The sequence below is a fragment of the Megascapheus bottae genome, chromosome 12 (genome assembly GCF_031878675.1).
Source record: "Megascapheus bottae isolate mThoBot1 chromosome 12, mThoBot2.hap1, whole genome shotgun sequence".
NCBI lineage: Eukaryota > Metazoa > Chordata > Mammalia > Rodentia > Geomyidae > Megascapheus > Megascapheus bottae.
Window position 1 is genome coordinate 396,431 of NC_143520.1, and position 144,179 is coordinate 540,609.

Consider the following 144,179-nt stretch of genomic DNA (forward strand, 5'->3'; position numbering starts at 1 on the left):
TTTTTAAGTAGGCTGGGAAGTACTGAGTCCTGTGTGTTGTTAGCATTAAATAGGCTGCAACAATCTTGGTATTGATTGATGCTGTACCTTGGCTCATGGGGAAACATGAGGAGCCTTCAGTTGTAAGTTTATCAAGGGAGAGTTTATTTTATTTTGTTGTTTTGTTTTCCAGAGCTGAGGACCAAACTCAGGTTGAACTTGTCAGGAAGGGTTCTTCCACTGACTGAGCTCTGCCTCCTACTCCTCCAGTTAGATACTATAAAAGGAGGGTAGATACCATAAAATAAGAAAAAGAAAAACTTGAATGACAAGAAAATGTACTTATGCTCATGAAATTCTATTCTTTTTTCTGTCAGTCGTGAGGCTTGAACTCAGGGCTTGAGCACTGTCCTTGGGCTTTCTCAAGACTAGACTAGAGCTTTACTATTTGAATCACAGCATCATTCCCAGCTTTTTCTGTTATATGGTACCGAGGACTAGAACTCAGGTCTTCGTCCATGCTAGGCAAGCACTCTTACCACTAGGCCAAATTCCTGGTGCCTGGAATCAATCAATTTTACCTCCCCAAATTAGACAGTATTTCATAATATTTATGATATTCAAACAAGTAGCTAACATAGTCCTTCCAATTCCTATTATTTTATTAAAAAATTACAGAAATTAGAAGTCACTGAATAAAACCATCTTAATCTGTTATACCATATATATTTTTTCTGGATAAACCCAATGTGAGATAATCATATAAAAATGCTAAGTATTTAATGTCTGTAATTTCTTTGGGAAGTTAAATGTATAGCACAACTCCCCCCCCCTCTCTCTGCCATAAATATATGTCTTAAGTATGTATATACATGTATTGTGAGGATACTTGGCATTATCTCTCAATTTATCATCTCTGTATTGTCTAACATTTATCTCTCACCTTTAGGGTATTTAGGAAGCATTAGCAAGTACAAATAAGTTAGAAGAGAGATGAATAATTTAGGTAAAAGGAATGGCACTTTTATTTATACATGGAATAATAAATACCATGGGACAGCATTTCAAATAAGGAGACCATGGCCACTCATTGTTTTAAGGGAAATCTTGATGGCTTTTATTTTTCCATAGTTGACCTTGGCTGTTACTTTTCCAAATTTGAGTTTAGGAGCAAATCTCCTGTCTATAGCAGAAGTCTGCCCTCTGTGTGGATTTTGAGTTTCTGTGTATCTCCACATCAAGTTGACAGAAATTACAGGATATTCAGGGAATTTTAGATCTGAAAATGTGTAACAAAACTTCCGGTTTTGACCACATTTTTAAATCAGACAATTACACTTATACACCTAACACCACAGCAATGTGTGTGTTAATTTACATTGTGCTAGGAGGGTTTTCTACATTTTTCAGGAGGAAAACAGAACGATTGCAAATTCATAGTATATTGAATCATATTCTCTAGAAAAGAATTTTAGAATCAATTATCTTATTTACAAACCAATACAATTAAGAAAATATTTGCAGTTGAAAAGGGATAAAAATGAAAACAACTAGAAGTGTTTTTAAGTATGTAGGAAAAATCAAGGAAAATAATGATGATCTGAATTGTTAGGCTCATAATATGATCTGAAAGGACTTGGTATTGCAAAGGTACCCTTCCTTCATATGTTATTGTATAACTTTGACATTTTTCTTTTTAACACAACAATATGAATTGGTAGTTAACAGAACTAATTCTAAATATGTATTAAAATATGAATATTTTCAATAAATTTCATAAAATCCTGGAAGTATTATGAGTTGTTCTGAGTAAAAACTAATTTAAAGTTTGCTGCAATAAAAATTGATTTGATCAGTAATTTCCTGCCTAAAATTTATTATATAGATAAGTATAACATACAAAAATGTTGTTCCCGGAACTATAATGCAACTGATTCATCAAATCGTGTGTTTAATCCTAAAACCAGTGTCAACTGTAACCAACACTTATGAATGTACTATTATAAGCACTTGCTGATATTGGTTCTATAAACTATATTTATCACAACAGTATACACTATACCAAAAGTCAGAAAAAAAGTCACAAGAAGCAGTTCTCAACTGAATAAAAATGGATACAATATACAGTTATGAGAAGAATTAGGCTATATGTGTGTGTGTGTGTGTGTGTGTGTGTGTGTGTGTGTATCCTCAATGTCAAAGCAAAGGAATCTGTTTATATCACATTGTGCTACTTTATTCTTTGTTTAAAATTTTTTAATTTAAAATCATTGTAGAGTCAAAGAAAGTTGCAGAGATTTTATAGGGAAGCCCCATCTACCATAAACCCAGTTTTGCTCAAAGGGTAGTACCTATATAATAATAGAGAATTAGTATTTTAAAAATCCAGAAAGCTGATGTTGGCACAATATGTTAATTCTTATGTCAGTCTAGTCTAATCAATCACTTCAGTAGAAATACAGACCTATTCTATCACTGCCAGTATCTGCCATATTACTTTTTATACACATTGTTATCCTTGTCAGACTTAGTTGATTTCCTAAAATCATTTCCAGTTTCATGAGGTGGACATTTCAAGAATGTTCTGTGAAGAAAATGCATACTTTATGTCATACTGAGATTGGCTGCTTTGCTCTGTAGATATCTTGGAGATACATCCAACATGCTAAGTATGTGAGTTTGTTCTTTATATTGTGGAATAGTATTCCATAGAACACATATTACAAGTTAGTTGGTTAACATATTTACTCATCAAGAAACTACACTTTCTTTGTTATTAACTAAAGTGCTGTTGTAAATACCACAAGAAAGTTTTGCATAAAACATTTATTTTCATTTCCCTGGTCTAGTACAATTGTTGGTTGCACCCACAGTAAATGGATAATTGCCAAAGTAGTTTTCCGGAGGTACTCTACCATTTCACACCTGAAGGTGTAATGGAACCAGAACCTTTTTGGCATTTGGTTATCACTGTTTCTACAACTAACACTATTTGCTGCAAACTGAGCAAATGCTTTAAAATTAAATTGCCTTTTTTTTTGTCAGTTATGGGACTTGAACTCTGGGCCTGGGAGTTGTCTCTGACTCTACCCCGTAAGCAACACTGCCACTTCCTAAATCACCATTTTTATAATTTCAAAATTACACTTTTAAAATTTTAGTTGTTTTCACCCTGGTTTTTCATCTTGTTTTTGGTTTTGTTTTTGCTGTAGTTTTGATTTTCTAAGACAGTTTCGCTCTGTAGCACACGATGTCTCTAAACTCATAATCATCCTCCCTCTACTGGGATTACAAGCATGTAGCACCATTACCAGATTCATATGAATCATAATAGTAACTTCAAACATCTATTCCCTTGCATGTTCTATGAATGGAGATTAGATACTATTGGTGAATAAGCTTTTTCACTCTCTCTTTTATTGCTGATTTCCTCTCTAATTTCTGTTCATATAGCTTTTCCTGTGAAATGTTCCATTGACTGGCTCTACATATTTTGTGGTAATTTTTAAATTATATTTATAGGGTTTGTAGTTGAGTTTTAAAATTTCCTTGTATAGGGTTCTATGATTCTTTTGTCAGGTGTGTGGTTTTTTCATATACTTTTATTGTGATTAATAGAAGGTGCAGTACTTCACAAACATCGATACCCTTTCTCATGTCTTAGTCCCCATTTCCCCCTCATCCCCGCCCTTTATCTTATTTTCCCCCTTCCCTATCCGATTTAAAATAACCAAATAAGCATATATACAATATATCAGATGACAAGGTGAAATATTGTAACAATAAATAACTTATCCAAATCTGTAGCTTGGTTCTAAATGAGGTCTTTCATAGAACGGAGACTTAAATAATGATGAAGTGTAATTTTTTTCGTTGTTCAATTTATTTTGAATTGCATTTTATTATCGGGGTAACATACATAGGGATTACAGTTACAATGGTCAGGTAGTGAATACATTACTTCTTGAACAGTGATACCCCTGAATTTAGCAGTTTTTAAAGGTGTCATGCTTTGGTATTTTTTATTAAGCAATCCTTGTCAGTTTTACAAAATGATGCAGATATTATATACAGGTAACTATATGCATCTATTTGTAAGTGTACATATCTTTATACTCAAATAGTATGCAAGTGGCAAATTTTGTGTAAATTTGCATTTGTGAACTATATACACATGTATATATATTATGTACATATATAATATATATGTATATATGTGTGTATAATATATGTGTATATATGTATTATATTCACATATATATTATAAGTATGCATGCATGATTCTTTGGAAAAGTCCTTTCCTATTATTACTGCATTCCACTAAGCATCAGGAAGTCCAAAATGATTAAAAACACTGGTGTAGAGAATACCACCTTGGCTCAATTTATTTATAAAAAATAAATAGACAACATAAAGTTGCAGATGTTCTATTACATGAGCACTGCGTTACAAGGTAGAAGAAACAGAAAACTGAAAAGGGATGAGGCAACAGGAGAGTGTGACGTTATGCAGCACGACCGGGTGAGGAACAAGAAGGAGAGTCAGGACTCTGAAGTATTCGGTTTCATACATACACCTCTAGGAGACCAGCAATATTTTTTCACTTCATATTTTAATTTATTTTTGTCTGTGATCCTAAATTTTGAACATAACCTAAATTTGGGGAAAAAGAAAAATAAAATGCCTCAGTAGAATATATATATGTATTGTGTGTGTGGAATCAGTGATGTATGAACCTGTTTTTTTTTAAACTATGAAATAAAATGACAAAGAGTACTATAGGAGTCTTAGAGGAGTTGAACATTGTCTGCCTAGTAATTTTTATGTCATCATGAGTGAAAAATTTAAACAGATGATAGATTGACTTGAGCTCCAATCTAGCTTTTAGTTATAGTTATGGGCAAAATTCACTCTCAGGCAGAAAAGGAGTAGATTCAGGCCACTGAGCTGTATGATTAGATCTTGATATATAAGGTAGCAGGTTGTCTTTCTGAAGACGAGTCTACAAACATCAAATAAATGCTGCCCATGGATACTGTGTTTTCTTTGTATTTCCACAAGAGAAAAAAACCTATATATCCAGTTATTAAGAAAAAATTGTTTTAAAATGTGTATATAGATATATTTCTAAAATATCAGAATTGACATTTATTCTTTTATGAAATTTCATGTAAATATATTTGTTTATATAAACATTAGATGTATAGTTCGTAAATATACTATTTACAAAAGAAAATTATTTTCCTTTTAACATTTTTGTTTTCTTTCTTTCTGTACCCTAGGTATTTAATGTCACCTAAACTATCAGACTGTGGCTACCAAGTACAATAGGCACAAAGGATAATTTTGCAGACGTAAAGGCTTTGTGTCATGTTTGCTATAATTAAGAAGTCAGGAGGAACATTCAAGAAAATCAACCAATTTTAATTACATTTTCACAAGTTCTTTCAAAGTGTATCATTTCAGAAATATAAGTACTTTCTTTTCTCATTGTGCTCACTTTAGAAATTCCTGTAATTGCTATTCTATGTGAATAGCTCATTTTATCTGCAAATCTATATTTCATGGGTTTACCAAGGTCATTGCCTGATAGAATAATTTTATTAATTTTTATTAAATTTTATCAAAATACATTTAACTAAAGTAATTGCCACATAAATTCAGGTTTTAAGAGTTAATCTGGTAAGTTCTGATCAGTTTTTACACTCTCGAAATCAAAGTTTCCTGAGCCTTATTATTATATCTTTTATAATATTGTACAAAGGCTTATGATTGAATGTGTAAGTACAATGCATTTTAGTCAGTCAATGTCACTCTCTTTACCACTCTCTCCCAAATTTATCCATAATCTCCATTTTCCTATTTTGATTTCCTCATACATGCATGAAATATGACTGAGCAAAGTTTCTGTGTATCATATGCTTGCTTTGAACCAGGAATCTTCCTGCCTTAGCTTCCTAAGTAATGGTATCACTGGCATATACCACCTCAATATTTCAAGGTGAAGGCTAAAGAAAATAAGATTAATCATGGTAAAAAGTACTTTCACAATGATGGAAAAATTACTTAATCCTTTGTGTTCAATGCCCTGGTCATCAGAAAGTCATAGATCTGACTTTTCAGGGAGAGTTTACTTGGACAGGTCCTTATATGCATACCACTAACCTTGATCAAATTCACCCTTTTGACCTGCTTCTTCATCTCCTTCCCAAAATTTAACAAGCATTATTGTTGCATTTTTATACACAAATTATTTTTTTTTACCATATTCCTTCTCTTTAACCCTTTCCATTTATCCTCCCTCTGGACAGTCTTCCCAAAAAGAATCTGTTTTTTTTGTTGTTGTTTGTTTGTTTGTTTTTCATTGCTGAACTTCATTTTAGAGTCTGTACCTTATTCCAAGGAATTTCTCTATGGTATTTTATAAATACATCTACAATATGTCCCTCTGATCAACACCCTGCTTAGTCTTGTCTTCATGTCAGATTTTCTGGTTTTTTTTGGGTACATATTCTAAAATTGTCTTTTATTTCATCCCTTCCCTTCAAATAGTTTTGCAAATATGTTTGTATTTACACACTTCAATATACACATAACATGTGAATGTAGTATTTGTAAACATAGGTACAAATATGAATCTGCATATGTTGACAATAACATTGATCTATTTTAGTTGCAACATTCCCAGAGAACAGAAAACATGTAATCTTTCTCTTTTTGAAACTAGCCTACTTCATTTAAAACAATGATCTCCAATTCTATCCATTTCTGTGTAAAATTACCTAAATTCACTCTCCTATGTGGCTGAATAAATTCCTATATGTGCTATGAATTTTAATTATTACAGCTTAGATTTTCTTTTCTGAATTTATATATACATTTCATCATTAAACATTTTTCCATCTGGTTACTTTTCTTATACAATATTTTAGGCTTTTGAAAATATATTATACTGGTTATTTTCCCCTGTTTCATGAATCAGTAGTTTATACATTTTATAGAGTAGCCTTACAAAAATGTATCAACATTTGAATATTTATTGTCTTGTCAGTAGGCATTTGTATTGTTTCCAGTTTTAAATAATTGTGGACACAATCTCTGTTGAATGGAACCAGCAGGTGGAAAGGCATTAATAACAGAAGGTGATGGCAAACTGATACTGACATATCCCGGTACATTTTGGCAAGCATCTTGTTCCATCATTGCTCTGACGTCTGATGGGCCTCGGTGGACTGCACACTAATCAACAGCCCTCAGCAATGGCACCTTCCCAGGCACCAATAAGCACCTTCTCCAGTCCAAATTTTAGCCAGAGTTCTCATTACAAGATAGCTCCTGCTTCCTGGAAGCACACCTCCTTTCAAATCACTTTCGTTGCTCACAATAAGTTGACCACTTTCTATACCTCAACTCTTGAGAATGCCTACTCATTTCTAAGAAATCCCAATCATTATATATGATTGTTTAATATCACTAAACGCTATCTACAATATCTATAATATCTCAGTGCCTGAGACCCGTTGTTAGGGCACTTGACTCAAGAAGTGGTATCAGTGTTCAAGAAGTAACGTACCCACTAACTGATGAAAGTAAGTGTAACCCCTCTATATATTACAGTGACAATAAAATGTCTACCCTTGAATTCTTTTCTCTGGTGAGATCAAGACCCTGTCATTTGTCTCTGCTGACCTAGTGAAAATTATTTACAAGCCCTTTTTATGTACAGAAACATTCACTGCTATCATTTGAACATTTGTTCCTCTTAGAACTCATATTGAAATGTGTTTCCACTAGCATTTTTAAGAGGCAGGACTTTTAAGAAGGAAATAGTCCGTGAGGGACAACTCTTTCATGGAAGGTACATGGTTAAAAACACAAATTCAGGTGGATGTCTGTGCCCTTTGAGTCCACAGCAGTACAGCAAGGATATTCTCACCTGTTGGGGACCGACTGTGGGGTCAATGACCTTGGACCTGACCTTGGACCTACACAACTGTATACACAAGGAAGTAACTCTTATCATGATGACTTTAAGCAATGTCAATCAGTTCTTATCATGATGACTTTAAGCAATGTCAATCAGTTCTTATCATGATGACTTTAAGCAATGTTAATCCTTTCTCATTTATCCTATATGTGATTTGTTTACTATTTTGTATGAATGTAGCCTCTGGCAACTCCCTAGTTTTAAGAAGAGTATTTAAGGTCGGAACTTAAAATAAACGAGAGAGTCTCTTAGGCGGCAGTCTGGAGCTCACAGTCTTCTTGGACTGCTGACTTGGGCTGTAGTCCTCCCGAACTCCATCTGTTTGTCTCTCTTCTATTTTTTCCTAGTCCTTGCCCCTATTTCAGGAATCCCAGTCCGCGAACCCTGGTTTGCTGCCGGCTGGCCCCGGCACTCACCAAGTGTTGCTGTGAGATAAATTTCTTCTATAAGCCTTCCAGTCTCAGGTAGTTTGTTATATCACCACAAATTTAAAACAGAAATATACTTATCAGTGGTTTTTCACTTGATAGCAGCATATATATATATACACATATACATATACATGTATATATTTTTTTCACTGTGCACCCATTTGCTGAAGTTAGTTGTACTATTTCACCTTACACTGGGACAATGTCAGCATTTTCAGTACCTCCCATTGTTTTGTAGTATATCTGCACCTTTCCCTAAAAAGGGCAGTTTGAATATTATAAATCTCAGTCATTTTTGAGGAGATTCTGTGGTATCTCATTGTGGTTTTAATTTGTATTTCCTTGATGATTAAAAATTAATAATATTTATAAACTGTCACATATCTTTCAAAGAGAATATACTGAGCTGATCAGAAATAGTAGCATTAAAAAAATTCCCCAGGTCCCTCTCCATAGAAATTCTCACACCTTTCTCAAACCTAATTATCATTTCATTGGAACATAAATGCATTTTATGCCATTTAAAAAGTGGAAAATTGTAGTGCTTTTATAGCCTCATCTTTTTTTATTCCTCCAGTGGAAGTGTTTGTAAGTGTTGTGTCCATCACTCCATTTATTAACAATATGCCTGGATTTATTATGTAACTTTGCATAGCATATTCATCAGAGCACTTATGTCCCATTATAGTAGAATTTACTATGCTTTTTTTATTCTTGCTACTTTTAATGTATTTTTATTTATTCTTGCATCTAGAATTTTGCTATAATTGTTTAACATTTTTTTCTTGTCATGTTTTTACTGTTTGGTATTCTTTGTGCTTATGCAATAGGCTTTGTGCTTATACAACAGAATTGAAATGTTTTATAATTATTTAAGCAAATCATACTGTCCAACTCTCCAAGTACTGCTTACTGGTTTGCTTTCTATCTTCCCATCATCATTTCGGTTGCAATTTGTGTTGTGCTTTGCCACCATATCCTCTGTCTCTTTATTATTTCATTTTGTATTTTACATTTTTCTTTCTGTGTTTTTGTTAGTGTTTATTCATGTGCTTGTCCATTAATTCTGTCTTTCCTGATGGCTACTTTATTGGAAAATCATGGATGCTTTTTGAAATTTTAATATTTGTTTAATATTGGAATTCATCATTTTTCTGTGGCAATCCATTCTCTGGCAAACTTCTTAAGGGCAAATATGTACATCTAGATGTTTATCTCATTTTGGCATATTTTAAATGCTGATTCAGGGAAATCTTAAATTAATTTTTTAAACTTATATAAATTATTTTGTCTGAAAAACAAAATTATTTTATCTTGTAATCCAATAATATCTTTAAAAATTTTTATTATCAGGGTGATGTATAAAGGAGTTACAGTTTTACATATGTAAGAAAGCGAGTACATTTCTTCTCGAACAATCTAATATCTTCTTGATTTTTCTTGCTTTACATTCAGAATGCTTTGTTGTTTACTTAGTATTATTATTGTTGCTATTATTTATTATTTCAATGTCAGAATCCAGGCTATTATTTCAGGAAATGTTTATATAGAATAAAATTTATCTAGCAGTCCTTTCCAATTGCTTTGGAAACTCTAAGTTATTTTGGCTATCTTTTCCCTCTTTTGTTCTAGTAGTTTCTTATTAATGTCTTTGGTGATTTTTTTCACTGTTTTATTTCCATCCTTTATGTTGCCTACTTTGTCTATAGTTTTCTGTGTTCCTTAAAATTTGTCTTTAGTTCTATTTCCAAAAAGTGTATTTTTCTTTGTTTCTGAATTGACTGTTTGATAATGTTCTTTATCAGCATTTTGCATAAGGGAAAAGGGCAAATAAACTCCTTATAGAAACTTTATAACCTGCCTTTAAAGATGAAATCTTGAAGTAGCTAAGATTCTTTTTTCTTTCTGAAACCAAGTTTGTACTAGGGAACTTCCAACACCAGGTCCTTCACTGTTACCATCAACAAATTTCCCATCCCCTTCCAAACACCATGCACCCCTCTTCTGAAGATATGTCCATATTACATGGTTTGTGGTATCTGTCTCTTTCTGCCACAGGGATTTTTCTGTACTACACCTAACCTCTTCTCATGTGCTTATACAATGTGCAAATGTCCCTACTAATCAAAGAGAGCTAGTAATTCATATTTTGGATGTCTGTCATGTGATACTTCATTGTCCTCCATTTGACTCTGGTCTACCTTGATGCTTTTGAATTCATCCAAGTGCTCTGCTGTTTCTGTTAGAAATTGGTTTGAAGATTTCCCCTTAGCATATGCAAGGCTCAGGTTCTAGTGCTTTGTTGATGTTATGGTTTACTATTTTTCTGTGTATTTTCAAAAAAGGAGATTTTTAATAAGTGTGTGCTTGTGTGTTTGTACTTAACTGTTATTTTTTCTTCAATATATTTTTATTGTAATTAATAGAAGGGTTACATTATATTCGCCAGATAGAAGGTACATTGCATCACAAACATTGTTATCCCTTCTCATGTATTTGTCCCCATTTCCCTCCTCCACATCACCTCCCCTCATCTTGTTTTCCCCCTTCCCCCTATTCTATAAACATGTATACCATATATCAGATAAAAAGGTAAGATACTGTAACAATATGACATAATATTTTATGCCATAGTTGGACACATTTCATTTTTTTGAATGGCAATCATCTATACAAAACTACCACTTCACTCATGTGACTTAAAACTTTGAAAACAGTTCATTTTGTAGTTTTAGAAATTTTGAATCATTTATAGGGGCAAAGAAATAGACAGGATGGGGCAGATGATGGGAAGTGCAGTTCTGATCAAGAAGCACTCCAGTGCTTAGTTGGAACAGGTTAAATTATAATCTCAATGAGCCACCTTTTAAAGTTAAGAAAAAGAAAACTAAAAGTGATCGTGGATCACCACAAAGCTGTTTATTTTGGCATTGCAATCAGAAAGTTTTATTTAGATTGGACTGTAAGATATTTCTTTTCCAATATACTCATCCTTCCCAATGAGTACCATGTTTACATACAGCTTATGGTCTCCCTTCTATTTTATTTCATTTTGTAGTTCTTCTATTTATTTTTAATATTTTACTTGTTCTCTCTCCCTTAAATATGAAAATTACAAACAAGACAGTATGGAATCATGTGTGTAACAAAAGCTTATTTTTCTGTATTTCATAATTATGATTATGTCTCATTTTCAAGTAATTTTCTTCTCTTATTAAAATAGTTAATAAATATTTAAATAGGTGAAATATAGAAAGTCTTACTTAGCTTATTTATATGTCAACTCAATGATTTGAACATAATGAAGATTTTCAAAATGTTTAACACTGGGTATCTAATTTAAAGGGATAAAATGGTAATGTGTTTTGAAAAATTCACAATGGCAAATTAATGGAAAGAATCTAAATGTCTGTAAAAGGATGAAAAAATAACTAAGGTAGGTATACACATTGGAATATTATTTAGCCACATGAATTGAATGAAGTTCTGCCATTTGAAACTACAGGAATGGAACTGATGATCATTATCAAATAACCCATGAATAGAAGGACAAGTACTGTATGATCTCCATGCCATATACAATCTAGAAATGATCTCTTTGAAGGTGTAAATACTATGGTGATTATCAGAGGCTGGGGATAGTAGAGGTGATGAGAGAGGGCGGAAGGTTCATCAATAGAGTGCAAAGTTGTGGTTAGGTAAGGGTAAGAAATTTTCATGTGTACTTCCACAGTAGTGTGACTATATGTGATAATTATGTATTGTATGACTCAACATATTTAAAAAATAGAAAAATAATGCACAATATTTTCTCCACAAAAATGATGACAAATAAGGAGCCAATACATGTTTAATTAGATTTAAATAATATGCTATGTATATGTACTGAAATACATGATACTCCATCAATAAGTGCAAAATTTATGTTCCTACACATATTTAAATTCAAAATTCCAAACTTATTTAACTTCAGAATAAGCAAAATTTGGAATATCAAATCATTGCTTCAGTCTGGCATATATTTAAAATTTTTAAGAGCACATGTCTGATATTTGAATGATGGGGTTTATGATCACATTGAACTTGTATTTCTATTCCTAAATGTATTATTTTTTTTGTCCATATTCAGTCACAACATGTACTGTGATTGTTTGCTTTAGAAAACAGCATCTGAACCATAATTTTTGCAACCCTGGGCTAGAAATCAGAAAAATCTATGACCTAATTCTACTTCAAATATTTTCCTAGTTTAAGTAACAATGAACACATCAACTTTCTTTTCTAGGTCTTACTTGTGCCACACAGAAACTGCAAGTAATAAAAATTGTATAGATTGATTGTCTCAATAGATGCAGAAAAGGAGTTTGACAAGATCCAACACCCCTTTATGCGAAAGCTCTGGAAAAACTAGCAATTCTTGGAACATTCCTCAGTATAACAAAGACTGTGTATGATAAACTCACAGCTAGCATTCTATGTAATAGCCAAAAGCTAAAGCCATTTCATCTAAAATCAGAAATGAGACAAGGATGCCCACTCTCTCCACTCCTATTTAACAGAGTATTAGAATTCCTACTCAGAGAAATAAGGCAACAAACGAGCATAAAGGGGACCCAAATAGGGAAAAAGGAAGTGAAACTTTCCCTCTTTGCAGATGACATGATTCTGTATTTAAAGAACCCTATAGACTCCACTCCCAATTTGCTTGAGCTGATTCAAAACTTTGGAAGGGTAACAGGGTATAACATTAACTGTCAAAAATTAACTGCCTTCATATATGCCAACAATGAGAGGAATGAGGCAACAATCAGGAAAGCAACTCCTTTTGCAATAGCCTCAAAGAAAATAAAGTACCTAGGAATTAACTAAGAATGTAAAGGACCTTTTTGATGAAAATATTAAAACTCTGGAAAAGGAAATTAAAGCAGATATGAGGAAATGGAAAAACCTCCCATGCTCCTGGATTGGAAGAATTATAATCGTGAAAATGGCAATCTTGCCAAGGGCTATCTACAAATTCAGTGCAATATCCATCAATATCCCAATGTCATTCTTTAAAGAAATAGAAGAGGCAATCCAAAATTTCATATGGAATAATAAAAGACCCCGTATAGCAAAAACAATTCTTAGCAGAAAGAACAGTGCAGAAGGAATTTCAATACCAAACTTTAGACTCTATTATAGAGCAATAGTGACCAAAACAGCTTGGTACTGGCACAAGAACAGGCCTGAAGACCAATGGAATAGAACTGAGGACCCAGATATTAAACCACAGACCTATGGCCACCTAATCTTTGACAAGGGAGCCAAAAAATAGAATGGAAGAAAGACAGCCTCTTCAACAAGTGGTACTGGCAGAACTGGTTAAGCACCTGCAGAAAACTAAAGTTGGATCCTTCTTTGTCACCCTGCACTAGAATTAACTCCAAATGGATCAAAGACCTCAATGTAAAAGCCGATACATTGAAAACTTTACATGAAGGAATTGGAGATACTCTAGGTCTCCTTGGCACCGGTCGAAACTTTCTTAGCAAGGACCAAGAAACTAAACAAATCAGAGAAAGACTGGATAAGTGGGACTGCATTAAACTGCAGAGCTTCTGTATGGCAAAGGACATAGCTAGCAAATTAACTAGAAAGCCTACAGAGTGGGAGATGTTCAGTAACCATACAACAGACAAAGGCCTCATATCTAAAACATATCAACAGCTCAAAATATTGAATCAATCCAAATCTAATCTCCAAAGAAACCACCATCCCATTAAAAGATGGGTCAAAGACTTAGAATCTTCTCTGAAGAAGAAATAAGAATGCCTATAGACACAAGAAGAAATGCTCAACATCTCTGGCCATTAAAGAAATGCAAATCAAAACAACTCTAACATTCAACCTCACTCCATTTATAATGGCTATGTTCAAGAAATTTAATAACAATATAAGCTGGTGTGAATGCGGCCAGGAGAGATCATTACTACACTGTTGGTGAGAGTGCAGACTCATTCAACCACTATGGAAAGCAGTATGGCAGTTCCTCAGAAGACTAAACATAGAACACCCCTATGACCCAGCAGTTCTACTACTTGACATTTACCCAATCATCCAGATACAAAGTCATACTAAATCCACTAGCACAACAATGTTCATTGCAGCATTATTTACCATACCAAAGATATGGAACCAACCCAGATGCCCCTCAGTTGATGAGTGGATCAACAAGATGTGGTATTTATACACAATGGAATTCTATGATGCTGTCAGAAAGAACGACATCACCCCATTTGTAAGGAAATGGAAAGACTTAGAAAAAATCATATTAAGTGAGGTAAGCCAGACTCAAAGAAACATAGATTCAAAGGTTTCCCTCATTTGTCATAACCAGTAAAAACCTTGGGCTCTCCTAGCAGAGATTTACTATAGAGGAGAACCTAGATATAAGGCCATATAGTATGACACTAAATGAAAGGACCTCTAGGATATAGAAACAAATGCCATATAATGAGTGATTTTTGTCCTTAATGTACTATGTTATCTCTAATCTCTTCTGCTGTCCTTTGGTTATATCATATTGTTACAGTATTTTACCTTGTTATCTAATATATTGTATATATACTTATTTGGTTATTTGAAATTGGATAGGGAAAGGGGAAAAACAAGATGAGTGGCAGGGGTGAGGGGAGGGAAATGGGGACCAAGACATGTGAAAGAGTATCAATGTATGTGAAATAATGCACCTTCTATTTGGTGACTATAATGTAACCCTTCTAATAATTACAATTAAAAATATAAGAAAGAAAAAAGAAAAGAAAAATGTACAGATTTATAAAAAATTATTTTATGAGGCTATCCAATTTTTCAAAATTTAAGGGCATGCAATAACTGTCTTCCCAATTCTCCTTTTTTGTGCCCCTGTTAGAAATTTAGCCAGAAAAGCTCTCTCTATTCTGTATGTGTAGGGCATACACATCATGTGGATGCTGTTTTTAAGAGTATGTATCCAACTCTACCCTTTCCTGTATACTATTGGCATTTAATTATGTATTTTCAAGTATCTTACATATGATTGTAGCTATGAATGTTTAATCCTGAGCTTTAAAAGAGGGCCTGGACAGAGTTCCTGAATGGTTTTTGCTTAGAGATAGCATTCTACCTCTGCAGGGACACGTACTTCATGCTTTTTGCTAGTTACTTGGGGATGAGAGTCTTAAATACTTTCCTATTCGTCTTGCCATCCTCAGATCTCAGCTTCCTGAGTAGCTAGGATTTAGAGGCATATGTCACTTGTGGCCAGGTGCTTGTCTATTTCATTTTTAACATCCATGGACTTGATCTGTGTAGTCCACTATTACTCTACAATGATGATGCTCCAGTAGAAGGACCATGAAGGCAGAGAAAACTATTTTGATCATCATTTTTCTCAGCTCAGTTGCTAGAAGATTTAAAAAGCTTATTATTTGGGTAGCATGTGATTGAAGCATAGTTTTGTCGGTTGAAATAGAGAACATGACATTTTGAAGAACAAAACAAAACAAAACAAAAAAAAGCATTTGCTTGTCAGTATGAGAATTGAAGTTACAATCCTGGCTGGCTTTGTTTCTATCTATAAATGCCTGGGTATTTCACTTAACTTGTGGGTTTCAGCTCTTTCATCTGTAAAATAAGGCTTAACTGACAAATTCAAAAGCTGTGATTATGTAATTTTCTGCTTTACATGTTCAAATCCTTTGGTAATCTTCAGAAATGGCAGTGAAATAGTTCAGAAAAGTACCTTTTAAAATTCTGCTCTACTCCCAAACTATTTATCTGTGATAGTTTTCTATCCCCAAAACAAATAGGAGAGAATCAACATATAAAGTGACAAGATTTATTTTGGCTCACTCCTTTCAGCAGGTTCTATTTACTTTCTCGTAGCAGGCTTTACCCAATACTGCCTTTGCTACCAGTTTGTTGTTTATGTTGCATTTTCTGCTCCTTCCCCACAGCTCCCTGCCTTGTGCTGTCAGGAGATGTTTGCAGGATGCTAACTTATGCAGCCTATTTACCTGACCCCTAAGACATTCATTTATGGCCTCATAATTCTTGTGTTCTGCATTCCTTCAATACCAACATGAAGTGACAATGCCAAGATCTGCAGGTGGTGGTCCTGACGGAACCATGGTGAAAGTGTTCTCTGTGTTGCTTGCTGGGTTAGGTAGTTCTTGGACAAGCAGGGTATCTTGGAGATCTCTAAATGATCTTCCCTGGGAGGTTTTTCTAACAGATATGCCTGTCAGCATCACTGTGTCTGTGATGGCTTTATTCAGGATGATTCCTCGGATCTTTTAAGATACTCTTATTGTCATTCTACTGCACAGCATACTTGCTTTCTTTTGATTGCTAGTAATTACCACCCCATCCTAGCCATTTCTCTCTCTTTCTCTTCTTCCTTCCTTCCTTCCTTCCACCTGTCTTTCCTTCTTCCTTTCTTTCTCTTGCTCTCTATTTCTCCTTCTTTCCTTTTTTCTTTCTTCTTTTTCTCTTTTTTTTTCTGTAGTAGAGCTTGAACTCAGGGCCTGGATACTGTCCCGAGTGTTCTTGCTCTAGGCTAGTGCTCTACCACTTTGAGATCCAACAGTACTTCTGGTTTTCTGGTGATTAATTGGAGATAAAAGTCTTGGATCTTTCCTGCCTGGGCTGGCTTTGAACCAAGATCATCAGTCTCCTGAGTAACTAGGATTACAGGCATGAGTCCCCAGTGCCTGGCTTATAACCATTTCTTTACATGCATTTTCTCTGATTGAGTTCCAAATTTTTTAAATCTATTTACTCTGTTTGTATTGTTTTCTAATCTGGCTACCAAAGTTAGCAAAACCCATCTTGCAAACTGATTGATGTGCTATCTTAAAATGTCCTCCACCGAGTGTGAGGGTAGTAGCTTTTGTTGTGCCAAGATTGTCCCATGTTCTGGGAATCACCCCCTCCCCCCCTTGCTCAGGGCCCATGTACTTGAACCCCAGGTGGCAACAGCTTGATGCTCAGTGGTTAGACACCTGAGCTCTGATTAATCTTAAAGCGACCAGTGGTTTGAGTTACCAAACAGCCAATCAGGTGATTTTAACTATGGAATTCCCCTATAAAAGCAGTGTAAAATCCTTGTTCAGGGCCTCCTAGTGTTGCTGGCTACGGGTACGCGGAGGTCTGGGTCTAGACTCGTAGTAAACGACCCTTGATTTTTAGCTTTGACTGTGGCCTCTGGTGGTCTTTTCGGGGTTCTAGGAATTCGAGTACAACATTTTTAACCTTTAAGCTTAGCTTTCTATTAAATCTCAAGGGATGGCAAAAAGCAGCCACAATATAATACCAGTAGCCCCTTGTCAAATCTTGAATAGAATCTATCTGTACCTCTTCAGCTGCTTGGTCAACATTCCTATCAGCATTCTCCTTTTTTGGGGACTAAACAGACTTGCCAGTTAACTCTATGTGCTGCACTCTTGGTTTATTATAATGCCTCCAAACATTTCCAAACTCAACCAGTAAACTAATCCCAAAGGATCTTCCACATCATCAGATTAGTAATAACAACAAAACACTGGTCTTTTGGTTTTATTTTTCTGTTAGTCTCTTATTACTGCAGATAATATGGGACATAATCAAATTTACAGGAAAGGTATACTTTGGTTTGATTGTTTTACAGCTTTTAGGCTGTGACCAGTTGGCCCTATTATTTTTACTGACAAAGACAATGGCGGTGTATATCTGAAAAGTGTGAGGTGAAATAATCTTGTTATCACCTGATAACTAGGAAGCCAAGGATAGGGGAAAGGATCTAGGGTATCCCAGTCCTCTTTGAGAGCATGTCTTCAGTGAATCAACTCTTAAAGTTTCCACCACTACTAACTACTCCAACATACATTCCCATCCAAATGTATGTGTCAGAACTTTTATGTTGAATAGTTGGCATCCACACAATCTCCCCATGACCTCCATCCATTTTCCACACAAAGCAGTGTAGTCCAGATGTAGGATTTGAGACACATGTCACAAATTCATGAACAAAAAGGTTGTGTCAGCCTGCCTTTTCATTAGAATAATTCACACATCTTCTCCTAGAACGGCTAGGTTGATATTCTTAGAAGTTTATTTCCTGCCTAGTATCTTATTTTCTTTCTATGACTCAATCAAGCTGAAAATTGAATTGATGTTTCCAAACTGTCTTTGTCACTTTGACACTGTGTGACACAGTCACTATGACAAATCTTGAGAGAAACAATTGTAAAAAGGAGGAAATGCTATCTTGGCTTCAAGTTTTAGATGTGTCAGTCCTGAGTTGCCTGACTACTGTTTCTGGGCCATGGTAAGACAGAATATCATGGTGGAGTGGGTTGCTGGAGCAAAGCTACTCACCTGACAGTGGCTAGGATGCAGAGACAGAGATAGGGTGAGTAAGGTGGGATGGGGGAGGGAGGAAAGATGCTTAACTCCAGTTACCCAGTTCCTCCAGCTAAGTTCTATTTCCCAGTTTCCACTGCTTCCTAATAATTCTATTCAATCTTGATACCATCAATCAGTTTATCCATTGATGAAGTCAGAGCCTTGATGATCAATCATTTCTCCCTTTCCCTTTGAACACAGTTTATCAGGAAACCAAGGCTGCAATGCCTTGATGAGCCTTTTGAGAGGCACATCATATCCAAATCCTAACACTAACTCATTTCCTTACTTAGCTGACAACAGGTAACTATGGTAGTCACAATTGGACTTTGCTCATTGTGCCCTAAAAATAATTAAATCAGAACATGTTAGAATATAATGTAAACCATTGCTCTTTAAACCTTAAGAGAAGATAACTTTAAGGAATCATATTTAATTTTTTCCCTACATTTATGGCCTTACTTCTTCCTGTGTCACTCTGAATATAGTGGTCAATTTAAGTTTCAGCTGCTGCTCTAGTCTTTCAAATTATTTTGAATAATATGCTCATAATAATCAGTAACTAATAGTATAATTTACTAAGAATATATTTAGTGCTTATTTCCAATTTTCTACCTGATATTGAGAGACCATAAATAATTTAGGATTTATATTGCATATTTTAGCTTTATCAACAAATAGTATTTATTCAAGACACAGAGAATCTTGTTCCCATATTTTATATTATTGTTGTACTTTAATTTTATGCTTGACATTGTCATGTCACATTATGTCTTACATTTTTTTACATTTTATATATGAATTTTCTCATAATGATTACATGCATGCTTTTAATAAATTGGCTGTGACATCAGCTCTTCTTCATAAATAGGACTAATTGTCATGCATAAAATTATGCAAATAATGTAGATATTTCATCAAAAGTGCTTTTGGATTGCTTTTATCATTTTTTTATGCCACAGGGAAAATCAGTTTTGTCCGTTAAATTATTCTTCCCATGAACACGCATCAGAACATTTGCTTTTGAAGATTGTCAGTGATAAGTAAAACATAGCAACTGAAGGACTATCACAGGTACATTTGCCTCCCAGCTTCAGATGGTATTTTAAACAGATTTGAGACTATAGCAGTACACTAAGTCACAAATTTTAGAATACTAGTTAAGAAACAAATATGCTCATGAGACTATCAATTTGAAGGCAGAACCAAAACAACAGTTAATTACCTAGTAATGAATGGCATGAGGATGTCTAGTTTTTCTATTTGGATTATTGTTGCTTTTTTTATCCCCTGTGTATGGAGGTACTGGGGGTTTGAACTCAGGCCCTTGATCTTGTTCAATAGACATCTCACCACTGAGCTCTGCCTCCAGGCCTTTTCTGCACTGGTTATTTTGGGGATGGAGTCTCAGTCCCTGCCTGGCATATTCCTGGTTAACAATCTACCTAATGTTGGTTTTCCCTTTTACCTGAGATAACAGGCTTGGGCCATTGCACACACCCTCTTTCTATTAAAATGGAGTTCCAGGGATTTTCATGCTCACATTGACCGGGATTTGTGAAACTCCCAATCTCAGCTTCCCATGCATGTGATGACATGCAGCAGCCAACATGTTCAACTACTGATTGACAAGGAGTCTGGAATGTGTCTGGGATGGTCTCAAAATATGATCCTGAAATCTTAGATTTAGTATAGATGTCAGCCAGCAATGCATTACTAGTTGATGGTGGGTTTTTTTTTGTTTTTTTTTTTTTGTCAGTCGTGGGGCTTGGTCTGGGCATTGTCCCAGCTCAAGGCTACCATTTTTAAAAATTGATTTCAATGATAGAATGTCAACATAGTCTTATTTCCTCATACTTGTAGCTTTATAATTTATTTCTAAGATCAAGTAGTCAGCCTACCCTGAAATTCACTGGGTAGCCTATGCTGTGCTTATATCTTTGGTCTGCATGTTTCAGCATCCTAATTTCTGGAATTATAGGAATGGAACAGAATGCCAGACTTATAACTGTTTATCCTTGTTAGTAGGCATAATTGAAATTTTGGTTATGCTTCGAGTTTACTTTGTAGGGCTACTATACAAAGCTCTCTTGCAAAAAGTAGCCTATTAACTGGCTTATAGGGTTTAAAGCAGTGATGAACAGAATTCTGATAATTCCAAAAGTATTTGCCTAGAATCCACCAATATGTTATCTTAGCTGTCAAATGGTATCTGACCAATTTGGTTGAAATTAACTATCTTAACTCCCAGATTGCACTGGATTGTAAGTAATTAAATCTTTTTCCAATGTGAGAACCTTTTATATGTTTACTCAGAAAAATGGAAAGTTTTGAAGGATAAGAATGATGGTTGCTGATTAGAAAATGGAAGTCCTTATCCTTTAAGGTGAGATTAGTCATGTAAAAGGGAGTGACACATTTCTAAAATGGTGTTTATTTAAAAGTCTAGTTTGAAATCTTGAGTCTTGCTTTTGCTAAGTGCTCTACTAGATGAGCCCTGTTCCCAGGCCATCTTGATGTAGTTAGTACAGAATCTCACATTTCTGCCTGTGCTTGCAATCCTCCTATATAGATTGTGCCTTGTGTAGCTTGGATGATAGATATTCACCACCACTCTCAGCTTTGTTGATCGAAATGAATTGATGGAACCATTTTTCCTAGACTGGCCTTGATTCACAGTCATCTCAGTCATTAACTCCTAAATAGCTAAAGCAACTATGCTTGGCCTGAGTTATTGGTTTGAAGATGTTAGGATTCTTGAGACTCTTCAATGCCATATTAAGACCAATATCTGATATTGTCCTCACTATACTTAGCAAAGTGAGATCATTTGTATTTCTAACAAGTTCCTGAGTAATGCTGATTCTGCAAATGTAGAGCCTAACTCTGTGAATTACTGCTGCTGTAAACACCAGTACTAGAATAGAGATAGCAATATAACTGAGATTCCATTCAGATAACTTTTACAATATCCACTACAACAACACTGGCATGTACATGTATAGCAATCTTCAGCATGATCAGTGGTGATGAGCTCTAAAGGGTGAGCTGTAAAGTGTCATAACCATGTGATTTCAAAATGATGAAGGTGAATATGAACTTTTAACTTACCAAACAGAAAGTTTGTTTTTGCATAATTATTATTTGAAGATCTGTAATTTGTATTATTTTATATTTGTGTTATATCAATATTTTAGTTGGTTTCTTTATACTGAAAGAAGAATGAGAAGAATAATGGTTAGTATATTACACCAATTATTGGGACAGTTTTATTTCATTGTACTAAGAACATTTGGTTGAATAAATCAGACAATCAGTGCAGAGCTATAAGCTGTATATTTAAGATTATAAACCTTTAAATTTTATTCCACACACAGCTTGGCTATGACAATGAAGACAGAATGGGTCTATGAAGTAGAATTATAAGCAATTTTAAATTTAGAATAAATCCTGGAGAGTATTCATTTTTTAAAAAAGGAAATTGATTCATACAGAATATCCTGGTTCATTTAAACACCATCTATAATTTATAAGCCTAACTTTATAGTTATTTCATTTACTTTCCTATGGGAAAAGATCAAGTGTTTATTTTTTGATAATTACTTACTCTTCTTTTTGAAGAAGAGTTTAATTTTAAACTTATTAGATTTTAATTAAGTTTAAAATATTTATATTGCCATATTATTAAGTGATAGTTTTTGCAGTGCTATGGTTTGAACATTGAGATTGGTGTTTGCAGCAAGTGTTCTATAAGCTGAATTCACACAAAATGTTTACATTTGATGTATAATGTTTATATTAATACATCACTGTCTAAAATATTTAATTTTAGCTTTTAGCATCTATATAGAAGGTTGTCTATTATACACATATAAAGGAAATAATCATTTGGCAAAAAGTTCTACTGGATTAAAACTAGAATTTATTGTAAACAATACCAGTTTTAACAAGTGCCTATATTTCTGCTCATAGTGGACAATATACTCTTTGTCTGAAATGTTTTTCATCCATGCAATAGAAAATTTTATGAATTAAAATTACTATTTAAACAGCTCCAGATCAGAAAGTGTGGGATGACTTCTTCAGAAAGATGTTATGGGCATCTGTGTGTCAACTCATTGGTTGGAGTTGGTTGGAGTTAGTAGGTTATTGATATCATATCTATAACGGAGGTGCCTTGTCCATTGGAACCTTCCTCTCTTGGTATTTTTGTTTCCATGAGATGAGCAATTTTTATCTCTTGCATGACTTCCACCAGGATATTTATTCATTGCCTCAAGCCTAAAATAATGAAATCATGGAAGCAAACAAAGATTGTGGCAAAATAGACCTGTCCTTTAAATTGTACAGAAATTTTAGTATAGTTATGGCTATGACTATTCCTATTATGTGGTTTAATAGCTGTTGGGAGGAAGTGGCACTGTGGCTCAAGGGATAGAGTGGTCGCCTTGAGCTGAAGAGCTCAGGGACAATGCCCAGGCCCAGAATTCAAGTCCCATGCTGTTGGGACTGCTTTATGAGAGGAATTCAGAGAGAAACAGGCTAGAAAAAGTTTAGAAAGCCTAGTAGATCTTAATATATAATATTGTGGCAGCTCAGAAGACCAAAGAGCTTAGAAGGAAGTATGGATACAGTTAATACTTCCCACTTGACTTATCAAGTGATGTAACAACTGCATTTGGTAGCTGAGACATAGATTCACTTGAGAAGAACTTGTGGGAGAGAAAGAATATTTACTCCCATGGCTTCAGAGCGTTCAGTTCATGATCGGCTGGATCCATGAGCTTGAGAATAATATGAGGACAGTAGGACCTCTTTGACTTCATGGCAGACTGAAAGCAGAGAGAAGGAGGGAGAGAGCTGGGGCAAAGTGTAACCACAAAGAACATGCCCCAGTGACCTAAGGTCTTCAGCTATGATCAACTGTAGTCAGCTTCTCTTCTATGGTTTGGATGTAGTTTTACTCTGTTCCCAAATAATTCATATATGGAAATTTAATCATTAAGTTAAGGTAATAAGAAGATGGAAACTTAGAGCAAAAAGCAATATTCAGAGAGTAAACCCTTGAAAGGATTAGAATTAGACAAGGCCTATGAGGATTACTGAACCCTAGTGACTACATAAGAAGAAGGAGAGGGAAACCAGAGGTTATACACACACTCTTGCCCTCTGTCTCTTGCAGCCTGGTGTGTGCACTGCCCCAGGACTCTTAGCAAAAATGAGTTTGGACTGTCAGCCTCAAATCATCAGAAATATGAGACAAAATCATTTTGTTATCGTTTCTTGATAACCTATCTAATAACAAGCATTAAGAAAAGCAAGAACTTCAGATTATTTCAACTTTATTAGAAAAGCTGAGATTGAGCCAATTAACATAAAAATAGCTTAATAAAAATCAGTTATTGTAGCAAATTTGTGTATGTTAGTGTATCTGATTAGATTGCATTAACATTAAAATTCTATTCTAGAGAATAACTGGAAACTCATAAAATAAAAAAAAAAACAAATTAAAAAATTAAAAACAAAACCAAAAAAATCCCCAAACCAGAAACCAGGAGCAGGGAACTTCAAAAAATTTATAATGATAACATTTTATGTGCAATACTAAAATGATATGCTATAATGAAAAGTTTGTGTTCAGAAGAGTTATATGTATCTTTAAATTCATTACAAACAAACTTATTGAACATTTTTATTTACTCAGAACTATGTATTTTTCTCTCCTGAGAACTGAATATAAAACTTATTAAGTACTTCATTTGAGAAGAGTAAGTGCTAATTTTGTTTATAATGAAAAATAAAAAAATATGTGTATGTCACAAGAATGAATATAAATAACACTTAAAGGTATCTATGATTATTATAGCAAGTCTTAATTTGTATCAGTATTTTTCACATATAATTTAGTGAAGAGGATAATTTATGATAATAACAGGAAGACAATGAGAATTATTATTCCTGAGTTTTTGTATATTAATGAAAAATTGGTTGATTAAAAAACTGGCAAGGGTGATTCTTGTTGTTTCTCAAGTTATTAATGTATATAAATAATCACTTTCTGTTGTATAATCCACTATTTCTTTGAATATATGATTTTTCAAAATCACCATATATATACATTCTATATATTGTACATATTCTAAACACACTTTATCAGCATACACACTGTAGTATATAGATATATACATACACCACATATTAGTATGCTCTCCATATGATATCTCATACATTCTTTCAGAACCTCAGTGGAAGGATTTTCTGAAATTGACATGTTGATTCACAATTGAGAAGCAAATTCAAAACCATTTTGAAAAGAACAGAAAATATACTATATACTATTTGATTTCAGTATTTATGTCAAGCTATGTTAGTGAAGACATTGTGATATTTCTGAAATACAGATACGGGGTGGATGGCACAAAATAAAGCACTCCGAAACCTATTTACACATATATGATCAGTATACTCCCATTTATGCAGTGAGTATGTCTACACTGATAACTGTCAGTGTAGACCTCTGTATGTGGTAAGGATGTGGAGTAGCTGGAACTCATTCTCATTTTCTTGGTCCATTTTGATGAAATGCTGGTGAAGCTGCAGGTAAAAGGGAACCACCATAGAAAACAGCATTGAGGATGAATGGCAAGAAAATACGGTATATGTAGACAATGGATTCTTTTGCCAGTCCCAGGGCTGAACTCAGGGCTTAGCACTGTTGTTGGGCTTTCTCAAGGACAGTGCTGCTCCACCACGTGAGCCACAGCCCCACTTCCAGCATTCTTTTTTCTTCTACATATGTGGTACCCTGTCTTTGTGCATGCTAAGCAAGCACGCCACCACCAGGCCAACCTCCCGGCCCCTACAAATGGAATTTTACTGATGCATTAGTGAAAAATAGAGACATGCTAAAATATAATTCATTACTTAATACTTAGGCCAGATTCTAAACATTTGGCTTCTAAATATTTGCTTTTTAATTGACTTTAATGTATAAAAATAAACAGCATTTCTACTTTAACTATAAAAACAATATGAAGAGAATATAAGTTTATATGAGTTTTTAAATCATAGTTCAGTGTTACAACTGGAATTCAAACTGAGATCATAGTTTTAGGTTCGATATTCATTGGCTACTGTTATCATTTTACCAACAGGCAAGAAGTTTCAACTTAACAATTTACACTTAGCAAGCAGAAATCAGATTAAGTGAAGTAAGCTAGACTCAAAGGAACATAGGCTCCATGGTTTTCCTCCTTTTTCATGATCAGTAGAAACATGGGCTCTCCTTACAGAGATTTACAATAGAACAAAACCTAGATACATAAGGCCATATAATATGACGGTATAATGTAAGGACCTCCAGGATATAGAAACAAAAGCCATATATGAGCGATTGTTGTCCTTAATGTACTATGTCATCTCTCATCTCTTTTGCTGTCCCTTGGTTATTGTTGCACATTGTTACAGTATTCCACCTTGTTATTTGATATATTGTATATATGCTTATTTGGTTATTTGAAATAGGATAGGGAATAGGGGAAACAAGATGAAGGGCCAGGGTGAGGGGGGGAAATGGGGACTAAGATATGAGAAAGGGCATCAATGTTTGTGAAGTACTGCACCTTCTATCTAGTGAATATATTGTAACCCTTCTATTAATTACAATAAAAATATGTGGAAAATTGGAGCATAAATAAAACATTCTCAAAATTTATTCAGATAGTCTTATGAAGTATAATTTGATTTTTGTCAGGAAATCAAAATACATGAGTATATTCTAAGATCACAGGAATTTTAAATAGAAGCTACTATAGTGAAAAATGTGGTAGTAAAATAAAAATGATGCATTATCTATCAACTCAAATATTACATATACATAAATACCTCCAATCAGTTTAAAACTAATTTTCAGAAGCTTTAATGGGGGCTGGAAATTTGGGCAAGTAGTACAGTGCTTCTCTAAAAAAAACAAAAGATGAGTTCTATCTACAGCACTGCAGAATAAAACCTTCAATGAATATTTTATTACCACATTAATTTAATTTGAATCGGTTAATTTAATATTTAATATTTTATTTGTTGTACTAATCATTTGCTATTTCCATTTCACATGTGTTTGAAAATTCCATATGCTAAAGTAATAAATTTCAATTCATGATTGATCACAACTGTCTGACTTCTGTGCTGCTATTCAGTGAATCATTTCAAACCTTAGCAGCCAAAGAAAAAACATTTAGTATCTCATAGCATAGTCAAATTAAGGAACTGGACAGTTAAGTAGACTTTTTTTTCCACTTAAAAGCTTCTCATTATAATCAAAGCACAGATCAGTGTTTTGGTTATTTTATGATTCAACTGGAATTCATGCAGTAGTTTTTGAAAGTCTCAAAAGTTTTACTTGCATACTATATAGTCTACAAAAATATGCTCTATAACCAGGCCTCTCTCAGCATACTGAAGCTAATTATTTACCGCATGGAGAAGCTTTTTATAATTTTATCTCAGTGCCATCTCATCATTTGTTTCTTACACTGTTCATTCGAAGACAGTCATATGAAAAGTATGTATATTACAAAGGGATCTGAATATCAGCAGGCAAACTACTATGTGTCATGATAGAAAGATTTTTAGCTCTCCTACATGTTTAAAAGCCCAGGTTCTCCCAAAGTTTTATCCCTTTACTACCTGCTCAAAGCCTAGAATCCCATTATATAAATCAATGCAACATGAGCTCTTCAGATGTGCAAAGTACATTCTTTCTCAATCTATGAAACTAAAGAAATATTTGCTTCAGGATGATTGGAACAGATATTCCTTTTTTTTGCCAGTCCTGGGGCTTGAACTCAGGGCCTGAGCACTGTCCTTGGGCTTTTTACTCAAGACTAGTGGACTGCCACTTGAACCAGCACCACTTCCAGCTTTTTTCTATGTATGTGTTAATGAGGAATCGAACCCTCATCTTCGTGCATGCTAGGCAAGCACTTTACCACTAGGCCAAACTCCTGGCCCCAATATTCCTGGTTTTTAAAAGAGGAAGCCATCAGTGACAGAAAACACTTGTCTCTAAGCATTACTAAATATGTTTAAATGTTGAAAAAGCCTCAACTGAGCATCAAGGCTGAGAAAATTCTCCATAGTATTCATCTATGCTCTCTGGGGCTTTGGTTCTCTCCTATGAGTTCTTTTGCAGGAAAGATAGCACTTTTTTTCTGCTAAGCAGATATCTGCTTTCTGCACATGGAATCTGGAATTCTAAAGGCCTCTTTTCATTTTGTTCTACTTTAAGTTGAGCACAATTTTCAATTTAGAAAGCAGAATATTTTTTATTATTGTTATTTTAAAGGAGCTGCACAAAGGGGTTATGATTTCATTAAGTCAGGCTATGAGTAAAATGGTTCTTGGGCAATGCCACTTCTTCCTTTACCTTCCCCCATTCTCTCACTCCTATCCTTACCTACATATTGCATAGTTTACTTTTTACATACTGCATATTGAATACAATGACTACCATTGCTCAACCTTCTTCTCTACATTCTGATCGCCTGAAAAATAAAAACCAAAACAAAGAAAAAAAGTTTCCTAAGAAATCTTAAGTGATCAAATCTTGGTTCTTCTATTCTTTTTTCTTTTTTTGCCAGGCCTGGGGACTGAACTCAAGGCCTGAGCATTGTCCTTGGGCTTTCCTCAAGCCTAGCGCTCTACCATTGGAGCCACAACACTTCCAGCTTTTCTTATGTGGTACCGAGGAATCAAACCTGCGTCTTTGTGCATGCTAGGCAAGCACTCTTACCACTAGGCCAAACTCCCAAACAAATCTAAGTTCTTTTAAAAATCACCTTTATTTTTATTGTCTGTAAATACTTGTATAAGGGGGTTTCAATTCCACATGTCAATGTGAGTAGAATGTGTCTTGATCATTCTCACTTCTTTCATCAGTTTCACTGATCTGTTCTAGACCCAGTTATCCTCTCAGATTACCTAGCTCCCTTTTCAATGTGTTTTCCCACTCTTTTTTCTCTTCCTTTGTCTTTCTCTTCCTTTGGACTTTCTCTTGCTTTACAAATCATGTTTCAGTTTCCTGGCATCCATTTCATTAAAATGTATGTTAGTTGTTCAAAAGAGTTCTACCCTTAGATTCCACTGCTGAAGGCATTGAGTATAGTTTGGTGAATGTGTGTTAAGTCAAGTCTGACACAGAGAGACAAAGAACAAATATTTTCTCTCCTGTGTAGCAGGTATATCTAAAGTATACATGTACATGATACATCACTTTTCTTCTAATTTATCTTCCTATGATGGCAAGTCACTACTAAATTTTCCTAGACATCTGCTTGAAAGATAACAGAGTTAATTTGGCAAATGTTTATATAATTTATGAAATCCTGTTCAGTGCTACTAGTTTTTCTGAAAGAAAAGCAATGAGGATTCTTTATTGTTTTCCAGTGTGCAAAGATCTTCACTTTTGTTTCATAATTTTCTGGAAGTTCTCAGTTGCAGCATACTCAGATTCCAACATGTCACAAAAGGGGGTTCGTGACACTTTTAACTAAAATGCTTCTTAAAGATCACGATATTTTCATGTTGTGGGTTGTTGTCATGGCAATCCCCACATTTAAGTACTAAATTTTATATTGCTAACATGTTTATGATTAACAAAGTTTGCTGGAATCTGGTGGTTGAAATAACAAATATTATTTGACAGTTTCTGTGAGTCAGGAAGCCAATAACAGATTTACTGGGTGTTTCTGCTGAATGGCTGCCGGGGCCAGCCGGCAGCAAACCAGGGTTCGCGGATTGGGATTCCTGAAATAGGGGCAAGGACTAGGAAAAAATAGAAGAGAGACAAACAGATGGAGTTCGGGAGGACTACAGCCCAAGTCAGCAGTCCAAGAAGACTGTGAGCTCCAGACTGCCGCCTAAGACTCTCCCGTTTATTTTAAGTTCCGACCTTAAATACTCTTCTTAAAACTAGGGAGTTGCCAGAGGCTACATTCATACAAAATAGTAAACAAATCACATATAGGATAAATGAGAAAGGATTAACATTGCTTAAAGTCATCATGATAAGAACTGATTGACATTGCTTAAAGTCATCCTGATAAGAGTTACTTCCTTGTGTATACAGTTGTGTAGGTCCAAGGTCAGGTCCAAGGTCATTGACCCCACAGTCGGTCCCCAACAAATGGCCTTTTAGGATACTGAAACCAAAATGTCAACTGGGACACTACTTGTAGTTACCAAACATATTTCCCATTCAAACTTATTCTTATGTTCTCAAACATGCTTCAGGAGATATGATTTTAGCTACAGGAATGGACTGTTGCATGCCATCTGGCTCTTCTCTCCCAAACTGGGTGATGTAAGACAAAATTTTAAAGTCCAAAGCCATACACAGTCTTTGTATGATTGCATATGAAAGGTAAGATTTCTTTGCTGTCCATGTTCTGTTTGCTAGAAGCAAATCAATACACCCAGCCTACAGGCTTGAGTATTACTGGGTAGCAGGGCTGGCTGGGGTAGCGTCAGTATGTGTTGGGGCCGGGTGTAGAAGCACTGTGTATTTTCAGGAATTTGGGAGGTGTGCAAGGAGGAATGGAGTAGAAGCAGTGTGGGTAGAGATGGGAGCAAGCAATCTCTTCAAGGCCACACACTTAAAATGTGTGGAGTTGTCCATGTATTTGATTAAATTTCTCAGAATTCCAGGGTTTAAAAAATATGTTTTATATTTCATACCATAATGGAGAATATTTAATAGTTTTGCAATGAGATCAACAATTTGTTTTCATAGAAAGGTTCCAGTTGTTGCTGATACTGCTGCAATCTGCTTCGTGTAGTGGAAAACTCTAGCTCAAATGCAAGTGAAAGCCTTGATCAGCTTGGCAGAAATTTCTTTTTTATTTTTTTCATTGTAATATATAGAGGGGTTGCAGTTACATTTGCCAGACAGTAGGCCCCTTACTTCTCACACATTTTTTCCCTGATTCCCTCCCCCACCCCTTCTCCATCATCTTGTTTACCCCCTTCCCTTTTCTATTTCAAATAATCAAACATGTATACAATATACGAGGTAACATTGTCAGATATAGTTGTAACAATATGAGATTAACCAAAGGGCAACAAAAGAGAAGAGAACTATAATAGTACATTAAGAATAATCATCCAAGATAAAGCTCTTATTTCCATATCCTGGAGATCCTTTAATTTAGCCTCATCCTATATGGCCTTATACATCTAGGTTTTGTAATTGTTGTTTTCAGTTTGTGTTTCTATGATCATGAAAGCAATATGTTTGTTCAAGAAATATAGGAAAAACTGAGTTTGAAAGATGTAAAGCCTAAAATAATTACAGACATGTCTTAAATGTGATCCAGTCTTAATAACATATATTTTGAGAGTATTAATTCCTAAAGCATGTAGAAAAATCTTTACCTAAGAAATTACATATTTTAATAAAAGAGGATTAGTATAATGGTCAATCTCACAAAAGTTCTGGAGGGTTTTATAGTGGATGAGGTTGATTAAGACTATGTTTCAATATATAACCAAAGTTGATATTGGACATCATAGGTAGTTAAAGTTGGCTTTGAACTCATGATCCAACCACTCTATGTGTCTACCAGGAGTATGTACATATGTATCTATAGGAGTATCTACCATGCCCAGCTTCAGAAAATTTATATGATCTGAATGCTGTGACTCATGCTCTGATTTTAGCTACCTATTTACTTGCTTGTGCTTTAACCCTAATTTCCTGTTCAAGGATAGACTGAGCAGGAAAGTCCATGAGACTCCGTCTTCAGTTCATTTGCTATGATAATATTGACACAGAAGAAAAAATTTAAAACAATCATTATAAAAGTTGGAAGTGGTGCTGTGGCTCAAGTGGCAGAGCACTAGCCTTGAGAAAAGTGACCAAAAACAGTGCCCAGGCCCTGAGTTCAAGCCCTGGACTGACATAAAAATCATTGTATTATATATCAGGGTCCAGCTGAGTATATAATAAAGTAGTTAAAAATAATTGGAGCTTGGGCCGGGAGTTTGGCCTAGTGGTTAAAGTGCTTGCCTAGCATGCACAAAGACTTGGGTTCAATTCCTCGGTACCACATACATAGAAAAAAGCCGGAAGTGGTGCTGAGGCTCAAGTGGTAGAGCTCTAGCCTTGAGAAAGTCCAAGGACAGTGCTCAGGCCCTGAGCTCAAGCCCAGGACTGGCAAAAAAATAATAATTGGAGCTTATAAAGGTGAAGAAAGTAGTTACAATATAATCAGTGAATCCTTTCCAAAATTGTGGAAAGCAATTATTGTATAATGAGATTAACAAATCCCAAGCAGAATAAATGTAAACAAAAGATGAAAGACACATTATAATCCAATTCCCAAAACAGCAAGAAATGGTAAATCGCACAACATGAAGACATGTGCTTCTCACTATTCCTTTTCTTGGTTCATAGGAAAGGTATTAGAGCTGTGGATGCTAAAATGCAGTGAGAGAGAGTATGAACTAGACTATGTTTTGGTGTTTAACACAAAGTTCTTAATATGGAATGTTCTTTGATCCTTGTTCAGAGCTATTGATTGTGTTCAATCCATACAGAACTACAGATTTTAGGAAATCTGAGATTTTTCCAAATCTGTGATTTGGTGCATTGAGTTATGCTTTTCATCTGTGTTTGTTGGGTATATTAGTTACATTCCTTCTTGCATAGAGAGAAACAAGGATGTTTTGGGCTAATGTTTGTAAATTGTATTTTATAATCCCACTGTACACTGACACTGAAACATAGACATTGAGTAAATATTTGATATTTGATATAGTTTCCCCTAGTACAGCTAGTAGCATCATAAGTATGAAGTCTTACGGGTATTTTAGTGTGGCTTTTTAGACTGTAGGTCCACACTTATAGTTAGGTACACACATAAAAAGTCATCACCAGTGTCTAGCTCCTCTCATGTAAAGTTTTCCTTGGTGTGGCAGTGATCTCTAAACAAGCTCTGATGGTCATGGGGAGTATTCTCACCAATATTACGTTTCTTTACTGGGGGATAGAATTTTTAGGTGATGTAAATTCCTAGTTATCCATACGAATGAAAGCTTATGTCTACAATAATACTTAAACAAGAATGTGGAGAGTAGGTTAAAAATCTGATAAAATAATATTTGGGCTGTTTACTTAGTGAATAGTGATTTTCAATAAAGAATAAATTATTTATCTAACAAAGGAGATGAATATCAAAATCAACACATTGAGCAGAAAATTCCAAGTGAAAATGAATCCTTAGTAATAATTATATGAAGCTTAAGAAAAACCAGAATTTCCAGGATGATAGAAATTAAACATTTTCTATTAAGGAAGAATAGCTAAATTAAAGCGGACCTAATGAAACATATTGCATACTGATAAAAACTTAAGATGCATTTTTTGTGTACAAATAATGTTAGTTTAAAATGAGGTCAAGATTAAAGCATTATTCATCTAACATATTACTTTTTATAAACCTAAAGCCATTTTTAAATGTTTATTTTTGTTAAAAAAATAAATTTATTCAAGCTGGGTGCTGGTGGCTCATGCCTTTAATCCTAGCTACTCAGAAGGCTGAGATCTGAGGATCTCGGTTCAAAGGTAGCCTGGGCAGGAAAGTCAATCAACCAAGAGAAAACCAGAAATGGCACTGTTGCTCAAGGGTTACAGCAGTAACCTTAAGCTGAAGAGCTCAGGTACAGTGACCAGGCCCAGATTTCAAGCTCTTTGACCAACAAAAATAATAAATTTACTCTAGGATTGTAACATTATTGAATGTATACTAGTAGTAAAATAGTTTTTATAGTAAAGCAAATTAATATACCTATCACCCCACATAGTACATTTTCTATATGCTAAGATCAAATAAGAACTACCCAACTACACTAGTTTTATAAACCATTGTCCTTATATTACATATCAGATATATCTATTCAATATGTACCTGTCTCAGCCTCCACCAGTGCTAACAATTGTTTTATTCTCTATCAGTGCATTTGAAAATTAAATGAATGCATATTATAGATAATGCCATATATTTCATTGCTAACCCCATTTGCATTGGACAAATGGCAAGGTGATGTTCCATGTTATTCCATTACCTGCATAGAGAGTATGTTTAATAAATCATTCTTCAACACATTTAAATTATTTCCATGCCATGGCTATTGTGCAGTAATAGATAAAACTATATGGTGCTGAGTTAATATCAGAAATATTAACCAAACATACATGAGCACCTGATTTTCTACAAACACATCAATTAGAGATATGATAGTAGAGAGGATAATCTTGACAACTATTTGACAATAAATAATGTTCTCAACAATGTATTCAATAACCAAATAAAATTAACATTCAAATCTTTTTTTTTTTTTTGCCAGTCCTGGGCTTGAGCTCAGGGCCTGAGCACTGTCCTTGGACTTTCTCAAGGCTAGAGCTCTACCACTTGAGCCTCAGCACCATTTCCGGCTTTTTTCTATGTATGTGGTACCGAGGAATCGAACCTGGGTCTTCATGCATGCTAGGCAAGCACTTTAACCACTAGGCCAAACTCCCGGCAAACATTCAAATCTTATAAATGAAGTTTCAAATGTAATTTGAACCACAATAAGCTTATGATAAGTTGCAAAAGATCATGGTTGTAGAACTCAGCAAAATTTGACGCATGAGCAAAATCGTGCTTGCAATCTGTTCTTAACCAAATGATTCCCACATTAATTGATGAAAAGGATCAAATCAAGAATATGCTGTTGCATAAAATTCCAGTTTTGGTGCCATGTACAACATTATGTCAGAACCCATTCACATTCATATTTATGTGTTGTGGGAGCTCTTACATTCCATTGCATGTATAGCATTTGGATAGAGACAATTTCCCTGAAAAACCTAAGATACCTATTAGTTTGTCCTGTTTATAAGAAGTCTTTCAACTTCTTTGCAATTCACATAAAAAAAGAATCAACAAAGTTCAGTGGTGGAGGTCCACATTTATAATCCTAGCTACTCAGGAAGCTGAGGTCTGAGGCTCTTGGTTCTAAGCTAGTCCAGGAAAACCAATCTTTGTTAAAAGTCTAGAAACTAAGGTGTAGCACATGTGGTAGAGTACCAGTTTTGAACACAAAAGCTTAATGAGAGCTACAACCTGGTGCCTGATTTCAAGCACCAGCACACCAATACACATACAGAGAAGCAGCAAGCTGAGAACTTCAGCATATCACAATTGAGACTATTCTTTGGAGTCAATATTGCAGAGATATTACTTCTAAAATTTTAGTGATGTCAGGTTTTTATCCAGTGATACTCAATTTTCAATTCAATCTGATTTTCTTTTAGTATCTTTATGAAGAAAAATGTCTTGCAATCCAACTCCATTAACACAAAATCTCTTATATAAAAGTTTTACCTAGGACTCAATAATTTCAAGCATTTTTCTTCCAAAGTATGAAAATGGCTGATCATAAATCTTCTATGGACAATTCTTTTGCGATGAAAATCCCTGTTAGAGAGCTGCTTTTTCTTACATACTGAATTGTTACATGCAGATGTATGTGGGCAATAACGCTTTTAGTTTTCATAGTGAAATCTTCGATTGTACTGAATGTTGGCTTTGTGAGAGTCTTGTCTAGTCCTGTAAACATTATTTGTCTTGGTGTAAGAAGGAAAGACACTTTCCTTAGCATTGTCAAAGAATGCACACTATTGTAAAGTTCTCTCTTGAAGGCAATTCTGAAATATATTTCCTATTATGTATTTCTCAATTATTATTGAAATGATGTATATTGATATAGTATACAATACTCTTGTCCTAAAAGGGCCTTATGCAATGTCAGATTTCTGGATCATGGGATGTATATTAAGATGACAGACAGCAAAATATACTATACTTTTCCCAAAGCTAGAATGAGGAGTTTAAAAGTTGATCATAAAGAAATTATAAATATGAGAAGGGGTATCAATGTGCAAGAAGTAATGCACTTACTACCTGAAAAATGTAACTGTAACCCCCCTATACATTATCTTGAAAAAGAAATTATGTCTTTGGAGATGGATCCCTTTAATGATCCCTTTAATTGATGTGTTAATGTACCAACAAAAATATTCATAGTAAAAATTAAATTTATTAAAGCTTTCTTTTTCCCAAATATCATGTTTTCTTTTGCAATTATTTTTAGTGTAATACAAATGATAAGACACTGTGCTCTACTTAAAAACCATTTTATTTTCTAAGGAAAGTCCACTCTTATTAGGTATAGAAGCTTCAATGTTCATCTTGAGGTTTTGAGGAAGATTTAGGAATACTTGGGTTAGAGCGAGAAAATACCTTTGACAGGGTTGAAGATACTCTTGCCAGCATTTTAGATCCTTGTATGGATATAATGGATTTGGAACTTTCTGTGAACAATAACAATTATGAATGATGGTTAGATATTTTAATCATAGAAGTTATATTAAACAATTGATCTAAAATTCATAAAATTCATAAAATGTTTTGTGGAATTTATAGTGTTGAAACACTCATAGCATTTTCATTAGACTTCATAACACTCTTATGAGGGAAAAAAGAGAATTCTGCCTTAAGCTTCAGAGAGTGATTTTCAAGAAGGTTTAAACCCTTGCTTAATATATACATAAAAGAACTTGCCAAATTGGCCCCAAAGCCCAGAGTTTGCTCTCAGGGTATCATGGTGCCCAGTTTAGAGCTTTTTCCAGTCAGGGGAGCAAAGTACATCTAAGTCAGTAATCTAAATGGGGAAGTAACTATCATTTCTATACAGTGAAGTTTTCTTCCACAGAATGCAAGTAAAGGCAGAAGAAGAAATACATTTAAAAAAATTCCATTTCTCACTTCTGTTGGGTCTCGTAGACCATAAGTATCTGTTGTTGTTGTTGTTGTGAAGATCAAACGTATAAACTCTAAGGCTGTTGAGATAGTTTAGGCTTTACAGTCAGGCAGAGATCTGGGTTTGAATCATAGATTTGTAGTTTACTAGGTAATTTTCCTCCACTATTCTTGTTTTCTTCCTAATGATGTTTTTTACACTATTTCTCACCATTTTGCTGTCAAGTTACAAATAAATGAAAAAATGCTAGTCTTTGAGTATTATTTCAGTCCCCTGTTGATAATGCGCACAGGAAGGGCTCCTCATTCTGAGTAGGTAATTCTAAATTCACAGTAGTGATCTTGAGACCTTTCTTATGCTAGTTATTTTAAAGAACATATTTCATACCTAAGTTAATTTCCTTTGCAGGATATTCAGTGTTGATATCATCAGTAGATCCATCAAAGAGGGTGGTAAACTGTCAACACAAAAGACATGTTGACTTAGTTTTTCTTGCAACATTAAGCTTAGACATGTCTAAGAACACGCAAAGGCCATAGCAAACCCATTATATTGTCTTACAAAAATCCTTACTTACTCTTGAGCTTTACTATTCCTAGTGTTTGCTCTTGTCGATGGTGATCATATCTACTGATATTTAATCACCAGGACTTAGTCATATTAACCCTTGAAACAATGTCAGGTCTGTTTTCTACTTCCTTCTTTGGATTACCTAGAGTAAGCTGCAAACACTTTTTCTCAGAGTAGATAAAATGATGAAAGAAGAAAAAAAAAACTGCTACATTCTTTCTTAATTTAGATTTAAAATATAGTCATTTTGTGGGCCCTGGAGCCAAAAAAAGGTCATTTATGTGGTAGTATTGGGAACAAGGCTCAGGGACTACTTTAAGACTTGTGTCATTTATGTAAATGTAGGACTCAATTTTTTTCAGAAAGACAATATGTGAACCACTAGTAAGACTAGAACTCAGATTTTTCAAATCTTTTTTATACTATTGAGAGTCTTTTTCTTAATTCCTCTGGGAAGAGGAAAGACTTGTCTCTCAGAATTTGGGGTGGCTCCTGGGCATTTTTTCCTGCGCTTCTACTGTTCAGCTCTGTATCCATAGAACAGGGTGAAGGGATGGGAAATAAAGCAGGGATTCCTGCTCATAGACTTTATCTGACTGGATTCTCAATAATAAACTCAGGTCAGAACACTTAGGATTCTCCTAACAGAGGATCACAATAGCTCAAAAGCTATCTATGTACATATTTTCGCATATGATGAGGCTAAGCGAAATGAACTCCAGGATATGGAAACAATAGTTTTATCTTTGTGATTGTTGTTCTTAATGTACTGTGTGAAGCTATTTCTTTTTTCTTCTTTTCCCCTTAAGGTTTATCTCATGTTGTTACTGTACTTTGGTACCTAGTATATTGTATGTACACGTTTGTATACATACAAACGTGAAAATGGGAAAGTAAGAGGAAAACAAGATGAGTGAGTGGAGGTAGGGGAAGAGAAAGTGGGAGAAAAACACAGGAAGTGGAAACAATATTCAAGAAGTAATGTACCCACTACCTGATGAATGTAAAAGTACCTCTCTGCACATCAACACAACAATAAAATAAAAATTTTTTAAAAAAGAAAGCGATGGAATGGTTTTTTTTAAAAGAATTTTACTTTATGTATTGTCTCTATGAAAATCCCAATCAGGAGGTATGTGAGGAAACTCACAGTTATCAGTTGCTTTTCTGAGATTTTTATTTCCTTCCTTAAATTTCTGATGCTGTCACGTCACAGATCTATCCATTGTCCAGAGTTTTTAATTGTAATCAATGAGACAGAGAGGTAAATCTGCTTTCTTCCCTCTCCCTCCCTCTCCTTCTGTCCTTCCCTCCTTCCCTTTCTTTCTTTCTTTTTTTTTTTTTGCCACTTCTGTGGAACTGTCTTTGAGCTTTTTTCAAGGTTCTACCACTTGAGCTAAAGCATCACTTCTGGATTTTTCTGTGTATATAGTATCATGGAATCAAACCTTGGGCTTCATGCATGCTTGGCAAGCACACCACAACTAGGCCACACTCAGCCTTTGGATAACATTTTTTTTTAACCAAAGTTTTTCTTTCCATAAGTAGAAAAAGGTAAAAGTACAAACAGTAGAAAAGTTCAAATTGTCTAGGAAATGATAATAGTGGACAGATTACCAAACCAGAGCCTCACTGCATCCCTTCATTTCCATATGATTTACTTTGAAGTAATGTGGCTCAAGTGGAGCATGTGATTTGTGTGTCGGGGGTGGGGGGGGGAGGGTTAAGGGGCTTGAACTCTGGGCCTTGAGCTTTTAGCTCAAGGCTACCGCCATACCCCTGGAGAAACAGCTCCACTTCCTGCATTCTAGTGATTAATTGGAGCTAAGACTTTCATGTTCTTTAGGGCCTGGGCTGGCTTTGAACTGCAATCCTCAGATCTCAGCCTCCTGAGTAGCTAGAATTATAGGCCTGAGCCATAGCACCTGGCAGTATGTGATTTTTCAATAGATGTTTTCATTGTTAAATAAAAATGAGGTTGAGTGTAGAGCTAAAACCATTTCTCTGGAAACTTGGAAAAAATATTTTAAGAAAACAAAGTATCTTAAGTGTGACAGGACATTAGGATATAATTATAGCTGTACTCTGTTACTTTAGAAATGCCTGGATAATCGATGAACTGTATACATGAAGAATTTTAAAGGACCTCTTTAAAAGTCAATTCAATTTGAAATAAGAACAAACTGTAAAACGAAAAAAAAAGAAGGTATATGGCTTCTTTCCTCATTGGATACTTTTTTCCATATATTTTTATTGTGATTAATAGAAGGGTTACATTGTATTCACCAGATAGAAGGTGCATGACTTCACATACATTGATACCCTTTCTCATGTCTTGGTCCCCATTTCCTTCCCCCCACCCCCTCTAATCATCTTGATTTCCCCCCTCCCCTATCCTATTTTTTCAAATAAACAAATAAGCATATATAGAATATATCAGATAACAAGGTGAAATATTGTATCAAAATGAGATAACCAATGGACAGCAAAATAGATGAAAGGTAACATAGTACATTAAGGACAACAATCACTCATTATATGGCTTTTGTTTCTATGTCATTGGATACTTTTTATGAAGGAGGATTAAGAAAAAATTCTTATTTCACAAGAGGGTATAGATGGGGCATTTTCAAAGTGGTGTGTGAAATATTTAAGAAGTATTTAAGAGCTTTATCTTTTGTGATTGTTGTTCTTAATGTACTATGTTATTTCTTTTCTCTTTTGCTGCCCTTTGGTTACCTGGAATATTGTATATAAGTTTGTTTATTTGAAAGAGGAAAGGGAAGGGAGGAAAGCAAGAGGATTGGGAGGAGGTGATGGGAAGGAAGTGGGGACAAAAACCCGAGAATGGGTATCAGTGTGTGAGAAGTAATGCACCTACCATCTGGCGAATATAACTGTAACCACTCTAATACATTACAATAAAAAAGAATGTAGAAGTAGGCAGAAAGAGGCCTCTCCTTCCTTACTGTTCCCTTCCTACCTTCACCAACTGAAATCCTTGTGTGCACTACCTGCCCAGGGTAAAGAAGTCACTCCCTGGAGAAAGAGTTAACAGCTAATGAAAACTTTCATTACAGATTCTCAGGGCTGATCAGTGCCAATTGAGATCTCAGCATGATAGGACTTTGAAAATGAGGGTTTTGTTTTGTTTTGTTTTTGCAGACTCCATTTTAAAACAACTAGCAGCTATTGAAAAACACTTACCTTAACACTGCTTGATTTCTCTGGCATTGGTTCCTGAGAAGTTTCTATAGGAGAAGAAAAAAGAAGGAAAATAAACTTTCTGAAGTATATGCACTTGTTGAGACAAACTTAATTGCATTATATTTTTAAAACTGAAGAACCACATGACACACATGAAATTTTTTTTGAAGGTGAGGAGGGAGGGAAAGTGGTAGAAATGAGAAAGAGAAATGTGGTTGTTGCCTTATGTAACTATAGCCCCTCCATACATCATGTTTACAATAAAACTTAAAACTAAAATGATGGAACTATTATGATGGTTCCAATAGTAAAATGCTGGTCTTGAGCAGAAAAGTACAAGGAAAATACAATATTCACACTTTGGAATCTACACTATAAGTTATGCCAGCTTAAAACAACATACTAGGAAGAGAGAGACAGCTAGGAATAAAGAGAATAACAGAATGCTCTGATTTTCAACCATTTTCATTCCCCAAGACAGAATATACCATTCCTAGAGGTACTGAAATACCAGGTCAGTGCGTGAGTAGATGGAGCAAGCTCCTATTCTGACTCCTAGCTCCAAAAACCCATTTAATATATTGTCCTTGGATGGAGAACATATATTAAACTGCTAAGAATAGATACTACATTTGGTCTTAGCCAAAAGGCCAAGAAGCTATTTTTTATTTTTTATACTAAGGACTTACACAAAGTTATTACTGTGTGGACAATAGATATTAATATTAATGTATGAACAATAGAAACAACCTAGAAAAGTTTGTTTCTGAGGAGTTTTTCTGCTGAGACAGAGAAAAATTCCTAGTATTTAAAAGGCTCAAATATGGAGATTTCAATTATTTGAATTTTTTCATATATTCTATGAAACTAGGAATATGTATGTTCAGTCTAGTCTATCTACTGAGTATTCCATTTTTTGTTTTTGTCAGGTATGGGACTTGAACTCAAGGCCTGAGCACTGTCCTTGGGCTCTCTCAAGGCTAGAGCTCTACTACTTGAGCCACAGCTCCACTTCCAGGTTTTTCTATGTATGTGGTACTGAGGAATCAAACCGAGGTCTTTCTGCATGCTAGGCAAGCACTCTACCACTAAGCTAAACTCCCAGACAAGTATTCCATTTTTTATATTTCTCCCACTCTGTAGGCTTTCTAGTTAGTTTGCTAGCTATATCTTTTGACATATAGAAGCTCTGCAGTTTAATGTAATCCCAGTTATCCAGACTTTCTCTGATTTGTTGTGTTTTGGGTTGCTTTAGGTTATTATTAAGAATGCAGGTAGAAATAGTTATCAATCTTCATTTTTATGAAGGTTATGTTCTCTACAGAGATACTAAAATTAACAATTAAGATTTACAGTTGGCCAGATGGTCAGAGAGAAACAGCTAAACACACACAAAAGATGGCAATTAAATGTCAAATATGATCTGTATCATTTGTGGATATGTAAGTTATTTAGGGCCATGATAAGAAACAAGTTTCAGTTTCGGGGTGTGAACAGCATGACCTCTCATGAGAAATGATTTTGGACACATCAAAAAGCCCCATGCACATCTGGAGTTCTGTTATTTAGCCAATGAAAGAATTCTAGTGAGATTTTTCACAGGGACTATGTCATAATTTAGAAATCTCATCAGAGACCCTTGTGGTATATTGCTAGAAATAGACTCACAAATATTCTATGAATTTTCTTCATGAAAAATTATTTCTACTTCCAAGTTGAGAGAATATATTTCTTGAATGGGTTGCATCTTGGAAATAGTCATGCTAAACTTGGGTTTGGAAGTGCCTTTTAGTAAGCATTCTAACTTTTGTGCATGCCGTCATTGTTGATGTCATATTTATCCTCCTCGGTGTTTTAATATACAGTGGACTAGAAAAGCTCTAACACATGTAATACAGTCTATACAAATAGATGTTTAAAAGAAAGTAGGATCTATCCATAGAAAGTGAATGCGAGCAAATAAAGTTAGCTTTAACAACCCTTTTGTAGATTCAAAAACCACTTTTGTACATTCATTCCTAGGTCTGGGCTGTGATACAAAGCAAGTCTAATAGGTCAGAGGTGACATTAAAACCAATTCTCATGGAGTCAGACACAGATATACATTAGCATGATACTACATTTTGTGGAAAAAAAATGAAGAGGAGAAGAAGAGGAAGTGAGATGAGGGAAAGTGGACAAAAGAGAAGTGGAAAGGAAAAGAGAGGGAAAGAAAAAGGGAAAGGAAAGCGGAAAGGAAAAAGATCATCTTGTTTGCTTTCCCTTGGTTATCTCATATTGTTACAGTATTTCACCTTCTTATCAGATATATTGTATATATGCGTATTTGGTTATTTGAAATCGGATAGGGAAGGGGAAAACAGGATGAGGGGTGGGGTGGGGGGAGGGAAACGGGGATCAAGACATGAGAAAAGGTATTAATATATGTGAAATAATGCACCTTCTATCTGATGAATATAATGCAACCCTTCTATTCAATACAACAAAAATATATGAAAAAAGATAATACATTTTTTTTTGCCAGTCCTGGGCTTGAGCTCAGGGCCTGAGCACTGTCCTTGGACTTTCTCAAGGCTAGAGCTCTACCACTTGAACCTTAGCACCACTTCTGGCTTTTTCCTATGTATGTGATACTGAGGAATCTAACCCGGGTCTTTGTGCATGCTAAGCAAGCACTCTACCACTAGGCCAAACTCCCAGCCAAGATAATACATTTTTTAAATGTCTCACATAGTAAATGTAAATTCATAATATCAAAACATTTGCTTCACACAAGACAAGGCTAGGTATCTCCTTCACTGTAAATTCTTTTTTTTTTTTTTGCCAGTCTTGGCCTTGAGTTCAGGGTCTGAGCACTGTCCTTGGACTTTCTTAAGGCTAGAGCTCTTCCACTTGACCCTCAGCACCATTTCCGGCTTTTTTCTATGTATGTGGTACCAAGGAATCAAACCCGGGTCTTTGTGCATGCAAGGCAAGCACTCTACCACTAGGCCAAACTCCCGGCCCTTCACTGTAAATTCTTAATTAGAGAATATTGCTTACATCCTAATTGCTTTACTCAAAGAAATAAAAGGAACAGTATTAACTAAAAAGTTGATAAGGAAAAACTTATAAAATAGAAAATAAGTTATCAAAATAATAAAATTTTCTTTTTAATGAATTTTTAAACTTAAGAAAAATATCTAACCTTCTGATTCTTTAGCACTGGGTTCTGGGTTAAAATCTTCTGTTTCACTAGAAAGAAAAGAAAAGAGAATATTTTTTAAAAGATATACACATTATCCTTCAACCGGAAGAAAAACTGTAAGAGAATATGGCTGAAACTCCAATCTGCTTACATTTGTTAGGATGTAACGGGTGTTTCTAAATCGACTTGTACTCATTTCAAATAATTATTAAGCATGCACAAATTTTGCTAGGTTTGCCACATTAAATGTATATTTCTGATCCAATAAGTACATCTGAAATTCTATGCCTCCTAAACATAAACACTTTATTTCCCTCTCTTTTCTCTTCCTGTGAGTTATCCTGCTTTTCAGTCACTCAAGGTTGTCATATAAGCAGACACATGTGACGTTTGTCTTTTTGTGAGTGATATATCAAGTAGTGTAAAAATTTATTCCATGTTGCAACATGTACTAGCATTTTCTTACTTTTAAATATTTATACATATATATGTGCATAAAATATACTATACATATATGCACAATACATAATATATGTATAATATATGCAAATAATATTTACACATTACATAATATTCTGCATAGTATTATGTAAATATGTTACATCTAACATATACATAATAGTATACATGCAATATATACAATCTATAATCTATAAAACATGTATATGTATAACAATATTTAGAACAACACACACATGTACATATGTGTCACATTTTGTCCATTTCTTCAGTGATGGAGGGAGTTGAATTGCTGTCACTTGTCTGTGTACATATCTGTAAAAATCCCTGCTTTCACTAAACATAGAATTCCCCTATGACCCAGCAATTCCACTACTTGGCATTTACCCAATCGTCCAGAAACAAGGACATACTGAATCTAGTAGCACAACAATGTTCACTGCAGCACTATTTGCCATAGCAAAGATATGGAACCAACCCAGATGCCCCTCAGCTGATGAGTGGATGAACAAGATACACAATGAAATTCTATGCTGTTGTAAGAAAAAATGACATCGCCCCATTGGTAAAGAAATGGAAAGACTTAGAAAAAATCATATTAAGTGAAGTAAGCCAGACCCAAAGGAACATAGGCTCAATGGTTTCACTCATTTGTCATAATCAGTAGAAACCTTGGGCTCTCCTAGCAGAGTTACAATAGAACAAAACCTAGTTATATAAAGCCATATAGAATGATGCTAAATTAAAGGACCTCCCGATTATAGAAACAAAAGTCATATAATGAGTGATTGTTGTCCTTAATGTACTATGTTATCTCTTATCTCTTTTGCTGTCCCTTGGTTATCTCATATTGTTACAGTATTTCACCTGGTTATCTGATATATTGTATATATACTTATCTGGTTATTTGAAATCGGATAGGGAAGCGAGGAAAACAAGATGAGGGGTGTGGGTGGGGGGAGGGAAGTGGGGACCAAGTCATGAGAAAGGGTGTCAATGTTTGTAAAGTAATGCACCTTCTCTCTGGTGACTATAACTGTAACTCCTCTATTAAGTACAATAAAAATATATGGAAAAAATACCTACTTTCACCATATATATATACACTTATATATATATTTCATCAGTGGAATTAGTGGATTACATGAAGATTCTGTGCTTCACTTTTTGAGAGAGCAGAGCATAGTTTTCCCTGGTGGCTGTACATCCCCACTATCAGCACACAGGGATGCAGATTCTACGTACTTACAATGAAAAACATATGTATATATATACATATATTCCTTTTTGCCAGTCCTGGGTCTTGAACTCAGTGCCTGAGCACAGTCCTTGGACACTTTTTGCTCAAGGTTAGCACTCTGCCACTAGAGCCACAGCGCCACTTCTGGCTCTTTCTGTGTATGTGGTTCAGAACTAGGCCATGCTCCTGGCCCACAAAGCTTATAAGTTTTCATTGGTAAAAACTGTAGTTTTATATCCTACATTTAAATCAGATCTATTTCGAGATAATTTTATGAAGTAGAATAATCCAACATTCCCCGCCCCAGAACCCCAAATCCCTGCTTGGTAGTATCAGTCTAATCTTGTCACTGATATCCGCTTCAAACTGACATTGTTTTTTAATTTTTATTTTTGGTAATCAGATTTATTAATTTTAAATAATTTACTTTTTAATTATTGATTCTTTTTGTCAGACTATTAAAGTCTGTTGTTGAATCTTTGGAGGAAACATTTAAATTTCAGCTATTTTGTTTAGTTTCTTAAAAAATCATTTATATGATTAAGATATATTGTATTCCTAAACTGCTTTGTTAAATGTCAACTCTTTTGTACAATTACTTAGAGATAATATATATGTATATATATAATTTCAATGTTCTCATTTTTCTTAAATATTTCTTATTTTTAATATTCTGTTTATGTTGACTTCTTGTGCATACTGAAGGTTGTATTTTAAACATGATCATAGCCAATTCCTACACTCTTCATTTCTGTGGAGATTTATTTTTTTGACTATGTCGTATACCCTATTTCTGAGAATTCTGGTAATCATTTGCAGGAATTGGGCATTCGTGAAATAGAAAAGCAAGAACTACATCTTTCAGCTTCTGTAGACTGACAAGGAATACCTTTAGTAATTACTGGGCTATTAAGCATGAGAAGAGTCACAAGTAGAGACTTAGTATCTCATGTCTTTTCTGAGCATGTATTTTCCTGGGTGCATATATACGCTTTTCATTCCCTATTTTCTTGGATTGAATAAGTAATTACATGTGAGTTTTGCTCTAGTTTTTGGCGATTTAGATTTCCAATTTCTTGTGATGACTAGAGCTGGTTCAAAATGTTGCAAACTACCTGGGGGAGGGAAGACAGTAGGAAAGTGGTCTGCTTCCTCCAAGCACATTGTGCCATGGTAAGAACAGGTTTGGTTTTTCTTTACTATTTTCAGTGTTGCCTTTTCCTGATTAACTGTTTAAACCTTTGCTGTGAATATGTGATAGGCTTACATACTATTAGAAAATGTGGTTATCTCATATTGTTACAGTATCTCACTTTGTTATCTGATATATCAGATATATTTGTATTTGGTTATTTGAAATTGGATAGGGAAGGGGGGAAACAAGAGGAGGGGTGGGGGTGGGGAGGGAGGGAAATGGAGACCAAGACAGGTGGAAGGGTATCAATGTATGTGAATTAATGCACCTTCTATCTGGCAAATATCATGTAACCCTTCTATTAATTACAATAAAAATATATGAAAAAAAGAAAATGGTCCTAGTGCATTTCTAAGTTGTTTACTTTATTTTCTCTGAGAGACAAGAGCCTAGAGCTTCCCGATACAAGTTATTTGTACCCCTTTTTTGTACCCCTTTTTCTCCTTTATTTATGCAAACATTTATTGCATTAGTGTAATAATGTACAATTTATTACATTAATACAATTTATATTAAAATAATTTTGTGTAAAGAAATATCCAATGTGAGGCTGGACAGGTGCTCAAAAGTAGTGTCACATCCACATCAAAAGGAAACAATTCTATTATGTTAAATGGGGGGAAATACAACTAAAATTTCCCTGTGCGCTCAGTTCTTCTCCATACTGAAATGTGACTTTTCCCAGGTCATAATTTCTTTTTTAGCTTGGTAAATGCTAGGTGTTTTAGAGTTATTGATCAGATTTTGATTCTACAGTACATTCTGTCCACTGTTTTCTCCCAAAGTAATCTAAACTAGGATTGTCTTTTATTTTTTATTTTTTATTTTTTTTGCCAGTCCTGAGCTCAGGGCCACAGCATTCACTGTCCTTGGACTTTCTCAAGGCTAGAGCTCTACCACTTGATCATCAGCACCACTTCTGGCTTTTTTCTATCTATGTGGTACCAAGGAATTGAACCCAGGTCTTTGTGCTTGCGAGGCAAATACTCTATCACTAGGTCAAACTCCCAGCCCCTGGATTGTCTTTCTTTCATGTAAATGCTACCCATTGTTAAATGTCCCTGTCAAACTCTATTGTATTCTAAAAGTCTTCTCTACTTCATCTTCATTTTTTTCCTTTTTCTTTTGTACTTTTTATAGGTAATGCTACACTGAAATGGTTCACTTAAGAGATATGAGCAGAGTTTTGTTCTGACCCAGGGGCTATTTCACAGAATAGATACCCCAACACATTAGCACATTCTTTGTTTGTTTTTGTTCATAGGGCTTGAACTCTGGTCCTGGATGTTGTCCCTGAGCTATTCAGCTAAAGGCTACCACCCTAACCCCTTGAGCCACAGCATTCCTGCTGGTTTTCTAGTGGATGGTTGGAGATAAGAATTTGTTATCTGATATATTGAACTTATTTGTATTTGGATATTTGAAATTTGATAGGGAAGGGGGGAAAACCAAGATGGGTGGGGGGTGTGGGGGGGAGGGAAACGGGTACCAAGACATGTGAAAGGGTATCAATGTATGTGAATTAATGCACCTTCTATCTGGCAAATATCATGTAACCCTTTTACTAATTACAATAAAAAAATAAAATTTAAAAAAAAAGAAACACTCTAAAATAATGATATAAAGAATAGTAAAAAAAAAAAAAAAAAAAAAAAAAGAATTTCAGGTCCTTTTGTGCCCAGGCTTGCATTGAACTGTGATCCTCAGATCTCAACTTCCTGAGTAGCTAGGATTACAGGACTGAGCCACCACGTCTAGCTATATTTAGCACATTCTTGATCCATGACCTTAACACACAGAAAAGCAGGTCTCAAGAATATAGAGGCTAGGTCACTATTAATGAGGGAGTGGGGAGAAAGATAATGCTGAGGATATTTTCATTGTGGGGAGAACGTGAAGGAAGGAAAGAATAAGAAGATCTAAATTTGAATATTTGGGCTAATGCAGCTTTACCTGAAGCTTTATACTTCTTATGCATTCAATAGCCAGCCATCTAAGATTTCTATATTAATATTGCATTAATTGAATGTACCTAGCAGATGAAATAAGATCATCTTGATTGTATGAAGATGAGCTCATAATTCTGTGTATTAAGAAATGTGGTGGTTCATTAACTGGAATCCTTTCTTCTTTCTGAAACAAAGTAAGAGTTTTACAAAATAGAGTTTGACAAGTACTTTGTCATCTTGCTGACCTTTTGTGTTTTTGATCTTATATATAGTTTTAAAATTATTTAATTAACTTAGCTATTTTGGTGACACTTCATTAATAATGTATGTATGTGGGCATATTTGCTCATACAAACACCCATTCACATAAAGGCACCCATATAAATATATATATATATACAAATTCTTATAATAAATTTTAATATATATTAAGCAACAAAAGTCAATTTTCTTTTTGTCTTATATATACATTACTGAGAAAATTTTTTGACTTAACTCTCAACTTACCTTACATAAAAGATGAATGCTATTAGCTATAATTAAAATGTCTCTTCCGATATTGAAATGACTCAATGAAGGCGTTCTATGGTATTGAGGCTACCCATTTTAACACGTTACTCATCTTAACTCATCCTTGGAGGAGTATGTACTTCTGAACTGACTAAAGTTCATGTTCTGTGGTTTGTTGCAGATTTCTTTTTTTTTTTTGCGGGTCATTGGGCTTAAACTCTGGTCCTGGATTCTGTCCCTGAGTTCTTCAGCTTACGTGCCATTTCTAGGCTTCTGGTGGTTAATTGGTGATAAAACGAGAGTTTCATGTCTGGGCTGGCTTTGAACTGTGATGCTCAGATCTCGGCCTCCTGACTAGATAGGGTTAACAAGCCGGAGCTCACCGACACCTAGTTAGATTCCTTTTTTTTTTTTTGATAAGGTGGGAATTGCTGCGAATGTATGCCTCAAAGGATTGCTCTCATTAGAAAACCCTACACCATAAATACTCCCCAGTTAAACAGCAGAAAAAAAATTGGACAGTGAAATTTTAAGAATCACTAATACCTATATCAAGCTTTCCTTGACTGAAAGCAAAAACAAGAAGTATCACCAGGATAATAGTGGAGTAAAATGGCTCAAGTAATGGTGATAATAAGCATATTCTCAATAGACTTGCTAAGTTTGTGCAAGTTATCTAAAACTTACCAAAGAAAGTTAAATATTTAATTTGACTAAACAGGTCACATAGTTAATGAGTAAGTCAACATTTAAACTCAATTTTTTTCACTGCTTTGGGTTAAACCCAGGGTCCCACACATGCTAGGCAATGATCTGCTTTTCTCAGAAAGCTTTCAACCCTATTTCTCTCCTCAAGTCTTCTGGTTCCATCCTACTGGTATGTGTCTACCTGCAAGAAATGCCTAATGGTAATTTTCAAACCTAATTTAGATACAATAAGACTAGAATCAATTTTGAAATGATAATCTCAGCTCTATTCATTTCTCAATCAATTCCCATCTCCCAGTTTTGTTCACTATCTAGTTAATCTAGGTTTCTATTACCTGCTTTCTCTCAACCCAGTTTCAAAGCTATTATCTGTTAATGACTTGCCTTACTACTGTAAATAACTGTAGTCTGCACATTCTAGCACTGAATTTATGAAGTTCTGAACCTTTTTAAGGTATCTCATAATCATGTTTCTTACTTACCTTATGGTGCAACTTTTTCTCTCGAGGAAGGTTAGCTTCAGGCAAGCTTTTTGAAGAAGCCATGTCAAGTTCACCAACAGCTCTTTTAACATTTCTTTCATCTGAATCTATTGCCTGGTTTGAGAATGCTTCAGTCTTTTCAATGGTCACACTAGTTTTTGACTGACAACAATTGCTTAGAGATAAAAGCTTCCTCAGGCTCTTTGTGCTTATTGTTGGCTTAGGTGACTCTATATTGCTTTCTACAGGCTTCAGAACTTGGCTTTCTTGATCTTCAGATATTCTTTTTAAGCCTTCTTCAGCAACAAACTCTCTTAAAACTAGTTCTTCTTCATCAGAACCCATTTCATCATCTCTACTCATTTCTGAAGCTTCTTGAGAAATATCATGAGCAACTAACCGAATGATCAGCTCTTTTTTGTCTCGAACATCTTTTAAAAGCTCTATCTTGGTGATATCAGGCTTTTTCACATTCATGAATGAATTTCTGCAAACAGCCTGAAATTGACAGCGCAACATAAAATAACTTTTAATCATTTTTCCTATTTTACTTTTTAATATGGTTATTTTCTTATGATGTTTACTTTTAATACCTTTGGATGCTACTTTTCAGTAAAATAGGAATATGGCAGCAGTATAAAACAATAGGAAGAAGGAATAATTTCTAGCATTATTGTTGCCTTTACAGTGAATTTACATTAATCTACCCTGACTTATTCTAAAAATACATCTAACATAAAATTTTCTTTCTTAAATTTTGCATTTTGTTGAAAACCATTTTGTTGCAATCAGTTTTTGTCACTTCTTTTGAGGGCTTTGTAAAAAAGTAGATAACTTCTTAATCCTGTACAGAAAACCATAGATAAATGTAAATGGATGGAATTTTAAGAAAATGCACAACACATGTACCATCTAATTTTTACTCTTCACGTTCATTGTCGCTGTTTTCCATGTTAAAGGTGTTCACTTCTAACACGGGGTGCGGTGGCTCATGCTTGTGTCCTAGCCTCAGAAGGCCGAGATCACAGAGTCGAGGTTAAAGCCAGCCCAGCACTCAGTCCATGAGACTCATCTCCCATTAACCATCAGAAAACCAGAAGTGGTGCTGTGGGCTTAAAGGGTAGGGCAGTAGCCTTGAGCTGAGGAGCTCAGGGACAGTGTTCAGGCCCAGAGTTCAAGCTCCATGACCAACCAAACCAAACAAAACCACATAAAACAACAACAACAACAACAAAAACTGAGTTGCAGAAGCACCTAATTATAATCCTAACTGCACAAGAAACTGAGATATGGAAACTGATGTTTGAAGCCAACTTGGGAAGACAGAGCTGAGACAAGGTTATCTTTAACTAGTAAAAAGTCAGAAGTCAAGATGTGGTTTAAGTATTAGAACTGTAGGGCTGGGAATTTGGCCTAGTGGTTAAAGTGCTTGCTTTGCATGCACGAAGACCCAGGTTCAATTCCTTGGTACCACATACATAGAAAAAAGCTGGAAGTGGTGCTGAGGCTCAAGTGGTAGAGCTCTAGCCATGAAAAAGTCCAAGGACAGTGCTCAGACCCTGAACTCAAGGCCAGGACTGGCAAAATAATAAATAAATAAATAAATAAATAAATAAAAGTATTAGAACTGTAGTCTTCAGTCAAAGTACTCAATCATGCCAACCTGAGTTCAAGCCTCAGTATTAGCATACATACAAAATACATGTTAAAAGATAATTAAAAATAATGAATTCATGGTTTTTTAGCTTTTAACCATGCTATAGACCTCCTAATAATGTAATCATCTTAGATTCAATCTTCTTTGTAACTTCGCAAGTCAGCTTCCGAGTCTCTTTATATGAAACTGTTTAAAGCAATTTCATGAAGTCAAAATAAGTACTTATCATTACCCACTGGATTTGATTGGAAAATTCAGCATTAGGCTATTTGATGTTAGAATTTGTTCTTGCCTATGTATTAATATTCATATATATGGTGAACTGACAAGAGATGGAAGAGAATTAAGTTCTGATAGAGACTTGTGTCTACATATCTGGCCTGATCTGCTGTTCTTTATATTCTCTGTTGTTTGTAGAAGATAGATCTAACTCCTCCTCAGATTGGTTCATCGCTGCTGCTTACTAAACAAAGCTCAGGATGGTTTTCTTTCTAATAAAAGGGCACAGGTTATATGTTTTGGTGTACATAACCACTTTACCTCATAAATAACCTATGCACAGATAGCTGGTAACTAAAAGTATAATTTTGGGGGGTGTTGGGGTTTGTTGTGAGGCTTGAACTCTGGGCCTGGGGGACTGGCCCTCAGGGGTAGTGCTCTACCACTTTGAGCCATAGCACCACTTCCAGTTTTTGAGTTGATAATTAGAGATAAGGGTCTCATGACTTTTAGGCTCAGGCTGGCTTTGAACTGCAATCCTCAAATCTGAGCCTCCTGAGTAGCTAGGATTACAGGTGTGAGCCACCGGTGCCTGGAAGAATGTTTTTTTTTTTTTTTAAAGACAATTCTGTTGTCAAAAACTCATGTTATTGTGTAGTCAATTTTTACAAGCTTTACTTCCAACAGATTACTTATCTACAAATAAATATCAGGAAGCATATGCTAGTGTAATGAGTATACACTTGGAGGAGGAAATTTTAAACCAACTAAAAGAGTGCTCCAAAACAATAAGGACAAAAGATTTAAAGGAATATCAATCTATTAAAACAGTGTTTGAATTAGAACACTTAAAACACTGTGGACTTCCTCCTCTGGCTTGAGACCTAATTTGCTGGACTGTACAATAATACTGGAAAAAAATTTCCTCCCATGTTTATGCTCTGAGCACTAGAGTTCTATAAACCTCAACTCACTGTCCAGGACACAGATTGGGTCAGTGAACTGACATAGCCTACATATGTACATTGTCAGTACAAAGTCTTGATGAAAATTAAAAGTTTTATATTAAAAAATAAAGGACCAGGTCAATTCATTGACCAGACAATTCTCTTGTCTTTATTCATAGTATTCTTTAATTGTTCACATTTCAGAGTTTTGGTTTAATATATTGGGTGACTGACCATTGGGCTATAGGACAGAATTCTATGCCTTTACCACAAGAAAATAGGAGCACTAAGGTGCCAGGGTTTGGAACAAGGAATTAAAAAAGAAAATCTTATTTTGAGAGCATAGATAAAATGACAAAGATTAAGGTTGCTTTTGTGAAATTTTAAGAACATCTGTACTACTGGGAATCTTAAATTTGAGAACTAAAATTATTTTATGTAATTTCAGTTGACCTATTGAATATATTTAGATGTCTCATTAAAGGAAGCATAGAATATTAGGAATTATACAAGATTACATTTCTTTTAAATCTTAAAATTATACCTTCATTCAGCCTGATGTAATTGTTAGGGCTGTATCTTTCTATACATTACTCAAAAGGGGGAGAAATTGAAGTAACTTAACTAAAAACTAGAGCTTAAATGAATAGGACAATCAAACTCTGTAGGGATAGGCAAAAACAATAAACATGCTTTCCCATGTGCGTGTTTGAGAAAGAAAATCACAGAATGATCATTCTCACTTTTTGTTTCTTTTTAACCACTGCATTTTTTGTTTTTTTTTTGCTTGAATACAGGGCTTGGGCACTCACTGTCCTTAGCATGCTACCACCTGAGCCACAGGACCACACTTACAGCTTTTTCTGTGTGTGTGTGGTACCTGGGAATCCAAATTAGGGCTTAATACATGCTAGACAAACACTCTGTCACTGGGCCACACTGTGTTGGTACTTACCTCACAGGGTTTTATATCCAGTCGTCCAGTTCTATCCAATGAGGTACGTCTTTCTTTAACCCTCCCTTCCATAGTAGATGAGGTAGAGTGATTTCTCCCAGTTATTGATGCTCTTCTCAGTTCCGCTATGCTTTGTCCAGTTCTCTTTAAACAATCCATCTGAAGTTGCTCAATTGGTTGGGTTTTTATGGAGAGTACTGCTAAGTGCTGTGCAACAATGTTTGGATCAATTTTGATGGGTTTTTCCCTAACATGGGGAACTATTTTAACTGGTAATGGGTCTCTAAATACTTCTTCATCTGACTGTTCTTTATCAGAGTCAGAGTTTACATTTGTAGTATGTTTTTGTGCCTTTTCAACAATTCTATTGATGTCTAGCTCTCCAAAGGGGGGTAAATTACTTGAGAGAACTCTGTCTAATTGAACTTTTGAGGTCTCATCAATAATCAGGCTTGCCACCTTTTTAGGAAAAGCTGTATCCCCATGTCCGGTATCATAAAGTTCTTTAAGAGTTCCAGATTGTTGTAATATATTACTATATACTGAATCAATAACCTGAGTAACCATTTCCATATTATGTGGAGATAAAAAATGCTCTTCAGGATCAGCATTTACAAGGTTAATTTTACTTCTGGCAATTTCAGTGGATATTGTTTTTGTCAGTTGAGTTGCAATTTTATTTAACTCAGGCTTTGATAAGATGCTTGCATTTTTGATTTCAGTATTTGGTTGTAATGGTAGTTTAGCCAAGAACAGGGCCAATACTTCCTCTAAAATCTGACCATCTAACAGACAATGCTTAGTGGATAAGGACTTCTCCTGGGATTTCAGTTCATTAATAATTTTGACTACTTTTTCCATTATCTTGACAGCTTCCAGAACTAATTTTGAATTTGATACCTCTTCTTCTACCTGAGGCTGAAATTCAGAATTAGATATTTCCTTCACCATTAAACAGCCTATTATATCAGAAAGGTCATTACCCTTGCCCAGCAAATCTTTAAATAAAGAAGAATAAGAGCCAGAGTGTTTCAAGACATTGGCATAAACAGAATTAACTACTTTTTCAATAGTTGCATTATCAGCTAAAGGTACAGAAGGTGAGTCCACATCAGGTTGTACAAGTTTAATCTTACTTTTGCAGATAAATTCTTGGAATGAATTTAATATTTTTGAGGTCATTTTTTCCATTTCCATTTCTGGAGATTTGGTTTTTTCCTTATGCCCTTTTGGAAACACAGAAAAAAGCTTTGATAAAAATTTTACAGCAATTTCTTCTATTACATTACGAGACAGCTTGTGAACATGTGGGGATAAAGGTGGGGTGGTTCGAATGACATCTTCAAGGATATTATCAACAACACTGTCAACTTCTGCACACTGATGGGGAGTTAACTCACCACAAAAATAGTTCTGCAACTGATTGCCAGCCACTTCTCGTAGAACTAAGTCCACTATAGAGTCTGAAAGAAGCCTACATCCACTGGTGATACAATTCTTTATGACCTCTTCTGATCCAAATTGGGGCAAAAGGTTATTGTAAATAGACTGAGCCACTAATTGAACTATCTCATCATCATTGGGATGTAAGGCTTCAACATACTTTATAACCATATCTTCATCGTTGGCAATCTGTTTTGCAATTGTACCTACTATCTTCATTTGAAGAAATTCAAGTTCTGTGTATGCATTCTCCTCAGGTGTTTCTGCTCTGGTGCTAGTGTTTGGTACTTTTGAGAAGATTTTAAACAGAAGAGCAGAAATCACATCCTCTAAAAATTTGTAGGGCAACAATATGGTATATGGCGATGATGTTTGACATTCTTTACTGGCAGTCTGGGTTACTCCTTGGGTCACTCTCTGGATCTTTTTGACAATCTCTTTAGATTCCAGAGGTAAACATGCTGAAACTGGAATATCATCACCAACTAGCAAGTTAAGTTGATGTTGAAAAATCTCATTTATCACTGAACTAGATAGTCTTTGAGCTAAACTTTCCCTATTATAACTGATATTCTCACAAATAGATTCTTGAGAACTATGTTCTTTCAGAATACTGCAAAGTGTCGAGTGAACAACTTTGTTAACTAATGTTTTATCCATTTTTGTCACTTTATCTACCAAAGATATTGTGTCTGAAGAGGATTTTGGGGTCAATATATACATCTCTGGCATTTTACCCTCCCTTTTAAAGCTAGAGTCATCTTTGATTAGTTCTGTAAGTTTTGGAGGTAGTACAGGAACGAAATGTTCTTTGCCTGCACATGAGAAAATCTCTTGTTCTTTGTCAGGCCTAAACACCTTAATCTGAGCATCTGAAAACTCCTTCAAAAGTGAATTAATAAGTTTCAAAGCTAGGTCATAGAGATGTTGGTCATTATTAACTTCTGGATACCTCTCACTTATTTGTGCTTCGGGCTCAGAGGAGAAGATTAACTTGTTAACCAATTCAGCAATAACATCTTCTAGAAATTTAGCGGGAAAAACCCCGGGTTTCCTGTCTTGGATATCTAGTTTATTATTCAGGTTACTTTGTATTTCTTTCTCACTTACTTCCTCTTGTTCTCTCCTTTTCTCATTCCCTTCCTTTTGTTTTCCTTTCTCTTTGTGGGAGATTTCTTGATTAACCGAAAAGGGTAAGTCCATTGTTATAACCGAGCCAGACCAAGACAAATCTTTGCTGAGTTTATCCCCTGGGTAGCTTTTTGTATATTTGGGTTTTGTAATTTCAAATTGTTCTTGAGGATAGGACATGTGTAAAACATTGTCATAAATATTTTCAATGACATTTTGCACACTTCCATAATCAGCATAAGGTGCTTCATCCATACCTGTCTGACCCTGAAAACTTCTCCTTTCCTTTTTGTTTGCCTTTTCAGTTATTTTCGCAGTTTTCTCTGTGGTAGTTCCCACATTTCTTGTCTTGGGTTCAATTATCTTCCTTGAAGAATACACATCCGTGGTCTTTCCATCTAGTTTCATTGAACTTCTGCTGGTATTTCCAATCCTCTTTTCAATGTCTATTTCAAACTCTGATCTTTCTATGTTGTCCCTACATTCTGTGTCAATAGTTGTGACTGAATAATGTTGGTGTATTTCATCATCCTGACTCTGTGCACTTTGTGGAGTTGATTTTGCCTTTTCAGTTTCACTTAAGTGCCCCGGAGTCTCCTGCCTTTTCTTGCTGGTAGTAGCAGAAATCGTATTTGGTATGTGCTCACTATACTTTTGGATAGACCGTTCCCGTTTCTTTCCATCCTTGGCCTTCACAACATCTGGAGCTGACCCTGGAAGGTTGCTTATATTGCTTTTCATAATGGCTTCTATAGAGTTAAGTATTGGATCTGAGATGTCTCTTTTCTTGTCCAATGTGTCATTACTGTTGAGCATTTTCCTTCTACACATGGCATCTGAAATGGTTTCTAAACTGCGCATCTTTTTTTTTGATTCCAAGATGACAGAACTTCCTTTATTCAAATGATCTGGCAAAGGAAGCTGTTTCCCTTTGACATACTTAGTAATCTGCATAAAAGTGTTTTGTGGTAGGAGCTGAACCCTTTGGGCGATGTTATCTGGATTTAGAAATGAAAAGAAGGTTGAAGTCCAGTCTCCGGAGAACAATGGTTGAATCTTGAAAGCAGAAATGGCCTTCTTTGCTAAACCCGCAATCATTTCTATTACAATGTTACCATTATCTTTCTGAAGGTCCTTTGAACTAACTTTCCCTATGAACTGATCATATACAAAGTTAGATATTGTATCGATTGTCTCTTTATCTATTGGTGGAAAAGAAAATATTTCTTCAGCTTTTGGTAAAACTTTAATTTCACTTTTCTTAAATTCTCCAATGAGGGAGTTTGCGAACTTGATCGCCACACCTACAATATCTGTTTCTGGCATATCCTTTTTCTTAGAACTTTCCGGAAGAGCTGGGAAAGAGCAAAATTTGTGAACCAGGTCGACAATTACATCTTCCAAGAATGTAGCTGAAAACAGAGAAGGCTGTGTCTTCTCTTTCTTGGGTTTCTTAGCTGCCTTGGGGAGGTCACCACGGGGTATCTCTGTAGAAGATGGTTCTTTCTCACATAGAAATGGTTGCAAGTGGTGGTCCATGATTCCTCTCATAATGAAACCAGCTATTTTACTAAGAAAAGACCCTTCTTTCTTGTCTGACTCTTTCTTTACTTCTTCTTGGAATTCAGTTTCTTTCAAAATATTACTACATATGGAGTCAACAAAACTCTCGATGGCTCCTCCTTGCATACTTTCTGCACTCTCTTCTGCTGTGGAAAGGCGGATCTCATGTTCAAAAATTTCCTTTATAATATCCTCAGTCAGCTTTAAAGCTGCACGTGAGAATTCATCATCGGGTGTACACTGTACCTCCTTTGCTCTGTCATTTGAAGAGAAAATTTGCTCTAGAAGCTTGTCGACCATATCTTCCAGAAGATTGCGTGGAAACACAGTGACACAGGATGGCAGGGAGTTATCTGTCAAAATTTTACTGAGTACATTTCTGATGATGTTATCAGTTCGAGGTGAAGTATAGGAAGAAGGCTTTAATTCTCCTGAAACTAAGGACTGCACGTGATAATCATAAATTTCCTCCAGTAGAAAGTGATATATCTTCCTCCCAAGGCAGGTAGCATCACTTTGGATCACCTCATACACTTTAACCATCGATTTATATTCCTCTAACACTTTTTTATAAATAGAGTTGACTGTCTTTTCAACCATATCTTTATATTCCTCTGAGAAATATAGATCTTTATCCAACTTATCCGCAACCAAAATCTCTGATGCAATGAACTCTAGAACTATAGATTTTACTAATGTTGTAGCGATGTCTTCTACTTTCTCTGGATTTGTGACAGGCAAGACATTACATACAAATAAGTGAAGAATCTTGCACAAGACTCCAGAAATTACTTCCTCCAAAAAGACAGCTGAGTTTACAATGATACACAATTCTTTCTTTTTAGTGTCTGTTTCTTTTCGGTTATAAGTTTGACCCACTGAAGCTGAAAGGAGAGTTTTATCTCCAGATAAAAATGACTGTACATGATGGTTAAATATTTCTTTTATGATGAAACTCGCTACTTTTGCAACAGGTATGCTACTTATACCTTTTCTGTCTCGTGTGAGAGACCGGTAGAGATCAGACTGAGAAAGATCAGCATAAATAGAATCAACCATAGATTGTATATCACTTTCTGAAATCATACTGTGCTTACCATTCCCATGTTTAGTAACACATATTGCATGTTTTGAAATTATGGACATGATTTCATTTATCAGTTCCATGATGGCATAATTTAAGTCTGCTTTAGAAGTATGTGCTTGTTCTGAACTGGAAGCCAGTGGACTAATTTGAGACACAAGCTGGGTGACTATTTTTTCCAAATGCATATGTGATAGCATAGTAGTGTAGATTGTTGGAGCCTGTCTCCGGAATCGTAACTTACTGATATCATATTTGACCCTGTTTATCAAAACATCTTCACTGAGTTTGGAATATGATTTACAAGGCAGGTTTTCCATAAGGTCTGGGTGAATTTGGTAATCAATAATTTCATCCTGGATGACTTTAGTTATCACGACAGCCAAAGGCTTTATATTATTTAGAAAATCTTCATCAGATATAATTTCTACTTCATGTTCTTCTAAAATGCTGCTGTATACCCTGTCAATGATATTTCTGACCACATCTCTCTCCACTGAAGGCAAACAAAACTGTTCTTCTGCATTATCTATAATAGTAACTTGGGCTTTTGAGAATTCCTCTACTATGAAATATATGAGTTTTTCAGCTTTGTCCAACAGTTCATCATCAGAATTTTTTACTGGTTTCATTTGCACAATGCCTGCCAACCTGTGAAGTATTTTACTTAAAACCCCAGAAATCACATCTTCCAAGAAACTTGAGGAATAAACACTGGCATAAAATGACTGTTGTCTTTCATAATCACTGCAGGTGTATGAGGAAGAAGATAATGACTTTCTATCCAAAAATGGCTGGAGATGCTGTTCACAGATATATTTAATGATAAAACCTGCTATTTTATCAATAAAGACATCATTGCTGAATTCAATACTTTGCTCCACTGATTCCTGAGACCCAGAGCCCTGTAAAACATTTTTGAATACTGAGTCAACAAGTTGTTGAACTTCATTTTCTGAATAAATGAATTTAGTATCTTCATCTTTTGAAAATCGAATCTCATGTTGAGAAATTTTCATCCTAATATCACTGATTAGGTCAGAAGCAATTTCATTATAATTTATTCCTGATTTATCCTTTCTACTTTCCCTGTTTGGTCCCATATTTTGCACACAGGGAAAGAATTTTGATAGTAGTCCTTCAATCATATCTTCTAAAAATGTGTATGGCAGTAAGGTATTATATGGAAGTAAACTGTGGCTTGATTTGCTAGATAGACTGAAGTTACTCAGGATATCATAAACAATATTTTCAGCCACTGAGTTAGAATAGGAAGAAGTTGACAAATCACCAGAAAACAAGGGATGAAGAAGGTAGTTTGAAAGAGCTTTTATAATTAATTTGCTAATATTTTCCACAAAAATGTCACTATTTTCAGACTCTGTGTCCATATCAGGATCAAAACCATGCTGTTGTAAGACATTCCTATAAACTGAAGCAGCAAGTTCATCTACAATTTCTGTATCATTAACAGGAAAATATGATGCCCTGACATCACATGGAATATTAACTTTAGCTTTGTTAAAATGGGTATACACTATATTTACAATTTTTCTGGTTATATTTTCCAGCTCAACTTCATTCCTAAGCTTTGGGCTAAAAATCTTGGCTAACAGCCTGGCAACAATTTCTCCTACAAATTTTTTGGGGTAAATACCGCAGTTTAGGTTCTGGGGTATGTGGGTTTCTATGACTTCACTGAGAACTTGCTTAACCATGTCAGATACTGCATCTAGTGGAGTCCTTGAACGAGGAAGTACCTCTCCACGGAGAAATGGTTGGAGATGACTTTCAATTATCTCTTGGATAATGAAACTGGCTATTCGGTCAATCATAGCTGGACTTCGGCTGACTATACTTTTCTGTACTGAAGCAAGAGAGTCAGACATTTGTAAAATATTCCAATAAACAGAATCCACCATCTTCTGGAGGTTTTTCCGTGTATACAGATTGTCATTATCATAGACAGTTAAACAGATTTTATGTTTTGAAATGGCTGACATCACCTTATTTATTATATAGGAGGACATTTCATTAAAATCCAAATGCTGTAAATATTTTTCCTCCAAAGAAGACATGATTGATGGAGGAAGGAGTTGAGACAAAAGTTTTCTGATGACATCTTCTATAAATGAGTATGGTAACATAGTGCTATAGTCTTCTGAAGACCCGAGTTGGAAAGTAAATTTTGATAGATTACTTTGAAGTTTTTGAAGTATAATTTCAGCATTCAGAGGGTAAAAGGAACACGGCCCAAACTTTCTCCTGATGCTAGATGGGAGTTGATAGTCAAAAATCTCTAACAATATGCTATTGGCTATTTGTTCAGCTACTGAAGTATTGGTATATGTTAGATTATTACTGTAAGTGGCTTCCAGCTGATAGAGATGTAAAACATTGCAGTAGACTGAGTCAACAATACTACTAATAATTTGTTTATGGACTGGTGGAAAACAAAGCTTTTCTTCAGCATTCCGTAGAACACTGATGGATGCATTATTCAACTCATTTACTACACTGTTCACAAATAATTTGTTTACCTTGTTGAGTCGGGCTTCTGTGATGCTTCTGTTTTTTCTCCACAATGAGGTAGAGAGTTTAAAAAACAATTGTGAAATGATTTCTTCTAAAAATGTGGCTGAATGAATACCTGTGTTGATGCCTCTTTGACATAGCTTGTGAGGAGTGGGCATTATATCCATTCCCTTTGTTTCGTGTTTACTAAAACGTGACACAAAATGTTTTACTGCACCTTTCTTGCCAGATGGTATTTTGATTTTGGAGCTAACCAGACTGGAATTTAAGGATCTGGCTGAAGGATTGCTGTCACAACTCATGATCTCAAAAGGGACTCTAACATGTCCTAATTCAATAAAGTCTGACCTTTTTGTCTGTATTTCTCTTGTTTGATAGTTTAAGTATTTGTTTTCAAAACATGGGCTTTTAGGAGTTTGTACTAAACTGCTAGATAGTTTAGCCATCAATGACTTAACTAAGCTGTGGGAAATAAATGTAAGTATACAATCTGATGACAATAAATCTTGGTCAATTTCTGCCATATTTTCCAAAAGATCTGACATGTCACCTTGAAATTGCTCACAGTCCATTGAGCTCCTAAGGTAATCAAAATCTATATCTTCCATACTTTGAAGTATTTTTAAAAGTTGCCCTTCTGCTGAGGCTTCACTTGAAGCATTCTCAAGAGAGAAGGTACCCGTGTACCTCTCCAGAAGTGTCCTAATGAGTTTCTCACACACAATATTGAGAAGAAAAACTGACTTAGGGGAAAGTCCTAGATTATTCTTGAGTATTCTATTACTTTGAATACTTGAAGAGGAGAAACAGCTCTTTGCTATTTTATCAGAGTCCATATCCCTATCTGGTTTTTCATCTGGTAAAAATAAATCTAATACAATATCAAAGACTTTGTTGACTATTTCTTTGGACTCAGGAGTTTTTAGGCTACCAATCAGGCTATCTAACCTATGTGCTAGATAATTTAACTTATTTTTTTGAACCAGTTGATCAATTTGATACGTATATGATTCTCGTTCTTTGGAACCTGCTTGGCCATCAGTGGCATTATTTTTGTTACATATGGACATATTATTGCTTCTAAGTACTGAAAATGATTTGTTTCTTGCACTGTTTCCAAAGTGGTGATTTGTTCCTATTTCTTTGGACATTATATGAATCACACCTGCTAAGAGATCCTGAAACAGATCATCAAAATCAGAAGAAGTTACACCTGGACAGTATATGTATTTGGTTTTTATGGAAAGCATTTGCTGTGCATTATCAGCTTCTATGATGTTACCATTAGAAAGAATGTCAGTAATGATTTGAGCAATACTTAAAGCAAGTTCTCCAACACAAATTGACCTGGTCTCAAACACTTGAGAATGAATTGAAACAATTATGTTAAATGCTGCTGCTTGGATTTCCCATGCATTGTTTTTTTCTATGCTCTCTTTGGTGCCATCAGAAATGCTTGATATTAAATTGCAAATGACTGATTCAGTGAGGCTTTCACAAAATTGATAAATTGAAGAGTCACTGTATATGCTTCTTAGAGGATGTGTTGATTCATATTTTTTCCTTGACAGTGTGGAAACAATGGATATCTTTTCTTCAGTGGAAACTTAAAAAAAGAAAATATCACTATAGGTAAGGATTAAGAGAAACATGGAAATTTCAATATATTGGTATGTATTTACATATGAATTTTACCTGTAGAGCACCTGGAAAAAGGAAAGAGAACACCTAATAGAAAATGAAGTTGGATTTTCCTCAAATGCATGCTTCTCATGTGGAAATGTAATTTTAGCAAATAAGTTGAGGAAAAATCTAATTCAAATAGTCACATGTCTAGGCTAACCTCTCATTAATGGTTGTAGACTCTAAGAAGCTGAAAATCTTTGTGCAGAGAAATGTTTTCCAGGCTTAGTGAAGCATCCTGGAGTAGCTGCAGTGATGTCTAGAGCCTCATTTAAATATATTAAAATATTTTTGTCAGATAACTTATTTCCTATAATTAATTTAAAATATATTGGTCAAATCATTTAATTTTATGCTATTTTACTCAAGATATTATGGAGCTGTGGTCACATATTACCTTGTTGTAAACAAAAGTGTGGCAACTATGTAAGTAAAGTACTACTTTTAGCATAAAAAAAGACATTGTTGCTTATTGGTATTTGGCTGTATTGTTATGGGGCTTGAATTATAAAAAGCTTTGTTGTTGACTTTGTTCTTAAGCAGATACCAAAACACAATGTTTGAGGTGGAGGGAAGTAAAGTTCATTACAATTCACTTTAGATTAATTTTGGAAAATATCTTGGTAGTATCTTCACAAGAATGTTACCATTTTAATTGAGTGGTTAGGATATAGCCTGTAAGGGGTTGGGAAGCAGTAGAAAGTGATTATAGCTAGTGGAATCAGTAGAAACCTTGGTCTCTCCTAGTAGTGGAATCAGTAGAAACCTTGGTCTCTCCTAGCAGAGATTTGCAATAGAGCAAAACCTAGATACATAAGGCCATATAGTATGACGCTAAATGATAGGACCTCTAGGATATAGAAACAAAAGCCATATAATGAGTGATTGTTGTCCTTAATGTACTATGTTATCTCTCATCTCTTTTGCTATCCCTTGATTATCTCATATTGTTACAGCATCTTACTTTGTTATCTGATTTAGTGGATATATTTGTATTTGGTTATTTGAAATTGGATAGGGAAGGGGGAAAACAAGATGAGGAGTGGGGGTGGGGGGGAGAGAAATGGGGACCAAGACATGAGAAAGGGTATCAATGTACGTGAATTAATGCACCTTCTATCTGGCAAATATCATGTAACCCTTCTATTAATTACAATAAAAAATATATGAAAAACAGAAAGTGATTGTAGCTAAAATAAAGGTAAGGTCTTTATTCTTTTCTTATTTGCAAAGATGAAAATCTAATTGTATTCATACCATCATTGGGATGGTTTTGAACCATGATCCTCAGATCTTAGCCTCCTGAGTAGCTAAGATTACAGGTGTGAGTCAATGCATCTGGCTCCCAAATAAGAGAGTTTTATGACAGCTAGACTTTAGGTTTACACGATTTTTGAAGTAAAATACACAAAAATTCAAAACATGTTTGGACCTAAGTGTATCAAATTAAGAATATACAGGCTGTACTATTATAATTTTGTCTATTATTTGTTGAATAAGCTTCCTGATACTTTTTTTCACAGTAAACTAATAAAAAAAGATAATAAAAACAACCATGCTAACAAACACAAAAAAAGTGTGGCAACTCCAGAAAGGTTAGTGTAAATTATGGCAGAATCAGAGATAAATACTTTTAAGACACTTTACAACCATGCCATTGTCCAAATATGTATATATAAAAACAACTATAAATCTTGATATTCAGACCATAAACATGCTTAACTTTTAAAAAATCAATTTTGTTACCATGAGTGACTAAAAAGCAATAGTCATCCTACTTCTATGGCTGTGTCTAGCAAAAGATAAGAAATATATTCTTGGAAAAGAAATCTTTTAAGCATATCTTTTGCCATTTCCCTACATTATATTGGCTTTTAAATAAGTTCTATCATGCTTACCTTTAGTTTTGAAGTTTTTCAAATATGTGACCACAGATGTAGTGACGTGGCGTGCTACCAAATGAATTTCATTTGGACCCAGTTCATGGTCAGCAAAACCAATGACTTCAACTTCTTTCAAGGTCTTAATTTTTATACTTGGGTTCTTCTTTTGCCATTTTTGCAACAAAGAACAATCCTTCCTCAAGGCTTCTGGGTAGTTGCTTTCTTCTCCCGGTATACAGCTGAATGGCTGATACCATAGTCTATGAAAGTTTTTCTCTTCCTTCTTTCCCCCTCGGGACATGAAATATGGTTTCATTGATTCCATGCTTTTATCTGTGCAATGTTGATATGGAAAACCAGAGCTTGACAGCACAGTATTGACGATGTTTTCTGCTGCTAAACAGATTCGGAGTGGAGAAACTGTGGTCTGAATTTCATTTGCTTCAACCATTGGTTTTAGGGTCTCATAGTGAAATACTTTCGGGTTTCCACCTTTTTCTATGTCTATGAATGACATGGCTTGTCTTAAAGCTTCATCCGTGGAGTCATTCACTTTCTTAAACAGTTTTTGTAAGACACTGCCTTCAGGGAGTGCATTAATGGCTGCATCACTATGTCCAAAGTCCGTATTCCTGAGGTGGTAGTGCTGTAATTTGTTTGTTAAACATGATGCCATAGTTTTTGAATTATGTCTTTCCATTGACCCTGAGCTTTGAACTGTCTCTGGTATGTAGGAACTATAATATGAGTGTGAACTTGAGGAAAGACCGTATTTTTTCTCTGCATCTTCCTCTGAATTAAACACAAAACCAGATCCATTTCTTGCTGCAGGATTATTCCCCAAACTAACAGTGTTTGGCCTTGATGAAGGTTTTTTCATTTTAGATGCAAATTCAATCTGATTCACAATGTAAACATTTTCATTTCTGGGAAAGAAACTTTTAGTTGGAAGGTTTTTGATCAATGCCTTGTGAAAATTAATACATTGTTCTATTAAAGTGCCAATGATCTCACTGGCTACAGTATTCTCTTTCAATATGCTAACTGAAGAAGGTTCCATTTGGGTTATTTCTTTGTCTAGCTTATTCTTGATCATACTAAGCATGTCCCTGACAATATCAACAGAGTATGTAAGTAAATCGGAATGGAATGAATGAACCTCTAGGAGGGTATTCTGTATGCTTTCCTTGCAAATATTACTTGAATTGGATACATCAGAAAGCTTCTTCAGTGGTTGTAATTTTGGCAACTGTTTTTTACCTAATAGTCTCTGTTGGATTTGAGATAGATTTTCTATAGGCATTCTCACTATATCAGAAAACTCATATTTAGAGATCTGCTTAAATTGCAAGTCCACAAATGACTCTAACATGTTTAATACACTTTCAACAATCTCTTCCACAATTTGGTTTCCAGAGCTCTTTATGGAACAGATTGGTAAACTGCTGGGGCTTTGCATGTGTGGAAACTCACGCTTTCCTTTAGCAGTAAGGTGTTCTTGCCGATTTGTTAGAGTTTCTTTGCTCTCTTGACTGGACATCTGGGACAAAAAACAGAGCTGTAATTTTTCAAATAGCATTTCCACAATTTCCTTACCAAATTTATTAATTTGTACTTCCATGTCTTCAACTCTGGTGGAACAATCCTTGACCTGATTATGCAACCTGCTGGTGCAATCCTCAAGAACTGGCAAATGTAAAATTGAAAGAGCAGATTCTAAGTCCTTTGCTGTTGTTGAAATTTTCTTCAAAATATTTTCAGCTATTATCAATAGTTTAACCTTTTCATTTTCCATATCATTTGTTTCCATTTGCCATCTGTCAAACATTTTTTTAAGTATACCTTCCTTGGGAAAAATCTGTTCTAGCTGTGAAGAAACGTTTTCTAAGTAAAAACACGCTTGCTCTTTGGCAGAAGACCTTGTGTTCTGTGAACATTTGAGAGCATCCAGAGAAGAGAGTTTTATTGGATAAGCCAAACTGTGATTACTTGTCCAATACAATTCTTGCAAAACTGTGTTAATTATTTTACTGGCTTCTGTGATTTGATCAGATGGCAATGTTTGCATTTTTGCCATTGCTCTAATTTCTGTCACCTTTTCAAGTTCTTTTAGAATTGTTTCCAAAATTACACTTATTATATCCTTGGCATACATTATCAATTCCAAGGTGGGCAGTTTTGTCTTCAGTAAGTGCTGGGAGTCTCCTGTTGTTAGAATGGGGGGCGGCCCCGGGGCAGCCTTACACTCACCATCAGTCAGAGTCTTCTCTCTGCTAGCCAACTTCATCTTGGTTTTGACCTTGCCACCACTTGGTCCTGTGTGGGTTTTTGTTTTAAATTTTGACAAAGAGGTGACTTTTGCTTTTGCTTTCAAGTTTGTCTTAAAACCTAGCTTAGGGCTTCCCTTAGGACTAACTTTGAGAGTATGTGCTCTAACAAATTGCAAGTCATTTGAGCAAGCTTCAGGGGAGAAAGTCTCTTCCACATGCCATGAGATAAAATTTGTTATCTTATTGGAAACCATTTGGACTACATCTTTTCCTACTTGCACTGGCAAATTTTGCAAAAAAGGATCTTCTAAAAGAGAATCACTGTTACTGTCTGCCTGTGTTTGTGGTATTCCATATCTGGGACATTTACTTCTTTTTGCTTCTTTATTTTCTCTAAAACCTGTGTGTGTCACTGGTGACATATCATGGTCTTCAGGAATTTCTAGTTCTCCTGTTATTGTAGCATTTTTATAAACCGTTGTCATAACAAGGGAGTACACTTCCCCCAGAACACTTTCCACTATATCTCTTGCTACATTGGAAACATGTGCTTGGACGGAATGTTTTTGTATTGTATCTGATGTTTTAATTTTAGAGTTAGGTGAAATGTGAGAGGTTTCATTTAATGCAGGCAAACATCCCATAACCTCCATGGCTCGCTGATCCAATATACACAAAATTTGTTTGATTGCACTGAGCAATTCAGTTTTCTCTTTTTGTCTTGATTCTTTCTTTCTCATAAATATTTCTTCCAAAACAATTTTCTGGCTATCCAGTTCTACTGTCTTTTGTGTTAGATGCAGTGGGCAGTTGAACACTGGCATTGTGCTGGTTTTATCCTTTTCTGAGTGTCCTAGAACTATTTCATTTGATGCACTTAGTGGTAAAAAATGAAGATTTTCTTTTGAGAGCAAGCTCATCTCCTTTGTAGATCTCCTATTACATAAAATATTTAAGATATTTCCAATGGTTTCACTCACCATAATATTTTCTTGAAATAAAATGCTGTCTGGATATTGGTTCATGTTTTGGATTTTGAAGTCAAAGTCACTTTTAATACGCTTCAGAATGGCACGGGCAAGGATGTTAGCATGATCCATCAGGTGAGCTTGTGATAAATGAATTGTGGTTGCAGGCATTTCCTTGTTACTGGCAAATGTGGACTCTGAAAGCCCTTGTTTAAGAAGGCTTTTGGTTGCTGGTATTTTCTGCATATTTATTGCAGATTCTATTTGGCTTGACTCATGAAAAATGCTGTCATCTTGTTTAAAGCTTTTTAATTCAAGGCTGACAAATGACTTTTCTTTAGGCAGCATAACAGGAGTAGTTAACAGACCTATTCTTTTGGCAGCAAAAGATTGTAAATGATTAAAAATAGCTTCTGTAATGATGTTAGCATTTTCCTCATATGGGTCAACAACAGATCCCTTGGTGCAATTTTTCTCCTCTGTAGCTATTTGATTATAGTCAGAAAAAGCAGTTTCCTTTCTTCTGGAATACAGAGAATGCTCGCCTTTTTCTTCATCTTTTAACTCCATAGACAGAGAAGGTGGGTCTTCTGTTTTTGGAAGCAAACCACAAAAAGTTAATCTTGGGGCATCAGGAAGCTTTGTATTGATAATAACTGTGATAGCAGAACTGAGGTGCTGGAGAACACTATCTACTATATCATCAGATAGCAAAATGACATCTGATTTAGGAACTGAAAATGTAGGAATACACTTGTTTTCACCCTCCATTAGTAATTCAGAGTTTCCTCCTTCCTGTTTGAAAGCTGTGCTACATTTCAGAGTGGGTGTGACTGAGGAGACATTACTTTGAGTATGGATTTTTTCACAAATGTTGTACAAGGTACATTCAGTAGTATCTTGCATTTGAAAGCAAAGTGTTTTTCGATATTCAGTATTGTCCAATAGTTTTCCAGTAACCTTCTTTTGCAGATATGAATCATTCTCTTTATCAGAGATGGGTGTTGCACACTTGCTCTGACAGGATACAAAATCTAGCACTGTGTTAACAACCTGACTCGCAATGTTTTCAGAAACCACAACACTCTGATCCAAGGAAGGATTTTCCCGTTCTTTATCTAACTCATGCTTGATTCCCTGTAAAATTTTCTTGGCTACTTGTGTTGCATAAATATTTAATTTGGATAAAGAAAGTTGGCAAAATAAGTTTGACTTCTCATGATCCATGAAACAACAGGGAAATTGCTCATTTGAGTATGAGTCTTTGTCTGATAATGCTTTGCTCAAGGCAGACTTATCCTGATGAGTAAGTAAAGTTACTGGGACTGAGAAGTTGACTTGGGGAAAAAAGAGAGAATTTACTTTGGATGTAGCAAAACTTTCTAAATTTGTTATTATTGCTTTTACAATATCTTCACCTACATTTCTGGAAGTTTGTCTGTCAACATTAAATCTAGGCTCAAGAGTGCATGGATTGTTGTTCAACATGGTGACAGAGGAACTCTTTCTATAGCGATGCTCATGAAAAGAAACATTTGCTGAAAAAGTGATGGCCTCACGCCTTCTTTTGCTTATATTTCTTTCTAAGATGGCAGCAGAACAAAGTTTATGAAACACAGTTTTAACAACATCATTTGCCACAATGTGTACATCTGTGTCAGACACTAAAGGACTTAGCAATTCATCCACAAATGGGACAGATGCTTTAGCAGTTGGCTCTTGAACACTGTGAGGCATGGCACTCAAACGAGAATGGGAGAAAGAAAGTTCATTCAGTTGACTGATTAAAGTGTTTTGAAAAATTTCATTCAAAATATTTCTTATAATGGGAACAATTGGAGATTTATGTTGTTTTTTGAACTTCACTTCAATTTTGTTTAAAGTTCTTTTTAGAACCTGTTGTTGAGGAGAATCTGTTTTAGTTTCCTCTCTTAGTGCTGTTCTTTCTCCAGTGCCTTCTTCTTCTGTATGGGGATCATCTTCAAAAAATGAATCTGATTCTGCTCCTCCAGGAAGAAAATTTCCATAAACTGGCTGGTAGCCAGTACCTCTATTTTCAGTTTCATTATGCACATCTGAGGAAGATACTGCATCTAAAATTAAATTAACTATATTCATGAATGTCTGTGTCTCAAGTGGATTGTTTACACCTGTACTTAAATCTGGTGAGTTCTCATTTAATTCTGTTTGAATAGATTTCAAAATAGCACTTGATATCTTCTTTGAATGGGCATATAAAGAATGCTGCAATAATTCTTCAGGTGTAGCTTTCATAGAATTGTTATGTGCTGATTCTGAGTTGGTTTTACTGCCTTTTTTCTTGTCATCAGGAGTAGTGTTGTGAGTTTCCAGATTCCCGCTTGTGAACCCTTCCAGTTTAGCAAAAACTGTACTAAGAATGTCTGAAGCAACAAATTTCAGTTTATTTTGGTGCAGTTCTTTTGATACGCTTGCAGTGGCTTCCACCACAGTCACGTTTTTTACCTTGCTTTTAATCACCTCTTTGCTATCCTTCTTCACCATCTTGGAAAGTATGCCAGAGATTATGCTGGTGCATTTCGCCATTTCATTAATAATTGAGCCTAGTGATAAGTTGTCAATGTCTAATGGTTCTGAGGCAGCCTTACACTCTGAACTTGGAACAGTAGCATTTGTGTCAATGCTACATAATTTTGTAATAATATATTCTAGAATTGTCTTGGAGATGAGCTGAACATTGGATTGCAATGCAGCAGTCGTTTGATGATCCTTGTGTTTTTTCTCTCTGTCTTGTTGACCACATGGAGCTTGAGAATCAGGATGGGTATCCATGAGTTTGCTTAACATTTCATGGAGTGTTTCCCCAATTGTGTCCAACACTTGTAAATTGGTGTTCTCTTTAGGGTCTTTCTCATTGATGATGCTGTGGAGAATGCAAGGCTTAGCCAAATACTGATGAAAAGCTTTCTTGTCCTGTGTACTGTGCAATATGTTTTGTTTATCGTCATCAAAGCCACTTGAAGTTTCAGATGCTGTAATATGTAAAGAGAATGGAGCACCTCTTTGATCTTCATTTTCACTTGATAGCATTTCCCAAATCCAACTCAGTAATGGACTTGTTGTGGTGTCATCACTGAGATTTGTTTCTTGTGCCTCTAACTTTTTATCAGAATCAGCAAAAATCCCTTTACTTGCAAGTGGTTTGGCATGATTAACCTTGCTTGATTCCACTTCATTCTGGATAGCATTCAAAACAATGTTTACTATTTTAGTTGTATAAGTGATAAGTTGAGATTTGAATGAAGATTTCTCAGTAGATGAAGGTTTTGTGTCCAGTTGTAATTTTTGACAAACAAATGATTTCAACTTATTAAAAATCACATTAATGATATTTTCAGTAATGCCACCTACATATTGAGGTTCATTTTCTTCTGATCTTAACCAAGAAGGCTTTGAAGAATCTGCATTGACTGAAGATAAATATTTCATTTTCTTTTCACTGTCAAACCATATGTTTAGTGGCTGCTTATTTGGTATTTCCTTGACTTCGTGGAAAATATCACAGCTATCCAGAAAAGTTGGGTGAGCTGAGGATGGATTGGTACTTTTACTGGTAGGGGAAGTGTATACTAATGACTTATGAAGTATATTTAACACAGAATCTATTATTTCTCCAGCCACATCATTAATTTCTGACATAGAAACCATCTGCTCTGTGCTCTCTTGATGTGGCAATCCTTGAGATTCTTCTGAATCAAAAACTGAAACTTTTTTGCTAAATTTATTTTCCACATGATCAGGAGTAACACAAGAAATATCCTTGAGCATGTCTGTTAAAATACATTTAACTAGGTTTCCTGAAGTCTTTACAATTTGATGTTTTTGATCTTGGCTGAAAAGTGAATTGTCTTTTTTCAAAAATGGCTTTTCCTTTAAAATGTCTTCATCACTATCCCATTCAGGAAATGCATATTTTCCCTCAGAGGCAGTCTTGGAAGATGGTTTTCTCTTTTTCATGTATTCAACAGAATTACTTTCCTTAATATACCAAGGATTAGGAACAGGTTCTTGTGAGCTTGCTTTTTCTTCATTGAAGGATGACTCAAGTACGTTTTTCACCATGTTGTCTATTTCTTCATTTTCATCATCTGAATAAAGGACCATGCCTGGAACGTTAACAAGTGGGAGTCGTTTTCTGGGCTTAGTAGTTGAAGACAAAGTAGAGCTAGTACGTCTGTACTTTTCTTCAGTGTCAGTATACCGTTGTCTACCTTGTCTCTGCCTTTGACAAATACCAGCTTTTTCTGGATCCTGATGAAGCTGAGTCAGGATTTCATCGAGTAACTGAAGGAGTACTACTGTCTCTTCAGATGCAATGAGTCTATCATTATTAAGTTCAGTTTGTACATAGCCTAGTATAGTACTAATTGCTTCTTCTATATAACCAACCAAAGAGGGCCTAGAGAAAATATTTGATATTAAATTTTGTATTTCTTCTTTAACCATTAAATTAGCTTCCACATCAGGTTCAGAACTGGATTTCTTTTTGATAGCTTTTGAGTGATCTTTATATGTTGAGTCTACCCTTTGTTGTTGATAGGCAAACTTAGTTGTGTCTTCTTGTAGAGATTCACTTTTCTTATAGGATGCAATGGCCAACAGTTTTTCTAAAATTGCATGCACCATATCCTCTGCAATATCACGCATGGGTTCTACATTAAAAGACAATGACTCTGCTGAAGGCTTTCCACTTATTGATGTGAAATATTCCCCAGTCGTGGATGAACTGGTTTCAATGTTCACTGACAAATCTTCTTGTGAAAATATCTGAAAACACTTTTTCTCAACAGCAGTTTCTAGCTTCTCAAGCATATTTTCCACAATCTCAGAAGCTATAGAGCAGACATCAACATTGGAGAGAACGTCTTCTTTATCAGTCTCCTCAGGATCCACAAAAACTTCAGCAGTGACAGAAGAAAGAGAGGGAAGGGCCTGAGTTAAGTCTGACATTAGTTCCTGAAAGATACTTTCTAAAATCATTTGAGTTTCCCCTTTCAAGTGACATTTAAAGTTAACAAAAACATTCTTTAAGTTCTTCATCTCATTCGTAGCTTTTGCTTTCCCATGACAGATCACTGAAGTCTCAAAATTTTCTGTTTCTGTAGTAGCATCTTTAGAGGTTTTTGTGCCTGTGTCAAGTGGTATGAAAAGGTGACTATCAGATTTACTAGTTCTGAGCTTTGGGATTGGATATACAATGCTGGCTCTGTTATATGTGACCTGGGAGGCTATAGATTGTCTTTCATTTTGTTCTGTTTTCTCTACCAGTCTTTGACTTTGTTCTGTTTTCTCCATCATTATTTTTTCTACTTGGGTAGAAGGTAGTTTTGAAGACCTGGTCGGTCTTTTCACTGACATGTCACCATCAAATGTACAAGGCTCTGGGTGAAATGGTTTGAATACAGAGGAAGTGAAGCGTCTGTACATGAACTCTTCACTGCATGTGCTACAGAAACTTGAACTATCTGAAGACAAGTCGGAGTCATCAGACACTGGGTATCTACTATGTTTCAGTCTTTCTTCATATTTTGTGATGGCAGGGTATAATATACTAGTCACTGTAGCCACCACCCATGTCATTATATTGTGAATTATACTATTCAGTTCTTCAGAGGACACCTGAAAAGGGGAAAGAAGGAATAAAAAAGAAATTACATAATTGTTTATTCTATTATCTGGAGATATGAAAACCACATGTAGTTTTTCATATTAAATATTCCACACTCAGAATACCATCATGTTTTATAAAGAAAACATTATAATGACTCTATATAGAATTTCAGGTTAAAATTAAGATTGTCTTTATTCTGCAGAACAGAAAAATAATTTTTATATAAGCTTTAACTTTAGTCACAGTTTCAGAATTTTTTGAATTAAAAATATCTCACAATTCTTAGCTAGGATAAATGACCTCCTAAAAAGTTGCCATATTGCTATGTGAGCATATTCCATGCAAATATTTCATCAAGAGGGATGCTGATATCCATAATCCTGGTAATTAAAGAAAATTGAATTATTTTTAAATATTTCCCTCAAAGGGATGTAGTAAAAAATAAAACTATGTGCCTTCTAACACATCTAGAATCTAGCTATTATATGAGCATTGAAAGAAAATCATCATCATATCCTTTTCCTGCTACAAGGTGAATCTGTGATCTGTATGAACAGAATGACTATCAAGACTTATATAAAAGGCAATCATAAAATGTGCTGGACTCTGATCTTTCATACTGGTGATCTTAGCTATTAAAGAGGCTGAGAAGTAGAGTATCATGGTTTAAAAGTCTGCTCTGACAGAGGAGTCTATGAGACTCCATTTTCAGACTGTACTACGTATGTGGCTAAAATGGTAGAGTATCAGCGAAACAAGTTAGCCAAATATGTACTAGGTGCCGAGTTCAAAATTCAGTGTTGAAAAAAAGTAAGCAACAAAAACTAATGTAGCATTGACAGGAAATAGGTTTCTTTCAGGCAAAGTATCAGCATAAATAGTGTAGATAGAAAAGATGACCAGAGATGATTCAGTGACAAACAAATTTAAAGTAGAAAATAGGATACAAAATACAATGGTGACTCAAAGATCTAGAAAGACTTACATAAGGGTAGTAAAATTAAATATCTTTTTGTTTGGATCATAAGTAGAAGGCCAGAGTCGTAGATGAATTACCTTCTCTTTAGACAAATATTTCTCTCCTTATAAATTGTATTCAGCATATATACACTGTATATTTACAGGATTAAATGTTTTACTGCAATTATATTTTGAACTTATATAAGTTATTTTGCTCAAAACTAATAGTATATTTAAAAATTATTAGAATGTAAGATATATAGGCTCCAAATAAAACAAATGGTAGGGGCCAAGAGTTTGGTCTAGTGGTAGAGTACTTGCCTAGCATGCACAAAGACCTTGGGTTTGATTCTTTGTACTACATACATAGAAAAAAGAATCCAGAAAGTGATGCTATGGCTCAAGTAGTAGAGCTCTAGCTTGGAGAAAACAACAACAACAAAATAAAACAAGGATAGTGCTCAGGCCCTGATCCCAACCCCAAGACCGGCAGAAAAAAGAAAAGAAAAAAGAAAAAAAGAAATGGCAGCAAAGGTGGAAGACAGAGATGGAAGGGCCAGAGTAAAAATATATGCTATTTAAACTTAAAATATGGTACAAGCTATACTGAAATTATTTATGCATCACAATCATATTTTTTTTGCCAGTCCTGGGCAAGTGCTAGAGCTCTAGCACTTGAGCTTCAGCACCACTTCTGGCTTGTTTTTCTATGTATGTGGGGTACCGAGGAATCAAACCTGGGTCTTCGTGCATGCTAGGCAAGCACTCTACCACTGGGCCAAACTCCCCGCCCCCACAGCCATATTTTAAAGTAACTTAACAACTATGTAGCACACAGATAACAGAGCTTATAGGAAACACTAAAAGGTATTTTATTTAGCTAATGCTCCAAAAGTATATTTTTCACTGATTTTAGAAATAAAAGCTATTTAGAGGTTGATAAATTACTTTGTGATGACAGATGTAAAATATGTTTGAAATAATTGTCTTGGGGAAAAAGACCAATTCTGGGACAATTAAGCATCTGTGACAGTACCCTCAGACAAACTGTCAAGCTCTTTTGGAATGGATGGATACATCAACTGATACAATGGATTGGGGAATGGGCCTCACAGGAAGAACTCAGGTCAAGAAAGATTTGTGGTTTTTTCATATTGGTAGAGTTGTGATACACCACTACACCAAAAGTCAGAAACCACACAAAAACTCATTTAACACCACCTGTTGTGAGAATACAGAGATTAAGAGGGCACAGGTCATAAAACCGAAACCACAAAATGTTTATCAAATGATTAAAATTCCAAAAGAAACTGGATAATACCACACCCTCAGAGACGATCAATCACATAATTAATGAAAGAATGACAGCAGAGTGGGAAAAGCATAATATATGGATCACAAAGGAATAGTGGTAATATTGTTCAACAAATTTTAGAATGGAATTTAGAAACACAAACATTTACAGAATAGAAACAAATATATAGATGAAGAACTTCATTGCTGACCAGCATATACAAATGAATGACTTAAGTAATGTTAAAGAGGATGCAGTTAAACAGCTGGAAGAGTTGAGGAAGATACAAACAAATAAGTAGGCATGAAATAGAAATCTTGCAAAAAGAAAAAAAAAACACCTGAAACTGAAGTCGCACAGATGACAAACTAGAAAGCCTGCCTAGAAGACTATGGACAACATGAGGGATAGAAATTGGAGGTTTTAAACATAGAGGATACAGTAAACATACAGTAACAATAGTAGAAAAGTAAAATGATCAAAGAACTAGGAAAGGAAACTGTAAGCTTCAAGATTCTATTTAAAGGACAAATTTATGAATAATGTGGATACTTGAACAAGAAGACACAATAGGTAAAGATGTAGAAAACACTTTTAGCAAAGGAATAATAGAAAACTTCCTGAATCTTGAAAAAGAGAAGCTTATCTCAGCTTTTAGGATATTCAAAAGATCAGAGGAAGAATTTGTCCACGATATACAGTGAAAACAATAAGCATAGAGGACAGAAATATCCATTAGAACAACAGCAGAACCCTCAACAGAAAGTTTAAAACCAAAGAAGGCTTGGAAAGATGTATTTCAGTGACTGAAAATTAATAGCTACCAAAACAGAATACCTTTCACTGTGAATCTTTCATTTATAACAGAATTGCAAATAAAAACATTCCATGATAAACCAAAAACAAATCAATTTATTACCACTAGATTAGTACTACAAGAGATAAATTCTCCATGTGGAAATGTAATTCAATGTAAATCTGTACAAGGTGACAAAAACAAATTGCAGCATATATGTAGACAATTATAGAATGAACTTGGGATGTTTTAACACACACACACACACACACACACACACATACTCATAGACACACACACACAAAACAAATGGCAGTTACTGCTACATCCATTTTAACACTATGGATGGATTCCATTCCCCATTTAAAAGAAAATGAACAGCTGGCTCAAAAGGTAAACCTCAACTTTTTGTTGTTTGTAACAAAAACAACTATCTTACAAGAATAAATACCAGTGTAGGGTTAAAAAGATAGAAAAAGACTGCCAAACCAAAGGACTTCTGTCAGTGTATTCAAACCTGTATCCAGAGGAAAAACTTCAGGTCAAAATTATTCAGAAGAGGCAGAGAAAGTCACTTCATGTTAAGAAATAATTCCACCAAAAGGCTGGAAGTTTGGCCTAGTGGTAAGAGTGCTAGCTTATAATACATGAAGACCCAGCTTCAATTCTTCGGTACCATGTATATAGAAAAAAGCTGGAAATGGTGCTGCGGTGGTTCAAGTGGGAGGGCTCTAGCCTTGAGAAAGCCCCATGACAGTACTCAAGCCCAGAGTTCAAGGCCCAGGACTGGCAAAAAAAAAGACATATTTACTTTGTGCAGGTAAATACTTATTTTGTGCAAACTAAATTATTAGTTTGTGAGACTTGATCTCTGGGCCTAGACCTCTCACTTGTTTTTTGTACTCTCTGCTGAATGATAAGTGGGTTACAGAAGAAGGAGAAGAAATCATGTAGAGGGTAGAACTTAATAAGGTAAATGAAAGGTTATATATTATATGCTTATATCAACAAGATAAAGAAATTTCAAATTAATAACATAATGATGCACATTAAACGTCTTTAAAATGTGAATAAACTAAACCCAACACTACCAGAAGAAATAATATATAACGATTAGGGCAGGAGTCAATAAAATATAGACTTGTATAACAAACAAAATAAAAAGTAGCTTCTTTGAAAAGATAAAACTAAAATTTCTTTAGATAACTTGATTAAAAGGAGAAAGAAAATGACACGAATAAAATCAGAGATGTAAATGAGGATAATATCACAAATGCAATCAAAATATTGGGAGGCTATATGTTACTTAACTCCTCAACCTATCAATATTCCATTTAATGACTAGATATTCCATTTAATGACATTGAAAGAGTAATAATCTACCAACTGACATGCTGAATTTAAGCTTCTTGGAAATCGACTTAACAGACTTAAAAAACTCAAATAAAAATTTAAAAAAAAAAGATCATCCAGAATAAAAGAGGAGAAAGGCAGGAAACTAGAGCAAGAAGGAAAAGTTGAAACATTATGTAGCAACTAAACCAGCATTACAGAAAATTCTCAAAGATGTTCTACACATTGAAAACCAACACAAACATGATATTGACAAAGAAATGGCACCTAAAAATCATATCAGCTAAGTACCATAAGAACTATCAATGAAAGCTTTTAAAAATGGCAGGAACTAGTAAATATTTTTCAATCCTAACTCTCAATATTAATGGGCTTAACTCTCCAAATAAACGGCATAGACTGTCTTATTAGATCAAAAAGCAAGATCCATCATTCTGCTGTCTTCAAGAGACACATCTTGCCCCCAAAAACAGATTTTTTGAAAGTGAGAGGTTGGAATAAAGTTTAAGAAATTTAACAGCCACCATAAACAGGCTGGAGTTGCCATGTTCATTATCAGACAAAATACACGTCAAGCTAAAATTAGTGAGAAAAGACAAAGAAGATCTTCACTAACCATACTACGGACAAAGGCCTCATATCTAAAATATATCAACAGCTCAAAAAATTGAATCACTCCACAACTAATCTCCAAAGCAACAACCATCCCATTAAAAGATGGGCAAAAGACTTAAAGAGAGTCTTCTCTGAAGAAGAAACAAAAATGGCCTATAGACACATGAAGAAATGCTCAACATCTCTGGCCATAAAAGAAATGCAAATCAAAACAACTCTAAGATTCCACCTCACTCCAGTTAGAATGGCCAGGATCAAGAAAACTAATAACAACAGATGCTGGTGGGGATGTGGCCAGGAGGGATCACTACTACACTGCTGGTGGGAGTGCAAACTCGTTCAACCACTATGGAAAGCAGTATGGCAGTTCCTCAAAAGACTAAACATAGAACTCCCCTATGACCCAGCAATTCCACTACTCGGCATTTACCCAATCATCCAGAAACAAGGACACACTAAATCCACTAGCACAACGATGTTCATTGCAGCACTATTTGCCAGATGCCCCTCAGCTGATAAGTGGATCAACAAGATGTAGTATTTTTACACACTGGAATTTGATGCTGCTGTTAGAAAGAACGACATCTCCCCATTTGTAAGTAAATGGAAAGACAGAAAAAATCATATTAAGTGAGGTAAGCCAGACTCAAAGGAACAGAGGCTCATTGGTTTCTTTCATTTGTCATAATCACTAGACACCTTGGGCTCTCCCTGCAGAGATTTACAATAGAACAAAACCTAATACACCAGGCCATATAGTATGATGCTAAATGAAAGGACCTCCAGGATATAGAAACAAAAGCCATACCATGAATGATTGTTGTCCTTAATATACTATGTTATCTCTCATCTCTTTTGCTGTCCCTTGGTTATCTCATATGTTAACAATATTATACCTTGCTATCTGATATGTTGTATATATACTTATTTGGTTATTAGAAGTCAGATAGGGAAGGGGGGAAACAAGATGAGGGTTGGGAGTCGGGGGAGGGAAATGGGGACCGAGACATGAGAAAGGGTATCAATGTTTGTGAAGTAATGCACCTTCTATCTGGTCTATATAATGTAATCTTTCTATTAATCACAATAAAATATATGAAAAATGAATAAAATGGAAAAAGAAATCAATGTATATCTATCATATAACATGAAGAAGAGGGAGTGAATTGTTGGGTAGGGGAGTAATGGAGAAAATATTGAAAGGGGAGCATTGATCAAGATGCATTGTATTCATAAACTGCTTTCTTCTATGGTAAATCCTTTGTAAAACTAGCTAAGATAATATTAATAAAAAATTTAAAGAAAAAAAAAGATCATCCAACAAAAAAAGCCCAGAACCCAGTGGTTACAGCACTGGATTTGATAACATCTCTAATGATGAATTAAAACCATACTCCTCAAACATTTTTCCTGAAACAGAAGTGGAAGGAACATGTAGTCATTCCATGACATTACATTTCACTTCTTCAAAAACCCAACAGAGACACAACCCAAAAGAAGAGTAAAGACCAATCTCTGATGAAAATAGATACTAAATTTCTCAACAAAATACTAACAAAATCCAGCAAGTAATCAGAAATATCTTATATCATGATCAAAATGGTTCTATTCCACTTATGCAAGACTGGTTTGAGAAAGGAAAATTAATAAGTAAAAACTGCCTTATAAACAGAATCAAGGATTTAAAAATATGAACATCTAATTTGGCAAACAAAATTCAACATCCTTTTCTATTAAAGCTAAGAAATTAAGAATAGAAAGAATGTATCTTTAAAATAATACAGGCCGTACATGATGTACCTATAGCTAACATTATACTAAGTGGAAAAAACTGAGACCAATTCCTCTAAACCCAGAAACAAGACACATGTATACACTAGAGTATGTGCATTTCTAGTAACAAGAAAAGAAATAAAATGGATCAAAACAGGGAAGAACTCCAATTATCTCAATTTGATATCCATATAATACCCTCAAGTCTGCATCTCAAACTTCTAGAGTTGATAAAGACATTCTGAAATTCAGTAGGATTAAAAAAAAACTATGCAGAAGGATAAGTTACACTAACAATGAACAGAAAAAGAGAGAAATCAGGAAAACAACTACATAATAGATGAAAAAGGTGAAGTATCCTGAAAAACAAACAAAACCCCAAACCTAAGAATAAGCTTAATTCAGAAGGTGAAAGAGCCCTGTGGTGAGAAAATAAGTTTGAAGAATTAATTAGAAAAGACATCAGAAGATGCAAAGATCTTTCATGTTCTTTGATGAGTAAAGTCAATATGAAAATGCCACGGCTGTCAAAGGAAATCTACAAATTAAATGCAATACACACTAAAATATCAATGACATTTTTCAGAAATAAAAAAATGGCCCTGCTACCCTCCTACATCATTCAGAATAGTCATCATCAAGAATAAAGACAGTTACATATACTAGCAAAGATGTGAGAGGAAATGGGACCCCAAAACACTGTGGGACTATAAATTAGTCCAATCGGTATCGAAGTTAGAATGAAGATTCCTCAAAAAAGATGAGCCAAAATACACTATGATGAAGTAGTGCAACTTTTGGGCATTTTACCAAGAGAATGTAATTCAGGATATAATGATGGCACCTGCACAGCCATGTTTACTGCAGTACTATTCGTAATACCCAAGTTATGGAAATAGCACAAATGTCCTAAGAGAAAAGATATATGTATGTGTGTGTATATCTATATAGAGACTGATATACACATATATACATATATATGTGCATATATAAATATACACATGTATATGTATGTACATATGCATACATACATATATATACATATTTCACATCTCTCAGATATACATCACATCCATACATATATATATATACTTATTTTGGGGGGAGATATATATCTGGAATATTGCCAAATTGAACCAAGTAAGCCCTTCTCAGAAAGTCAAAGGACATGTGTCCTTTTCTCTAAGATGGGGCTGATAGGCCTAAAATATAATCATATATGTGCACACATACACAGACATAACTGACTAAAGTTTGGTGCATTCATTATGTATTTCTATAGTTTGAGACTAATTGGGGCAATGAGCTCTAACCAGCCAAAAGAACAGAGAGGGGAATTGTGAGTGAAAGCAGTCATAATATGCAGAAACTAGGAGACTTGTTGAGACCCTTGAGGAATCATGGAGGGGAGGTGATGAAAATGAATGGTCAAGATATATTGTATACATAAACAAATCCCTATTGGACAACTATTTGAATAATAATATAAAACACTTGTATCTTATGTCATTGCTTTTTAATATCTTTATGCACAACCCTAAAATTTAATAGAGAAGATAATTATACTAAATTAAAAGACATATAAACTGAGATATCAAAATGCATTATTTTTATTATTACCAGATATGGTAACAATGGAACCTAAATTATTAGTCTTTGACTGGGTCTAGGAGAAAGCATTTGCAATTACAATGTAGAAAAGATGGACAATACAATACTATCTTTCTAGGTAAATGCAGTCTTATTTTTCAAAAATTTTCCACTATAGCCTTTAATCAAAACTGTTGTATATGCTATGTGGTCTATGATTTGAGCAGTGTACCTGTGAAAGGTCATGTCAAAAGTATGTGTTTTTCCAGATGACTTCTCTTTCTCCTGGCAGGTCTGCCTAGACCAGTCTTGGGTTTTATAAAACATACAATTTTATCTTTGTCTGTTTTAACCTTATTTCACAGAGGACCAAGCACCTTTATATGTGGTGTGAGATGATACAGCTTAGTGCCTATGAACACTGCACTGAGAAGGAACAATGCATCCTGACTCATCTACTAATGAATTCTCCTGTAAGGCCTGCAAAGCCATGAAGGATGATTTCCCATTATAGGCAGATATGTGGCATTTGATACTGCTTTTTGAAAGTTAGAGTCTAATGTTTTCACAATTTCTATCCCTGAGAAAGACATCTATCTGAAAGTAAAGTATCTTTTGGAATAACTTTAGATGAAAACAAAACCTAAGAACTAACTGAAAGTAAACTTCAAAGGGCAAGAAAAATAGACAAGATGGGTAAATATTAACACATGATCCCCATTTAGCCAATTCACTTCTTTCTCTACTGACATATTAGGAAGCAACTAATATGCTACTTTATGAACAGATTTTTTTACATACTTTTTCTTGCAAGCAACTTTGAAGAAGATTCTGTGGTCTGAAAGGCAAGAAAAGCTAATTAGTTAGAGATAGTGAAGTTATTAAATTATTTCCACAATTGAATCTGTTTTTCTTTTATTTCTGAGGGTTTCTGTACAGGAATCCCAAATGTAGATTAAACTTTATATTGTCTAAAGCTCTTATATCATGTTCTCCTTAGACACTGGCCTTTTTGTTCAGCAAGGTACTTTATTACTTTAAGAGACAGAACTGTAGCTCCTCCATTAGCAGAACTGACTATTATAGTTGGGACACAGTTAGCTATTCTTGCTTCATAGTCCTTTGTAGATTTGAAAGAAGGGAAGGAATAGGCTTTTCTCTGCTAGTAAGCATGGTACCACAGGCAGGCTCTGATTACACTTTTGGCTAAGGCTTCACTTATGCCATTTAGTTCCATGTACCTTCATCCATTTGCTTTATATCATAATGGGCAGAGTGTGTGATTACTCAATAATAATGGACTTAATAATAGATTTCTAGTGATGTACAATCTCAGTTTAAATGTATCTGTGTCCTGTGTATGACAATGTTCTTCCACTTGTTCTCAAGAGCTTTGACATCACAGAATAATAAAATAAAAATTTTAAAGAAACAAAAATAATTACAATAACTTAAGAATCAAATAATCAGAAAAAATTATGGAGTAAGGATCTGTATAAAATCATTCTTCCATAAAATCAATAGTTGGAATCAAAATTCTAGAATCATAATTTCCAGAATTCTGAAAATTAAGCATTTATTTCAGGACAGGTAAGCACAAATAATAATAGTAGTTTTAAATTAGATTATTTTTATCATTTCTTTTCCTTCCATGATGTCCTTGGCAAGCTATCTTGTAATCACAGTGGCATAATTATGGACATGATGGTATTTGCTGAACATTTGGGATTATTCTCTCCACGAATGTTTGAGAAATATGCTACCATTTATATGACTATCAGATCTGTGCTTACTTTTTTACCTAGGAACCTTGGTTCAGTAAAGTATCCTCGTACACTTCATTTGGTTTGATTTCTTTAAATGATGGCTGTATTGGATCTTCGTTATTTTTTCTTCTCAAGTTATCAAGAAATGGATGTAAATATTATTTAACCAATGTAAGTGATCACATAAGATAGAGAAATGAAAAGCTTTGGGGGCTTAAAAATATCTCTTCCAAATGTCTGAAGAACACATCATCACTGTTATTATTTGCACACTGTTATTTTCAGATGACATTACAAATGTCTTTCAGAAAGGAAATAAATTGCTATATTATATAAAAACTTTTATCACCTTTAAGAAGACAATATTTCCAGATCATAAAGAATAATAAACGATTCAGAGAGCAGAATAGAAAAATCTCCAGATCATCATCAATGACCCCAAGAAGAGAGGGATGAAGATCACGAATTCAGGGCAAGTATGAGATAAGAAGGTGAAAGGAAGACCTGAACTCATTCCCTCTGCAAAGTTAGCTTAGTTCTTTGTGATTGCAAAAAGGTTTCACTAAATCTAACTATAACTACCAAAAAGGGGCGGATTCCAGACAGTGTACTTGCTGAGAGTAACATTCTTATCTAATTATCAAAAAAAACATTCAGAATTACACATTGCTTAAATACTTACAAATGTGTGAAAACAGATGAAGAAACAACACGGGAGCCGGTGTTCTGAGGATGAATTCCTAAAAAGAAAATTATAATTAGTGTCCATCCTTAGCAACTTGTCAAAGTTGCAATACACACACCAATATTTTTTGTTGTCACAGCCTTGTATACAGGCTCTTATGGACTCTCCATAGTAAAATCTTAAAATTCTTGGTGAGGCAAAATGCCTGGCATACTGTATACAGGTTTGGAATTGGGAAGGTAAGGGAGAAATGAGATGATTGGGAGGGTATGGATGGCTACAAGTGACGGAAAGAGTGGAAACTGGAAATAAATGAAAATCTTAGTCATATAAATATGCTCTGGACTAAAACAAGTGTGATAGTAATTATAACCATTTCAGAATCCACCTTGTTAATTCTAATTTTTCTAAAATAATAAATAAGCACCAAATATATATATAAAAGGCAAAAGACATGTTTTACAGATATGTTATGCAGATATGTGTGTTTTCAGTTCTGCAGGGACAGTAACTATCCAAGCCAGAGTATGGTGACATCACCTGGGCATCGCTCTTCGTAAACTTTTTGGGGGGCTCATGGGGTTTGAACTCTGGGCCTGGGCGCTGTCCCTTGAGCCAAGCCCCACTTCTTTTCTAGAGGTTAATTAGAGGTAAGAGTCTCAGGTTCTTTTGTGCTTGATCCTCATACCTCAGCCTCCAGATTAGCTAGGATCACAGGTGTGAGCAATCTTGACAGGTTCTTCACAAACATTTCTGTAAAATGCTACTTTCATACTTCCACCCCCCCATATCTCTCTCTCTCTCTCTCTCTCTTTCTGCAGAATTGATAAGGAAGCTAGTAGGTTTGAATTCATCTGCATCCCATGAGCTTGCTGGTAAGTGCCAGTTGGCACAGGCCTGTGGAATATATGGACTAAACTCGGACACTGAAAGGTGTAGAGAGAGAGTTGAGTGAGGGAATTAACAAGTGGCAGAATTCTCTGGTTCAGTGAGGCTAGCCTGTGTAGGAAATTAAGCAGAATACACTACATCACAGAAACCACTACAAGACAAAAGAGTGGCAAGAAAAAGAATACCCTGATATTGATCACACTTCCAAGTAGAAAATTTTGGCAACAAGGATGTGCATGGTGACTGAAAAGGCAAGTCAAGTTAAAGGTACAGCACTACAGGATCTTACTTGGGAACCCCCTTACCTGCACAGAGAACAAGCGTCTATAAATTGGTGGCACTTGGGTGACAGAGAATGCTACTAGTGAAGGAAAGCAAGGAAAGTGGAAAGATTGAGAGCCTGGACTGTAAATAGAACTATATGTCTCTCTTCCTTCAATGTGGAACTAGCATGTGGCTCAGAGTGGTTACATTTCGGACAAGCTAAGACTCCACATTGGCTGCCCCATTAAACTTTGAGTTCTGATTTTAAAAAGGGGACAAAGACAAAAACACTGAGACAGAGGACAATGAAGAAAATACCCACTCGTTCTTTTTGTCTTTGTCTTTTATATGGTTTGTATTTTTAAAATTGGATTGTGTTAAGGACATACTAATTCCACTAGCACAATGATGTTCATTGCAGCACTGTTTACCATAGCAAAGATATGGAACCAACCTAGATGTCCCTCAGTTGATGAGTGGATCAACTAGATGTGGTATTTGTACACAATGGAATTCTATGCTGCTGTCAGAAAGAATGACATTTCACCATTTGTAAGGAAATGGAAAGACTTAGAAAAGATCATATTAAGTGAAGTAAGCCAGTCTCAAAGGAACATAGGCTCAATGGTTTCCCTCATTTGTCACAATCAGTAGAATCCTTGGGCTCTCCTAGCAGAGACTTGCAATAGAGCAAAACCTAGATACATAAGGTCATATTGTATGATGCTAAATGAAAGGACCTCTAGGATATAGAAACATAAGCCATATAATGAGTGATTGTTGTCCTTAATGTACTATGTTATCTTTCATCTCTTTTGCTGTCCCTTGGTTATCTCATATTGTTACAGTATCTCACTTTGTTATCTGATATATTGGATATATTTGTATTTGGTTATTTGAAATTGGATAGGGAGGGGGAAAAACAAGATGCGGGGTAGGGGTTGGGGGGAGGGAAATGGGGACCAAGACATGAGAAAGGGTATCAATGTATGTGAAGTAATGCACCTTCTATCTGGCAAATATAATGTAACCCTCCTATTAATTACAATAAAAATATATGGAAAAAATATATATATGAAAAATTGGATTGTTTTTATCTTTAATTGTACAAAGGAGTTGCCATTTAACACAACAGTTGCTTTCTCTACATTTACTTTCTTTTGAGTTCTGCTTTATTCCTTTTTTGCAGTCATAACACCCAAGGTCACTGCTGATTTTCAACTGCATCTCTTGTTTTACTTCCATTTTCTGTCTGCAATTGGGGTTCTTTTCTCTATATAGTCTCTTGTCTGCAGTATGTATTTTTAGCAGGTAGCAGGTTGTTATTTGGTTTAATTTACTTCTTTCTCTTTTCTCAGTACAACTTTTCTGCATATTTTTTTCTGCTTTCTGGTTAGCCCCCTTTATTAACTTTAGTTGCTTTCCTTTCCAATCTTCTAACATGATACACATTGCAGTACTCATTACTGTACCATTTTCCTATCTTCTGGCAACTCTATTTTCATGGAAAGTACTTACAGACCCTGAATGTTTCTAATCTAAGCTTCTTCGTTCCTATGTGGATTAAAGGTGCTTCTTGAATGCCCCTAGATTACCTTGGCCTTGTCTTTCTGGGCCCTCTAGCTTTTATAATTTCTTTATTGTTTTTCTAATAGTATTAACTTTTTTTCCTATGATGATGTCAACCAGCTTTAAATGAATAAATAAGGGCTTCTACCCTTTGCATGTTCAGTATTGATCACTGGCCACAGCATGAAGTGGGAAAGTAGAAAATGTTGAGTTGAGAAAATGAGTTTAAATAGTGTTGTTTACTCAGTAATTGCTACTAAGGCTGACCTGTATCACCGACGTAACTTGATTTCTTGCTTCGTCTTCCATTACCATTAACATCACCATTTGCCTCCTTCTGTAAATGTAAGAATATAGCCCACTATTTGGAAAAAATTAAGTATCAACCATCATTTTCATATTTTAAATGCAGAAATCTAGAACTAGAACCATGGCACAAGCTGTAGGGCACAAGCAACATTTCAGGTATTGAGCTCAACCTCCCGTACTGGCACAAAAATAAAAAATATCTACCTGACATATTGTGTATGTGTTTATTTGAAATAGGGGAGGGAAAGGTGGAAAACAAATGGGAGGAGGGAGACTGGTACAAAAGCATGAGAAGGTATATCAATGTGTAAGATGTAATGCACCTACCACCTGGTGACTGTAACTGTATCCCCTTTATACATTACCGTGACAATAAAAATAAGAATCAGACTCCAGTAATATATTCAATTACCTTATATAATTGCAACCCCTTTGTTTATCACATTTACAATAACAATAAACACTTTCAAAAATAAATAAATGAATAAATCAGATGGATAAATACAGCACTGAAATTTACCATTTTGAAACGTGTGTTAATTTAAATGTGTTAACTTCAGTATATTAATGTTGCATATATTATTGACATGCTTAAAACATATCTATTATGAAAGGTATCCATAAAACTAACCACACAGTTGATAATTTTTTAAGACTTCAATATTCATCACAAGTTTATAGTTAATCTAAGATTCACTTCAGTAAAATGCTATCCAAAGGAGAAGAATGAGGAGGATCCAGTCTGGGTCTGGAGAAATCCATATACTTCCTTATATTTTCTTTCCTTTCTTTCTCTCCTCTCTGTGTCTTTCTCTTACCTTCTCTCTCCTCTCTCCCTCTGTCTTTTACTATAGCAATAAAAATAGTGTAACGGACTTAGAATGTTTTTCTCCAAGGAAATCCACTAGAAGCAACACTAGGTTGAAGGCTCTTCATGAGGACAACCTCTTATTTAGTACATTCTAAATTTTCAGGCTCAGAAGATAAGCATATGTTTCATAAAAATCAAATAGTTTTAGTAGTCAAGATACAGTGGACCACCTCTTTTGTATCCATAAGGAATAGAAAAAAATACTGTTACTCACATTCCTACACATCAGGCAAGGCCATCATTTACATGCAGATTCCCTTAAAGAAGCTGTCTCACGCTGTTCTGTTACCAAATGCCTGCACCATAGAATTCACTAGAAACTCAGTTACCTATCTGAGAATGCACTACTTTTGAAATAAAATTAATCACTTCAGTAAGAAGAATAGTGTGTCTTTGTAACGAAAACTTTAATAGAAAAAAAGTGTGCAGAGAAGTGCAAACTGGAAAACAGGTTCTTTCCATACATGCATAATTTTGTAGACATTTTCAGAAGCCAGACTTGCTTTGAAAAGAAAATCCATTGTAATGCATGTCTCATTTCCCCTGGATCAAAATCCTGAAACAGGTACCTTGGTATATTTTCTGACAATAATAGGTCTCATATAGTGTTCCACAATACAGTAACTTAAAATTTTATAATTTAAAAACAAATTAAAATATAATCACTTAACACTCTTTTTCTTATTATAAATTAGTACCTTTTAATACTTGGCAACCCATTTGAATTTAATGTGAAGGACAAAGTTAGTAACATATACATTCCCCCACAAAGAAAATAATAGTATTTAGACATAGTGTTAGGGGAGATAGTCTTGCTATTTTACATTAAGAATATATATTTTGAAATATGATGGGAACATGGCTTTAAAATATCAGTGTTAAGAATACTAGATTCTGATTCTAAGCATATTTTATGAGGCTACTGATATATCAGAAGAATGCACTCTTACCAGAGGACAGAAGACAAATATTATTTTATATATAAGTAAAAACTGACATATAGGGAAACACATGATATAACCAAACAACATTGTAGTTCTGCAAAATTTAATCTCTCAATTATGCATTCTAAGATAGGTAAGGAAATATTTTCTATTCTTCTCAGGGAAAATTTATTTAGGAATAATTTAGCAACTCTCTAGCCTATGGAAATCTTATTCAACCCATTTTAACCTCTTGGAATAGTAAACCAGTTTCTAGGTTAACAGGTTAGCCTAGGGAACCAAGAATATAGATTTTATTCCTAAAATAACAAGTTGACATATCACAAAAGAAACCTATGTGAAGACTGTACTGTGAATCCTTGCTAATTTTTCTAAAACAGGTAAATAATCACTGGTAAAGGCATATTAATCCAGTAGCCCAATCCAAGAGCTTGATTTGATTCTTCTGGGGGCTACTGCTACATAATATAAATTGTCATCTTATGACTTACATTTAGGCATATTGTATTAGGATCATTAAATTTTTACTAGAATCCATTTAACACCAGGGAATAAAATATATCTTTTATGGCTAAAGAAAGATATTACCACATGTAACCCTCTTAAGGCCATAGCTCATTTAATATGTTTGTATTTAGAGTAAATGGAATGATATATACCTCATGTTTTGGAGGACTCCAAAGTAAATCTGAATGCTTGTAGTAATTTCTTGTGGGTGAGTTTTGATTTGAAACATTTGAGTCTGGATTAGATATATTCATAGCTCCTAGAGAAAGAAGAGATATTTAAATAAATCTTATAGAATGAAGAAGGAATATTAATTTGTTCCAATATTTTTGTATTGATGTGTCACAATTATTGACATGACAACAATGGAAGTTTATTTCAATTAAGGAAGGATCACCAAAAGAACATGGAGGGTTTTTTTTTTTTAATATTTACTGCCTACTAATTTCCTTGGACTTCACTGCATTAAAGACAAACTGTAATCTCTACTAGGTGAAATAATCTGTTTATAACACTATCTTTTTAAACAATTTAGTTTTTATATTATGTAGTTGTAAAGAGGTTTCAATTCAACATGCCAGAACAATTACGAGTACAGTGAATTTTTGCTCAGTATCATTCCTTAAAGCATTCTTCCACCTTTACCTGAACACAACATCCCCTCAATTTACCTAGTTATATTTTCAGAAATGTATATTAAGTATTATGACTGCCTTCTCCCACTTTTCAACTCTCCATTCAGCTGCTCTCATTTGCTTAGACCAAATAATGCCTGTTCCAGCTTTTGGCATTCATTTTGTTAAACCATGAGTTAGTTGTGAGAAGGAATTTTACTCTGGTAGTCTTCCCTTGAGGACTTAATCATTTATGTAAATATGCATATTTTCCTGTGCATGTTTATAAATACAATCATTTTTTAAAATTTCTGGCTGTAAGGATGATTAACAGGGGGTTACAGTTACAAAAGTAATGAGTATATTGCATTTTAAACACTGTTACCCTCATTTTCTTCCACTTTTATTTGATTGAGTATTCACATAGAGAGAAAACATTCATCCTTTGTTTTTTGAGCCTGGCATGCTTCACCTAGCATAATTTTTAATTATTAAATAGTTGTCCAAAGATGTTGCAAAAGAAATCTAAGCCAAAAGAACAGTGTTGAAAGTATCACACTTTCAGACTCAAATTTTACTAAAGAGTCATAGTAACAAAAACAATTTGGTACTGACACAACAATAGCCTGAAGACCAATAAAATAAATCCATACACCTATGCCATCTATTATCTGACAGGGAAGTCAAATATGTATGTTAGAAAAAAAGATAAGATCCCTCAACAAATGGTGTTGGGGAAAAATAGATATTGATATGCAGAAAACTGAAACTGGATTTCAGTCTGGCACCTGTCACTGATATCAACTTAAGATAACTTCAATACAGTACCTGAAAACATTGAAACTACTATAGGAAGAAGTTGTAGAAGCATGAGAACTTATTACCATGTGAAGAAACTTTCTGGGCTAGGAGTTTGGCCTAGTAGTAGGAGTCTTTGCCTAGCATGCACGAAGACCCAGGTTCAATTCCCTGGTACTGCATACATAGAAAAATCCAGAAGTGGTGCTATGGCTCAAGTAGTAGACCCATAGTCTTGAGAAAGCCCAAAGACATTCTCAGGCCCTGAGTTCAAGCTTGGGACTGGTAATAAAAAGGAAAAAAATGAAAAAACCAAAAGAAATTTTTTGATTTGAGTTCCATGGGCTCAGGAATTCAGAGAACTGATAGAGTTGCATTTAACTAAAATGTTTCTACATAAAGCAAAGTTCATGATTACTAAGTCAAAAGTATAGCATGTAGAGTAGAATATCTTTGTCAGCTATATCTAAGACAATGAACTAATATCCAGAATATCCAAGGAACTCAAGAAATAAAACCCACAAAGGAATCAATAACCCAATTAATAAATGGGAAAGGAGCCATATAGGGACTTCTCACAGGAAGAAGTAAAAATGGCCAATAGACACAAAAAGAAATGCTCAACATCGTTAGCCATAAAAGAAATATAAAACAGATCAGTGAGATTCTTAACCCAGTAAGAATGGCTATCATCAAGAATACAAACAGATATTGACATGGTTATGGAAATCCTGTTGCACTGTTGGTGTTAATATAAACTGGTTTAACTGCCTAAACTAAACAAAGGAAGTTCCCTATGACCCAGTGATAACAATTGGCCATTTATCTAAAAATGTACCGGTAAACAATATAGTGAAGCCACTTAACATGCATGTTCATTACTACATGTCATCTGGACATAAATGGTTACCAACTGTTTGCCAGAATCAAGTTATGGAGAAGCCCACGTGCTTTTAGGTAAATGAATGTATGAAAAGAGTGTGATATAAGTGTATACAGAAAAAAGTTATTCATCCATCAAAACATGCTATTTAAAGAACTGAAAATGGACCTTCCCTACTATCCCACCATACCACTCCTGGGCATCTATCCTGAACATCATAATCCAGGATAGGATAAGGACACCTGCTCAATTATGTTCATCTCTGCACTATTGACAATAGCCAGGCAATGGAAACAATCCAGATGCCCTACTGCAGATGAATGGATACAAAACATGTGATACACACACACAGACACACACAACAGAATTCTACATAGCCAACAGGACAAAATAATGGCTTTCGCTGGGAAGTGGATGAAGTTAGAACAAATAATGTTGAGTGAGATAAGCCAAGACCAAAGAAACAAAAGGTGCATGGTATCGTTAATATGTGGATATTAGATCCAAACAGTACAAGAGCGATGACTCAATATTTGGGTACCCAATGTTAGGGACTTGGTTTTGGATATATAAACATAACTACATAGATATAAAAATCTGTGATGGGCTGTATACTCTATAGACATAATGTTTTATTGCATAGGTTAATATGTATACATGACCTACAGCCCTCAGCTTAATTTTAATTATATTCTAAAACCTAAGTGCCAGTGATTGTATAGTTGCCTTTCTTGAATACTTGTTTGTTAAACATGACATTTGAAAGATGATATAAAAAAAGTTAATAATTTTTTAATTAAATAATGTCATTTGCAGGATAATGAATGGAGTGGGAAAAAGTATTATACCATCTTATAAAATCACCTGAGCCTACTGTCAAAATATTTTTTTATCTCTTCATAGTGAAAGATGACCCATGATTTATACAAGGGAATGTAGCTTTATTTTGGGATCCTTACTTTCATAGATATGGTGTGGATTTCCAAGAGGAAAAAAATGAACAAAGGGAGCTTACTACAATAGTAAAATGCAAAGAAAACAAGAGCAAAAATAGTTAAGATAAATTTAGGAAGGTGTGATATTGTTTTAAATGCATAGTACTTATAAATTGACATGTTGAATGGAGATCCTGTGTACAACTGTTTAATGATAATTAAAAAAGAAAAATATGAGACTATCCAGAATATGCAACTTTTAGATGTAAAAGCATAAGGAAAACAACATGTCAGATTTTGTACATTGATCAAATTTTAAGTCTGAAAGATGGTGAATTTCACAGAATTTGAGATGGTCATTGGTCATATCATTGGAGATACATTTCATTTCCTGAATGTGTATTTTAGTGATACTCTAACAAGGCAAAAAAAGCATACAAAATTTATACAAAAGTAAAAGGGAGGGTCTGGGGCGGCCCAGTGGTAGAGTGTTTGCCTAGCATACATGAAACCCCAGTATCACATATACAAGTAAAGCTGGAAATAGTGAAACTTGATCTAAATCGTAATACTATAAAAAAGTAAAGGGGAAAGTTCAAACATCATTTGATAATCAGACTCCTTCTAGTAACAATTATCTGTATTAAAATTTCCCCACCTTCTCCACCCCGACCCTTCCCTTCCCCATCCTCTCATTCTCATCCTCCCTTCCCTCCCCCTCTTTTTTCTTCCTTCCTTCCTTCCTTCCTTCCTTCCTTCCTTCCTTTCTTCCCTCCTTCCTTCCTTCCTTCCTTTCTTTTTTCCTTCCTTCCTTTCTTTTTTCCTTCCTTCCTTCCTCCTTTCTTTACTTCCTTGCTTGCTTTTTTTGTCATTGTTGTTTTTTGCTTTTTGTCCCATGGCCTGAATTCAGGACCTGAGTAATGTCCCTGAAATTTTGCTCAAAGCTAGTACTCTACCAATTAAATCACAGCTCCACTTGTCACATATTTTATGAGTCTCAGGGACTTCATTGCCTGGGCTTGTCTCAAAGCATGATCCTCATATATCAGCATTCTGAGTAGCTAGGTTTATAGGTGTAAGCCAGAGGCACCCCATAAAAGTCATATTTTTATAAACAAGTAAAAATACTACATAAGAAAACTATAGATATGCATTTAAAAACAAAATGATTGTGAATGTTTTATGATCTTACCTTTATCCTCAGCAGAACTTGTTTTTTTATTATTTGATCCATTTTTCTGCATGAGACATTAAATTTAGGAAAAAATAACACTTGTAAATAACTATAGGTCTGAAAGAGATTTTGCTATCAGTTAACCAGATGAATGTGATACCTTTTTACCTTTTAGTACTTGAATCTTCATTAAAATGTCTTAGGAACCAAACCTCCTCTCAGTCTCCCCACTTCCCAGTATGGGCTCTCTCTACTTTGTTTCACAATTGAGTTTAATACATAGCACTGTTCAAACTTACTTCCCCTTCCAATATTTTATGTTTCTTGAAGACATGATGATCCATTCAATGGATGATTCTAAAAAAATTCAAGTCTAAGAAAGATCAAATTCTATTTATTCTTACTCTATTAAACCCAGCACAATATTGAGTGAAAGCAACCAGTTAGTCCCAAAAGAAAATGTCATTACTACACTTATTTTATTAACATTTTTCTGTGCTTGTTGTTTTCATAAATAATAATTCCTCATGAGGATTCATATTTGCATTCTATGTTAGCTAGTTTCCTTGTCTATTTTTGTTGTTATTTAGTAGAGTACTTGGTCAACAGCACCTGGTCAACAGATACTACTTGATATAATTGTAATGAATAAATATGTTTTAGATTATTTAATGCTAAATTATATAAGGCATTTAGAATCAATATAAACACACATTGTTTCCAGGGAAAATAATATGTTTTCATGAACAGAACTCAACATTTCTAGCTAAGCAATCTCATACTAGCAAAGGAGATAGCTAAAAGAATTGACATTAAGCAAAGTTTAACTTTTACCTTCTGTTCTGAGCTAATATTCTGTGCATCTACTGACGCTGTTGATATTTTAGCAACACTTCTTGACATACTTTGAATATGGTGAATAGAATTTCCTATGTGTCCTGAAAGTAAATGAAAGGAATGTCATGTAGTTTTAAACATAACCTTAAATATAGTTCAATTACATAAAGCTGTACTTCTTTTTTATTTATTTATCTTCTTGTAATTAATAAAAGGGTTACATGATATTTGCCAGATAGAAGGTGCATTAATTCACATACATTGATACCCTTTCACATGCCTTGGTACCCATCACCCTCCCCCCCACCCACCACCCACCCCCTGTCTTGGTTTTCCCCCCTTCCCTATCAAATTTCAAATAACCAAATACAAATAAATTAAATATATTAGATAACAAAGTGAGATACCGTAACAATATGAGATACCCAAGAGACAGCAAAGGAGATGAAAGATAACATAGTACATTAAGGACAACAATCATTCATTATATGGCTTTTGTTTCAGTATCTTGGAGGTCCTTTCAATTAGCTTCATACTATATGGCCTTATGTATCAAGGTTTTGCTCTATTGCAGATATCAACAACTCAAAAAATTGAATCACTCCAAAACTAAAAGTAACAACCATCCCATTAAAAAATGGGCCAAAGACTTAAAGAGAGTCTTCTCTGAAGAAGAAACAAAAATGGCCTATAGACACATGAAGAAATGCTCAACATCTCTGGTCATAAAAGAAATGCAAATCAAAATAATTCTAAGATTCCACCTCACTCCAGTTAGAATGGCCAGGATCAAGAAAATGAATGACAACAGATGCTGGAGGGGATGTGGCCAGGAGGGATCACTACTACACTGTTGGTGGGAGTGCAAACTCGTTCAACCACTATGGAAAGCAGTGTGGCAGTTCCTCAAAAGACTAAACATAGAGCTCCCCTATGACCCAGCAATTCCACTACTTGGCATTTACCCAACCACCCAGAAACAAGGACATACTAAATCCACTACCACAACAATGTTCATTGCAGCATTATTCACCATAGCAAAGATATGGAACCAACCTAGATGTCCCTCAGTTGATGAGTGGATTAGCAAGTTGTGGTATCTGTACACAATGGAATTCTATGCTGCTGTCAGAAAGAATGACATCACCCCATTTGTTAGGAAATGGAAAGACTTAGAAAAAAAATCATATTAAGTGAAGTAAGCCAGACTCAAAGGAACTTAGGCTCAATGGTTTCCCTCATTTGTCATAACCAGTAGAAAGCTGTACTTCTTTAAATGTAATTACTTCATTCTTTAAATGCAATTATTTTGAAATGCACATATAATTTTAGAATTCTGAGATCCATCCATGTCTTTATACCAATCACACAATAACACCCAAAACACTCAAGATTAGTGTATTTTCCTGGAATTTCTTTATGAATGGAACCGTATAGTCCTTCTCTCATTTTCTATCCCTTCCTCTTCCTCCTTGTTATTTTCTTTCCTTGTCTCATTCACTCCACATAGTGGTATTATGTGCAGAAATAGTTTATTCTTTTTAATGTTGAGATATATCAAAAATTTTGTCTGCTCACTAATGGGTAAAGGTTTTTTATTTCAATTTTGCCATTTATAAAATTATTTTTAATGAATTATGGTAGTATATATATGTATATATATATATCTTGTGTAAACTTTTTTCCATTTTAATTGAGTAAATGTCTAGTATAAGAATGCCTGGGACATGTTTTGTAAGTTTAACTCTTAAGAAATTTAATCTCTTTTCCAAAATGATCAGAGTACTTCATATACCAATAAATAATGCATCCATACAGTAGTTGTCTTACATTTTCTTAGTAATAATTACTAAGCAAAAATATAGGAACAAGAATGATCAAAGTTAAAGAAACAATAAACACAAGTGAAAATAATGAGATGCGCAACTGGCTCTTTAAGAATTTAAGTAAAAATGAACAACCAGCTTGTGTATGAAACTGAAAACACATCTAGAGGTAAAAATCAGTAAAAGAATATAAGGAGAAATGCACAAAAACAAAAAGTACATAAAATTTGAAGTACATAAACTACCAATGATTTGCGTGAAAAATCAGGGAGTATAAAATAAACCTACCCTATTAAAAAGAATTAAGTATGTGTTTGAAACCTTTTGATGAATATATTAGTCAAAAATCACTAGAAGACTTATTTCGTAAGCAAAGGAAGAGGAAGGAAAGAAATACAGTAAACCAAGAAAATGGCAGGTACATGACACATATCTCTATGATAACCTTAAATATTTAAGGGACTCACTTCCCCCATCAAAATAAGTAAAGCAGATTGGATTAAAAAATAAGATCCATTTCTTTGTTGTCTCCAAGAGACCCTGTAACAGTCAAAGAGAAAAACAAATTCCAAGTTAAAGTATGGAAAAAGATCTTTTATGAAAAATGCATCCTGTAAAAAGGTAGGAGTAGCTGAATTAACATATAATAAAATACGTTTTTCATTAAAATAAGTATGAAGGACAAGGAAGGTCATTACAATTAGCAATGGGAAGGACCAGGAGGAAATCACAGTTGTCAATATTTATGCACCAAAAAATGGGGGATCTAAATACATTAAACTGACACTTTGGGACTTACAGAATATGATAGCCCACCTCCACCCCCACTCCCTGCATAAGAATAGTGGGGGATTTTAATACTCTACTCTTACCAGAGGACAGGTCAAAGATAAGCAAAGAATCCTCTGAATTAAATGACAACATGACCCAAATGAACTTAACAAAATCTACAGAGTATTACACATTCTTCTCAGAATCCCATGGAATATTCTCCTAAATTAATTATATCGGACACATAAAAAACCTAAGCAAATACAGGAGGAATGAGGTAACTCCTGACATCCTATCTGGCTGTAATGGATTCAAGCAAGTTCTCAAATTGAACAACTGAAGAAAACAAAAAGAAAAACATATTTTGGAAAACACTCAAATACACTGAGGTTGAATAACACAACCCAGAAGCCCCACAAGAGATGAGTAGAGAAAAAAATGTGATTCATGTACACAGTGGGAACTTTTATATACACATGAGAAAGAATAAAATAATGTCATTTGCAAGGAAGTTGGTGAAACTAAAACAAATCATGTTAAGAGACAAATGGTCTATATTCTCTCCGATATGTGGAAATTTGATCTAGAATGCACCGGGTTATGAAAATATGAACAAATGTATGGAAATGTTATATTTTGTTGATATATATCAAGCTCTCATTTAAAATAATTTCTTAAATTTTCTTCTTAAAAATGCATAGTAAGGGCCAGGAGTTTAGCATAGTGGTAGAGTGCTTGCCTAGCATGCACAGGTACCCAGGTTTGATTCCTTGGTACCACATACATAGAAAAAAGCCAGAAATGGTGCTGTGGCTCAAGTGGTAGAACTCTAGCCTTCAGAAAGCCCAAGGACAGTGCCCAGGCCCTGAATTCAAGGTCCAGGACTGGCAAAAATAAATTCATAGTACTGCTGGGCCTGAGTGACTCATGCCTATAATTCTAGCTACTCAGGATCTGAGGATCACAGTTCAAAGCCAGCCCTGTCAGGGAAGTCTATTAGATTCTTATCTCTAATTAGTCACCCAAAAGCCAGAAGAGGATTTGTGGCTCAAGAGGAAGAATACTAGCTTTTTTATTTTTATTCTTTAAATTTTATTGTCAGGGTGTTATATAAAGGGGCTACATTACATTCATCAGGTAGTGAGTTCATTACTTGAACACTGTTACCCCTTCCCTTGTTTTTCTCCCACTTTCCCTCCTCCCCCCTCCCAATCATGTTGTTTTCCCCTAACCTTCCCTATTTCAAATATATAAATGTATGTACAATATACCAGCTATCAAAGTAACATACAGTAACAACCATACGGGGAAAAAGGAGAAAAGAAATAACTTCACATTAAGAGCAAAAATCACAAAGATAAACTTGTTGTTTCCATACCCTGGAGTTCATTTTACTTAGCCTCATCCTATATGGAGAAATGTACATAGCTTTTGAGCTATTGTGATTCTGTAAGGAGAATCCTAGACATATACTAATTGTTACAAATGAGGGAAACCATGCAGCCTATGTTTCTTTGTATCTGACTTCATATTTCCAAGTCTTTTCATTTCTTATGAATGGGGCAATGTCATTCCTTGTAGAATAGAACTCCATTGTGTATCAGTACCATATCTTCTTGAGGGGCATCTGAGTTGTTTCCATATGTTAGCTATGGTAAATAATGCTACAATGAACATGGTAGTACTGGTAGATTTAGTATGGCCTTGTTTGTGGAGATTTGGATAACTACCCGGGAGTGGGATTTCTGGATCATGGGGAAGCTCTGTGTTTACTCTTTTGAGGAACTGTCACTGCTTGCAACAGTGAGAACACTAGCTTTGAGCAAAAAAAGCTCAGGGACATTGCCCAGGTCCTGAGTTCCAGTCCTAATGCTATATATAAATGTATATATATATTTATATGTGTACATATATGTATATTACTGAATAGCCAAGTTTTTCTTAAATTACCTTTAAATAAGTAAATATTTATAGCCATCCTTAAAGTGTCTTATAGTTCATTTCATTACCAAGAAATTTGATTTTATTATATCTCAAACTAATTTTCCTTTTAATTGGTTATGTCTTTTTTACTTTTACTAATTTCCATTTCTTAAAGGCATAAAATTAATACCTTGAATAAAAAGTTAATTAAAAACCAAAAAGCACAATATTGGCAAGAAAGGAGACATGTTTTCAGTTCTTTAAATGAATAGAATTGAGGATGGAGGAATTAAATTACATTACTTCTGTCATTTTATCTTTGACAAAGAAGCAAATAGTATACACTAGCAAAGAAGATAGCCTCCTCAATAAATATGCTAGGAAAATTGGTTATCTTCATGTAGAAGATTGAAACTAGGGAATTTAATGTCTCATTCTATACAAATAATAATCCTAAATGGTCAGAGTTTAATGAAACTCCTATAGGAAATATATAATTATTTTCTGAATAGGGCTCCAGTTGCCCAGTGTAGAAGAGTGATAATTAATGAGACTCTATAAAGTTAAAATAAGCATTTCCCTGATCATATAGAACCCAAATAATGGGAGAAAATATTTATCAAATATCCAACAATAAAGGATTAATATCTATAATATACAAAGAACTCAAAAAAATGGACAAGATTAAGTAATTAACTTAGATACAGTTCTCAGAAAAATATGAATGGCTAATAAGCTTATGTAAAACTGTTCAACATCTTTAGCAATAAACTAATTGCAAATAAAAACCACACCAAGATTCCATCACACCCTAGTCAGAACAGCAATCATCAAGGAAACAAACAACCAACAAATGCCAGTGAGGATTTAAGGACAAAGCAGACCTCATACACTTAAGTTGCAAATGTGAACTTGTGTAACCATAGAAATTTATATGGAGGTTCCTTAAAAAAAAGGAAATGTAGACCTATCTTTTTTCTATAATACTTGAGTATGTATTAGAAGTATAAATCAATATGCAAGAGAAATTCTTGCATATCTATTCACTGTGAACAGGTTATAGAAGCCACACTGATTTCAGCTGAATTGTGCTATGTATCAATAGATGAATGGAAAAAGAAAAATATGGTATACCTATATTATGGGTACACCACTTGCTCAAAAAGAAAAGGCACATTGCCATTTGCTGATAAATGGATGAAACTGGAGATCATGTCATTGAGCAAGATAAGCTAAAAAAAATCAACTATGAAATGTTTTCCCTTATTTGTAGATTATAACATAAAATCATATATGATTATGAAGATAGTAATAATTAATAAGTCATAAATGTAAAGCGGGCAGTCTAGAAGGGCATCAGTGGAAGAAGAAATGAAATAATACTAAGGAGTCAAAAGAAGACCTAAAAATCATACATACACACACACACACACACACACACACACACACACACACAAACACACACAGTGAGTATAGTGAAATCTACCAAAAACTCTTTGCAAAATGGGGAGGAAGAAAAGGACAAATGGGAATTTGGTTAAGAAGTTTAATTTCTTCCAAGTTTACCATGTGAACATCTGACAATAACACACTGAAAGCCCCTCTCCACAAATGAATGCTAATTCTAAAATAAAAAAAAGCATTCTCAATTACTTCTGCATTCTATACTGTGTCTTTATAATAATTTATTCTTTCACTTTTTCTAAAATGATAGTATAATAGGAGTTTGGAAACTGCAGTCAGTTACATTGGCATTAAATTCTCAAAACCACACAGTCAAAACAGCATATTATCCCAATATCAGCTTTTCCTCCAATTAGTGTATTTGCTTTTAGTATTTCTTACTCAAAATCATTACCGTTCAATTCTTTAGAGGCTTTCTGGTCACCAGCTACTTTTACTTCATCAGATCTCTTTTTCTTCTTTGTAGAAACTTAAAAGAAAGTAATAAAATAATTACTTTCGTGGCACTGACAATTGAATTTCCCAAGATAGACAATCCTCTCAAGTCCACGAGGCAGTAAAACACTTGCTAAAACTTGGTGGATTGAGATAGAAGATGAAGAGATGTGAAACGGCAAGGAAAAAGAAGTATTCCTCAGAATATTATATTTACAAGCTAAAGAGGACAGGACAGACAGAAATTTCTCCTGGAAAAACAGAAAATAAGTGCATGATCTATTAAAACATGTAATAAATTTCCTGACCATGGGACTAGGTTGAAGACACCAAGCTAGATAGCTATTATAGTTCTTGGGTTTCCCTTACAGCCTTCTATAAGCAAATACAGGTTAATTTAATAAATTTAGAAACAATTTATACATATTTAATATTCTAGCTGTATCTCCTTTTGTGTGGTAGAGGAAGTGGTAGCTTCATTTCAAGCAGTTTAGTGTGAAATACCCTCATTACATAAATGCTCAATGGTCATTTATGTGAGCCTCTTTCACCTTGCTGGTTGGTCAGTGAAGCAAAGTCTTCTAATATTCCTTTCCTTGCTGTTTCCCTTTGGAAGTTTTCTACATTGTTGTAGTGACATTTCATTTGAAAAATAGATTTTTAATATTTTGTACATTTAATAGTGTAAAGTGAAACTCGTATTAATGAGGCAATAACATTTTTTCCAGATTGTTACTTATTTAAATACTTTTTAATACATGAGATTACCAAAGATGTTAAGGTGAGTATAATGACTGAAATGATTTTCAGTCTGAACCACAAAGTTACTATCATTGGCTCAATGAAAAAAATATTCAGTTTAACCCAGTTAGCCAAAATGTATCTATAATATATTTTTCAGTTAACATTTATCACACACAAATGTATTTTTGTTACAAATAATTATGGTAGTGGAAGATGTAATATAAATGGTACAGATTATTAAACACATTCAAAGGGAAGGGAACTTCCTGTTAAGGTCCAGAGGAAAGATTAGAGTGTAGGTAGAACCTGGCTTCATAGACGTGGGGAGCAGAAAACTGTAGGCTGAGAAAACTGATTAGAGGAGTAAAGTGAGACATTTAATCTGTATTTTAGGAATGATCAAAGTGGCATTTGATCAGAGCAGTGAAGTGCTGGAATTTGGAGGATCTTGTTACAAGCTATTATTTTTGGTCTTAAACAATGAAATTCACATGGAAAAAAATGGTTTAGCATATTTGGATGGCCAGCAGATGCTAGCATGGAGATGGCTGTTAGTAGTCAGCTTCAGATCCTCCGGTTCATGTTACCACTAGTCTTCCTGACTACAGTGTACAATAAAATAAAAAATCAGAGTAAGACTGGACTTTGTGTATTGGTGAAAGCTTTTCCAAACAGTGTGAATTGCAACTTATAATTGTGGGGGTCAGCAGAAGAGATCATCAGTAGAGAGCATTACAGATTTGAGGCAGGCAAGAGTAGATATGAAGTGAGTGTAGTTTGTAATCTGGAGTGGTGCAGAGACTCTAACCTAAAATTAGGACAGACGAGGCAGGAACAGGATTGACTGTCAAGTTCTGACCCAATGCTATATAGTCACAGTCAAAACCAGCGTACTGCCTACATTTTAGCCATCATTAAATGTACACTGATATCTGTGTGAGAGGCTCTCACTACAACATTACACTATTTCTCATCAAATGGAGTGGGTATAAATTGAGCATAGCAGGTCATTTATCCATACTTCTCCTTTCAAATTTTCATCGTTAGTTTTTTTCCATCTTTTCCCCATTTTCTGCCTGCACCTTCTTCCTTCTTCACCTCCTGTATGTCCTAATACTGTCCTTTATTATTGTTTGACTACATAGCAGAACATTGTGGTGCTCTATTACAGATTTGCATGTGTTCAGTAGTAAGTGCACATCGTTTTGTGTGGAAAAAAGGTAAAAACTGCAATATAAACAAACATTTTTTCAACCCTTGGCTTAAATATTTCTCATACTTTTCAGACATACGTGTATACTTTTCAGCACTAACGGTAACAGAAATGATTAGATCAAGTCTTGGTGCTAAGTAGATAAAAATATAGCACTGCATTTTATGAAGGGGTTTTCTTACATAGATCAGCATGCCCCATTTAGCTATGCCATTCTTTACTGTGCTCACATTCAAAGGCTGGTCCATCTTGTCCTCTGTGTTCAAGTGTGTTCTTTCCTGTATCATCTTTAAGTCCTGTGTCTTGCATTTTTTGTAGATGGTAAGCCATTTTTTTCTCTATCATGGCTTGTTTCTAAAATATTAAAGACAACACATAAACTAATATCAATTTACCAAAAAGAGTACATTAGAAAAATAGTCAATTCTGCGCTAAATGAAAGGACCTCTAGCATATAGAAACAAAAGTCATATAATGAATGATTGTTGTCCTTAAGGTAATATGTTATCTCTCATCTCTTTTGCTGTCCCTTGGTTATCTCATATTGTTACAGTATCTCACTTTGTTATCTGATATATCGGATATTTGTATTTGGTTATTTGAAATTGGATAGGAAAGGGGGAAAACAAGATGAGGGGTGGGGTGGGGGGGAGGGAAATGGGGACCAAGACATGTAAAAGGTATCAATGTATGTGAACTAATGCACCTTCTATCTGGCAAATATCATGTAACCCTTCTATTAATTACAATAACAAATATATGAAAAAAGAAAATTATCAATGACATTAAAGAACTGATGGTTACAATCTAAAAAAAAAAGAAAAATAGTCAATTCTGACTCTAAAGGATAAACATAGGAAACTAGAAAATAATGAGTTTCTATTCCTATACAAATATAATGAAAGCTCGTGACACTTAGGGTAATTTATTTTACTATACAGAATTTTGTTGCTTATTTTGGAGAGTGAATTTCACCCATTTTTCTGCCCAACACTAACCTCGAACCTATTTGAAACACAGCAAAAGGAAAAAGAGGTGGCAGTATGGCTCAACTGAAATCCTACCTGAAAGCATGCACAATGCCTTGAGTTTAACCTGGTGCTATTTAGAAATAGTGGTGAAAAAAATAAGTACCACAAAATGCTAATTACTCTAAATTTGATTAAGTTAACCTAAATTGGATTAAGTTAACTCTGCCACATGAGCAGTGAGTCTCAGAAAGTACTAAAAAATAAAAAGTACCAAAATTACATATACTTCATTTTCTAATACTTGTACAAAATTGCTCTATTTTGGTATATTGCAATACAAACCAAACTAATTCATATTTATTCCTAAGTTTGTCTAGAGCAAAACTATCGATAAGATTGTAATTAATAGTGTTAGATCCATATTTATTGACTTGGAGTGTTATAAGGTATATGCTTTTTAATGAAGATGTACTTTGCATAAAAAAACATGGGTGGGATCATTTTCAAAGAATATGCATGACAGTGTGTGCAGTGGAGGCGATGAGGCAGTGTGAAAGCACACACATTTGATTTTCTTTATTCTGATTCACACTGTAAATCATGCATGTTGCTAGACACACTTTGAATCACAGCTGCTGCTGGACACACTTTTAAAAAAGTTACTTGGGGGGTAAAAACTAAGAACCATTTTCAAGATTTTCAGGTTCTTCTAGGCACAGTGGCTCACACCTGTAATACTAGCTACTCAGGAGGCTGAGATCTGAGGATAGAGGTTTGAGATTCAAAGCCAGCCGGGGCACTAAAAACTCATCTCCAGTTAACCACTAGAAAAGGCAAGTGGGGCTGTGGCTCACTGGGTACGGAGATAGCCTTGTGCAGAAGAGATAAGGGCCAAAGTTCAAGCTCCACAACCAGAAAAAAAAAAAGAATTTCAGTTTCTAAGGCATTTTTAGAGGAATTACAACTGTAGTATATACTATATACTTTGTACATTTGTGTATAAGTGTATCTGATGTATGGAAGGGACAGGCAATCAAAGCAATGATGGGAGAACGTGGAAACCAATGCAACAGCGATACTCACAAAACACAATGTGGGAAAGGAACTTTCCAACTTGTGTGGGGAGGGGAGTCAGAAGGGAAAATAGTGGAAGAAAACAAGGGAGGGGTACCACTACTCAAAAGAGAAATGTGCTCATTTCATGAATTATGTAACTATAACTCACCTGTACAACATGTTTAAGACAAAATTTAAATAAAATAAAATAAAAAGCACGGAAGTTAAAAATACAGTAAAATTGTCCACAATACAATGTGGCAGAAGTGACTGGCAGGGGTTGTGCTGTGTGACTTTAATCTCAAGGACTCAGGCTAAGGGGGCGAATACTTTGAGCCCTGAGTAGTTCAAGGACAGCGGTGGAAAACAGCAAGACCCAATCTCAAAAAGAGTGTTACAGCAACAGAACACAAATAAAAATGACCCTCAACAAATGAAAAAAGCAATTTTATAACTTTCAGCTCCGTATAATGATTATCACATAGGGTATATCTATACAGTCATGTCAAAATGAGTTTTACCTGCAAACTTAACTTAGCAAAAGCTCTTCAGAGAGCTTAAGGTAAATGACTCTGCCACACCTTGAACTCAGGGCCTGGGCACCGTCATTGGGTTTTCTCAAGACTAGTGCTCTACTACTTGAGCCACAGTGTCACTTGCAGCTTTTTCTGTGTATGTGGTACCGAGGAATTGAACCCAGGGCTGTGGGCATGCTAGGTAAGCACTCTACCACTAGGTAATGCTTCCAGCCCTTCCCTACCTTTTTATCACTCTCTTCTCTGCTCTTTCGCCGTTGTTCTTCTACTCTCTGCTCTCTTTTAACATCTTCTCCAATCTTCGTCAGGAGTAACATCTCCTTTGTCTTCCACTCCTGGAAGGCACAATGTTTGGTGTGTGTTCCCGTCCCAGTATTACTGTCCTGTTTTGCCCCACTGCTAAGGAAATGATGGAGTCATTGGCCTACCAGAAAAATTGTCAAGCATGGTGCAATCATGGAGTGATGTTAGAAGTCTTTGTGTCATTACTATTGGGAAAGTAGGTCTGATTATTTTTACTGATGCCAATGCTTTTAACAAAACTTCTCTCCATGAAGGACTACAGGAGAGTTAGCAAGATAAGGTTCAGTAATTTCCTTTCTGTTTTTTTGTTTCAGTCTTTAAGTAGTTGTGCTAAATAGTTTCATCTCAACAGGTTGTCAGTCCTATGTGCAGTTTGATCATTGTCACATTTCTTCCTTTTCCCTTCTATCAATCCCAGTCTCATGCACCATACAGTGGTCTTTAGTTATGTTGCCTGCCCCACTATTTTATGTACCAACCTATCTACTCTTATCATGAAAAAGGTGTGGGTTTGAAATTACTTAGAGCTGGACAGACTTCAATTAATATGGATTACACTTAAAATTGTTTGCAAATTGCAGAACCGTTAAGCCATTTTTTAAATCTATTTTAAATGTTATCTCTAACCTCCTCAATTTTTCTACGAAGATTCAGTTTTCTTCTGGTGTATTCTCGCTGTCGTCTCTCTTCTCTATCCAATCGGAGCAGGCGTCGCTCTTCTGCTGTGCGCTCTAGTTGTTCTAATTCCTTACTTATCATATCTAAGTATCTGGGGGACAAAGGCACAGATATTACCAAAGATGAATTCTTTATCATGTTACCTTCTAACTTAATGTTCGGAACCATGTCCTTCCTTACTTTATTTTCTGAACTGTAAGAAGTTCACTTTTTCTTTCCCTCCCAGGACCGTTTGTGGATCTTTAAAGCTATAGACTGACTCATAATGTTTTGCTCATGTTAAAAACATTACTATAATCCTGTGCTGTTATGATGGCCATGTCAATGGTGAAATGTGCAGCAGTATAATTAAAAATATTGGTCCAAGAAAACATTTCTAACTGTGCAGTTAGGAATCTGCATTTGCAAGGAAGGCTGAGATCAAGGAAAAATTGATTTCACAGACAAAAATACCCAGATTTTCATGAGGGGAGTGGGTGGGGGAGAGAAATGGGACAAAAGCATGAGAAAGGGTAGCAATGCTTGTGAAGTAATGTACCTTCTATCTGGCAAATATAATGTAACCCTTCTATTAATTACAATAAAATGTATTTAAAAAGAACAAAGCAGGGACTGATTTATAGCTAATTTACAAGACCTCAAACATCTTATATAGTCTTTGGTCTCTTATATATCAGATTTTTTAATGGCATTACAATGATATTAAGCTATGGAATGTGCAAGTTAGACAGTGCAAACCAATCTCTTAATCCAGTTGAAGGAAAAGTAAAGTACTATCCATTCAAACCCTTAGAAATGATCTTAAGACTGTAAGGTTAAGTTTGAATATAATTAGTTAATATCAGAATAAGGTTACATTGCTTTCTTAAATAGATGACACATGTCTATATTTTTTTTTTTGCCAGTCCTGGGCTTGAGCTCAGGGCCTGAGCACTGTCCTTGGACTTTCTCAAGGCTAGAGCTCTACCACTTGAGCCTCAGCACCATTTCTGGCTTTTTTCTATGTATGTGGTACCAAGGAATCGAACCCGGGTCTTCATGCATGCTAGGCAAGCACTTAAGCACTTTAACCACGAGGCCAAACTCCCAGCCCACATGTCTATATTTGTATCATTGGTTTAAAATGCCCTACTTTTGAACTTGTCCTAAACTTTCTCAAACTGAATGAAGTTAGTCCTTAATGATAGTTTATAAAACATTGCTATTCTTGGTGGCATTTGCTGAAAATATGTCTTTCAATTTCAAATCTGGATTTTATTCAGTTGCCTTTGTGGCTTATATGTTGTATTAATAGAAATATTGACTTTGGACATTTCCTTTCATAATCCCAGCATCAAAATTTCAGAATCTTATGCTTGGTCTCCATTCTCTCCTTTCCTACTTAGGAATATAGAGGAAATGAAATATCTACTATAGGAAAAAAATAACCAAAGCAAGCAAACCCTACCTTCAATGCTTTCCAGACTTTCCAAATTTACTTGAATCCACAATGTATTTGTAACATAGGTGCTCATTTTCACTTTACCTGTGCCTTATTAACCGCTCCTGGTCCTTAACAGACTGGGTGCCCTCCTGTAACAACCAGTTCTGAAATTGTGTAACATCCATTTCATTGCGTTGCTGTAGCTTATGGAGTTGTTTTGCAATCATTGCCTGTTTGAAGAAAATGAATTATTTACACTTTCTAGAAATAAAATAGTTGAAATTCTTATATTTTATAAGTGATTAACTGCAAATAAGTCTTTTGAATCCTTTAGAGACATGGACAAATGAACAAAATAAATGACACTTTATTGACTTAGCTATGATAAATAAAACCATTGAGACTGTAATAGAAAATCTAGGCACAGAGAACAGTAGTAGGTGAAATAGAAAATACTTTGAAGTGTGCAAGATTTATTCTTGCTTTTATTTGACTCAACTTTACAAAACAAAATTCTGAAGACATACTTTCTTAAACTTGAATTTACACTTCATACACAACCTCTGAGTGAAAAGGAAGACACTACTTATCATTGTCATAATTCCAATATTTTATTTCATCTAAAATTAATATGTTATTGATGAAAACAGGTGCACATGTGTGTGTTTAAGCACACAGGAAATTTGTTGTTTCAGTTTCCTGAAAGACATTATGGATATTATGGAAGGGAATATCTCCTCTTGTGAAAACTGATTTGATTTATAGCTTCAGAATACTGCTGTGACAATAGACAGTTCTTACTGGCAGCATATACTAACTAGCAATATCATTAACAATTACTAATTGTTACTAACTGAACTAATTACTGAACAAATAAATATTAGTTCAGCTTCTGTGTAGGGATTGATATATGACTCTATTCCTTTCTACTTGGTCAAATATAGCACTACATATTCCTGTTCTAAATTTATATTTGAAAGAATATTTAATTGCTTTATCAATAGTTAAAGGTTGAATATTGTAAGAGAATATTCCCCATATTAATAAGCCTTTATTTAAACTTGGCTTACAAAAATTAAGTATTTTAACTTACTTGTTCCCTTAAATAGTTTTTTTCAAAATCTAACTTTAAGCTGGTAAGATATTGTCTGTACTTGTTCAATTCTCTCAAGGTGCACACAATCTAAAAACAAAGATATGAGATTATAAAAAGGTAAATATTTTAAAAATTAACAGTCATTCTCCAGAAGAAAAGTACTAATGCCATATATCTTAATGATACTTTTGTCATCAAGAGTAATAACTTGCTATGGTATGGTGTCATGGGTGTGTCTTTCTGTTTGCTATTTAATAGAAAATTCCTCCCCACAAATCTAACTTGATTATTGTGACTTACACTAAAAGAAATTTGGAACTACTCACAATTAATTATTAAAATAACAAGTCCAAATAATTAATTGGATTGTTATTGTAGGTATAAGTACTTTCTAATACAAAATAATATTTTGGCAGGATTTTAAAATGCTAAATTTTTTTCCTTCTCTTTAAAATTGTGTTTCCATAAAGGACATAATTTTAGAGAAAAATTAAATACAGTACTATGATTTGGCTGGGAAAATTTATATAAGCTTTTCTGAAATTACCTTTAATCTTTGATACTTACAAAGAATATAAAGGCAAAGGAAATACTTCCACTTGTTTTCTGATTCCAGAGCATTTTGTAGAAAGGCTCATTATCATCTATGGCCAAGCTAAATGTTTAAATGTGATATTGGCCCTCCATTAAGGTATAAGCAATTACCCAAATTTGAAGATAGTAACTGATTTAAAATAACAACTGTAATTTTCAACCTACTTTATTATTGCTGGTGATGTAGCCACCTTTCTTTAATCTCCTGAGGATATCTTTGCGTTTATGGTATTCTCTTAAATGTGGATCATGGAGACTTTTGTACTGGGTTTCCAAAAGTCGACAGTAAGGATCAGTCAGGTTAAAATCATAGGAGGGTCGAAAGAGCTGCAAACACAGGTTTTTACAATATTACAAAAGTAAAACAAATGACTTTTAAATAACCTACTGGAATGACTACAAAACAAACCACTGTGGGAGGAAATTAATGGATAAACCACCAACTGAATTTTGGACAGCAGAGCTGACTTCTTTCTTTTCTTAGCCTCCTTGAATGACTCAAATGAAAGCCTCACTATTAGCATCTCACCTCATCTGTCTCAACCACTAGCCTTGAGCCAGAGCAGACAGAAGGAAAAGAAAGAGAATGGTATACACTTTCTAAGGAATAAAGCCAATGCAAGGATTCTTTCTTTTCAGTCCTTACTCTTCCAGGTTAATACACTATATTTAAAAGTACTTGTTATATCTATCTATCGATCTAATCTTTATATATATATTACCATACTTATATTTTTGTATATTTTGCAATATTACTATATTTATAAGATAATATTTTAATTATAATTTTTATATTTCAATTGAATGGGGAAAATAGACAACTTTCAATATGGTTAAAATGAAAAATTTGAACAAATGATTGATGCCAATAGCTGTTAAAATTTTGTGGTTAAGGAATCTTGAGTTAATGAAAAAAATCTGATTTCAATCAGAAGAAAAACCAATGTTTATATCATACAGTTTTAGGGCGTGAATAACAAGCTTTAGAGAAAACTCACAAGAAATAAGCCATCTCTGAATGTGTAAAGGCCAAATATCACCTCCTATAACTACTAACCTATAGAGGAAGGAAGAGAATCAATTAACTTTTCTTTATCTTTTCCTTTAGAGGAATCAGCACAGATATTTCAACTCATTGAGGAGTTAAAGCATTATAAAAGCAAGTTCTTGATTAATTGTTTAAAGGTGTTATGTGAGGACTCATCAAGGGGAAAAGTGGAAAATGGAAGCAAGTATATAAGTTGTTCTATTGTTGACCTTTTGTGTTCCTTCTGTTCTTAATTTTTTTGCAAAAGTGACACAAGTTTTAGCACATAGTAATTCCAAATCAAGAATCAGGGGAAAGAAAATTGGATTATGTTTGGTAGGTAGAAAATCAGAATTTGCCCTTTCATACCACATTGTTTACTAAGTCACACATTCCTACAATCACCAGCTTGGGATTTCTGTGTTTAATTTCTCTTCAGATAGAACTAGGGTGTGATGCATGGATACTCAAGAGACTGGCTGTATGGGACACAACAAACATAGGTAGATTGCTTTGTTTATGGGCAAAGGGAGTAGGTAGGAGGAATATGATATGGTAGAATCACTTTATATTTGAAAGAGTTTGTTTTTGGCTGTCACTGCCTAATGCCTGTAATCCTAGTTACTCATGAGAATGAGAGCTGAGGATGGCAGTTTGAACCTAGCCAATGAAAAAAAGTCCATGAAACTCTTTTCTCCAATTAAAAAACAAAATGCCAAAAATACAGTTGTAGCTATGGCTCACGTGGTAAAGCACAAGCTTTGAGCAGTAGCTTCTTTGTTGTGTCTGACCTCTTGATTAACACTGAATACCCATGCTTTCCATGTGGGTTCACCAGAAAGAAGATTAACAAATGCTTCTCTAAGGATATAAATAAAGGAATTTTATAGCATAGTCTTGAGTTCAGTGTGACACATTTAAATGTCCACAAAAATTCCTGAAAGAGTCAATAATAGTAAGTCAAAGAAGGGATTGATTCTGTTTCATTTGAATGGTGACATTTTGCTATATAATGTTGCTCTATGTTGACTTTCAGCTATGACAAGTATGTTTCTTAAGATTAAACCTTATCAACTAACCTGTAAACAGAAAATATGTTGACCAAATCCAGGATAACCCTTCCATTGTCTATCTATATCACTTAAAATAAAGGATTAGAAATTATTGATCTGACATCAAACTGAGAGAAAGATTAATCTCACAAAAGTCAGCCTTTTGGACTGGTGACTAATTAGAGTTACATATATTTTGGAAGTATGTAATAATATAACATCATTTGAAAAGTAACAGGCAAATTGATTTTTACAGAAGAAAGCATTCTCACAAAGTCAGGCTTTATGACTAGTAATTGATTACATTTAAAAATATTTTGGAAATATATAATAGACCATTGTTTGACAAGTAACCAAAACTTGATTTTTATAGAAAGAAGAGTAATACTGTGTGCATAATTCAAGAAGCAGACAAAAATAAGGATGAATTTTACACCAAACAGAATTGCATCACTGTCAGTAGTGTGTCAAACACATTCTGGCAAACCTGGTTTGTGTACATGTGACTCGAATTTTGTAACAATAGTTTAATTTTAAATTGACAAAGAAGAAAAAAAGGGACTGGTAAATAATTTGATTTAAGCAATCAAGCCAGTCCTAAGATTTTCCTGTTGCCTTTGTCCTCTGTGAGATCTAGCACTGCATTCAAAAGACAAATGAATATTAATTTCAATTATTATATCTAAATCATTGGAAAAAATAGAAAAAGATCATTATGATTTAAAGTGCCTCAGAGTTGCTATTTAAAAAATTTTTAGAATATATGAAACTGAATATATATATAAATTATGTTATGATAAAATCAAAGTACTCTTGTATCTTCTCAACAAACACCAGTTCTTTACTGTGCTAACAGTCAAAACTCTTTTTTTTGCCAGTCCTGGGCTTAAGGCCTGAGCCCTGTCCTTGGATTTTTCTCAAGGCTAGAACTCTACCACTTGAGCCTCAGCACCACTTCTGGCTTTTTCTAAGTATGTGGTACCAAGGAATCGAACCCGGGTCTTCCTGCATGCTAGGCAAGCATTCTACCACTAGGCCAAACTCCCGGCTCAACAGTCAAAACTCTTTTCTTCTATCTTTTTCTTTCCTTTTCTTTTTTTTTTTGTATTTTATTGTCAGGATAACATATAGAGGGGTTCTAGTTACATTCATCAGGTAGTGGGTACATTACTTCTTGAACATTGATACCCCTTCTCATGTTTTTCTACTACTTTCCCTCTCTTCACCCCCTTTCAAATCATCTTGTATTCCCCCTTCCCTATTTCAAATAAACACATAAATGTATATACAACATACCAGGTAACAAAGTCAGATAAAGTAGCAACATGAGATAAACCATAAGACAGGGGAAAAAAAAGAGAAAAGAGGGGCCGGGAGTTTGGCCTAATGGTAGAGTGCTTGCCTAACGTGCACCAAGACCCAGGTTTGATTCCTAGGTACCACATACATAGGAAAAAAAAAAAGCCAGAAGTGGTGCTGAGGCTAACATGGTAGAGCTCTAGCTTTGAGAAAGTCCAAGGACAGTGCTCAGGCCCTGAGCTCAAGCCCAGGACTGGCAAAAAAAAGAAAGAGAGAAAACAAATTGCTTCACATAGGACATTAAGAACAACAAATACCAAGATAAACCTCTTGTTTCCCTATCCTGGAGTTTGATGTTTTTAAAAGAAAAATATAGAAAATTTTCATAACTTATATTCACTTTAGAGTACAATAAAGCACCAGAACTTTAAAAAAAATCCCATCTAACTAACTTAATCATTAAGAGGGAAATAGAGGGAGGGATGAACAGAGAGATATTAAAAAGTACGAGCTGAATTTTTAATTACTATGTTATACCAAATTAAAATGGAATGGTATTTATAATGAGAAATTGTATTTTTTCCAGTTGTTATAGACTGTCTCCCCCATTCCTCTGTCAATATATTCATTTTTAATTCTCAATGACATCGGGTGCTGGGGCTTTGAGAGGTAATTAAATCTTCAGGGTGATGCTTTACAAATGAGATGAATGACCTTGGGAAAAACCCCACAGAGAGCTCTCTAGTTCTCTTTCTGCCCCAGAGAGTCATAATCAGAACCCAACTTTTCAGTACTCTGATATCAGAATAGATTCCAGAACTGTGATAAGTTCTCCTCTTTATGCTATATTGCTTTGTAATAGGAGCCTTAAATGACTAATATGCCAGTTATGTGTCACATATCAAAGGAATCCTACTTATTTCTGATGACCTCATAGACTGTAAAGTTAAGAAGTGGGAATAGGAGAAATGTTGAGAACTTTTTTTTTTAGGGTTTAAGGGAAATAAACATGGCATTCAGCTATAAATGTACTGAGGAAGAACATTCAAGTCAAGAATGTGTGACATCTGAGCAAAGATGTGGTAGTTTGGATTGGTGATTGTTTACAAAGACCCTTGATGCATTATTCAAATTCATAGTTGGGAAAGGGAGAAAGGATTCTCCAGGTCTGAGTACAAAGTAGATAAAGACATGTTAAGGACAAAGAAGATAAAGACATGTCTGGTGAGAACAGGTGGGTATAAAAACATGATAGGGAAGGGGGGAAAACAAGATGAGGGGTGAGGGTGGGGGAGGAGGGAAATGGGATCAAGACATGTGAAAGGGTGTCAATGTATGGGAATTAATGCACCTTCTATCTGGCAAATATCATGTAACCCTTCTATTAATTACAATAAAAATATATGAAAAAAACATGAATCTGAAGATTAGTGTTTTAGGAATAGAGGCTGGCTCACAATGAGGTCTTCAAGAAATAGAGGTGGAGTATTCTTTTAATAAAGGGAGTTAAAATAGTAGCTATAAAAATTCATGGCAAATGTTTTATTGAGAATTTAGTCCATGTTGCTATTAGTTAAAATTTAAAGACATAATGAAAGCCAGCCAACACTGACAAATTTCACCTTTCGATCCTATTTCTATGTAAATTAAAAATCACTGAACACAAAAGTTCTATTATTTTAAAAACTCTAGATGTGTTCATAAAAAAATGTGTTCATCTACATTTTCTGGCTCCAGACTCAGTCCAAACAATCTTGAAATTGCTTACTCCACATTCTAAATAGTATCTTCAGTATAATGTGGTTGCGTTATTATAATTTTTATTATTACTTTATTGTTGTGGACATTAGGACAGGTTCATTTAATGTCCTTCTGGATACCGAAGTCTCTCAATTTAGAGAAGTGGAAAAGGGTAAAGAACACTAACGTCAAACAGTTAAACGTATTTCTTTTACCTTTTCATTTATATTCGTGGTGAAATATATTGAATCACTTCCTGGGATCACAGGTAGCTTGACCCCAAGGGGCAGATCCAGAAGCTGAGCTGCTCCCACCCCGGGAAGCTGGGTTTTGTGGGCTCCCTGTCAGATATAATTGATGTTCGTCTTTTAGGCCATCTCACCCTGCAGCCAAGGACACCCAGGAGGAGCCGCTCCGCAGGGCATCCCAGGCCACCCGCCCGGGCTGCAGCCGGACGGTTGGAGCCGCGAGCCCGGCTGCGTGGGGAGGGGCTCTCCACCAGGCCCGCCGACACCATGGGCCCCAGGCCACGGCCACTCACTTCTCCACACTGCTGGCTGTCCTTGGCCGTGGTGCTGGTGGCTGTTTTGTTGGCGGCGACATTGGCCGCCTTGGAGCAGGCGCTGAGGTACAGCTCCATGGCTGGCTGTGTCCTGAGCCAATCTGCCCTGACCCCCTTCCCTTTGTCCCCTTCCCTGTCCTTCCTCTGTCCCGACCGGACCAGTACTGGCCAGTGAGCCTGCTGTCCCCGAGGCCCCAGCCCTGTGTTCTGAGTTCCTGCCTGAAACGTTGAAGGCCCTGGGAGACCCGGGCGGGGTCGCGTTCTCCGTCCAGGGCCTTTGGAACTTGGGGTGTGAGTCTCCTCCCTGTTGACCGCCCGTGTCCAGGCCCCAGCCCCAGGGCATCATTCCACCCCAGCTCCCGCCAGCGTCTGCCTGCCCCTGCTCTCCTCTGCTCTTTCTAGCTGTCTTCATCCCTCTTGCTCTTTTTTATGTCTTCTGCTTTGTAATTTCCCTGAGTCCTCATCTCAGCCATCCACCCAGAATCTGAAGTTTCCCGTTCCCTTCTTTAGGCAGCTAAATGAAATACTGCAAGAGCGTATATGCTGAACATGGAATTTAAACCATGAACTCGACTGGGAGGACTTAAAGGGCACAGGCTAAATTCTCTCTACCAGGGGTTATTATTTAGTTTACAACTTCTTTGTCTCTCAATTTTTTTCTATTGTTTCTTGGTCCTTTAGAAATATTACTTGCCAGTTATTAAGATTTTACTAGCTTCAGATATTGCGGCCAACGATTTTAAAACAGCCTTCTCAATAATTATATATATATATATTTAATTTCTAAAGAAAAATTTCAAAGACTTGGGAAAATGATAATCTCCATTAAACTGTGACTCTAATGGTTATGATATTTACTCTATGATTATTCCATTTATGTGCTTAGGATTCTTCTTTTGTAGCTCTTGTTCCCTATTTCTCACCTAGGCAACCAAACCTTTGTTGAATTTCTCCAGTAAAATCTCTCTTTTTTTTAAACCTAGAATAAGCCTTCTTTCTTATCTCTTCAAGTCAAAAGTCTACCTCATGTACCATACTAACCAGTTTCTCTATGTATTTGTGATTTTAATATAATGACATATAATCTATGCCATGTTAAACTACAAATTATTGGGTTTTGTCATATTATTCCTATTTGTAATATTAACAAACACGCTTTAATATATTTGAATTCTGTATTAAGATTTTCCAGAGAAGAATTGCAGTTTGAGCTCACAGAATTGCCCTCTGTTTTAGATAGATCAGCCTCTGTTCTAGTAAGGTCTGAGACTGAGTTCATGAATCAGGCCACGTTATGGAGGGCAATGTACTCAAAGTGTGCTAATTTTAAATACTAATGTCAACTAACAAGTTTCCTCAGACAAACCTCCGGAACATTTTCACCCAAGCATCTGAGCATCATGGTCTAGGCAATCTGACCTACAGAATTAACCATTCATCTCCTTTCATTAGAAGCTAGAAAATGTCTCAGAAGAAGCATTTCAATTTAAATTATACTCTTTGAAATGCTGAATGTATTTGATATCTATTCATATGTATTCATTCTGGGCACTAATTTATTAATTTTATTTAGTATTTGTATGCTTAAGGATTCATTTGCCTGTTTGATATATAGTATGATATATAATTTGCAGCAAGATAGTCAAACTCATTTGCATTTATTTGTTTTATATTTGAGTTCTTGTGAATGAATCTAGGATCTAATGTATATTTGGGAGTACTGTATGCCTGAGCTACATCTCAGCTAATTCTTTACCATGTACCTTTTAAACTGATATAACACCTAACAAATGGCATGACTTGTAGTAAAACAGCACTTATTTGTATTTGGTAGACTGACATTCTTATAACAATTTATATCTCTTAAGTCACATTTTCATTAGGAATTAAGCTTATCAAGAATTATTTCCTTTGTATTCTTAAAATTTTATTTCCCAGTTTGAGAATTTATGCTTTAAAACTTATTAATATAACATATTAATCACAAAATATATCATTACTTTGGATTACATTGCAGTAATGATACTTCACTCAATATTTATAAATGCAACTTGTAATTAGAGAACTCTAAATACTTGTAATCCAATTGAGTTTTTGAATGGAAATAATCAACCAAAAAGGAGAAAAAGATTGAAGTGTTTTCAGGGTTCTGTTTAGAATTGTTTAATTATGATTTTGATGTAAAAACTAAACAAATGCCTGAGAAACAGATGAAACACTGATACACAGCTCCACAAGAATCCAAGGGGGATATTAGGTACAATATTGTTGAAATGAAGTACAAAATAGTAAAACATGAAGGTATTTCCCTTTTAAGCAGAAAATTTAAAGGAGTCAGATCACAAGTGGATAAAACGTCTTGGTGGAAAGAGACATTAGGGATGCATAGTATAACAGCAACAGAACTTATTCAGGAAGAAGACTACCCAGGCTAACATGTTTTATATTTTATCTTTTAGACATAGATTCTTCCCGTGCAAGCTTATCATAATGATAATAATCCTAATCTCATTTAGTTCCTGAATGAATTCAACTGATAGAACACCTAACAAATGGCATGACTTATTGAGATGTTCAATCACAGTTTTATTATTATTAGCATCAGTTTGCTGGAGTTAGAGTCACTTTAACTTTAAACTTTAATTATTATTTTTTTGCCAGTCCTAGGCTTCGGCTCAGGGCTTGAGCACTGTCTTTGGACTTTCTCAAGGCTAGCACTCTATCACTTGAGCCTCAGCACCACTTCCGGCTTTTTTCTATGTATGTGGTACCGAGGAATCGAACCCGGGTCTTCATGCATGCTAGGCAAGCACTCTACCACTAGGCTAAACTCCCGGCCCCAACTTTAATGATTTTTATAGATTTATTTCTTTACCTTGTACTTACTGGAGAACTGCACATCCACAATCTACCACTGTAATTACACATTAGATAAGTTTTGGGAAAGTGAATTTGAAAAACAGAAAACATTACCTTGAAAAATAATTTACTTCACTAAAAATTATATTACCTCATTTATGCTTAGGCAATATAAAATTATATATCATTGTGAATAAAGTATATGCATGAACACAAATTTTAGTGTATAACTGAGGGTTAATTAATTCAGGTAATCTCTAGAATGATTCTAATGATCTCGTCTTCTGGTATTCATACTCTCATGTAATAAATGGATTGGAATACAACAGAAGTTATGGGCTATCACTTCCAAGTTCCCCTTTGGTTAATCTCATATTGTTGTAGTATCTGACTTGGTTACCTGGCATATTGTATATACATTTATTTGTTTATTTGAAATAGGAAAGGGAAGGGGGAAAACAAGATGATTGGGAGGGGGTTGGGGGAGGGAAATGGGGACAAAAACATGAGGAGTATCAGTGTGCACCTGCTCTCTGGCGAATATGACTGTAGCCCCTCTATACATTACAGTAAAAGAAAAGAATTTCTGCCTGGATTCATAGTTTCATTTTTAATTAGTATAAAAGAAAAAAACAGCTAATACATATTCAGACTTTGTAAGAATATTACTTTAAGCAAATTTACCTTAGTTGCTACACTGTCATTTATATTTTTCTTATTTAGAGCACTACACATTTATGGTATGATTTTAGGAAATAAGGTGGTGAACTTTGAGTATATTTTTATAAAATTCTTAAAAGTCAGAATAGACATTGTTATTTAATATGACTCACTTGAACACTTTCATTTAACAAATAAATATATACAAAATAACAAATTATATTAGTAAGGGTTTGAAGTTATTACTCAAGTCTTCAGTCAATTTTCCCTCAATTCATAGATCCTTAGCCTCATGTAACTCATTTTCAGGACACATAATGTTAGATCTAGTCTGCTTAATATATAAACTGGCACTGAGATACAATTTATTTAAAAATAACCCATTCATTCTTTTGCCATAGTACATTCATTGTTTTTTTTACAGAGATATGAATGTTCTCACTTTTTAAAAAGAAAGAATAAACATTTATTCGAATATTTGTAAATGAAGTGCCTCTGATTTTTGTTAATTTTTTGCACTTTTCTAATCTTAATATTATTAAATTAAAGGACATTTATTTCTGTTAACATGAAATAATTGTCACTTATTCATGTAGTTGTATTATAAATACTCTCATGTGAGTGCTCTGAACAAGTGCCTATTAAAAATATTACTGAATTCTTATCATCTTCCAGCAGCTGGTTGTTTATATGAACACTGAGGGACCACAGTGGTATTTCAGAAAGCTGCTTATCAGTTATGGTTTTTAGTTGTTAATTTTTTATCTACGTAATTAATGAACAGTCTAAGAACAGCTTTATCATTACTACAGTTTCAAAGGTAATGAAGGTGAGATTAAAAGGGACGTCTGGAGATATTCTACAGGAAACCAATTCAACCAAACCAAACCAAACACATGCCCATTGGTTGGTCTCTCTCCTACTTGAGGCTTTTCTATTTGAATTTTACTTTATCAGAGATGAGGAGCTTACTGCGGCTGTGTGAGAGTTTGTGTAAATTGTTGTACTATTTCCTGTCTACTTAAGCATACTTTGCTTTAAATCTATTTTCTCCATGTAGAAAATTCTTGGGCTTTGCTTCATAGAATAATTAAAAAATAGTTGTTTTAAGGTAAGAAATTCACTGATTTTCATACTGTGTAAGTCATCCTCAAACTACTTTATGCTATATTTACTGTTTTGTTACCTTTCTCTGTCTCTCTTATTGTCTTCTCCTCCATTCTTAAAAAAGTTTTATTCATTCGTAAATATATCCTCTAACTTTCTTTGAGATCTTTACACACACAGGAATAAGGATGTTAACTATGAGTATTGACTTGTGAAGATAAGAAAAAAATAGAGGGGGTGGAATAAGGTTTTACAAGTTAGCCCAAGCCCAGGTTGACCTTAAAAACCCCTAGTTTCCTGTTTCAGCCTCCCCACCAACTGGATTCAGCCTCATAAAACTACACTTTGTATACCATTTGTTATCTGAAGAAGTGACAGGATATGGAAAAGGCCTTGTGAAAACAGAATAAACCACAGAAGGATTGGATTATATTAAATAAATATAAAATAATTTTTCAGCCTGGTACTAAGTTTACTGTAAGTTGCAGTATATTAAAATGTAAATGAAGGGTGGTGGGGGGGAGGGTAATGGGTACCAAGACATGTGAAAGGGTATCAATGTATGTGAATTAATGCACCTTCTATCTGGCCAATATCATGTAACCTTTTTATTAATTACAATAAAAATATAAAAAAATGTAAGTGAAACAATTTAAAAGAAAAATTATATCTTTTTAATCCAATCTGATATAAAGTAAGTGGTAAAAAAATTATGTTTCAAAATAGCAACAGAAAGACTAAGGTTTGAGTAACTGTTTAAATATGCTTTCTAAAGTCAAGTAGGCATGTGACTATGAATTCAGAAGTTAGAAATTCCATTTAATGTGAAAATAAAAGAAATTGTTTTTAATTAACCTTTGAACAAAGCTCACAAAGTAGTAATGTACATAAAATATAAGGCATATTTACTCTTGATTCCATATTACCTCTAGATGGAGAAAATCTTATCTCTTCAAATTATTTCTGAAGATGGAAATTATCTCATGTACTTTGCTTATTTTAAACACTTATTTTCTCTCCCATTCTGCCTCTTAAATTATGTTTTAAAAATCCTACTTACATTGACTAAAAATACCAAATTACCATGTAATTTTTTAAAAATTGACTATTATATAGAAAATGGATTTCTTCACTTTTTACGTACTATTGTTCAATTGATGTCTAAATACTCTGAGGCCAAGATTTTTATAATGTCATTGAGTATCAAGAATACACACAGGAGGACCACTTATTTGGGATCAATTTCTTGAATAAAAACAACACATTGCCAAAATATAATAATGCTGGTTTCCCAATCTCTATCTCTAGATGACATAATTTGAATTTCTTATTTCGATAAACATTGTAAGAGTTGTGCAGATGAAAAGGGCTGGATAATTTATGAATAGTTGCTAACTGTAGAAAATGGAGAAATGTTCTGTATCCGTTTGATAATGGGCTGGGAGTTTGGCCTAGTGGTAGAGTTCTTGCCTAGCATGCACAAATACCTGGGTTCAATTCCTCTGTACCCAATACATGGAAAAAAGCCAGAAGTGGTGCTGAAGCTCAAGTGGTAGAGCTCTAGTCTTGAGAAAGTCCAAGGACAGTGTTCAGGCAAGGATAGTGTTCAGGCCTTTAGCTCAAAGCCCAGGACTGGCAAAAAAAAATCCATTTTAATAGGTTTAACTTTACATTCTTTTTAAATTGTGGTTCCATTGAATGATTTTTTTCTTGTTATTCTAATTGTGCTGCTTATTCGCATGTCTATTATTTTAATAGTTTTACTGAGATATAATTTACATAGCATGTAATTTGTTTAGTATAAACAAGCAATTCAATGATTTGTAACATAGTTACTGACATCATTACTGTAGACCACCATAACACTCTCACCATATCCACACTCAGTATCATCTATGTATTCCAGCATCCTCCTCAAAGCCAACAATAGGACAGAAATATCTTTCCTTTCTAAGGAATCACTAGTTGAGTTCTCCCATGAACCTTCATATTTCAGTTAGTAAATCTGTACACCTTGCATGCCATCCAATGTTTATACTTGTGAGTTTATAAGCTAAATCTAGCTTCCACATACAAGGGAAAACATTCATTTTTTTGTCTCACTGGCCTGACTTACTTTTTTTTAGATTCACAAATGTTTATTATTTTGATTTCAAATAATATAATAATGTATAAATTTGTGTTATAAAATATCCAATTTTATTTATTTTAATATGTTTTTATTGTAATTAATAGAAGGGTTACATTATGGTCACCAGATAGAAGATGCATTACATAACAATCATTGCTACACCTTCTCATGTTTTTTTAATATTTTTTATTGTAATTAATAAAGGGGTTACATGATATTTGCCAGGTAGAAGGTGCATTAATTCACATACATTGATACCCTTTCACATGTCTTGGTCCCCATTATCCTCCCCCCCACCTCCCCATCTTGGTTTTCCCCCCTTCCCTATCCAATTTCAAATAACCAAATACAAATATATCCAATATGTCAGATAACAAAGTGAGATACTGTAACAATATGAGATAACCAAGGGACAGCAAAAGAGATGAGAGATAACATAGTACATTAAGGACAACAATCATTCATTATATAGCTTTTGTTTCAGTATCCTGGAGGTCCTTTCAATTAGCTTCATACTATATGGCCTTATGTATCAAGGTTTTGCTCTATTGCAAATCTCTGCTAGTCCAGCCTCATGGATCAACAAGATGTTGTATTTGTACATAATCGAATTCTATGCTGCTGTCAGAAAAAACATCGACCCATTTGTTAGGAAATGGAAAGACTTAGAAAAAATCATATTAAGTGAAGTAAGCAGACTCAAAGGAATTTAAGCTCAATGGTTTCCCTCATTTGTCATAATCAGTAGAAACCCTGACTTACTTTTTTTAACATTACGTTTTTCCAGGTCTTTCCACTTCTTTACAAATGGTATAATATCATTCTTTCCCACTTTTCTCCTAGTCCATAGCTTTGTAGATAAATTTTTGATTTTCTTGACAATGCCTTTTGCAGAACAGAAAAATCTAATTCTATCCCCAAAATATCAATTATTTACTTCTTGGATCATGACTTGGTGCTGTGTCTAAAAAGTCATTAACAAGGGGCCCGGACTTTGGCCTAGTGGTAGACTGCTTTGCCTAGCATGCACGAAGATAGGGGTTTGATTCCTTCGTACCACATACATAGAACAAAGCCAGAAGTGGTGCTGAGGCTCAAGTGGTAGAGCTCTAGCTTTGAGAAAGTCCAAGGACATTGCTCAGGCCCTGAGCTCAAGCCCAGGACTGGCAAAAAACAACAAAAAAAAGTCATTATCAAGTCTAGATTGATCTAGATTTTCTCCCGTGTTACATTATAAGAGTTTCATAGTTTTGAATTATATATTTTTGTCTAATCACTTTGAAATAATGGTTTTATGAAAGCTAACCATAGATGGTCTTTTTTTTCTGTAGATACTGAATACCATTTGTTGTGAAGACCATACTCTTTTGTCAAACATTAGTTAGCCATATTTATGTGGATCTACTTAGTAAAATAATAATATCATGATAAAATTATGGAGAAATTGTGATTTAAGTGTTTTTATACAATGAATTAAAGATTGCAATGTAAGACATGAAAATTTGAAACTACTACGGGAAACTAGAGGGGAAATAGTTAAAGCAACACAGGTAACAGTTTTCTGACCAGAACCCTTAATTGCTCAAAAAATGAAGATCAAGTATTGGCCAATAGTATTGTATCAGAAAGCTTTTATATTACCGAAGGGCAAACACTGAGTAGAAAATATTTAACAATTATTTACTTAATAAAAGCTTTTAAATATCTTGAACATGTAAAGAACTTACAAAATTAAACATCTAAAATAATCTAAAATGAGCAATTGAATTGGACAAATCTTAGAGGGTATAGGTTCTTCCATAAACAAACAAACAAATAAATAAACAGAGCTACAATGCGATCTTTTAATGTTCGATATGTATCTGTGGGAATATGAATCCACATACCCTAGAAATACTTGCAATGTATGTTTATTGCAGCAGTAATCACAATAGCTCCCTGTGGAACCTATCTAGGTACCTAAAAACCAATGAATGAATAGAAAAATGTGCTACATATACACAAAGGAGTATTATTGAGCCAAAAAGAATAAAATGTGATTAGTAGAAAAACATGTCTAGAGACATTTATATTAAATGAGATGGTCTAAGCTTAAAAACTAAAATCACATATTTTTACTTGTATGTGAATCTAGACTTAAAATGACAATAATAAAATTATTATAAAAAGTTACTGTTTGGTTGATAGGACTAGTGGAAGATAAGAGGAGGAATGAAGAGAGTGATAGAAGATATATGTGTATGTGTGTGTGTACATATATATAATTTCATTAAATATAATGAAAACAAGAGAATGAAACCTAGTAACAATGCTTTTAAAAGGTAAGAGGAAGTACATTTGAGAGAACAAAATGAGGTGGGGACAAATATTACCAGTATTAATTTTATACATGTATAGAAATAGCACAATGAAATTCCTTTGTACAAAGAACTTATACTAATAAAAACTGAGATTAAATCAACTTTGCTACCAAAAATTTGTAATCAAAAGTGGCAAGCTAAAGCACATTTATATCCTCAGATGAATCAGTTTGTTTTGCCTGAAATCAGTTGATTATAAATGCATGGATTTATTTATTTATTTGTTTATTTGTTTATTATTGTTGTATTGCTCCATGTGCCATTTTCTTATAATTGTAACATATTGTTTTGAGTAATGTGTCCCTGAGACATGCTTTTAAATCATATATTATGATGTCTGCCTGAAGTATGTTTTTCCATTTGATTAAGATTGCTTGGAATATTTTGGTTTTGTAAGAAACTGGAAATAAAATAATAGTAACAAAGTAGCTATATAATGAAATAATGGAATATTATCACAGGGAAATAATATTATTAATTACATATTTTAAAATTACTAATATTTTAAGTTACTATTAGATTTTATTGAACACCTCAAGAAAATTAATAAAATGTTGTACATATATGTATATTATTGATGCATCAGGTGCCAATTTAAATTTATATAAATAAGAACATTTGATCAAGTGAAGAACACAATGAACAGCAATATTTTCCTACTCTGCTTCTCATTGCTATTCAGATAACATGTATGGATGGTTGGAGAGAGACAGCATGCTTCAGTGGAAAGATGGCTATACCAGAAATTATGAAACTCAAACTGTAATTTAGCCCTTCTTTCAAATTTATTGTGCACCACGGAAAACCATTTCCTCTCATAAGTGCATGTTTTATTCCTGTAAAAATTCAATTTCCATCATGTTTGAAGTTCTGCATTATTGCACAATTCACCTTAATATTTGCATCAGTGGCCTGTAGTGTATTGTAATATACAAGCGATGCTTAACTGGCTATCTGAAGAACTGAGCTGTAGTTTTTCTATAAATATTTTATGCTTTTCAGTTTGTTTTGTTTTCTCTTTTCCTGTCTTGTTGTGTTCCTCCAGCACCACATCTGTGGTTTATATTCTTACAGCTGGGTGTAATATTTTCCTTGGTGTAACAGCCAGCTCTTCTCCATCAGTTGTTCTCATGGAATAGAAGACTAGAGGGAGTAGGTGGGGGGCCTGACTTCAACCTTGGCCTGCTCAGAGGTGCAAGCTCACATATTCTTTTGTTTGCTTAACAAATCATGTTGTGACAAATTAAAACAGCAAGACAGACAAGCCTCTACCCTCTCCAGGGTACAATACTCATATTCACATATGTGCACATTCTCCATTGTGACCCTTTGCAGATTTGCTAATGATATCATTTACTTATTCTATATGCCAGATGTGTTCTAAGCCTTTATGGCCAAACTTCAGATTCTCTTCAGAAGATTAATAAACTAATCTCCTCCAAAATAATATAATGTTCAATTGTCATTTCTTACTAAATGAAAGAGCTACACAGGGGTAAAATTTCAGCTCCCCCTACATTCTCCCAATCCCAAAATCTGGTTTTAACTCATTTCCCTCAATCCATGTGAGATCTGAATGCAACAAAGCACAGAGACACAAAGATTGCTTCAATTATTTAGTTTACTTATCTGCAGAAGGCAGTTAAAAAAGTGCTTAATGTAAGTGAATAAGCCACAAAAATCTTTATAGTAAACATAATGAATCTAAATTACTTGACTTGATTTACCATTTAAGCCCCTAATAATATTTCCCCCTTCTGTTACAGGCTCATTAAACAATCCCTAGGAAACAGGAAAGTATCAATGAAACTGGGGTCTGTTACTGACAAAAACAACATTGCTTTTTCTATGCAAATATATATTATATGTAAGCATATATATTATATAATATATAGAAACTTTTTCTATACAGAATATTTTAATTATAATTTTTTTTGTCAGTCCTGGGCTTGAGCCTCAGGGCCTGAGCACTGTCCTTGGACTTTCTCAAAGCTAGAGCTCTACCACTTGAGCCTCAGCACCACTTCTGGCTTTTTTCTATGTATGTGGCACTGAGGAATTGAACCCGGGTGTTCGTGCATGCTAGACAAGCACTCTACCACTAGGCCAAACTCCCAGCCTCTATTTTTATTATTTTGGAAAAATGATCACATTTTAAACCATGGCAGACCCATGTGAGAAATTTAATATAAGCAAGAACATAAAATAGGCTTATTAAAAGTTTTATTTTCAGAAAACTTAAGCAGATACAAGAGGACTGATATAATCCCATGCATTCTATCTGATCATAGTGGAGTCAGACTAGTTCTGAACAATGCAGTAAAAGTAAAAAAGCATTCAAATACTTGGAAGCTGAACAACACACTTCTGAATAACTCCTGGGTTACAGATCAGATCAAAGAAAGAAATTCAAAATTTCTTGAAAGTAATGACAATCAAGAGACATCACAAAGGAACTTATGGGACACAGCAAAGGCAGTTCTAAGGAGGAAATTTATCGCACTAGGAGAGCATATTGAAAAGGAGAGCATATAAATAAACTAAAAAAGAAACTGAAACACCTAAAGGAGCATGAAAAAGTTAATTCTAAAACAACTAGAAGGACAGAAGTAACAAAAAAATCAGAAATATCAGAGATTGAAATAATATCCACTATACACAAAATTAATAAATCAAACAGTTGGTTCTTTGAAACAGTCAACAAAATTGACAGACCCCTGACAAGATTAATCAAAAAAAAAGGAGAGGGGAGACTCAAATAAACAAAATTAGAGACCCCATGGGAACAATCACAACTGATATCCAAGAAATTCAGTCCATTATGAATAAGTACTACCAGGACCTATATTCAAAGAAACAAGAAAATCTAGTAGAAATGGCTGATTTCTTAAATAACGACAGGCTACCCACATTGAACAATGAAGAGGTAAACAAATTGAACAGACCAATTTCATACAGTGAAATTGCGGAAGCAATCAGAGAAATGCCAACACTAAAGAGCCCAGGTTCATATGGTTCACTGCGGAATTCTACAAGACATTTAAAGATGAAGTAACACCTATACTCTTGAAACTCTTCTGAGAAATAGAAGCAGAAGGAGCAATACCAAATTCATTTTATGAAGCTAATATTACTCTCATCCCCAAAACCAGGGAAAGACCCAACAAAAAAAGAAAACTACAGACCTATCTCTCTAATGAACACAGATGCAAAACTCCTCAATAAAATACTAGCCAACAGAATCCAGACACAAATTTTAAAAATTATACACTATGATCAAGTAGGCTTCACCACACAGATGCAAGGCTGGTTTAACATTTGCAAATCAATCAATGTAATATATCACATCAATAGAGCTAAGGATAAGAATCGTATGATAATTACTCTGGATGTGGAGAAGGCACTTGACAAAATACAACATCCATTCATGTTGAAAGCACTAGAAAAAATAGGAATAAGAGGTAAATTCCTTAAAATAATCAAAGATATATATGACAAACCTACAGCCAGTATTATACTAAATGGTGAAAAACTGGAACCATTTACCTGAAAATCAGGAACTAGACAGGGATGCCCACTCTCTCCACTTCTCTTCAATACAGTGCTGGAACCCTTATCCAGAGCAGTAAGGCAAGAAAAGGACATCAAAGGGATCCACATAGGGATAGAAGTAATTAAACTATCACTATTCCCAGATGACATGATCCTCTACTTGAATGACCCAATAAGCTCCAGTCCCAAACTCCTAGAAATAATAAACTACTTTAGCAAAGTGGCAGGATACAAAATTAACTTTGAGAAGTCAGTAGCCTTCTTGTACATCAGCAATGCACAAACAGAAGGCCAAATCAAGAAAATAATCCCATTCACAATAGCCCCTGAAAGAAGAAAATACTTAGGAATTAACCAAAGATGTAAAGGAATAATTTAATGAAAACTATAAAAACCTAACATAAGAAATTAAAGAGGACACTAGGAAATGGAAAGACATCCCATGCTCATGGAGAGGGAGAACCAACATGGTGAAAATGACTATACTGCCAAATTCAATGCAATCCCCATCAAAATACCAAAGACATTCTTTACTGAAATAGAAGATACAATCCAAAGGTTCATATGGAACAACAAAAAAAAAACTAGAATAGCCAAAACAATTTTAGGCAAAAAGAGCAATGCTGGTGGTACTTCAAACTCTACTATAGAGCCATAATAATAAGAACAGCATGGTATTGACACAAAAAATCGACCAGAAGATCAATGGAACAGAATAGAAGATCCAGAAATAGAACTACATACCTATAGTCAACTTGTTTTTGACAAAGGAGCCAAAGATATACAGTGGAACAAACACAGTCTATTCAATTATTGGTGCTGGCAAAACTGGGCAGCCACATGCAGAAAACTAAAAATTGACCCTAGCCTTTCGCCATGCACAAGCATTAACTCAAAGTGGATCAAAGACCTCAATGTCAGACCAGAAACCGTGAAACTGCTACATGATAGAGTAGGAGAGACACTGGAACTCATAGGCACAGGCAAAAGATTCCTGAACAGAATCCCAGGGTCAGAACAGATTAGAGAGAGACTTGATAAATGGGACTATCTAAAAATAAAAATTTTCTGCACAGATAAAAGCATAGTCACAAAAGTAGAGAGACAGCCAACCAAGTGGGAAAAGATATTTACCAATAATACATCTGACAAATGCTTAATATCCAGTATCTATAGGGAACTCAAGAAACTAATCCCCCCCAAACCCAACAAACCATTCACTAAATGGGCAAGGGAACTAAAGAGAGACCTATCAGAAGAAGAGATTAAAATGGCAGAAAAGCATATGAGAAAATGCTCAGCTATGTTTATCTCTTCACTATTTACAATAACCAGGTGATGGAAACAATCCAGATGTCCTACTGCAGATGAATGGACACAGAAACTGTGGTATATATACACAATGGAATTCTACATAGCCAAAAGACAAGATAAAATAATGGCATTTTCAGGGAAGTGGATGAATCTAGAGCAAATCATGTTGAGTGAGACAAGTCAAGACCAAAGGAACAAAAGGCTCATGGTATATTTAATATGTGGCTATTAGATCCAAACAATACAAAAGCAATGACTCAAAAATTGCATACCCAATGCTGTGGACATGGTATTGGAAACATAAACACAACTATATAGTCATAAAACTTATGACTTTATAGACATAATGTTTTATTACATAGATTAATATGTATCTATGACATACAAACCCTCAGCCTAATTCTGCTTATGTTCTAAAATCTAAGTGCCAGTGATTGTATATAGAGATTCCCTTCTTGAATACCTGTTTGTTAAACACATCATTTGAAATATGATGTAAAAATCAATGTTAATAAATTCTTTAATTAAAAATGTTTTATTTAAAATATCTCATGAAAGCAAATTATGATTGCAATCATACAGTTACATTTGTCTAACCTATCTTGTCTAACCTAACTCATCCTTCCCTCCCTCTCTTCGCTCATCTTCTTTAATATTGACTATTTACATACTAAGTTCTGTGACACTGGTAAGTTCTTCCATAATTTTGCATAGCAGGTAACTGAAATATATACATAACAGAAGTTGTTGTTAATATCAAAATACACTAAAGATGATTTCAAATATTTAATACAAATAAATAATAGATGTTTACAAGTTATTTATATGTCCTATCAGACTGATTTGCTCACTGTACAACCTGAATATATATACATATATATACAGGAACTTGTTGGATGCTATAAATATGGAAAATTAATTTGTATTAAACAAACAAATATTTAAACATCTTGGCCTTTGCATAGTCTAAAAATGGTCACATTTTTTTATTTTACTATTAAATGTAAAATAACAGAAATAGTGAAAAATCAAGTAGAATAAATTCTTTATAGTCAAGTTGAAATAATTCATTGAAAAAGTTCTTTTGTTGAAAATTTTTTTAGGATACATGAACTAAGTTAGGTGAGTTGGCTGAGAAACTTTCCTACAAGCACACAACGTATTCAGATCACTCAATTATTAGTATTTTTTCTTCCTTTAAAACAATTTAAACACATTGTTTTCCTGTTCTATATAAGTATTATTAGTGAGACTTAAGCACAACTGATTAGTGCATTTAACTATATGTACTTATTCTTTATGGTCAGGGAAATAGAGTTTAGAAAATTTATCAAAGTAAATATGCAGTTTGCAATATGAATGTTATATATTATTACTCAGGAAGTATCTACATGATATAGTTATTTTATACATGTTTTCTGAAAAGGAAATCTAATCACAAAGAAAATTAAATTTACAAATGTTAACTATTTTGTAAAAGTAAAAATAGATTATTTTAAAATATGTATTAGTTAAAATTCACTTATATCTTTCACTTTTCTTAATGTTTTCAGATAGAAAAGGATCAATTTATCACAAATAATTCCCTGAATATCACACAATGTTCTCTATTCTGTATTTTAATTGATATAACTTTATGTCTGTGATAATGAAATGTGATTAAAGAAAAACATAGAAAATATATATTATATTTATACATAAAGTATGCTTACATCAGTGTTGGGTTGGAACCAGACAATCACATAAACTAGGTAAATCCTTTACCATTGGGCTACACCCCAGCAAATACACTAACATTTTATGTTTACATGTGATTGCTTCTTAGGGATTAACAGAGGGTAATAAATAATAACAGGTGATTTTAATTTTCTTGACATCACTGTATTTTGAGGCAATTTAAAATTGTTCTAGGAAAAATCCGATGTTTGTCTGTCTACCTGTGTTCAAGTTCACGTTATGACCATATGGAGACGGGGAGATTTGTTCAGAGTGTCTCCAACTTGCAGGTGTCAAAATCTGTACTAGTTTTTCACTTTTGTATAAAAAAATGCCAGAAAGTTAGAACTGAAATCAACAATCAGGGACCCAGTTATTCTTGCATGGTTTAGCTCATTTCTCTTCTTATGGATTTACCAGCAGAAACCCAATGTGAGCCAGGATCACATGATCAATCTCCATGTCCTCTTCCAGGCTTAAAAGTTGGTAGAACTCATTTCTTCAAGATTGTGTATGTTGAGTCTCTGCGTTCTTGCTGATTATTGGTTGAAGATGTTTTCTTGATTATAGGAAATATAGAAAGGATGAGAAAAAAACAATAAAAGTAACAACTGGAAGTCATGTGACAATATAGAAAAATGTAGGCACGATAGGATAGGGAAGCAAGAGGTTTATCTTTGTTGTGGTTGTTAACGTGCTACGTGAAGTTATTTCTTTTCTCTTTTTTTCCTCATGTTTTATCTCATGTTGTTACTATGTCTGACTTTGTTACCTGATATATTATATATACATTTACTTGTTTATTTGAAACAGAAAAGGAAAGGGGAAGTGGAGGGAAAGTGGCAGAAAAACATGAGAAGAGGTTTCAATGTTCAAGATGTAATGTACTCACTACCTGACGAATGTAACTGTAACCCCTCTAAATGTTACCCCGACAATAAAAATTAATTAATTAACTAACTAATTAATGAAAGAAAGAAGAAAAGAAAAGGATAATGTAGAGAAAGGTAAAAGGTAATGCAATACTAAGAAGAAGTTGCAAGCAGAACAACTATTTAAATATGAAAGAGGGCAAGAATGCAAATAGTATTTGTTTGAAGTTCTGTAGGGTAAAATTTAATTTTTTTCCAAGAATTTTATCTTTTTTGGTGTAAATTCTGACAAAAATAATCCATTGGCTTTCTTGGGATATATATTTGTGTTTTAAATACACATGTATTAAAATGATTATACAGGAATATTATGTATATTCCTTTAAAATAGTAACTCAGTTAACAGGAAAACAGCAACAAAAAAGGAATCTAGAGCTTAAGATGGGGAAACAAAAATATAATCAGGTTTAAATATGAAAAGGCAAAGGAATGCCACATCTGGCTTGCAGATAATTTGTCCCCTGGGATGAAGGAGGTGAGCATAATCTTGGTAGGAAAAGAAGGAAAGTGGCTGGGTAATATCTTCAAAATGTATTTGTGAATAGTACTTGGGAAACAAGCTGCTTTAAAAGAAGATTTTTTTTTTACTTAGAAAATGTGTTTATCAGTGTGCCCGTGAACTGATTGCTTTTGGTAAAATAGCAACAATATTTACAGAGGCAAAATTTCATATATTCATCATAATTATCTGAATGTAAACCACCTATGGCGTATGTCATATGTTAAAGATGAAGCAGGAGCTGGGGAAGAAACAGTAAGAATTCCAGAAAGATTCTGCTTAGTCTGTGCACAATATTTCCTATATATTTGATTTTTTTCTGAGTTTTTTAAAAAAAATGTATTGTCATGATAATGTATAGAGACATACCGTTACATTCATCAGGCAGAAGGTGCATTACTTCCCACACATTGATACCCCTTCTCATCATTTTGTCCCCATTTCCCTTTCTCCACCCCTCCTAATCATTTTTTTTTTTTTGCCAATCCTAGGCTTGAGCTCCAGGCCTGAGCACTGTCCTTGGACTTTCTCAAGGCCAGTCCTGGGCAAGTGCTAGAGCGCTAGCACTTGAGCTTCAGCCCAACTTCTGGCTTATTTTTCTATGTATGCGGTACCGAGGAATCAAACCTGTGTCTTCGTGCATGCTAGGCAAGCACTCTACCACTAGGCCACACTCCCGGCCCCCAATCATCTTTTTATATCCCTCCCCTTCCCTATTTCAAATAAACAAATAAACATATAGAATATACCAGGTAATAAAGTAAAGTTATACTTGAAATTTTATCAAAGCTTCTTCACATTGGCTAAATCTTACATGAAGGTTTGACTTAGCTATCTACTTCTTTGTCCATGTCCAGAGACCCTGGAAGGCTGTTAAAAGTGTATATTATTTAGGTTTCAAAAGGCTTGGTGGAATTTTATAATAGTTTTATTCTGAGGGGAAATCATCCGAAGGTATGGAAGAAAAGCCAAACAGAATATAATTAGATCAACATATTACAAGGGAAGTTAGAAATAAGTTTTGTCTAGCAAATGAGTAAATTTTGAATTATTCAAAAAACAATTAATATGGAAAGGAAGAAGGCCCAATGCATTTAGCTTCTGGGTCATTATTTTCAATTTCATAAAAATGTATTAAATACTGGGCTTAAAAATTATATTACAGACACAAGAAAATGCAGTATTCCCAGGTGATATCTATCCTCTCCGATTTCTGATATTAACTCTGAGGTCTGACCAAGTAAATTTTCATTATAAATTAGCTTTTGAGATGATACTCACATAGTAAGTCCATAGATAGAATTTGAAAATTTAGAGATTCCTATTAATACATGAGTATTAAAGGAAATCTGAGAACTCTGGGCTAATAACTACACTTGTAATTCACAATCTTTGTTGGCTAATATTTTGTAAACATATCTGTGAACAGTTTAGTGTATTACAACACAACCCTTAATTATGTCTGTATTTAGGAGATTAGGGCTTTTAAAATACAGACTCATACATATGCTGTTATTTGAAGAAAATTTATCATCTAAGTATGTATTATTGTTCAAACTGTATTCCTAGGATGCTTGAATAAATCTTTTTTTGATTTATGCTATGTACTAGAAATTTAACTTCAGATAAACTCAGGTAAAAATATTAAAATACATTATTATAATTTCTCACTTTGAATTATTAGAAAGAATGCAGACAAAAGTAAATATTATTCCTGTTGAATATTTTTCCTAAATCAGATCATCTTGAGGTGATTTAAGAATAGCTAAATATAGTGATAAAACTAAACCAGACAGATTCTATTTACTCCACACATAGAAAAAAGCAAATCATGAGCAACTAAATTGTGCCCTTGAAGCTGAGAAACTTTACTAAGAGACAGGGAGCATTTGAGTAAATTTCTATTGTTATTCAAATGATAATTATCTTTTATTTTTCATTTAGTTTTTAATTTAAGTTTTACTTTACAACTTACATGTTTGGTTGAACATCCTATTAGAGAGGGAAAATAGATATGATAAATGCTAATCAAATTCAATCATATTTACACATTTTAATATTAACTTTCCATAGTAAAATATATATAATATGTATGGCTCAAACTTCCATTAGCTTAGATCTCTGCTATTAGCTAATTTATTTAAATGATCAGTTCACACCATTTATACCCCTATTAGTAACTTTTATTTCTCTATTTCAATTCATTGATATTATTCCAATTGAACCTCAGAGTATATATACACACATACACTATCCTTGGAGGCACATGAAATTTTTCTAACTGCAAAACTAGTGGATAGAATGGATAGAAGTATCAATATACTGTTTCTCATTCAGGCTAGAGGAGCAATGTGGTTTTCACTTCAAAAACCTATGACACCCAAGCAAGTGCTCTGAATTCACTGAGCTAGACATGCAGTGAGGAAAGTCGGTGTACTTCAATATGGAGAAGTCTCATTACTGCAGAAAAGGACAAAGAGTTGCTCACTGATACACCTCATCTCATTCTTGTTTCAAATCATCCAGCTATAGTGTCAGAAAAGTATATATTTACAAAAACCTAACCAAAACTTTCTTGAATTGTGGACTTGGAGGTATCATAATAAAAAAATAAATTTAAATAAGGATGTGGCCCGCCTGAGGTCCTGGGTTCAACCCCTAGAACTGAAATAGATCAATGTATATAGGTACATGCATCCAAACGTACATATTAAAGAAATGGTCATTTTTAAGAAATGACCATTTTTGTCTGGTTATGTAGTAATAATCAGAAGAAGCATTAGGAAATCTCTTTTATCTTCTGACTGAGCTAGCTATCACTTTTGATAAGTGATCACTATACTAACAGCTGAACTTAATATTGCATATTTGGTTTCTCAATTAGCCAAAGCTTGGTGGCAATTTGAAGTGCATTGAAGTTGGCTGCAGTTTGTGCTGGAGCTGATAACTATTCTAGACATCAGATTGTATTTCCTTCCTAGAGGGTTTATGCCAGTACAATATCCTGATGTTTCCAGACGTCGGATGAGCAAGTCCAGTATCTTCCAGTGAGAAACCTGATGTCATTGCAAAGCTAATGCAAGAGTAAGCATATAAACCAAAGGCACTCTATTATTTCCATGTGTTTAATCACTCTTTCACTCAGCTAGTCTAGTGGGACAATACTATGTGGTCTGCTCAGGAACTATACGTGTGGGTGCTGTCATTCCAAACATGATACCTGTGATACTAATTTATTCTCATTACTTTTGGTGCTATGCACTTGATTGTTAAATTCACAGGTTTTCTAGTCAAAGTTAGAAATAAGATTGGATTCCTCTCACTTTAAGTCACCAGTGTGTGAAATTTATGTTTGCTAGGTATGCAATTTTACACTTTGCCAGATCAGATATCCCAGCTCATTAAGAGAAATATGCTTTCATTCTGAAAACCTGTTAAGTCTGTCCCACTTCATAATGACACTGAATTCAAAATGCATTCCAACTCAATTAATCTTTCCTAAGCATTACCCAGCATGGGTTTATATCTTATAATATTTAAGAACAGTTCAACTCTACAAAGATACATTACAGTTATTCCTTCTTCTTCAAGCAAGCTAATAAATCTGACCTTAGTTCCACACATGTCTCTGATGAGTTGTATCTGTGGAGATTACTAATATATTTGAGATTTTTAACAAAAATCGGTATGGTACCTGTAAGGTATAGGGGGAATGTAATCTGCTCAGACTGGCACCTGGGAATCTTGAATCACGTGATTTCAATGAATGATTTTGCATGTAAATGAAAGCATACGATTATAAGAGTAGTTTACATCTGGAAATTCCACTTTATACTAATTGCAAATGATAGTAATATTCATATTTATGCATGTCTAATAGTACATAATCTAAAAAATAATTCTTTTTATGTAGAATGCTTTTTGATACAGAACTTGAAAATAAACCACTGCACATCACTTTTAAACTGAATAATTAGCACATTTTTTGTTGAAAGTTGTTTCGGTGCCATCTGCCTTACTTGTGGCTGCTCGATCAATGCAGTATCATTCGAACAGTTCCTCCCACAGAAACCAGAAAAGGGCAACAACAGTAGCAGAAGCAGCAGGATGAATCCCAGCTGTTCCTGAAATTTGTTCAGATTCTCCCTGGGGGCCTGGGACACCTCTGCTTTTAGAAGTAGCTGCGATTCTTCCAGTCCTCTGAGAATTGAAAGGGACCAACCAGATTATCGACACTTCTTGCAAATCCCTGACATTCCTATGTTTGATGTACTTTTTGTGAAACAAAGACAAAAAGTAACTACATTTAAGGCATATTCATAATTATATTTGAAGCATTTTATGTTAAAGGTTCCAACTTTATTATTTTTAATTTTGTAGTACAGGATTTCAGAAAGTGTAAACATTATTGTCTGTCTGGATATATATGAAATCATGGAGAGCTCTAACTGAAAAAGTGAACAAGCTGGGTATGGAGGCACATTTGCTAGAGGATGGCAAATTTGTAATCTGATTGGGCTACGTTGTGATACCTCACCTTAAGAAAAACGAAAGCCAGACAAACAAATGCATTGCACCGGACAGGTTGATGTTTATTCATAAATTAGTGTTGAGTCACACATATTCATAAGTTAGTAGTTAACATTAAAATATAAACATACTTTTACTTACTTTGTATTATTTTTTTTGTTTTATTTAGGAAACCCAATGTGCAAGATGTGAAGTAGCTTTTAGGAAGACATGAACCACATGAACTACATGTATATTGTTTGTTTTCTATTGTTTTACTTTTTTAATTTTAATATGTACAGGGTTACAGTTATATTCACCAGATAGAAGGTGCATTAATTCATACTCATTGATACCCCTTTTCATGTTTTTGTCCCCATTTTCCTCCCTTCACCTCCTCCCCTCATTTTTCCCTCCTATGTCAAATAAACAAATATACATATATATATATTTATAATATACCAGGTAACAAAGTCAGACACTGTAACAATATGAGATTAACCAAAGGCAACACAAGAGAAAAGAAAAAAAAGACACAGTACATTAGGAATAACAGTCACTCATAGTTAAGCTCTTTTTTTCATGTCCTAGAAGTCCATTAATTTGGTGTCATCCTATATGGCCTTATATATCTAGGTTTTGAGCTATTGAATCTGCTGCTAGGAGAGTCTGAGGGTTGTACTAATTATTACAAATGAGGGAAATGATTGAGCCTATGTTCCTTTGGATCTGGCTTACTTCACTTACTATGATTTTTTCCAAGTCTTGCCATTTCCTTACAAATGGGGCAATGTCATTCTTTCTGACAGCAGCATAGAATTCCATTGTGTGTAAATACCACATCTTGTTGATCCAGTCATTTGCTGAGGGGCATCTGGGTTGGTTCCATATCTTTGCCATGGTAAATAGTGCTGCAATAAACATTGTTGTGCTAGTGGCTTTAGTATGTCCTTGTTTCTGCACTATTGGGTAAATGCCAAGGAGTGGAATTGCTGGGTCAAAAAGGGAGCTCTATGTTTAGTCTTTTGAGGAACTGCCATACTGCTTTCCATACATGTGCATGTTTGTATGAAATATGTATGTCTTCTATGTTATTACTGTAAGTTATCAAATATTGCAATAGGTGAAATTAAGTTGTTATGAATATATTCATGTAATTTAGAATTCAACTTTTGTATCTCCACTTTCTGTCATGATCAAAATGAAGTTCAGACTTTATTTTTATACTTCTTGTTAGAAAATTACTTTTGTACACCCTAATGTGACAATAAAAACCTCCATGATGAATTTAATTTTGATCTTTCATAGCAATAGAATAAACTATATTCTGAGAAAGTTAAATTGACTCTGGCTACTCAGACAACACATTGATTCACACCAACTATCACTCCTCTTGGAGTCAAATGTCACACTACAGACACTGAAGAACAATGAAGTAAACAGAGTGAACAAAAATAAATGTTAACTTATTTGTGTGTATATATCTGTGAGATATCTTTTCTTGTGGTAGCTTTGCATTTGAGCACAAATCAAGTACTGAATTATTGAGGATTTCATCATAAGGGTATATAGTCCATGTTGAATCATATTCTGACTAGAAGACAAATTCCTAATGATGGGCCTATTTGTATTTTTGCAGAAGTGATTTTATTTGTGTCAAATAGGGAAACACTGCATCTAATTATCATATAGTAACACAATTTTTTAGATGATAAGTTTTATACTTAGATGGAATGTCATGGTACATTTAATAAAAATGTGAACGTTGTAATTTTAATTACAAATACATATTTTGAAATCTTCATTAAATTCTATTGTTTTGAGTCACAAGAATAGGTATAATATAGGAATTCAGCAGCAATATTATAAGTTTTGTATGCTAAGATAAATATACATAATTATTTTATTATTAACCTGTAAATTTTCATGTGATATATTAAAATGTAGGAGCAAGGACACACACACACATATTGAAAATAAGTAAAACAATAACAGAACTATTAGGTTGGGATAATGAATTTTTAATATTTATATATAAATAGTTAATAAATCCTTAGAGCTATATTATAAAACTACATTGAATCTTTTTGTTAGTTGAGGCTAAAAACCAATTTAAAAATATTTTAGGTGGGTAAAATTGATATTTTATTTTTTAGGCTGTACACCAAGGTAATTTTCCTCAGATAATTCCATGAAATATTCTTTTGGTGTTCTCTTTATTTGGCCTCAATTTTAGTAAGTCAGGAGTTTGTACTTATTAATCACAGGCCAATAGTTTCTACAACATTTCTGCTGCAATCCTGGGCTCACTGGGGACCATCTTTGAACAGACACTGACAATTCACAGATATGGCAATTGTGAGATGAAATAACTTTAACCCTAAGCTTATAAACATTTGTGGACTCATGTAACTAGTAACTAGTATTGGGAATGGTGAATTCCTTTGGAGAAAGTATATGTTATCTAATTAAACATTTAGAAAAGTAGTCACATTGAGATGAGTTTCCATGTCACTTTACATAGCAATTCAACATACTCTAAGGGCCTCCAAAACATCCCTCTCCAGGTCTGTAGGTGGATCCTTCACGTGCTTCTTGGGCTCTCACAAATGTCTCAAAGCCAGGTGTCTCCTGAGAATCACAACCATCCCTCCAAATAGACATGTATCAGTAAAGTGCAGTCAATATTGTTACATAATGTCACTCACAGAACTCTTCTGTCAGTCTGTTATTTTTTATTCAGCTGAAGATATCACATTCCATATTTCCTATAAAACAATAAACATTTAAATTCATTTTTCACACACACACACACACACACACACACACACACACACACACACCCTCACATCCTTACTCCTGTAGTAAACAGGTGTATTTCCTCAAAAATAACCTCAGGTAGATCTTTTTCAACAACGCATAACATGTAGAACCAGCATCCTCATTTCTAACTATGGTTTCAAAATTCTTCTTACTAATCATATTCAAAAACTTCATATTCAAGCATTTGCTTATATCTTCCTCTGTACTGTTTATTACTATTTGTTTCTTAATTTCTATGCTTCTTTTATTGACAAGTAGCTTTAGAAACAAGCTGATAGTTATTTTACTCTAACACAAATTCACTTTCATTGTGGGAAAGGTAGTATACACTCTTGTGTCTTGGCCACAAGATTTGTTAACTCTTGAAATTTAAAAAAATTTATTGTAATTAATAGAAGGGTTACATTATATTTGCCAAATAGAAGGTACATTCCTTAACCATCATTGCTACCCGTTCTCATGTTTTTGTCCCCATTTCCCTTTCCTCATTCCCTCTCTTTATTTTGATACAATATATCAGATAACAAGGTAAGATACTATAACAATGTGAGATAACCAAGGGACAACAAAAGACATGAGAAATAACATAGTACATTAAGAACAACAGTCACACTTTATATGGCTCTTGTTTCTATATCCTGGAGGTCCTTTCATTTAGCCTCATCCTATATGTCCTTATGTATCTAGGTTTTGCTCTATTGTAAATCTCTGCTAGTAGAGCCCAAAATTTCTACTGATTATGACAAATGAGGGAAACCATTGAGCCTATGTTCCTTTGAGTCTGGCTTACTTCACTTAATGTGATTTTTTTTCTGAGTCTTTCTATTTCCTTACAAATGGGGCAATGTCATTCTTTCTGACAGCAGCACAAAATTCCATGGTGTATAAATACCACACCTTGTTGATCCACTCATCAACTGGGGGGCCATTTAGATTGGTTCCATGTCTTCACTGTGGTAAATAGTGTTGAAAAACTCTTGAAATTTTTACAGATTTTCTTTTTCTTTTCTTTTTTCCTTTTTTAAAAGAGAATTCCGGGATATGGAAACAAGAGGTTTATCTTTGTGGTTGTTGTTTCTAATATACTATGGGAAGTTATTATTTCATTTCTTTTTTTTCCCCTTAGTTTTATTCCCTGTTGTTACTGTATCTGACTTTGGTATCTGCTAATTGTATGTACCTTTATTTGTTTATTTGAAATAGGGAAAGTAAGGGGGGAAAAAAGATGACTGAGAGGGAAAGTGGAAGAAAAGCATAGGAAAGGGTATCAATATTAAAGAAGTGAAGCCAGGTGCGGTGGCCCAAGCCTGTAATCCTCACTATTCAGGAGGCTGAGATCTGAAGACCAAGGTTCAAAGCCAGCCAGGGCACAAGAAGATCTGAGACTGTTATTTCTAATTAACCTCTAGAAAACAGGAAATGGGGCTTAGTTCAAGGGTAGGGCAGTAGCCTTGAGCTGAAGATCTCAGGGACAGTATCCAGGCAGAGTCCCAGCCCCATGACTCACAAAAAAACCCAAAAAAGTGATATACCCACTACCTGGTGAATGTGACTGTAACTCCTCTATACATCACCCCAGCAATAAAATAAAATTTAAAAAATTATTGTAAAGGTGGTGTACAGAGGGATTACAATTAGATAAGTAATGTGATAAGTACATTTCTTTGTGAACAGTATTGTCAGGCTGTCCTTAATTGATCATGGGGGGTTGCCTCCCCCTTTGTGGGGCATGTCACATCAAGGGTAAAAGGCCTACCTAGTGGTCCCGTGCTCACTTTCTCATTTTGGAAATCCAACCTGCCTGTTGCCTCATTGGGAGGTTTGGCTGTGGTTTGTTATGTAAAATAAGGCTACCTCGAACCCACAGATTGGCCCCGCCGCCCTCTCTGACAGCACCTACCTCCCCTTGCCCTGCCCACCTCTATACTGATAGATTCCTGCATCTTACTTTAGCCCCTTACACTTTCCCAATAAATGAGTTCTGCTGTGACATTCTCCCTGGCATGTCTGTGTCTTCCCTCTGGAGAGGGAGGGCTGGGTGAAGGTGGCCAGTCAGCCCTAACCTTTCTCGGCCTCGTCTTAGTCAGGGTGTGTTCTCCTTGTACCTCTTGCAGGTCAAGAGGCAAGGAGCACTAAAAACCTCGACACCCCTTTTTGTTTTATTAGTTGATTTTTTAATATTCAAAGTCTGAAAAATTTTTTTAAGTGTTTATAGGGACCAGGGGGAATCTTTGATGCATCACTCTCCAATTTAAGCGAGTCAGTTCATGTGGCAGAGATCTGACTTGAATCATTAGGGGGCAAGTTTAAGAAATACTAATCATATCACCCACTGTACCATCAGATTTCCTGTGTCAGTCTGCAAGAAAGAAGGACAAAGATGGTCCCCTCAGTCCATCTGACTGGCCTTTGTGCCAGCTTATCTTACCCAGAGCTGCACCTTTGCCAGTTCACCTCTCACCCCCAAAGATGGTCACACAGGACTATCTTAAGTTCTCTTCGTCCTTTCTCATGGCATTTGATTACCTAAACAGTTTTAAGGACAGGCAAGCAAAGCTTCTGGCAATGATTAACAAATGTACAATGATTAACAAATTTTGATACTTACCTCCAAACTTTAACTCAATGCCTCTGGACTAAACAGGATACAATGTTTACAAGGTAAACAGCTTTATGCATTACAATACCAGATTTTTTTTAATGCACATTTTAGAATCAGAAACTCCTATTAACCAGTTTCACTTTAAAATAATGCAATAATCCTTTGAGACATTGGAAAATATTCAAACCTAATACTTTTCTTGAAGTTTAGACTTAGATTTACCCAATTGCCTTAGTGTTTCAATTATGAATTTATCCATTGTTTTGGATGCTGACAATTTAACCTTTAACATGTTCACTCATACCCATTCACACACACATTCAAACTCAAAGATCTTAAAACGTGCAAAATTAATATCGGCCGTATATTTTAAAAATGATTCGTGCATACACACACACACCCACACACACACCCACACACACACACACACACACACACACCACAAGGATCCATATTTAGGATGGGAATCAATTTCAAGGACAAAACTGGACAAGAAAAAATTCCCAAAGAAAAAACATGTAACAAGAACAAGATAGAGAAGCAGAGACTTTTAAATATCTCCCAAATTTTTGATGGCATGCCTGGCCTTAATCTACCCAGTGATGGAAAGACCAAGGGGCCCTGAACTCAGGTGCCTCCCCTACGGAAATTTCCATTCCCTGGTAGCTGGCCTGCGGAGGCCATCCTAATCTGCTCTCAAACAGAACCAGACATTGACTCATAACAAGAAAATGGGACTCAATAGGATACATTTAACACAAAAACATGAACTGAAATAAATGGTAGATTTAGACATGCCTTGCTGATGGGACT

At 34.7% G+C, this 144,179-nt stretch overlaps 1 protein-coding gene and 1 non-coding gene across 2 annotated transcripts; both read right to left on the reverse strand.

Annotated features, from left to right (window-relative positions):
- Nucleotides 1-36,026: 36,026 nt before the first annotated feature.
- Fsip2 (fibrous sheath interacting protein 2) lies at nt 36,027-116,448 on the reverse strand. Its single transcript, XM_090342500.1, has 23 exons — nt 116,282-116,448; nt 115,956-116,081; nt 110,788-110,949; nt 110,026-110,115; nt 109,035-109,162; nt 107,459-107,600; nt 106,753-106,863; nt 104,196-104,319; nt 101,968-102,042; nt 95,587-95,690; nt 94,771-94,816; nt 90,501-90,607; nt 87,985-88,054; nt 84,991-85,048; nt 83,344-83,380; nt 65,289-74,169; nt 53,952-63,313; nt 50,174-50,671; nt 48,557-48,657; nt 43,631-43,677; nt 40,444-40,487; nt 37,054-37,123; nt 36,027-36,217 (listed from the first exon to the last, which is right to left on the reverse strand). The coding sequence occupies exons 1-23, from the start codon at nt 116,378-116,380 to the stop codon at nt 36,084-36,086; spliced, it is 20,616 nt and encodes a 6,871-aa protein (XP_090198626.1). The 5' UTR covers nt 116,381-116,448; the 3' UTR covers nt 36,027-36,083.
- On the reverse strand, nt 40,921-41,105 carry LOC150056084 (U2 spliceosomal RNA). Its single transcript, XR_016537361.1, has one exon. It is a non-coding gene; the product is annotated as a U2 spliceosomal RNA (small nuclear RNA).
- Nucleotides 116,449-144,179: the final 27,731 nt, after the last annotated feature.

What these genes read in the sequence shown, in the direction of transcription:
- Fsip2 (XM_090342500.1), bottom strand. Translation starts at nt 116,380, where the DNA reads ATGGAGCTGTACCTCAGCGCCTGCTCCAAGGCGGCCAATGTCGCCGCC. An exon ending in AGCCTCTAAAGAATTGAACG is followed by an intron (nt 95,691 to 101,967) that starts GTAATGATTTTG and finishes ATTTACTTTCAG; the next exon opens with GACACATAGGAAATTCTATT. An exon ending in GAAAAACTTCAAAACTAAAG is followed by an intron (nt 63,314 to 65,288) that starts GTAAGCATGATA and finishes TCTTTTTTTAAG; the next exon opens with TTTCCACTGAAGAAAAGATA.